Genomic DNA, 122,888 nt, shown 5'->3' with positions numbered 1-122,888 from the left:
TTCTCTTTGTGTCCAAAATAAACCCCTGCAAGGCCGATGGCTTCACAGTAAAAGTAGGTGACAATGTTATCACAAGAAAACCTGGGTTGTATTTTATACATTTTATACATGCCAGTGAAAAAATGGCAACTAAAGTCATCACAAATCAATCAATCAATATGGAGGGTCCCTGGCACAAAATATTGTACAAAATAGGGTCCTTGATTTGCAAATGTTTGAGAACCACTGGTTTAAAGTTTAAACAACATTTAGGAGACAAGCCCAAATAAGCAACTTACACTTTAGAAACAAGCCCCAAAAAACACAACTTACAATCAACTTTACAGAAAAACAAGCCCAAAGTCGCTTATAGTAAGCAGACATGGCAACACTAATGATTATACTGTTTGTTCCGGACAGGAAACCATAGAACAAACCAACTGACACGAAGAGAGGGGTGTCACGGAATACATAAACTATTGTTAGTTGCAAATTAACACTATATATATCCAAGGAGGATTACGTCTGGGATTTATTGACGATTTTAATTAATCAATATTCAAGATAATGTTGGAGTGCATTGTGTTATTTGATAATGGGAGTTAGAACGCAATGGCATCTCCCCTACTGAGGGGAAATGTAGTTTTCACAAAACACTCCCTTGCCTGAGTCCAAATTCATGGATATATGCCCTTTTAAGGGCAGAAGAGGAATGTATCTGGTGGTGTGTAATCGACATTACCTGAACATTACCATGCATACAAATACCATTGAGCTATATCATCATACCCCACATAGATACATGGTCGTTTACTCAATTGCATATCTTCAAAGAAAAATGCCAAATAAACACTTAGCATTGTAATTATTGAATATTATATTTATTATTATTATTTATTTATTTATGTGGATTTGACTTAATAATAATAGGCTATAATAGTTCATCACGGCCCCTAATAGCCTACAATGAACATAATAATGTTGACTGTATGGATAAATATAGATGCTGAGAGCGAGCATGATATCTAGGTCCCCAGTTCCCCATCTGGGTCAATGAACAGTTGGTACCCTATCATCACTACAGAAGAGGCTTAGCACTGGGGCTTTACGGAAAAAGCAGGGGAGACATGACTCATGTCACTGAAATGAGCCACATCAATAGTCTAGTCACTAGGTGACGCACTGTCAGTGTGATTACAATTCTGGGAGTTGACAACAAAACAGTGCAGATAAGCAACAGGACCATTTTTGTAACCATGTTCTCTTTACATGCATTCAAACTTTTGATTGATTGATCGAATACTTTATTAACAGTTTGCAGATTGTACAGGCACGATTTACAAAGATTGGTAAAAGGATAACACAAAAATCCCTGGGGGCTTGTTGTTCCCGTTGTGGTCCTGTAAACTAGGCCTATTCATAATAGCCTACTTAAATTTGCACCTTGAGCCCTATAAACTAAAAAACATAAAATGGAAGATGTTGTTGTAGTTCTATGTTGGGTAATGGATAATACCACTACTACTGTTGTTGTACTACTACTACTACTACTACTACTACTACTACTACTACTACTACTACTAGTAGTACTACTACTACTACGACTACTACTACCACTAGGCTACTAGAGGCTACTTATTATTATTATTATAATGTTTCCCCTTTTAGTTGTTGTTGGGGTATTTGACAAGTACATATAGGTATAACCTGGAATTTGTCCTCTGCATTTACCATCCTTGTTAATTGGTGAAAAATAACTATCCATCTACAGCCCACCCACTGTTTGCCCTAGAGAGCTGCATGGCTTAAACCGGATGTATCATCTGTCATGATTGGATTGTATGTCCATGAGTGATGATGATAACAGTTGTTAATAAGTTCAAGGGTGTGTTCCAGTGTAATGGAAACAAAAAATGAACATGCCTCCTGAACTCTCAAAAAGGTCCAACAGGAGTAGGCTATATCCATCTCTAGGAATTGTAAAGAATTAGATCTCTTTTCCACACTGAATTGGATTAACTTTATTCATCCTCAAAGGGGAAACTGATTTGCCACCACAGACAAAGCTACAACACTCAATAAATATACACAATGAATGAATAACGGCAGACATTTAACGGTAAGGAGATATTCCATTGCATCAACAATAAAAAAGGTTCAATGAATGACAACTGTCACTGCCACTGCAATTTAGTACTGTGGGATCAAAATGCCAGTCTGAGCAAAACTCAAAGACTTTACTGCATTTGATGAACGATAACACAATTGATGAAATATGCGAGGGACATTCTAATTAAGTTAATTTGCTCAAATTATATTGATGAGGTTCTGTATTTTGATTTATCAAATTAAGCCTACAGATAAACTTGAATAGACCTTCATCAACAGCAGCATCCCTACCCACAAGCATCTAAATGAAAATCCTTCCTTGTATGTGTCAATACACCACTTTCCTAATTGTCTTGAAACATTTATTTATCTATTTATTTGTTATTCATGATTGATTGATTCATTCATTCATTTTGCTCATGGAAGTGTATGGAACCCAAATATTATTGTATTGTCATATTGAACCACTAGAGTGTGCTATTAGCATAGGAAACCATCAATAGTAACGTCTACTCCAGGAGACAGGAAACGAGAAAACTCAAGAGCAGAGAGAGGTTCGAATTCGAACCCAGGTCCTTGCGAATTGCGATCACTCACTAGGAGTATAATGTGGTCTATGTATTGTACTGCAGATGTGAAGAGATCTGGCCACACATGGGGACAGCTGAGCTGGCCCAGGACAGCCTGGATGCCTGGAGAGCACTTGTTCGTGGCCTATGCCCAAGTTTTGCTATAGGCTAAGTAAGTAAGAAGTAATGCAGTATGTGTGGTACTGTCTACCTGGCTGCATGAGCAACCAGGCACCCCTTGGAAAAATCTATCATTTTAATTTGTCATTGATACTTATTTTACCCAAGTAAAACATTCGAGTACTTTTTTCACCACTGCAGGGCAGCATACTGTATAGCTTATAATCGACACTCGCCAGTCACACACACAAGACAGACAGACAGACAGACAGATAGATGGACATTTTGATGCATTTAATTATTGATTACCGTGGGGAAATTCAGGTGTTACAGCAGCAACAGCAGTTAGCATAATAGCTACAGGTAGTAGTAGAAAGACATGAATTAGATTAAAATGACAACATAAAAAGAATAGACTTCTATAGAAGTCTTTAAGATCTTAAAGACTGACCCTAGCCTGACTGGCTTAGCATAATGTGTTCTATTAATAAATATAAGCATAAGTATAATACAATCTTTCACCAGTATATGATAGCAGTCACTAATACATACTGTAGCACCCTTCTACAGCACAGCCACCAAAGTATGGAATAGTCTAACCCCATCCCTCAAAAAATGCAGTTCGCTGGGCTCATTCAAAACAGCCCTAAAAACTCATCTTTCTGGAGGCCAAAAGAGGAGCTAGTACCAGTTTCCCTGTAGACAGACGACCCCCCTCCCCCCCTTTTTTTTGTATATATTTTTTATTTTTCATGCTTTTTTTTTGTACATAGTGGTATTATTTCTCTGTATTTTTATGTTGATTTTTGAACTGTTTGGTTGCTACTATATATGTCTATGACCTCTTAGACAAAAGTATTATAAATGTAACTGTGTTGTTTTACATTCTTTTGCCTAATAAAAATTTCAATCAATCAATCAATTTCAAAAACCTAGTGGTTGATCAAAGGATAAACTCAGATCACTAAATAATTAAACTTAATACTTTTGTAAGACATAGTGATACAGTAGATTAAGGATACTTAAAAATAAAATAGTGAAACGAATAAGACAAAGATAGATATACAGTGTTTGCACAGGGCCTAGTTCTTAGTAGGCCCACTTCTACCCCAGGCCCACTTTGCATATAGGCCATCCATAATACAAACTAAGTTGGTTAAATAATTGTATTTTTAGATCTGCTGCATTTTTCAGGTGGAAGTTGTGAAGGGATCCGGAGTGTTCCGCAAACGGAATGACACTGATTCAGAGCAACGTAAGCTGTGTGTGTGTGTGTGTGTGTGTGTGTGTGTGTGTGTGTGTGTGTGTGTGTGTGTGTGTGTGTGTGTGCGTGTGCGCGTGTGTGCGTGTGTGTGCGCGCGCGTGTGCGTCTGCGTGTGTGTGTGTGTTGTAGATTGGCTATTTTCACAATGTTTTCCCCTTTCTTACCTAATATTTGACAATTTGTCCAATTTGGTGTATAACATACTATTCCGCTGCCAACATGTGTTCGTAGTATAATTAGTTGACATTATAACGTGTGCATGTTTGATGTGCAGTGCCTCCTCACAATGGCCAAAATAACAGGCCCCAAGAGCTATATACTAAAGACCCCATTGGCAATGGAAGACCCCCATTGCTAAAATAGAATACAGTATGTGATAGCAAGGAATCCTCGCCTTTGAAATACCACAGGATGTGATGAGATGAGTCATTATTAACCCTTTAAGACCGGGAACGCATCTGTGTAACCACTTTATCCATATTGTATACTTTGGCTTGTTTATCTTTATTAACTGTATGATCTGTGCTGATGACTAAGAAGTGTACCTTATCTTATTTTATCTTATCTTATCATTTATACACTCAAGTCAATTTGTACATTATCAGAGTTAAAGTAGCAGGATTTCATGTGTAGTTTAAAGGAAAATATTCTTTATAATATGAACTCTGATTGACAGCTGAGCTGTTTTATTATCTAACTGGTGCTCTGAGTATTCTACTCTGGTAGTTAGAGTAAAGCTCAGGATATTCTCACTCTAAGCTACTGAAAGACAGGCAGCTTAATGAAGTTTGATGTTCCGTCACGCTCGATGATCCTTTGGGCTACAGTCAGTCTGTAGTAGGTGTTGGACAGGGCATTAAAGTCTGGACATTCTGACCTGAAATATACTACTGTACTTAAAGGGATATTTCACTTTTTAAATAAAATTGGTCATTTTGTCATCTACTCAATTAATAAAATAAATGAAAAAAGTAATCAAAAAAACACGGCCCCCTCACGTATTAGGAGGGCAGGGTGAGTCACCAGAACCGAGGACGGTGTTTTTGATTAATCTAACATGTTAAAAATGGAGTTTGAAGTTACAATGGGTTTGTATAGGAAGGGTGCGTGTCTGATAAAATGAATATCAAATATCTAAATACTGAATCAAGCAACATAAAAACTGTCTACGGGGCTCACAAAAGCCAGAGTAGACGATAAAATGACCCAATTTATTTTATGTGAAATATCCTTTTAATTCACCCAATGTGCCATTTGTTGTTTTGCTCCATGATGAAGTAAAATAAGGGGAAATAATTCAACAGGATAGTAGCATGTAATGACCCCAGTAAATCAACTGTTGTATTAGGGTTTGCTTGCATAATATGGAGCATATCATATTATGACATATTTGATTTGATGACGTGTAGCCTACACAGTATCTGCTAAATGGCCATGAATGCTGTTCTAATTATTATAAATATAAATATCTCTTTCACTCATCAGCATATAGCAAAGCCATTCTTGGCTAGAGTGACATCGCTGAGTGATTTGCTATTTTCCGTGATGAGAAGAGACTATCTAAAGATGCCTCTTCAACTGTCTCAATCACCCATCTGCACTGTCTGCCATACATACAGAGAAAGAGAGAGTGGGGGTGGGGTGGGGTCTCGAGACTCCTAACAGGCATTTGATGTATGTGAAGTAACAATAGCATGGCTAAAGTTAGCAACAGTCACAGCTGAGAATATAAACTGCCAAGACAACCTTTAGAGGTATTGTATATTCAACAATAGGATAACAAGGATCTTCACCTCTAAAGAGCTTAATATGGGAAACATCCAGCATGTACTACATTATTACAGTGTGTGTGTGTGTGTGTGTGTGTGTGTGTGTGTGTGTGTGTGTGTGTGTGTGTGTGTGTGTGCGTGTGCGTGTGTGTGCGCGTGCATGCGCGCGAGAGAGGCACAATTTCCATTTATTTTAATTGTTGTCTAATTACAGAGCATCACGCGTGTACATTGCACTCATTTGTTTTTACCGTAGTTTTTGTCACTTATTATGCATGTGTGTGTATCTGTACTGTACATTGCACTCCTTTGGTTTTAGTTTTTGTTACTTATATTGTTGTTTTGTTTTTAAGTGCAGCATATGGGACATGAATTGTGATTTTGGGGTATAATATAATTTGACTTTACTTAAGGTGACAGGCAGTGGCACTCAAAGTTTGTTCTCTTTTTTTTTTGTAATTAGCATGTTTTATTTGACAAATGCTAAAAGCTTTTCGAGCATGCTTTAACCTAAATAGAATTTATGAAATCATGTTATTTAAATAAAGTATAACTTTTGAAATATGGTGCCCATTTGGCATTAGGGAAATCAAAGGAGTAGGCTAGTGTTGTCACACTGACTTGAGTGGATAGGCCCTCTGATATATGTTTCTGTAGTTATAGCTATATAACTCCTGTTCTCACACAGCCCATCCCTGAAACTATGAATACATGTTGAAAAGAAGTCTCCATTTGGCAGCATTTGCCCCAAAATAACAGATTTTCAACTGAAAAAGCTACGCATGTGACATAGTCGTACAATGAAGTACACTAAAAGGAGCTTGAGGCCTCAATGTGTCCATGCTTGAGGCCCACTGGCCAGGTCTGTTGCACTTCTCCGACTCCGAGCTATATTTATCTGCACCCTCACCATAAAAGGACGCGACTGCTGCTGTGACATTCCGGTCAGTGCCAACATTATTTTTGTTGTGTGTAGCCTGCAGCCCTGTCCTCTGCTAGCGCACCTACCTGTTGCTTAACCGGGATATCAAGTGTGGAGTTGGACCCTCTTTTCCTTTGAAGTTTTGGAGTTTGTGGCTTTTTGGCCAGGGTAAGTGGTCTTAACTGTTCCTGCAGGGACAATGTGAGAGTGACTGTAGATTTATTGTTGCATTATTTCTGTCTGGACATGCATGTTGTTGATAAGCTGCCTGATTGCCTGAATCTTATGTGTCATGTCATGCCAGAAAATGTGGCTTCCTTATGTCAGGACTTGGAACTATATTTCTTAGCTGAAATATATGGAGTACATTAAATGGAAATTGTATAGGCTAAACTTGATTCACTAATATTTCACTACAAATCTTCTATCTCATTAACTAAAAAGAACAACCTTTGGCTTATTGCCCATGTTGAAACTAAGAAAAGAACAATCTAATTAGAATCTAGGGCCCCCATGTACTGTAGCTACAGTACACAGCCTTGTGTCCTGACCGGTCAAATGAGATCATTCAGTGTCCATGACAGATCGTTTTACTCATGGCTGGCTCACTGTTATAGGCCTGTCATTCTATCCAACATTCAGCATAATGCTAACATTCAATCCAACTGCTTTTGAACAGTAGCTTAAAGCACAGAGAACAGACACTTAAACAGGAAGAGACTTGGCCACTCAGGGCTCGTGCCAGCCAGGAGAAGCATTGTCTGTCCAGGATGTCGGGATCTATACCGTTCTACCAGAAGCAGCATCGCCACTATGACCGTGATTACCGCAGCAGGGAGACGGCGTCGACCCTTAGCCACTACCAATCCGCCAGCAGCAACTACGCTGCACGCAGCAGCTCCGGCTTCGCCAGCAGGGGGTAAGGCGGAGGAGGAAGGTGGTGATGTCCTTTAGGACTGTAGTAGCTCACCCCTCCATCAGTCCATCCCTTTGTCAGTGGAAATCCCTGCTGCCCCCTTAACCCCATCACCTACTACACCCCCCCTTCGCCAGTCTGAACCACCAGGCTTTGACAAGTTTACACTCCTTCCATCACCCCATGCTGGATTACCCCCCCCCCACCCCCCTTCACTGCTTTGGAATCACTTTACCTGCCCTGCCGTCATTTAGCAGGCCTTAACCAACCATCCATCCATTCTCTCTGACCCATCTGCATAGCCCACCTACAGTACCTGCTGAGTAGCCTATTCTCCATCACTAGAGTCTGTCTTTTAATTCCTTTTAATATAGTCATGAATCCTGCATGATCCATGCATCTCCTTCCTCAGCATGCAGATGCATCATGATGCGACGCCCTGCTTGTGTTGATACAGTATATGCTGATGCACTTTACTTATTTATTCTACCTTCCTTGGCTTTAACACAACTCTACCCACATCTAACAAAATATAAAACCAGACCTGTTGCAATATTTGATGATTGTGGGTCCAGTTTTGATTCCTTGGCTTTATGGATATTAAATATGCTGTCAAGGAATTTGCTGTATAATGCCATGGACATAGACTGAAATAGCATAGTGGCCAGTGTGTTAGGTGTTGATGGTATATATGAGGAGTCGTGTTACACTTTCTCTGCTCCGTCAGTGACGTGCTGTGGAAGCTTTCATTAAGAGAGTGTACCTGGTAACTGGTCATAAGCTAATTAGATAGCTGTCCTCCACAGTTAAAGCCTCACTATGTAACTTTTTTTTAATGAATAAAATTTAATTTAGTCCAATCTGTATGGTAGAGTATGTTAATACAATATAACTTACACGATTGGGGCGGTTGTATTTTGCCTCTCCCTGCTCTTCTATTGAGACATTTAGATTGTGTCAAAGGTCATGTCTCACCTAGACACAGGATCCGACACGAATTTTGACCTGATGGTCAGGATTCAATTTATCCCCCGAGCAAGCAGGCCGGCTCTATTAGCTCAATGGTAAAAATGTCATTACTTGTGCTGGAAACCAGGTTCAAATCCGGGGTAGAGGAGGAAAGTTACATAGTGCTGCTTTAATTGTATATTATTATTGTTAATCACTTTTGATAGTCTAAAGTTTGTTTGGTCCTCGCTGAATCCTTATTTGATTGTAATGGATTATGTGTGTAGTATGCTGTTTTCAATGATGGTGTGATGTTACATTTCAGTTAATCAAGCTCAAAGACTTCTCAGTGCATGTCCAAGCCCCCTCACAGCCACTCAGTTATTGCTGATCTGAATTCTTTATTCTGGAAAAGTAGTGAATTTGATGATGGTTTCCAATGGGCCTAGTTTGTATTTTGTGTGACAAATATTTGACAATGTTTCCCTGTTTATCTGGGCTGCGAGACATTTCAGATTTGTGCAATATCTTTTCTGTATGGAATCTCTGTATTGAACGGCCTCATTCTAAAAGACAAGCCACCTATACCGGGCTTTAGATCTGAGCAACATGTTCACTCTTATTATACTGATGTCAAGGGAGCTGTAGTAAATGGCAGCCACAGCCATGATACAAACTGCTGTGCTCTCATATTACATTTGCATTATCTACAGTCATAGTCTAGTTTTTGGAATGTTAGATTCCCTGGCATGTGAAGAATGAGCAAATTATTTGACAATAAAAAGAGTGTGTTCCTCGGAGCACAGATCTCCGCCAGGCCTGGCTGCCTAATTGCCTATCCAGGGCTGTGTCAGTCCTGGGGCAATGCTGACAGATTTTGCTATCAGCAGAGTTTGTACAACAGATGGTGCAACTCAGTGGGGTGTTCCAGCTTTTGTTGGAGGGTATACCATATTATTCCCTCCCACACGCACGACATGCACGCGTATATACGCTCGCTCGTGGTCACCGAATGAAATGGTTGGTAGTGGGTATACGATTTTAAAAATAATAATCTTGGACTGTATACTACTATAGCGTAACACAGAACACACCACGGATGGAACTGTTCACGTTTGTGAAGCTCTTTTGGACTATATATGGCTATTAGAAGCCCCTCAACACACACGATTCCGATTTGGGGATGATTGGTTGTTGCGTTCATAATAGTGTTTGTTTCTTGTTAGAAACACCACACTGTTCCGGACTGGTGGAGATCATTAAAACACAACACAAAAAAAAACACAATAAAGCAAAAATATATATAAAGACGACACACTCTCACTTCAGTGCCATTCTCAAACCCAAGACGTACAGTAAAAGGGTCTTAAAAAGACGAAGGCGCACCGTCTAAAGCGGACTTGAGCCATGAGAGACATTGCCGAGCGAGTCGCTCTGCCGAGCAAGTCGCTTCGCCGAGTGTTGTGAAGTCCGCTTCAGCCATTCGAGTTAATGTCTCAATAGGGACAGATTCGTAACTCATATCTCCCTTAGTCAACATGTGCCGTTTCAGCCCCCCTTTCCAGTCAAACGTTTGACTTCTTGGGACGTCCGCCCCAAAAAGTCACCCGTTTGCCGTCCTGGGAGTGAGAATGCGTTGATAATAATTTTAACTTCATGCCCATCAGAACATTTTATAAAGGCTGATTGATTGATAAGGCTGATAAAGGCATTTCCTGGTTGTTCCAAAGTGCCTATCAGAAGCCTGCAGTAGGTTTTACTAACTGAGAGTGTGTAACAGAGTATAGAGATAGAGAACAAGAGGATGTCATCACTCAATATACTAAAGGCAATGTATATCAACACGCCAACTGTTGTCAACATATGTGGTGCTGAAGGTAACAGTATATGTGCCAAACCAAACACAGATGTGTTGAGAGGGATGCATCCTTTTTAAGAACACACACATTACCATTCATCCATCATCCATCTTTACCACGTTTCCACGGTGGAATTGAGGTCCTCTTCATAATGGCAATGGGCATTCCCAGTCCCAGAGAGGCCTTCAAAGGTCAGCGAAGAGAGACAGTCACTAAGACACATTCTGTTCTGTTCCATTCTTGTTACCAAGCTATTATTTTCCACTGTTGCCACCGAGGCCACTACTCCTATAGGCTTTATAGAAACAGACGTATTGATTCCAGAGAAACAAGATGAGAGTATTGACCTTCCATTACAGAGTCTAGCCGGAATGCTATAGTGGACAGATCTGTGGAGAGCTAACAGGCTCACGGTAAAATGTGCACAATACGAAGCCTGATTTATACTTAATAGCCGATCTATAAGCTGACACAACACTTTGCATCGATACCCGAGTGCAACCAAGTATACATCAGGCATTAGTCTTCAAATGGATATTATCGTCTTATTTTGTTTATGTTGTTTAAGCCTATATGAGAGAGGACTGTCATCTCAGGGACTGTGAGACATTATTCACATGGTCTGTATTATACACCTCCTGCTATTTGATTTATTTTATTCGAATAGTGTTCATTTAGAATGGTTCTAAATGTGATCTGTACTGTGACGCTTGTGGCTCTTTGACTGTGTGTCTCGTCCGATGTTGATTTGTAGACCTGGTTTATTTGAGCAGATTCAGTTCCCTTCTGATGCCTATTATAGCTTTCAGTTTTACTCGTAGCGATGATGAGGTATTGTTTGTTTTGAAGAGGTCATTACTTTAGACATGTATAAAAGAGCATGTCATCCAAATTAAACCATTGACCATCCCACTGAACATTAATACATCTCATCTACCCCTGACCCATGGCTTCATCCCCATATCCTTGGTGTCATTGTTTTTTTGTTGGGCTACTGTACCAGCTGGCTGACAGTATGTTGTACTGCATATCTTCAGACTTAGAGCGTCTTCATACTCTGGGCTGGAGGACAGCAGAGTGAGCCCTCTGCCCAAGAGGTCCAAGCCAACTTATTTGGCTGTGGACAGATCGAACCAGATCATCGGCTATGTTGTGCCTATCTTCAGGGGCAGGTAAATTCTTAACCAGTGGTGGAAAAAGTACTCAAATGTCATACTTAAGTGAAAGTATCAATACTGCAATGCAGAAATACTCAGTTACAAGTAAAAGTCTGGTATTCAAATTTTAAAATTAAAGTACTCATTGTGCAGAATGTCCCATTTCACAAGTGTCTACAAGCTCACAACGCATCGCAAAGTGACACGTAGATTGTAGTGGATTAAAAAGTACAATATTTGCCTCTGAGATGTGATGTGAGTAGAAGTAACTGTAAATGAAAAGATTTGTGCAGTGAAAATACTCCAGTAAAGTAAAAAATCCTCGAAATTGTACTTATTGTACAATACTTGAGTACATGTACTTACTATCCACCACTGTTCTTAACCATGTGAACATGAGACGTCCAAAAAATAGAAGTTCTGTAACCTTTAATGCTTTACCTTACTACTCCCTATACCGGCTCTTATTGTTAACTCCTATAGTCAAGAGTTTGCCACGGGATTGTCCAATACAGAGGAGGCGAGGTTAAAGGAGTCTTCTTCATACATGGCCCAAAGAAATCTGTTCAGCAGTGGGCTGGAGACGGAAATGTCAGAGCAAACCTCCAGGAAGCTGGCCATGCGCGAGTCAGCCCAGCGCATCTCTCTGAGCAAAAGGGTTAGTGGTGGATTCCTGGCCTTTTGGAGATGGTAGACGGGAAGGCATTCTATTCAGTGACATCATGGATGAGTGTTTGACATGATGAGTAGTGTGTTCTATTTTTACAACACGGATGAAGGTATTCGCCTTTGTGACATCAGGGTCAACTATGTACTCAGTGGTTCTTAACCTGTGGGTCGGGACACCCATGATTTTGGGGGGGTCCCCAGATGACAGTTAAGTGCCAATTTAAGGCCTTTTAAGACCTTTTTAATATCTCAAATGATCTGCAAGCTCTTAACGCCTCGCAACGCTTGTAGATCAGCTATTTTCACAATATTTATGAGGGTAATGCCTCAACTCCTACAATTCCAAGTGCTTGTCAGGTTGGGCGGTCCCCAGTTCAAATATGATTATTTTGAGGGTCCCTACTCCCCAGTTCAAATATCAATTGATTATTTCACGCACGGCCTGAAAAGGTTGAGAACCACTGATGTACGTTATAGACGCATTCCAATTTTCTTACTGCGAAAAAGGTATGAACTGTGGCAAGAAAATAAACTTTGATGACATCATAAATTAGATTATTCCTCTTTATGACATCATATATTGGTCTGTTTACTAGTTACATATCACAGCAAAGCAGTAGTGTCTCAACAGACTTATGTTACTTAATGGAGAGGTGTAATTCAGCTATGGGCGTGAGGTCTTTCCAACAGTGGTTAATAAGTAGGCCTAGATGGCAAGTTGCCACTCACTTCTTCTCCAAGGAGTTTATTTATGTCCCTTGGTGATTATGTCACCAAATACCACCTTACCCATTCATTAAGGATCATAAAAGCCACACTGACCCCTTTACACTGTATTTAACCTGTCCCCACTCTGGAAAATAGCCTTGGGTGAAACATTCATCAAGCTATCCTGTTTCTGGAGACACAGGGAGGCAGTGTCCACGTGGACGGTGTTGTCACATTATGAATCGAGGGTGGTTGCGGGTTAGGCTACTGAATGCACAACTTCGCTAGTTAGCTTCCTAGCTATTTATAGGACATAGCGGTAATCAGCATTCAGAAATAGGCTACATACAGTACATGTGGCCTTACCGTGCCACATGCCCCACGCGCACACACACATGCAGAAGGCGCATGTAGTTTGCATGAATAAAAAATACTTTGCTTTGGTCTTGCATTGTGAATTATTTGTCATCGGGGGATACGTTTTTAATGTTTTTGCTTACACTTTGTGGGTAAATAAATATTGAAATTTTCATATAATGCTGACTGATTGCAACATCCCTAGATCCATGACCAAGAGGCGCACTTCAAGCGCATGAACAAGGATAGCCTGATGCACCCCCCGGAGTTTGTGATTAAGCCACGCTCCCACACTGTGTGGGAGAAGCAGTGTGTACGGCTGCACTGCACCGTCTCTGGTTGGCCTGACCCACGGGTGGTCTGGTAAGTCTCTCACACGCACGCGCGCGCACACACACGCACACACACACACACACACACACACACACACACACACACACACACACACACACACACACACACACACACACACACACACACACACACACACACACACACACACACACACACACTCTGTCATTCTTCATTTGGCAATACATTTTGACAATATATCTTTTCTATATTTATTCTTCCTGACATTAATCATGTTTAATCTCTGTCTTTGTTTAATATAATATTTTGAAAGTACTTTCTGCTCCTATCTGGTCTGTCTCTAACCAACCCCCACCCCCCACCCCTCCATCCCCCTGTTCTGCTTCCCACAACAAGGTACAAAAACAATGTGACAATTGACCCCCTCGCCTACCCGGGCAAGTACAAACTGGAGAGCAGCTACAATGTGCACTCACTGGAGATTAACAGGTAGGCAGAAAAATAAACTAAAAGTTTATGACTTGCCCAATCGTCATTATTACACTGTGGTGGAAAAAGTACTCTTACTCTTACTTCAGTAAAAGTATCAATACTGCAATGTGAAATACTTAAGTAACTTAAAGTAAAAGTCCGGAATTCAAAACGTACTTGAGTCATCCATCAAAATGTACTTAAAGTACCAAAAAAGTACTCTTTTTCAAATTGAAAATGACAGATCTACAAGCTCACAACGGGTCTTATTGCGACGCATTGTGAGCTTGTAGATCGGCTATATTCAAATGGCCGAAATGTATATAGGGCTGAAGTGGTTAATGTATGTTTTGTAATACTAATCAAAATCTACAAAGTAGCCTAAATAGTAACTAAAGTTTAGAAGTAAAAGTACTGAAAATTGGAAACACTCCAGTAAAGTAAAAATACCTCAAAATGTACAGTACTTGAGTAAATGTACGTAGTTACTTTACAGCACTGTTTATACATAAGTGGACAGTATAGTATTATTTCATATGGCATCACTTTTATATTTCTGAAAATTAAACCCCAGTCCATGGCCGTTGGCATTTACTGTTATTGTTGCAACTCCTTACCAGCGAGCCACTGTCATCATCTGTCATTCAACATAGTCTTACTGGATCATCTTAACAGCTTTTGTTTTGTAATACAATCTTACTCTGAGGAGGAAACCTTTGAAACCTTGGAGCTCAGAGAATTGGCAGGTGGCTCTGCTCATCATGAGACATGTCATGTCTCATGATCTTTGTCATAGTTATAATAATTAGCATTTGTATTTTGGGTGAGAGGGTAATTGGTGTTTAAGACCAATATGCGTCTGTCCTTGACTCTTTATGATCTGTCAAACAAAGAAAGACATTCCAGAGGCCCACCATGAGTTATGAGTTTGACAAGAAGACTCAAGTCATTTCTGAGCTTGCCATTGATAACAACATGGTCATCTAAAAATAGTCTAGAAATATGGGCTCATCTCATGGTTTATTTTTTGACCGTGTCAATAAAGAGTCAGTACTCAAGTGCCTCAAGAAGGAAGGAAGCGATAACACTATAATGTTTTAAATATATAGTGAGGGAGGTTTGTTTTGTCTTTAGTATGTTTTTTTAAATGGGAACTATGGAATTCTTTGTTTGCTTGGTATGCTTAAATAAACCCTACAGTGGGGTCTTGAATCACCCTGAAATGACCCTAAAATCAATAACTGTACACAAGATATAACCACAAAAAATATTATATTGATTTAAGCGTGTTAGATAGTGTGTAATAGTGTGTTAGATTATGCAAGTTAGGTCCTGTAAGATTGATATGATCCAGATGCTCTATTTGATCCGGGTGCTCAGTCTACATCCATGACAACAGTACCAGGGGGTCCCCAGCCAAATTAGTTAATATAGCGTCAAACATTTTAACCACTTTTTTTATTTTATTTTTTAAAAGTGATAATTTTTAACACAAATCATCTTCTCTTCTGGGGGTCCCTGGCACAAAACCTTTTCAGAAGGGGCTCCGCAGCCAAATTCATATCAATTTGGGGGTCCTTGGTACGGAAAAGTTTTAGAAGCGTTCCACTGCTGGTTTCACTGTGGCTTGCAAACACCAGTAACTTTCATATTGAGTTGGGACAGTATCTGATACGTATGTCATCATCAATCTATTTATACCCAAAGTATCCTTGGCATGAGGTTATGAGACTCTTTACAGTAGGGGGCTCACATCGTTGATATATTATTTACATGTTTGAGAGGGTTGTGGTGCCATGGCCACGTGAGCCCATGGGACATTGCTAACATCAGGCTCTCTTCTTTCAGATGTGATTTTGATGACACGGCACAGTATCGCGTCTCCGCCATGAACGCAGAGGGAGAGCTGGACGCATATGCCTCCGTCGTCGTCAAGAGTATGTTTTGATAAGTCTATCATCTTGGGATGGGACGATAATCGTTATTATCGTTTGTCGTGATAAAAAAAACACTCACAATAATCGTATCGCAGAGATTTTAATTCATCGGGAAATTGTCCTCCGTCATACACTAGGATGAATTAGCTTTTGTTAAGCGGCTTTTTTTTTTTTTTTGGCTATTTTGGCGAACGTTCCCCCCAGAATAGGGATGCTGGGGGTTCAAGTGATTAACAACAGTGGCATTTTAAGTTTTAAGCATATGTTGACTATCGCAATACTATCGTTAATCGCAATACTTTTTGCCACAATAATTGTGACGTGTAATTTTCATATTGTCTACTATCATCATCACTACACAGACAAATTCACTATTAAATTTCCAGATTTGATTGTGTACTGTACTGTACTCTCATTGCACCAAGGGGTCGGGGAAACACTTGTAGATATGGGTGTTATGCATCTCTATAGGTTCATGTGGCGTGTGGCCTGTTTTCACTAAACAGGATTTGTTTGTTCTTGTGAAGCACTTATATACTTATTATAGTCACTGTACAAGTAGTTGTCTGTGTAATGCTCACCCCTGAACATTGCATTGTGATTCGTGTGGCTATTTTCACAAACTGCACACATACAGAGGCCACACCCTTATTAGACTGTCCCAAAAGGGTTAACTGTGTTTAAAGGAGTAGTTCACCCAAAAAAATGCTTATTTTCTATCAATTACACACCCCATGAAGCCTTGAAGTTTTTTTTTGTTTTTGTCGCATTCCTGAGTCAATAATTTGATGACTGGGTGACTGGTCAGTACTAGGAGACTCAATTGGTAGTAGACTTCGGCGGTCACCAAATTATTGTCTCAGGAATGTGACAAAAACTGAAAAATCTCCATGAATTCAATGCTTCATGGGGTGTGTAATTGATAAGTCATTTTTTTGGGTGAACTACTTCTTTAAAACACAATCATGTGACACTCATTAAGGATGATGTCTTACAGTATTGTTACTCTTTGAGTAGGAATCAGACAAGCACATATGGCCTACCTACATACATACATTTACACAATATACAGTAGTTTACACATGCATGTTTCTCAGAGGCTGTACTCAATCCAGTATGGACTTTATATCCCCAGGTGGTACAACGTTTTATATTCCAGAAATATATAGTAACGAAAATATGTTCTTCTTCCTCTCAGGATTCAAGGGTGAAGTCGATGAGTCACTGCCTGCACCCAGACGTAGGTTTGAGTTTCATTTGTCACATACAATTTTGTATTATTTATTATGAATAAATGATATTATGACTATAATAAATAATATAATTTATTGTGAATATAATAAATAATATCACGTATATAATAATTTAATAAATACATTTAAAAAACTATTTTAAATATTAACATGTTCATGTATCTGGCATTGTTAGAATTAATCATATATCGTCTACGTCATATGTCAGGTGGAAACCTTATAAGACCAAAACAGTTACTTTCCAGGATTCAAATTCAAAAGTATGAAAAATAACAGATCGACAAGCTCAAAACGCGACGCGAAGCGACGCGCTTTGAGCTTGTCGATCTGCTATTTTTGATATGATCAAGTAGGGCGTTAATTTACGAAAAAACACACAAACTTAAAATATGGAGATAAGAGGTTTCTGCCCGACAGCAACGATATATATTATATGAGTAATATCTTATTAACATTACCCATGCTGCCTGGCACATGGATGATTGCTTGTCCATGATGGACCATCGTGCATGATGTAGGACAGAGGTTCTCGGCAACCTTTTCTGGAGGCAGGGCCCACTTGAAAATTCCATCAGCGTTTGCGGCCCACCCATCTGACCACTTAACTATCGGCTGCCGTGTTGTTAAGTGATCAGATGTGTGGGCCCGGCCGCGTTCATTTTCAGAGCATGTTTAATTTTAATATCACAACACTTGTTTCTACATCATTTCTTTAGAATTGTACTGTTATATTATCATTAAATCTTTGTGTTTTGACAATTGTTTGGGGGCCCACTTGCAATAGACTCACTCCCAATCCTCCGTAATCTGAAGACTCACCTCTTCAGATTTCACCTTAGCCCGTAGCACTTGCCCTAGCCTTGACGACCTTGCAGAATAATGTAAAGGTTAAATGTAATTTAGATAGCATGTTATGTAGACAGATGCCAGGTTCATTTGTAGACCTGGCATCCTATAGTGTGTATAGTTTCAATGTACAGATTATAGATTTTTTTATATTATATCCTTATACTGTTTAGACTGTCTTGGTTTACCTACTGTATGATCCTAGATTACTATTTCTATGCATTTGATGTTTTCCTTGCTTACTGTAAATCACTCTGGATTAAGAGCGTCTGCTAAATGCCCAAATTGTAAATTGCAATATCCTCACGGCCCACAGGGTCAGAGTCGCTGATAGGGGAAGGAAGGCAGGCTGAGTGAGTGGGATAGGGATGGAAATAGACAGCTGGGGAGGGAAGGGAAGGGAAGGGGGTGTTGGTGGGAAACACTACTGCACTGACAGCTTTTCTGTTCCTCTAATGATGCGATGCAGGGCCAAGTTCTGCAGGTAACAGGGCCGCTGGAGTCTGGTTTGACCATGCCGTTGTTCCTTTGGGTGTATCCACTATGTGTCTGTGCATGATCACTCTTGTGCACTTGTTTGCAAATCTAGTGTTTTGGAATACTTTCCTGGAACCTTTCATGACAAGGCTTTTAGAGCGGGATGCTGTGAAAAAAAGATGCTACCATGTTGTATAGTGTTTCAAAGACAAGTAGATTTTCCATTTCATAAAATACTCTTTGATTACTCAAAGAATATTTTGTCGTTTTTACATGCACCTGTAGGCCTAGTTGACAAAGGTTTTCAAAATGGCAATTATGGTGATTATTGCTGAAAAGAGCCATTTGGACCCTTATGACACATTGATATTAATATGCAATGCAACTAATACCACTGAAGATGTGGGATTAAATTGATTTTAATCCTTAAGTCTTGAACATGTGTGTAATCACGTGTGTATATCACTCTTAAGTGCATGACTATAAAGTGTGCTGGCCATCTTCACCGTCAAAGATATGTGTGTGATCACAATGTCTCTTTTGGTCTGTATGGTGTATAGTATCTCTGTTGTCCTCCTCTGACTTTACACATTCTCTTTATATTAATGTTCTTATATCCTCTTCATCCCTGTCTGCCTGAATAGCACTGCATCTCTCTCCTGTGAAGCAAGGGGGTTGATATTCTGTCAACGTCTTTCTGTTCAATCCTCTGTCACTTGTCTTACAGTCCAACACCCTTGATCATAATTCATCCCATTCGTCCCATGCAAATATATTGCATGATGTTTAGCACGACACCAGTCCATGCTCTGACTCTGGTGTACTGTCTTATAGAGGGACTGGTTTCTGAGTATGGCATCACCTTCCAGACTCACATCACGGACACATTCGGCGTGTCGTTCGGAAGGGAAGGTGAGACCATGAGTCTGGGATGCACGGTCATCGTCTATCCTGTCCTACAACGCTACCAACCAGAGATCCAGTGGTACAGAGATGGTAAGTAAAATGCTCATATATATATATATATATATATATATATATTTATATATTTAATTAATCAAGGAAAAAGTATGGAGAGAATTGAAACCAGAATCAGTGTATGAAATGTGTTCTTTTTTTTCTTATTTTGCGCAAGCTCCATCATTTGTAGTTTTCAGGAAAGGGAGGCTAGAGATAGAGGAAGATCAATGAGAAAACAGGACACAAGAAAGGAACAGTTCAAATAATGAAAATATACAGTATACATAGATAGATACATAGATAGATAGATAGATGCTTTATTTGTCATTGCGGAAATTCATTTTACGCCAAGCAGCCATCAGGACACAAAAATCACAACACATGAATACACAATACATGGACAGATCACACAATAAATTGACAATACTACACAGCTCCTCTCTTAATTACACATTGTATGGGCAGAACTGAGATGGGGCCTGTTTGTTCAGAAGTCCTGTGCTTGTGGGGACAAATGATCTCCGAGGCCGAGCCCTTAGGGCACCTTAGGGAGTTGAGGAGGTTTCTCATTCCTATATTCTCCCTTCAGATTTCCGTGCACTGGTCCAGGGGTCCAATGTAGTGACCTTCCGGTCACAAGCCTGACTTCTCTAACCTCTCTGGTCTACCATTGGTTTGTCGGGTGACCAGAATAGGAAGACTGGCAGATCACTAGAAGCCTTCTTGGCTCACCTGTCGAGGCTCGTGATCTGTATTAGATCTGGCTCGCTCTACTGTACACCCGAGTTTCACTCACTGCTGACAGATACAGCACATTGAAATATCATCTCATTACACGAGGAGTGTGGAATATGTGACCTATATCATTCCATAATGATATCATATACATTTAATCTTGTTTGTGCCAGGTTCGCAAAGGACAAACAATAATGAAATCCCATTAAATTAGTGTAATTACTTATGAATTAACTATGATTTTCCTTTAATACAATCTATATTAGACTGTCGTTTTATGTGTTTACAACCACTGATCTTCCAAAGAGAAATCCTCTCTTGCTCAAGGAAGACATTATAGGCTTCTTGGCTTGGACAGAGCTACTCTGCTGCACATACAGTGGTCTGCTGCATGGGAAACCAGCATGTACCGCACACAGCTAATCTCCCCCTCACCCCCTAACCCCTGGCCAAGGAAGACTTTAGGCTTCTGGGCATTAATAATAATACTTATAATAATACACCTTGTTTATATAGCACCTTTCATGGCATTTCATACCATACAAGAAATCATCAATATTAGGAGAAGTAAAAGTATATTTACAGAAAAACAGTGGGGGGTTATTTCTTTTGGCAAGCTATAGAAGACTTGTCTAGGTCCAGTTACAAATTGGGTGCTCTTTTTTTTTTTGTTTTGAAGGAGGGTAGGGAGTCGCACTTTTTGATGGCTGGTGGTAGGGCATTCCACATTTTGGTGGCATAATAGTAGAATGAATTCATCCCCATGTTTGTGCCGAATCTGGGGGAATTAGATCACAGATCATCACACAGAACTTCTCTACACATACAGTGGAAATGTTTAAGTGGTATCTGTCCTATCTTCCAGACGTTCTGCTCAGTTCGAGTAAGTGGACCCACATGCACTTCAGTGGAGACAAGGCCACGCTGACCCTCACACACCTCAACAAGGAGGACGAAGGGCTCTACACCCTGCGTGTCATCACCAAGTCTGGATACGAGACCTACTCTGCGTATGTCTTTGTGACAGGTGGGGCGTTGTCCATTATAACTTTGCCTTCCTTGCTGTCTGTATATACTAAATGATATGATGTATTTGCTGTTTATATGCTGTTATTGAAGTCACAATCTTTTCAGTTCGTCATCAGTTGGGAGGGATAAGTAAACAGTGATCTTAGCTGTGATTATGGATACCAATATGTCACCATTTTCATATTATTCACAGTAGTTACAGTATAATAGACACAGCCTCTTGTTTATGGCCTGCCGCAATGTTTCCGTTGGCCTGGCGGCTGATCAAGGTCACCTGGCACCCCGTCACTTCCTCTAACACAAGATAACAATGAATACTCTCAGAGTTTAGATGTGGGTGCATGTGGTCTTAAATGGATGCAGGTAATCAAGTATCAAAATACTAGGGGACAGACGTCCCGAGCTGAGCCTGCTCTACTGTCAATTGATTAAGAGAAGGACAGATGGGTGCAGACTCTATAGAAACAGTCCACACTCACAAGGTTAATTTTCTTTTATCTATTTAATTTACCGCAGGAGCAGTCATGAAAAACGGACGTGTTTTGGCTACTAAGGCCTTCATCAGCGTGTTTTTTTATATATACTGATGAAAGCCTGAGTAGACGAAACGTGTTGAAAGACAATTCACCTTGTGAGTGCGGACTGTTTCTATAGACTGCTGGTAATAAAGACCACAGAGTGGCAGCTACCTGGCATCGGTATGAATAACTAACATGGAAAAGCTGAGCAGTGGAGCTTATCTAAATTATTGTGGCTCGTACACAATGATGAGGTGACCTTCACATGTTGGCGAGAAGAATAGACACCTGCTCCATCTGGCACGCTTCAGGGTCACCCAATAAAACGGAGGCCAGGTATTAGTCAACTGTTTCCTTAATGTTGCTGACCTATCTGGGCCCAGTTTAGCCAGACCTACGGTAGGGGGTTATTCACAGAGAGCTCAGCTATGGGAAGAGTTTTGGCTGTGAACACCATACGGATGTGTATATCTACCTCAAGGAGAGACAATAGGCTCATGGCTTCCTTATATGTGATAAAATCTCTGTGCGTCTGTCTCCCTCTGACCCACCTGTCTGTCTGTCTGTCATTTCAGCCAGCTTCTTTCTCTGTAAGAAAGTTTTCCTCTCTTCTGAAGTTTTCCTTCTCAACTTTGAATTTTATAGTCAAATGTTACTTTACTGTATGTAGTGCAAACAAAACTGGGAATTAAATGGGTGATGGATAACACTCCAAACCAACGGGAAAAAAATCAGAACTCCAACACTTTATTGCTAGTATGTGGGACATATACAAGAATGTGTTCTGGTGTAGATGCCACATGTAACATACTGTAAGACAAAACATTAAACTTGGGACAATAACAATTTACAGGACAAACAACAATGTGTAAATGACAACAATGTGCAAATGACATCAGTCTTCAATATCTTCCAACCAGTAGGTCACTGTCATTAAGTCAGTGTAAAATTTAAGAAACTTCTCGTTCATCACAGCTTACCGAACAATTTCTCACTTGCTGAAAAAAAATAATCATCTTGTGGCCTCAAGAAAATGTTGTGATTATTGACAATGAGAATCAGAATCAACAGAATCAACACATTTGAGAAATTTGATGTGCTTTAAGTAAGTAAACAAATGTACACTCCATACTCCATACAGTCTACAGCAGTGGTTCCCAAGCTCAAGACCCAAAAGAGAAATTAGACGTTTGCCCGGGACCCAAACTAGTGAAAATAGCAGATCTGCTGACCTTAATTTATTTATAGAAATAATTAGATTTTATTTTATTTGTATTTGTGAAATACTTGGGGAAATGTTGGAATTGTTTTTAATTGATGAAAAGTTGTGATTTTTTGGGGTTTCAACCTTTTAAAAAAATGTTTAATTTTTTTTATGTAGGAAACGAAAAAAAAGGGATATTTACTCCCAACCCATAAAATTTGGTCCCATAAAAATTGGTTGGGACCCGTCTACAGATTCATTTTACATTATACCCAAGATATTTGGTAGCTACGAGTATGCCAAAAGTCTTGCAAAGAGGCCTTGCTTTACCCATAGCCACAACCTTTAAGAGTCTCCGCTCTTATCCCCTTTCACTCAGGGGCTGGCGGCTGCTAATTCTGTCCCTGCTGCCCACTCTCTCTTTGCTCTCGGCTTGTGCTTAAGACCAGTGACATTCCTGGCACCGAGCCCTTTGAGCCCCCTATGAGTTCGGGAAGGGTCAAACACCCAGCTGGAATTAAAGCACTATCGATACACCTTCACGTGAAAGCCGTGCATTTGGCTTTAAGTTGATACAAATTGTATTGTTTCAAATAGGGGGTCATCTTGTTTGCAATCAGGGTTTACAATATAAATATAGAAAATCACACTACCTGTACATTGTATAGCATAGCAAACATAAGTTGATAAGACCAGATGGGTCTTATCTGACACAGTAGACAACAGTTCTTATACTGTTAGAGCCATACAGTCAAATATAAATGTATGTGCACATTAAGTACTTAGTGGTGACAAATATGTTCTGGGTTTTTAAGAAATATAAATATTTATACATTTATAAATGTGAACTATTTACATTGTCTACTGCTATAATTTACAGGTGAAAAAAAAAGACCAAGAAAGAGTCAAAGACCAAAATACAGGGCCAAAAAATAGTATGCAGAGCTCAAGACTGAAGGAGAGTTTTTTTTCCCCCTGAAGCTGTTAGAGCCCTGAACAAAGACAAGGAATAACAATAAATAAAGTCAAAACAACACTAATGTGTTTGCTTCTGTATCCATCAGATGCTGAGGCTGAGGTGGAAGGGGCCCCAGGCGCCCCTCTGGATGTGCGCTGTCTGGAGGGCAATAAGGACTACATCATTGTGAGCTGGAAGCAGCCAGCGATTGACCGCGGCAACTCCATCCTGGGCTACTTTGTGGACAGGTCAGTCACTAGTACGCACTACTGTATGTCACTGCCTGCACTCTGGTTTCTAACACTACCATAATAGTCCCTCCCCCCTCTCCCCTCCGATCCTTTCAGAAATGAGAGCCCTCAATGAGTTGAGAAACGGTCAGGATAGCATGTTGGTCAAAGAGTTAAAGGACCATAACGCTGTCAATCCCGTTGATGGCTTATTTTTTTTTCGTTTTTTTCACCTTTTCTCCAAAGTCATTCAAATATTAACAAAAGTCTCTTGTGTATCGTAATTGAATCAATGTTGGCTACACATAATTCTGAAGTTAAGAAGTCACAGACGTTTGAATTTCTCCAGGGATAATTTCAAATCAATCCTAGATTTAAAATGCATTAGAATGAAGTGATACCTACAGTATCTCAAGCAATTTTCGAGCCTCTGCAAGTAGATTTTCTTAATACTGTATTGAAAATAATGGAATCCAGTGGCATCCTCGAAAATCAAACAAACCTCGGTGGGCAGTAATATCAAGTATACTGTGAGTCGTATAATAGGCTGAACATGCCAGACCACCGGCATGGTCCTTCAAAGAGATAACTACAATGTCTCTGTTAGGAACCCCTCCACAGGAGTGTTTTGTTGAAGTGCACCTATCTCTTAGTCTTGAGCCACTGATTTTACTACCTGCTCACTCACTAAAATGCCTGAAACATACAGTATGCCTTTGATTGATTGATTGAATACTCTATTATTCAGAAATGCAAACAGCACATGGTACAGTAAGACATTATGGCTAAAAAGATGACACAAAAAAGTCCTCGGGACTTTCCATTGTGGTCCTATGTATTCAATTCTTCAACATAAAGAATTCACACAATAATACATGTCATCAACAAATACAAACACAAATACAGTACAAAAGAGATGCCTACTGAGACAACTATTATACTCAGACAATGGGGAAAATCCAAGGCTAATACAACTGGACAGAATCCTTTGCCTGCCCTACTCTAATCCCCTCCACTGAGAATGTAGGAACATACTATGCTTAACGTCTGTTGAATGTGTGCAATCTTTTTTTCCCTCATTGTGCTCAGATGTGAGGTTGGGACCAACCACTGGATCCAGTGCAATGACACCCCGATCAAATTTGCCCGTTTCCCGGTGACAGGCCTGGTGGAAGGACGTTCATATATGTTCCGCGTGCGCGCTGTCAACAGCAGCGGCATGAGCCGGCCCTCCAGAGCCTCTGAGCCAGTGGCTGCCATGGACCCTGCTGACAAGGCCCGCATGAGAGGTACCGGTGGCAGGCCTTATCTTTATGTTGTTGCTGTTCGGCAGAAACCTCTTATCTCCATATTCTAACTTTTTGTGTTTTTTTTTTTGTAAATTAACGCCCCTACTTGATCATACGACAGTGTCACACAAAAGCATCAAAAGTAGCAGATCTACAAGCTCAAAACGCGTCGCTTCGCACCATGTTTTGAGCTTGTAAATCTGCTACTTTTGCTGTTTTTGAATTTGAATCCTGAAAGGTAACAGTTTTGGACAGATTTCCACCCGACAGAGACGATGTGTAGTGTAGTGTTGAACCACCCACACTGCCCAATAATGTCCAGTTGTTTCTGCATGTTGTTTGTCTCCAAGTTTTCTATTTTGTTTGGACGACGCTCGCTTGGCTGACTAGCCTGCTATATGTCGCCCCTGAAAATTGGATTCTCAATCCCAAAGCAGTAAATCTGATTAAGTAAAGGTTAGAATCCATAAAGAAAAATAAGGTCCACCCACTGGATCCTGCTCCAAAGTTTAAAAGTTTTATTTTGGTTCCTTTTACACCATTATTGAAAGTGAAGTTTTGAGCCTATCGGCTCTTCATCAGACTAAGTAAAGGTTAAACATGATACATCGATCTTAAGTGACCCCATTATCTATTGTAGTCATTCTATTATTTTATGTGCGTAAATGTCTCAATCTTTCATGTTTTTGCACGATATTATGATAATATTTTAGGCATCTTCTTACACTGTGTCTTGCCCTGAAGGTACGTCTGCTCCTTGGACTGGTCAGATCATTGTCACAGAGGAGGAGCCTGCAGGTAGGAACCCCAAAGGGATTCAAGACTTTTGAATGATTTCTGTGATATATTTCCATCCTTGTTTCTATTAAAGCTAAAAAGTTAAGTGAACTATAATTCTTGATGCGTCTCTCTTGTCCCGGTCAGAGGGCGTGGTTCCTAGCAAGCCACACGAGCTGCAGGTGACAGAGGCCACCAAAAACTACGTGGTGCTAAGCTGGAAGCCACCGGGTGAGAAAGGCAACGAGGGCATCATGTACTACGTGGAAAAGGTAAAATTATGCCTATGTTAACATCAAACGCTTACAGAAATTACCTATACAGTGTGGACCTGATCAAAACGATTATATATGTGAATGTATATGATGGTTGATGCTTCAATCCTGTGTTCTTTCAGTGTGTCGCTGGCACAGACACCTGGCAGAGAGTGAACACAGAGCTCCCAGTTAAATCTCCTCGCTTCGCTCTGTTCGACCTCGCCGAGGGCAAGTCCTACAGCTTCCGCGTGCGCTGCTGTAACTCTGCCGGTGTCGGGGAGCCCTCGGCTCCCACCGAGCCCACCACCGTTGGTGACAAACTTGGTGAGGAGGAGTCATCATTTGCATCATTTGTTCAAGACGTAAACGGTGAACCATCCATGTAATCAGAGCAGTGGTGGAGTACTGGAGTATTTCCAATTTTCAATACATTTACTTCTACTCCACTATATCTCAAAGGCAAATGTTGTACTTTTTACTCCACTACAATTATTTGAAAACTTTAGTTACTAGTTACTTTGTAGATTTTGATTATTATTACAAAACATACTTTAACCACTTCAGCCATATGTATCCTTTGGCTATTTGAAAATAGCCGATCTACAAGCTCACAACGCGTTGCAATGCGGCACGTTGTGAGATCTGCTATTTTCAAATGTTTTTTATACATATGAAAACTTGTGAAATGGGACATTCTGCATAATCAGTAGTATTACTTTTGGTACTCAAGTACATTTTTAATACAGTACTTTTACTTGTAACAGAGTACGTCTACATTGTGCTATTGATACTTTTACTTAAGTAAATAATTGGAGTACTTTTTCCACCACTGGTAATCAGAGCATGGATGGAATGATCTCGCTCCGAGGCACGTTGCACACGGTTCACTCTGGTTTTTCTTTCGCACACCGTCTTCTTCCCGTCCACAGATATCCCATCTGCCCCGGGCCGCGTGGTTCCAACCAGAAACACAGACACATCAGTGGTCGTTTCCTGGGAGAAGTCCCAAGATGCCCAGGAGCTGGTTGGATACTACATTGAGTGCAGCATTGTGGGCAGTGACGCCTGGGAGCCCTGCAACAACAAACCTGTTAAGAGCACCAGGTAAATGGATACATTGCAAAAATGTACCCTTAAACATATCCAGATCCACTTAAATTCCATTAAGAAACCACAAATAATGTAGCTCGCTTAGACAATATTGGCATGTTGGACAATAAGAGCAAAACCAAAATCACTGGGAAATGAAGTACGATGATCGCTTTACAGGCTTTAGACTCTAACGCCTCTAAAGTTTAGAGTATCTGTGAATATTTTGTCTAGTCTCCCAAGACATCACGATATCTAATTTTAAAGACGAAACAGCATTTTAAAATGTACAATTGGACTCGTGAAATATGGTTTCGCTTTTATTTTTCCAACAGACTGATTTGATGTGTCCTTGAATGTCTTCTGGGAAACTAAAATAAGACCTTCAATCAGTGTCTTAAAATGTCTTGCCCTCACTTGTTCTCTTGACTGCTTTTTGGGCCAGACTATATTTCATGTAAAAGCTGATCACAGATGTCCAATTGGATTGAACAGAATGTTGTCTCTGTGTCAACTTGTGTTCCCTTGTGTTCAGATTTATCTGCCATGGTCTGGTGACGGGAGAGACCTATGTGTTCAGGGTGAGAGCGCTGAATGCCGCTGGGATCAGTGGTTGTTCCCCGGAATCTGAGCCTGTTAAGGTCAAGGCTGCTATCGGTGAGTAAAGTGAAAAGGTCTGGACAGCTTCATACAAGAGGGTAAGAGGTGATAGGATCAGATATGCAGAGATAATGAGACCCATAATCCACTTTCAGCAGCACTCAAAAATGACCTCTGGCCAGTGTGTTGTTGACCAGAACAAGTGCTGTAAATACACAGTAGTAATTGTTTAAATACATAATATATAATATGTAATACAAAATAGAATAATTATTCTTATTCTTTTCTTATTTTTTGTTATTTGTTTTCAATTGTTACATTATTTACAATAGTTGAATCCAGAGGTACATGCATTGGAATAAGGCTAGTAGTAATAGTATGAACCTATATTTATGCCAATTATGTTTTATGTTTTGCTATATTGCTTAAGGAAAATTTGATTTCTGGAAACAGACCTGGAACTCTGCAGATGTTTCCATACTCCATATTATACAGTATGTCTTTACGTGGGCTGCCAATGTCTTTTAATGGCCATTGAGATACAGTATGTCTTCAACTCTGTGTACCATCTACACTTTTATATGTTGTTGTTGTTTCACATGGTTTCCACTACGCTACCTAGTCACGTCACGTTATTGTGCACCTGTCATGTGCCCCACCCGCCGATCCCACCCACCCGCCCACCCACGCTCGCAGCCACCTCTATCCCCCCTCCTCCCCGCACAACCTGAGGTGGGATCAGGGTCAGGACTTGTAGACTTCCTCTAATTTGGGTCAGTGCGATCCAACTCAGTGGTTGTTGCAAACCAACCAACCCCACCTTGCGTCCGTTCCCCTGTCACGTGCACCACCCACCCACACCCCATTTCCCTCTCTCCTATCCTGGACACGAGCCGTGTCGGCAACCCTCAGCTGGTGTTAAAGGTACCCCCCCCCCCACCCACAGATAGTCTATTACACCAATCCCCCTATAGTGCCTTTGATTTTGCATTGTTTGTTTTCTATTTTCACCTGGGAACACTAACCAAGTAGTATTGCTCTGTTGAAACCTTCATGCACAGAACTGTATTTAAATGACTGACAACGAGTCACAAATCAGTGTGTTCAGATTTCGGTGCACACCATTGGCTGGGTTATGAAGTGGATGAAATAGGGCAATAGGCTATCTTTCTCCCTTCTCTCTCTCTCTCTCTCTCTCTCTCTCTCTCTCTCTCTCTCTCTCTCTGTACTTGTCTCTCTCTCTCTCGCACTCAGCACTGATCAAGCTCTGTGTTGACGTCACACACAACAGAAACCATTGCCAACAACAGAGATTTGCAGACGTCAGGCATGTCCTGTACTTATTTGACACACATACGTCAGTATACTGTGACGTCAGGCATGGCCATATATGGGCTATGCATCAGGCATTGGCACTATATGACAGACTCACAGACAGACAAGACTATTAGAATTTTATATAGAAGATTGTGCATTTATGCATTTGTATATCATACAGTATTTATAATGGGTAATCAATCCTCCAGACGATAATAGATAGATAGATACTGCATGAAACAGAGCAATGTTACTGTTAGTATGTCTCTGGCCTGCATGCTCTCCTCTTACGTCTGCATTCCAACTGATCCCTGCTTCCCAGTTGCTCCATTTTGTCTCTCTGCACTGTGACTAAAACAGCTAATGCTTAACTTATACTAGTCGCATGCCAATCTACAAGCTCACAATGCGGCGCGTTGTAGATTGTTTGCAGATTGGCTATTTTCTTCACACAACTCCGTCATACAACAAAGTATTTAAAAAATCGAGCTGAGCAGCTTATGAAACACTCTTAGTGACAATATCTATGTATTTCTTAGAAATCTAAGTATCAACAGAACACAAAGAACACAAAAAATAGTAACAGATTTCAACTTGTTTTTAGCAAATGGTGATATGTTAACTATTAAGCATCTTTTTGGACTATTACACTAATATGTAATAGGTTCATATTTTTAGTTTAACCCACAGATGTAATGAAATCTATGATTCCTAAACTAGGCTACGGTTAGCTTTTTACGCACACACACGCACGCGCACGCACGCACGCACGCACGCACGCACGCACACACACATTAACTAACTTTCCTGCTTCATATGCCCTTGCCGTGTCATAAACCCTAATTGTCCATAGTCACACGGCAGCCATTTTGCTCTTACGTTATACTGGAAGGGTGGAAAACCCTCATCTCATAAAGTGGAGGTGAGTAAATCCACTGAGCATGATGTAAGAGACAAATGGCTGCCGTGTAGTCTATGGATGGTGCCAAGCGACATCCTCCCATAGATGTCACTTGTTGATCATCTTGTCTTCATGTCCCACTTCATCAGATGAAGACATTGTATTGTATTTGATATCGTCACTGTCGGATGGAAACCTCATTTGTCCAAAAGTGTTCCTTTGTTATTATTTTACGTATTTTACGACTTAAGATAGTGAAAATAGCCGATCTACAAGCTCACAACTGTGAGCTTGTAGATCGGCTATTTTCACTACCTTTGTTTAACACTTTTGTATGATGAAGTATAGTAGGACATTAATCTACGAAAAAAACATAAAAAGTTGAAATATGGAGATATGAGGTTTCTGCCCGACACCAGCGATTTATTGCTATGAAGGATAATAATTTCTTCTTCTGCTTGTTCTCTTTCCTAATGTAGCTCTTGAATGGTGTGTGATTGACAATGAACGTGAAGCTGTCTTGGTGAACGGGATCCAGTGCCTGTCTAAAATAGCCTCTTTTTGCTTTTTTTCTCCGCTATAACTCCTGTAGGGGGCGGTATTCGTCACGGTGTGTTGCCGGAGATGGGGCCGGGGGTTTACGTGGGTGGACTAACCGAGCACAGGCCACACTGCTGGACGGGCACGCATGCGACCGTCCAGTACCCCCCTGACACTATGCGCAACAAGCCCAACGCTCAAACTGACACTGTGACATGGGCAGGGGCCAGGCCCACGAAGGCCCAGGCTGGGGCTTCGGGTGGTCCAGGCCTCTCAGAGTCTGTGACCACGGTGGAGGGTAAAAGCAAGGGGGCCAAGAGGGGCAGTGTGACCTTCGCCCCCGACCTGGTGGTGGTGGTGAATGACTCGGTCACAGACTCCATGTCAGGCTCTATTTCTGACCCGCTTAGCCGCACTGTCAGGGACAAAGTACCCTTAGCCCAGGTTAAGGATCAGGCTGTAGGCACAGCCGCAGAGCCGCTGACCGGCGGCGGCCAAGCACGTAAGTTGCCTGTAGACGGTTCTGCTAAACGGGGGAAAGAGAGGCCCGGGAGAGACCCCGAAGTCTCTGAAGGTGAGCACTGGTCAGACGTCAACCCCCTTCATCAAATCTGAGAAAATAAATACTACTTCAAATGTAATTGCTCTGTATTTCCCTACTTGTGAGAAATCTTTCTTCACATGTTTTTTCCTTCATCTTTTTTTCTTCTAAGAGATCTTGTCTAGATAATACTGTACCAATTTGGGAAGTCCGACTTTCATATTCGCAAGGAAGTTGCATAAAATATAGGTAGTGGATATTCAGCCATTGGACCCTCTGCAAATTACACCAATTGATTGTCCTGGTTTCTTAGGCAATCACACTTGCAGTTGGATCAGTCTAATATAATTTAATTAAGTTGAGTCTTGGATTTGGTGTGGTTTAACTGATCAATGAATTATATGGTTATGTGTAGGCGTGGGTTTGGTGATGTCAATGTGAGGAATAGGATCTCTTGGGAGAGCGCCCAGCAACTCATAATGTTTGCTTCACCAATGCCGTCCGACAGCTTAATATCCACTGCCTAAAATATAATGTAATTAAGCACTGGTACTGTAGGCCTGTTGTTCAAAGGTAAGTCACTGTAAAACACCAGTTAAGATTAACTCAACACAGTCACATCCTTTAGATAATATTGCTGGCCACCATCACAGTGCTGGCACACACACAAACACACACACCAGGGGGATACATTTGCTGCACAACCTCACTGTTGAAGACTTTTTATTAACTTTCTTGATGAATTGAATACACAGGACCACAATAGAAACAAGCCCCTAGGCCTATAGGGCTTTTTGTGTTATCCTTTTAACAATCATTGTAAAATCGTACCTCTGTACTATTTGCAAACTGTTAATAAAGTATTCAATCAATCAATCAATCAACTATCCCTTAACTTAAGGCTGGCTCCTTTAGAGCCCACGACCACGTCAGAGCACATTAATACACATGTAGAGCTATGACACGCTGCAGGAGCCAGCCAATCACAACCCTGCCCTTGAAAAGTGGGTCATCCAACCACAACATGAACTGAGGACGTGTGACCTGAACCTTTTTGGTGATGTAGGCTACTCTATTTCCTCCCCTCCCTTCCTCGTAGAACCTTAGCCCACGCCCCTTTCCCTAAATAGGGGCGAATATCAGCGACACGTGACTGTTCTGTTCCCACCCGACAGGCAAATTTATTATCACCATGTAACACTATACGTCCTGCTGAAAGAACTCTCCCTCCAATTCACACCTTCAGTCCAGTCCCCATGCAGAGATCATTTTGCACCAGTCAGAAAACATTTTGATTACTTATAATAATTATCATCACTTCAATCATTATAATATTAGCGTAGCATTAAGCTGCACTATGTAACTTTCCTCTTCTGAACTCGGTTTCCTGGGCAAGTGTTGACATTTTTACCATTGCGCTAATAGAGCCGGACTGCTTGCTCAGGAAATAAATTGAATCTTGACCATCAGGTCAAAATCTTGTATACAGATCCTGTGTCTAGGTCAGACATGACCTAGACACAGACAACCCCAATTGTATTATTAAGTTCTATTGTATTAACATACTCTACCATACAGATTGGACACATTTATATTTTATTCATAAAAGAATAGTTACATAGTGCTGCTTTACTATGCAAATTACAGTGGAATAAAAAAGGTCAAAGGTTTATACGAAGCAGTTCAATTGTGTGGTTTGATTATAGCAGATTACAGCAAGTATTGTCTATGTATTACCGACCGTCTTTATTTTTTAATAATTCATAATACATATGAGAAATACTGTGACCTTGGTCATACTAGATGCAAGAGAAAAGTGGCATGGCCTGTTCTTGCAGTGAAATGGGAAAGTTAATGGAACACTGAAGCTCATCAGTCACTAGATGTTGGATATTGTTATAATATCATGATATGGCATAGATATTGTCTTTTCCTGGTTTTAAAGGTTGCATTTCTGAGTGTTTTATTACTGATGATTATTTATTTAATAAAATGTCATTATGAAAATAGTTTGTGAAAGCACCAACAGTCATCCCCACAATATATTGTCACAATATCAATATGAAGGTATTAAAGAACAAACGTGTGATATGATTTAGTCCATAACGCCCAGCGCTACTCATGAAATGCATTATTACAGTATTAAAACTATGATTAAAGCTTCCGTCTCCCATTACGTTCAATACTGATGTCATAATTGTATCATCATGGTGCTAACGTGAGTCCTCTCCACTGTACCCCAGCCTCTCCTACACCTCCCTACGGCATCAGTGTGCTGGAGTGTGTGAGGGACTCCATGGTGCTGGCGTGGAAGCAGCCGCAGTTCATCGGCGGCGCCGACATCACCGGCTACTTTGTGGATTACCGTGAGGTCATCGATGGGGTGACAGGGAAGTGGCACGAGGCCAACATCAAGTCTGTCAGCGACAGAGCCTACAGAGTGAGTCACACGTTCTAATGCTTTTTCATACCAAGGAGGACCCTCCAAATTAACTCATTGAGTGCCAGGATTGCCAGAATTATTTCAGAATTGATTCTGAAAAGTACCAGAGTTTTTTTCACAGAAAACAAAAAGTGCTTAGGAAGCGAGATACAGCCTTTTTCAGTTCTAAGTTAAACAAGGAGTGGATGGAGCTGCACATCTTCAGATGATGATATCTTGTGTTCTGAACATGTTTTTTTATGCTAATTTTTCAAAAACACGTGGCACCCAGCGCCATAGCGGTAAAAACACGTGAAACACGTTAATGGCACTCAGTGAGTTAATATGTATTGGGCTGGAGACCCCCCCCCCCCCCCCCCCCCCCCGTCTGAAAATATTTTGTGCCAGGGAGACACACATACAAAAAACATACAAAAATATTTTAAAACAAATTCAATTATTTTCTAGATTTCTTTGAGATATAGCAGATTTACAAGCTCACAATCAGCTACTTTCCAAATAGCTGATAGCTGTATATCGTCTCTGTCGGGTGGAAACCTCATTTGTCCAAGACTGTCAAATTCAAAAGTAGCAAAAGTTGTAGATCTACAAGCTCGAAGCGCGTCACTTCGTGCCACGTTTCGAGGTTGTGGATTGGCTGCTTTTGATGCTTTTGTGTGACGCTGTAGTATGATCAAGTACGGCGTTAATTTACCGTACGAAAAAACACAAAAAGTTAAAATATGGAGATTATGGAGGTTTCTGCCCGACAGCGACGACATGGTGACTGACTTTGAGGACCATTGTCCCTCTGATGTGTGTCAGCGTCACGCTGATCCATTCTGAAGGCTGGAAGTCAGAGAAAATAAAAAGATACTTTGATGTTCTGACGCCTGCGTCTGTCCGTCCGGCCAGGTGTCTGACCTGAAGGAGAACCGCAAGTATCAGTTCCAAGTGAGAGCCGCCAACATGGCAGGTGTGGGCATCCCGTCTATGCCCAGTGACACCTTCCTCTGTGAGGAGTGGACCATCGCTGTGCCAGGTGGGTAGTACCCGTGGCTGTTGTCTTTGGTTTATCCCATTAAGACCAGGAAAGCATCTGTCGTTTTAGATTTTAACCACTTTAACCATTATCTTATACTTTGGCTATTACAAAATAGCAGATATACAAGCTCATAGAGCTATGAGCTTAACTCAAAGTGGTTCTCAAACTTTTTCATGTCAAGGGCCACCCAAAATGATATGTATTTGGCCGCGGACCCCCATCTCAAAACACTTTGTTCCAAGGACCCCCAGAAGCAAAGATTTGAGTTAAAAATATTTAAATTATAATGGTTAAAGTGGTTACACAGATGCGTTCAAAAGTAACAGATCTACAAGCTGGAAACATGGCGTGAAGCGACCTGTTTCTAGCTTGTAGATCTGCTACTTTTGCTGTTTTTGAATTTGAATCCTAAAAAGTAACAGTTTTGAACATATGAGGTTTCCACCCGACAGAGACGAGACGATATATAATATACAGTATATGAATGATCTGCAATGTTAGCATTTATCTCAACACCGTGCGTTCTGCTCTGTCTCTGTGATTGGAACACACAGGACCTCCTCATGATCTGCAGGTCAGGGAGGTGCGCGGGGACTCTGTGGCGTTGCTGTGGAAACCCCCTGTGTACCAGGGTCGCGACCCCGTCAACGGGTTCTACATTGACATCAAGGAGGCGGAGGCACCGTTTGAGTCCTGGAGAGGAGTCAACGACAAGGCTACCGAGAAGAGCTTCCTGAAGGTCATTGTCCACCTCCCCCAACTCTAACATCCATTGACCTGTACAGCAACAACAGCATGTGTCATCTAAACCAGTGGTTCTCAAACCTTTTCATTATAAGGACCCCCAGTTTCATATTCATTAGGCCACAAACCCCCGTTTGATACGATTTCTATCTCTGAGACCGTAAAATCCTTAGTGACAGAAAATGGACCCCGTAAGGGTCCATTTGGTTCCTAATAACTATCAATAATTTACCTATACTAAAATATGGAGCAGGAACCCCCCTCAAGGACCCCCTGGGGGTCACCTGAACCCTCTTTGAGAACCACTGATCTAAACTATGTTATCTTTCATCCACAGATTAAGAATCTGAAGGAGGGAGTGTCGTATGTGTTCCGTGTGCGTGCTCAGAATAAGGCTGGTGTAGGAAAGACCTCTGAAACCACAGAGGCAGTCCTGGCCCAGACAAAACCAGGTATGAAGAGATGGGCTTAGAAAATGTGTGAAAGTCACTATTATTATTACTATTATTATTATTATACGTGGTGTAGTAGCAGCAGTAGTAGTAGAACAGTAATAGTATTGAATACAAGAACGCTCGTCCCAATCCTCCTTGTATTTGTCCCAATAAAACAAATACAAGGGAGATGTGGGGGAGCAGTCCGCGGGGAAAGAATGTGGGCGAGTGTGTTTTGGGGCGAGCGTTCCGGTTATCGTTTCATCACGGTAGCAGCTGTAGTACTGGTATTAATTGCAGGAATAGATGTAATGCTATACAGCTAAATTCTATTAAGCTATTATTAAATATATGGACATGTATACAGTATGTATTTACAACTTTGTCAGTGACTTTATTTCTAGAGTCAACATCACTTTCTTTCTTGGCATTTCAGGCACCAAGGAGATCGTTGTGGTAGTCGATGACGACGGCGTGGTATCTCTGAACTTTGAGTGCGGTGCGATCACCGCAGACTCTGCATTTGTGTGGTCTAAAGATTATGTGGATATCACAGAATCAACCAGAGTCGCTGTCACGACCAAGGGAAACACGTGAGTTTGTTTACTACTTAGTAGTATTCATGGAGACTCAATCAGTCCTTTGCTCAGCATTGGACCTCATATCGTCTCTGTTGGGTGGAAACCTCATATGTCCAAAGCTGTTACTCAAAAACAGCAAAAGTAGCAGATCTGCAAGCTCGCAACGTGTCGCTTTGTGACGCGTTTCGAGCTTGCAGATCTGCTGCTTTTGATGCTTTTGTGTGACGCTGTAGTATGATCAAGTAGGGCGTTAATTTGCCCCTAAGGGTCCAGGGGGTCCCCAGCAAAATCAGTTGAACCACCATAAACATCAGCTATTATTTGGAAATAGCTGATTGTGAGCTTGTAAATGTGCCATTTAAAACATTGGGGATAAGAGGTTTCTGCAACAGTATAGCCTACTTTGTCATACAAATAGCGAAAATAGAAAATCTACAAACTGTGCAGCTTGTACAGTAGATCTGCTATTTTTTTGGGGGAAAAAGCAATTGTTACGGAAAATATTTACCTATAATGTCATGTCCAAAATAGGGTTAACTCCGTTAATCACTGTGATATTATTATCCCCGTAGGTCCAAACTAACATGGTTAATCACTGTGATATTATTATTCTCATAGGTTCAAACTAACATGGTTAATCACTGTGATATTATTATTCTCATAGGTTCAAACTAACATGGTTAATCACTGTGATATTATTATCCCCATAGGTCCAAACTAACATGGTTAATCACTGTGATATTATTATTCTCATAGGTTCAAACTAACATGGTTAATCACTGTGATATTATTATTCTCATAGGTTCAAACTAACATGGTTAATCACTGTGATATTATTATTCTCATAGGTTCAAACTAACGTGGTTCATAACTGTGATGTTATTATCCCCATAGGTCCAAACTGGCTTTTGCGTCTCCTGATGTAGAGGACATTGGAATTTACGCGTGTTTCGTTACTCACACCGATGGTTCTTCCGCCAGCTACACTCTGTCAGATGAGGGTATGTACTGTACAGTAGTGTTAGTAGGACTTAGTCGGTAAGACTTTATATTAAGGTCGGTTCTATAATGCGTTACATTGCCAGCCACCACCAACCAAATCACGTAGTCCAGCTAGTAGTTACTGGGGTGTTATGGTACAAAGCATAATTATCTGCACTTCACAAAATGTGAAGTAATACATTACATGTATATTTTATCTGCAGCATCAAGTCTTTAACAGCACTTATTCTTGTTAAATATTGAGAAATCAACATCGTCAGGTAACACGTTCTACTCCAAAAATGTTGCATTTTGGAATTAAGCTCTTCTATTCTTGTACTGTACATATTCTTGACCTGATGATTTCCACACTCTTATTTTTTTTATGTTTTACCATCTTTTACAGAGTTGAAAAAGTTGCTGGAGATCAGTCATGACCACAAATTCCCCAGTGAGTATCCCCACACTGAGTTCCATTAGCTTCTCCTTTCCTAGAATGTGTCCCGGGTAGGGATGGGACGATATGAAAATTACATGTCACAATTATTGTGGTAAAAATAATTGCAATTATCATTATTATCTTAAAATTTCATTAACCACTTGAACCATCAGCATCCCTATTCTGGGGGGAACCATTACCAAAAATAGCCGATCTACAAGTTCACAGCGCGTTGCAACATGATGCGTTGTGAGCTTGTAGATCTGCTATTTATGGCGAAGAGTGAAATAAGAGCGTAAATGCACTCTTACAGATTCGTTTTATCATGTATATTGGGTTCAAGTGGAATGTGCAGCTCAACAAAAGCTAATTCATCCTAGTGTGTGATGGAGGACAATTTCACTATAAATTTAAATCTCTGCGATACGATTATTGTGATTGTTTTTTTATCACGATAAACGATAATAACGATTAACGTCCCATCCCTAGTCCCGAGTCTAACTTTTCTTCATGTTTGGTCTCCAATCCCCTCTCCTCCATCTTCTTCCCAGTTATTCCCTTGAAGACAGAGCTGGCGGTGGAACTACAGGAGAAGGGCAGAGTTCGTTTCTGGCTCCAGGCAGAGAAGATATCGGCTAACGGCAAAATTGACTACGTGTTCAACGACAACCTTATCTCCCAGGGAGAGGTCCGAGAGCATGAAAGGAATATATGAAAAAATTATCCTATCAATCCATAACCTACTGCATTCAATATCTAAGCCAGGGGTCTTCAACAGGGGGTCCAGGACCCCTAGGCATCCCTATTCTGAGGGGAACATTACGCGAAAATAGCTGTGAGGCGTTGTGAGCTTGTAGATCGCCCATTTTCGGGGAAGAGGTTTGGTGTGTAGAGGGAAACAAGAGCAGACCAAGTACAGATCAAAAGGTCAAGTTTCCTAAGTATTGAGGGTCTTAAGTGGTCTGAAAATTCACATTAACATGAATCCAACACTGATGACAGTGCTGTCAAACAAGTCTATGAACTATCTACGAAAGCTGACACAATTTTACACAATATGTAGTGGGGGGGGGGGGGGGGGGTCCTTGCTTCATCTCTCTCTCAGTTAAGGGGTCCTTGGCCTGAAAAACGTTGAAGACCCCTGATCTAAGTATTGCAGAATGCAGATAATATGAGAGTGCAATCTGTAAACATGTTTGTTGATGTTGTTGTTTCTTGCAGAAATACAAGATGAACTTTGACAAAAACACAGGTGTGGTTGAGTTGATCATGGAGACTCTGACCGCAGCAGACGAGGGAACCTTCACCTTCCAGATGCAGGACGGGAAAGCCACCAACCAGTCCAGCTTGGTGCTGATTGGAGATGGTAAGTTCATCTGTCACAATCTCACACTCCAACTCACCATGCTGCTAGTTGACCATTTATCCTGCTGTCTCTGTGTGGTATATAATCCAGGGGTCTTCAACAGGGGTCAGAGTTACGAGATATAGATCGGGTCATACTGTAGATCGGCTATTTTCGGCAAAGAGGTTTGGTGTAGAGGGGAAAAGGAGCAGACCAAGTACAGAGCCAACGGTCAAGTTTACTAAGTATTGAGGGTTTACAGTAAATGGTTAAAGGTCTGAAATAAATGAAATAATAGTCAGTGAGTCATGGGGTCCTTGCTTCATCTCTATAATCTTCATCTCAGATAAGGGGTCCTTGGCCTGAAAAACCTCCTGAATAGTCTATCAGGACACCATGTGACTTTGAGTATATAACCTTACTACACTTTGAAGTGTAATGTTTGTGTTTATAGTTTTTTTCCATGCACTTTTAAGCTTGTTACGTTTAGTACTGTAATGTATACAGTATTTAGTAAAACAGACCTCAACACAACTGACTGTTGCGGTGAACTTACAGTTTAGCACTAGAGGGCAGTAAAAGCACTCTGTGTAAACAGTACAACTGTCCCCCTAGGATTCCATTACAAATATTAGCCAAATGGCCACACTATTAGTTACAATTCATCACAAAAACCAAACATCATCAACTGTTTTTTTTACTTCCAGTGTTCAAGCAACTGCAGAAGGAATCAGACTTCCAGAGGAAAGAATGGCACAGGAAGCAAGGTATGACAATCACAATGGCATTTATTTATGTGCCATGGAATTAAGTGTACAACCACTTTTGATTGTCAGTTTCGGGTGGTAATGACTGCCTTTCGTGTCACAGGACCACACTTTGTCGAGTACTTGAGTTACGAGGTGACCGCAGAATGCTGTGTAATTCTGAAATGCAAGGTGAGAAGCTAAATGTTTTGGGCTGTATAATCCTTTAAAATCAATATATCATTTATATATAGTATATATTTACTATTATTCTGTCATACACCTTAGGTCAAGGTCAAGTTTATTAATATGTCCCAAACTGGGCAATTTATGCTACAGCAGATAATAAGAACTCTAAAACATATTAAACATACATAAACAAGAACATAGACATAGACATGGTCACAAGACCCAGATAATAATAATAATGTTTAAGTTTAAGTGACATTACTGCCTTTCTTAAAGGTTGGCAACATCAAGAAGGAGACTGTTGCCCTGTGGTACAAAGATGGCCGTGAGATCAAGGCAGATGAGACGCTTGGTTTCACAGAGGGAGTGCTGAAACTGGAGATTGCTCAGGTACTGTAAGGGATATGAGGAGAAGAAGGTTTTGTGTGAAACTGTGTATATACCTGTATATATCTGTTTTGTACAATCGTACAAAGATGTGAATTAATTTGCTTATACAACCCATTTAGACCTGAGGCCAATTTTAAAAACGCCTTATAAATCCTGACCCAAGTTTTCTGAAAAACTTCAAATATTTATTCACAAATTACAAAAAAAATGATGTTGCTATGCTATATACTGTACATAGCAACAAGAACCCCAAAAGGGGTTCCCGGCTTGAAAGGTATAGTTATGTAATGGGGTTCCAGGTCTAAATGGGATAAGTGTGAACTGTGCGCATCTTCTTTTCACACGTGTTTGTGTCATGTTCTTCACATATCATGGGCATCCATCCACACAGTAAAATCCTGAGTGTTGTTATCACTACGGATTTTATACTCCACCCTGCCCCTCTAGTCCATAAGTGACCTTGCTGGTGTAAGTTAAAGAGGAAAATGATCTTGTGTTCAAATTTACATTATACTATTTGTTACAGAGGTGTCCTCTATACCGGCACCTCCTAAGCATCCATACTTGGATGATAAACGAAACGGCTATGCTCTAGGGTCGTCCTTATATGGCGAACGTGTAGGATGACATCATGACAATGATACCTACCAGCCACGTAAGGTTGAGTTGAGGCAGGGAAGATCAGATCAGAAATATTCCAGTTCAGTAACTATTAAGTATAACTAACTAAGAAAGAGTGAAGGCCTTACGAACCATTTACTCTTCTACCTGATTTCATCTTACCAGCCCCAATCACTAGGGCTCCACGAGAGGTATCGTTCTAATCGACAACGCTCAGGGCAACCTGCTACCATCAATTTAACTACAAGAACTATCCCTTTATTTAGTTCGCCCCAACACTATTAAGGAATCACAAGAAAGGCTCTTTTGAATACATTGTGACAGTGTTTTATTTTTTTTACATGTAAATCAAACCAACCCAACTGATTTAAAACACAGTGTCAACATCTATATGTTCTATCTTTTCTGTTTAATCTGTCCTTTTTTTTAGTGTTGTTGTATATCTGTTCCTATCCTGTCCCTCAAAACTCATCGTCATCTCAGTGTGCCAGTGTCACCAAATGTCTGTCAACGTCGGCAGTGATATGACATTCTAGCCTTCCAGCCTATATGTTCCTGTGAACATAACATAACATCACATAATATTGTTCCATTTCACAGAGTGGCTCTGCCGCAGCCACTGCCACAGACGTCGTGGACAAATTCGACGACATAAACCGGAGAAGAATTAAAGTTGGGATCCGTTCTATCAATCTTTTTGTGTTTGGCCATGTGGCCATTAGTTGGTTTTGCCTGAGAGTGCTTTTAGTTGTGTTTGTTTTGTCTGTCAAGCTTTTTTGCCTTTTGAGTCCTATATATGTGTCGTCCTGCAGCACTCATAGCAGGATAGAAAAGCTTTGTCTTTTCTGTAGAATTCAAATAATATTTTCGAGACTAGGTTTAGTGTTGGTTGTGACTCTCTACTGTATGTTCACTATGTTGCTATTGTTTCCAGATTACCAAGAAAGATGCTGGTGTATACGAGGTTATTTTGAAGGACGACAGAGGAACGGACAAATCCACGTTGAATTTGACAGATCAAGGTAACCATGTCAACCATATATTGCACTAGTACAAGTCAGTATTTACATTAATATAGCGCATACTTATTAATAATGATCAAAAATGTTGTTCTTTTCAAGGCTTCAAAGACTTGATGAACGAAGTTTTCAGTGTCATCGGTAAGAATGACAAATATCCATTACTACAACACCGTTTGTTCATTACAGTGTGATGTTTCTCTAATCCATAACAAAACTTTAATTCCCTACGTGTTTCTCCAGCCAATTCCTCCACCCCACTGAAGATCACAAGTACAGAACATGGCATTCGACTCTACACCTTTGTCAGCTACTATAATGATTTACTCCAAGTGACCTGGCAATCCAAGTATGTTAACCAATTAAACCCAATAGACTGAGTTGTCTCTGTACTTTAGCCAAAAAATAGCCTATAGAAGAGGACTATAGAATATCCTACTCAAGTAGAATTACTGTTACTTTACTTAGATATTATTAAGTAATAGTACTAAAGAAAGTCACTATTTTGAACTTGAATACACTGAGTAACAGTTACTTCACATTGAAAGTGCCAATGTGACACCCTGACCATAACCATCTTAATGATGAAACAAAAGAAGAAAGAAACATGAAAGTGTGAGAGCATTTAATGTTTCTTCCTCCTTCAAGCTTGTAGATGTGCATTTTTTTTTGCCGAACGTTCATCCCAGAGCAGTCGGGACTTTAGAGTGTATGGCTGTATGTTATTTGATTTTGTTGCGTAAATGAACGCCCTACTTGATCATACTACTGCGTCACACAAAAGTATCAAAATTAGCAGATCTACAAGCTCGAAGCGTGGCGCGATCTGCTACTTTTGCTATTTTCGATGAGGTTTCCACCCGACAGAGACGATTTGTTTGTGTGCTTGTCATAATGTGTTTGCCACATCACATAATGTGTCTGTATTGTTTGTATTGTTGCAGGGACTCCGCCATAGCTTTCACCGATCGCATCAAGAGCGGCGTGGTGGGTGAGCAGCTGTGGCTGCAGATCTCAGAGCCCACAGAGAAAGACACGGGCAAATATGCCATCGAGTTCCATGATGGAAAGGGTGGTTTGAAGAGGACAGTTGAGTTGTCAGGCCAAGGTGAGACCATCTCCATTAGTCTGCTGCAGTGGTGGAAAGTAACGAAGTACATTTACTTAAGTACTGTACTTAAGTACAATTTTGAGGTATTTGTACTTTACTTGAGTATTTCCAATTTCCAATACTTTTACTTCTACTCCACTACATCTCAGAGGCAAATATTATACTTTTACTCCACTACAATTATTTTAAAACTTTAGTTACTAGTTACTTTTCAGATATAATGAAACATATATTAACCACTTTAGCCCTATTTTATACCTAGGCTATTTGAAAATAGCCGATCTACAAGCTCACAAGCGAGCTTGTAGATCTGCTATTTTCAAACATTTAGTACTTTTACTTTTGGTACTTTAAGTACATTTGATGCCAATACTCTTGTACTTTTACTCAAGTACATTTTGAATTCTGGACTTTTACTTGTAACAGAGTAATTCTATATTGCTGTATTGGTACTTTTACTTAAGTAAAGAATTTGAGTACTTTTTCCACCACTGCGGATGGATGCACAAGGCATCGTGGTGGACGTCTACAAACTTTATTGATTACCCACCCCCCTTTTCCTCTTGTTGTATAATACAGCAGTGGTTCTCAAACTTTTTTGTGTCATGGACCCCCAAATTGATATGTATTTGTCCGCGGACCCCCATCTGAAAAGGTTTTGTTTCAGGGACCTTCAGAAGAGAACATTTGTGTAAAAAGTAAATCAAAATCTTTCAAAAATAGCAGATGTACAAGCTCACAGGGCGGCACAAAGTGACACGCTGTGAGCTTGTACATCTGCAATTTTTTAATCACCAACATGCCAAGTGGTTATTTGTGATGATTGTGATGATGTGTTAACTAGTTTTGCTGGGGACCCCCTGGAACCAACCCCAACGACACCTGGGGGTCCCTGGAGCCCACTTTGAGAACCACTGGTACCAGAACAATAATATTACTCTTATGTACGTGTACACAAGATGTAACAAGAAGGAACACCTTGAACCCTTGAACCAAGGGTAACCATGATGCCATTTTCTAACCGATAATCACTTTGTACCAATGCTCTGTTTTTGCGTTGCAGCGTATGATGACGCGTTCGCAGAATTCCAAAGACTCAAGTGAGTTGTCCATCATTTAGTGTAGTTATATTGTATTGTTACTTTCTCACTGTTGTTCTCTATGAGTGTTATTGTATCGCCCTTGAGGAAGTATACAGAGAAGTAGGAATGCAAATCCTGACTCTTAACTGTATTTCTTGTTCTGTCTGTCTTTTTCCCCCATCATCAGAGCTGCTGCTATGGCAGAGAGAAGTAAGTACTTCTGCATTGAACCTCTGCAAAAGTAGCAGATCTACAAGCTCAAAACCCGTCGCTTCGTGCCGCATTTCGAGCTTGTGGATCTGCTACTTTTGATACTTTTGTGTGACGCTGTAGTGTGATCAAGTAGTGCGTTCATTTACGAAAAAAAGCACAAATATCAGAATATGGAGATAGGAGGTTTCTGCCCGACAGTAACAATATAGTTGTGTATATATCGTCGCTGCTGGGTGGAAACCTTGTATGTCCAAAACTGTTAGAAAATGGAAAAGAATTACCTGCGTTCCAATGGATCCAATGTAGTTATGATTTAGTCACAAGCTCATTAATACATTTCATAGCTTTAATATTTATAAAATCTACAGAAGGAATTAACCACTTTCGCTTTCACTAAACAAACAAACAAAAAAAACAAAAAATACATGCGATGTGTTGTGGGCTTGTAGATCGATGTGTCCGCTCCCTTTGCTACTTTTGTGTGACACTGTAGTATGACAAAGTAGGGCATAACGTTACGGAAAAACTAATCCTAAAAAGTTTAAATATGGAGATACAAGTTTTCTGCCCGACAGCGACTATGTATTAAATCACAGGAAAAAAGACATCCTTCATGAGCTCAATTCATAGTTCATTGCTGTTTCTTTCAGATCGTGCTCGAGTTGCAGGAGGCCTGCCTGATGTGGTCACCATACAGGAGGGCAAGGTATGCTGCTTCAGTTGAGAGAAACATCACTTAATATAACCACCTGAACCCCTGCATCCATATTGTGGAGGGAACATTAGCCACAAGTAGCAGATGATTATACAAGCTCACAACACGTCACATGGCAATGCGTTGTGAGCTTGTATGCTATTTTTGACATAGAGATATTGGTGTATACAGACAAAGCGATCCAACAGAGCCAAATCAGATGTTTGGCCTATCCATATTGGAATAAGATTGGTTTTAGGAAGTCTGAACAGCAGAAAAACACATGAAAACTGTTTTTTTAAATTTATATTTGAACCACATTCCAGAGCCTTGTTCAGGCGATAACCGGAACGCTCACAGTTCGTGATTTTTTTTTACTAAGGTTAAGGTTAGGAATACGTTTTGGGTTAGCCATTTTTTTACTGAGGTTAAGTTTAGGAATAAGGTTAGGTTTAGACATATTTTACTGAGGTTACGTTTAGGAATACGGCATAGTTTTACTGAGGTTACGTTTAGGAATATCTGGTGGCGACCGTTCCGAGGTCGCCGGATTTGACCCGGGGCGAGCGTGTTTTGGGGCGAGCGATCTTGTATTCGTTCAGACTGCATAAAACCAATCCGACTCCAATCTGATTAGGAAATTACATTTGAGTTACCGGTCTGAATTCTAGACGTAGACGGTTTAAGTGGTTAAATTCAGTCTTTTGTTTATAAATGGAGGTAACAGGGCAGTCAATAATAACCAAATGTACCCATAATCAATCCTTCTCTCACTGTGAGTCTCCAGTGAAATGCCCAACAACATGGAAACATAGCCATCGTTACTATGAAAATATTACGGGTTATTATTATGCGGTTTCTATCTCCTCAGGCCCTGAACCTCACTTGTAACATTTCGGGTGAGCCCGTGCCAGAGGTCACCTGGCTGAAGAACGACAGGGAGATGGTGTCCGACGACCACTACCTCTTGAAGTTTGAGTCAGGCAAGTTCGCCAGCTACACCATCACCAAGGTGAACCAGGCAGACTCTGGCAAGTACAGCATCCTGGTGAAGAACAAGTACGGCACAGAGAGCAGTGAATTCACCGTAAGTGTCTTTTCCACCTAAGGAGAGCAGGCCCCCGCCAAGAAAAAATAAAAGGCGGTCCAAAAATCGTTGACGTAAATATGTATAAAATCAAGAAGAAGAAAAAGAAACTTGAGGATTTGATAAGAGGTGTTTGGATAGTGTACACGCTAAGCTAAATAGCACCAAAAGTGGTTCTTTGGCTCATAATCATAGGGGAACCTATTAGTAGCTCAACCACCCCAAAGAACCACTGAAGAAACACCATTTTGTTTGTGTACACTGCAAAGTCCTGTACTGTCAATTTAACTCTGTAAGTGTAAAAGATTTACCCGTAAGGGTGCAGTAACTCTGGGGGTGATGTACATTTCAAATCTGAACTGAAATTAAATGAAATGTCCAAAGAGTTCAGAGAGGCATCCAAAGAGTGGCCAAGATTAGACTATTCAAACAGAATGTAACCTTTGTGTACACTATTTATTTGTCCATTAGTGTCAAATTCACTGTCTGCTTTAAAGCAATGACACTTTGTAACATTATGCCCACCAAAAAATGTGATTGTTACAATTTTTTTGTTTGTGCGAAGTTTCAAAGGGGCAGGCCGAGATGTGAATGTTTGTATTAATTTGCTGCAATATGCGAAGTGAGAGGTTAAACTGCCCAAAGAACGTACTGATACAGTAGTACTGGGGGTCATAAGAAAGATAATGAACCAAGTGTAAACTGAGGACTCCTGTAATGTGCAATTTTTGAATGGATTCTACCAGTGTTTCTTGTGTGTCCCATTTCCTTCACAATGACCACGGACGATTGTGATATCACCTGCACTGTTTCTGTCTGTTGTAATCACCACCCTACACCCTCCCTCCCCACTCTCATTTAGTGATAGTTGTTCACTATCACCGTTTGGTTCGTGACATCACCTGGCTTCACATATATTTGTGTTCATGATTCTGCTGCTTTGTCACCTTCCCTCTCATTTAAAGTGATTATGATGCCTCTGTGATTTATTTAGCAATTTGACATCACTGTTCACTGCTATCACTTCATTTGCCCCCTGTCTCTTGAGAACACTAATAAAAGAGCATGTATTCCCTCACCACCTCCTCTCGAGTTCTTTCACTGTTTTGAACCCTCTAGTACCCATATAACTGTCATTCTACTATCTTTACTATAAAATGAGGAAACCTCTGTCTGTCTGTCTGTCTGTCTGTCTGTCTGTCTGTCTGTCTGTCTGTCTGTCTGTCTGTCCTTCCTTCCTTCCTTCCTTCCTTCCTTCCGTCCTTGAGTTTTTCTTCTCAGTGGGTTGAATCGATCTGAACTTGCACATGGGCATGGACCAATGGTATATGAAGGGTCTAGTGAGGAAACAGATTCTTCACTTTTGTGCAATTTCAGTTGTTCTGTGAACTCTGATGGGGATGGGGGGGGGGGGGGGGGGGGGTGAATTATGGGATTGGAAGCAGTGCCAGGGTTAATTGATTGGCCAGTGTTTCCAATAGTCTAATTGTGCTCTCCTGTTTGGATATCAGGCAGCACATCCAGCCATGCTGGGATACACTTAGCTTCAGTGGTGGAAAAGTGCATTTATTTACTCAAGTAAAAGTATCAATACTGCAATGTAGAAATGTAAATACTGCTACAAGTAAAAGTCTGGAATCAAAAATGTACTTAGAGTAGGCCTACCAAAAGTAAAAGTACTCATTATGCGGAATGTCCCGTTTCACAAGGTAGGCCTATCATATATATAAAATAAAATGTATTGTAATCTTTTGAAAATAGCAGATCTACAAGCTCACAACGCGTCGCATCGCGACACGTTGTGAGCTTGAAGTTTAAATAGGGCTGAAGTGGTTAATAGTAAGTACAATATTTGTAAAGTAAAAAGTACAATATTTGCCTCTGAGATGTAGTGGAGTACAAATAAAAGTACCTCAAAACTGTACTTAAGTACAATACTTGACTAAATGTACTTAGTTACTTTACACACTGCGTGTGTGTGTGTGTGTGTGTGTGTGTGTGTGTGTGTGTGTGTGTGTGTGTGTGTGTGTGTGTGTGTGTGTGTGTGTGTGTGGTCAATGGGGAAGCCTTAATTCCAAAACAGTCTCGGTGTCTGGCAACAACAACCCACAGTTGCGTGTCTGAACTTTAAGCTGTTTATTACCATTTTTGTCACTGCTATCTGTCGTTCCAGTTGCAGACCCATGTCTGCATAGATGCAATCAACTACTCCATATTCACTAAAGAGGAATTACCACTCATTTTCAACATTCAACTATGTAATTTATATACCTTAGAGCTGTTATGTGGAAATAAGACAAAGGTCCCCTCCCCTTCTGTGTTGCCTGGAACTGGAGAATTGATTGTTGAAAATGAGTGGTATTCCCCTCATGTGTTGCAATTGGAACTGGAGAATTGATTGTTGAAAATGAGTGGTATTCCCCTCATGTGTTGCAATTTCTGTTGACATCATGGCCAACACACAGCATTCATTTAACTCTGAGAGTGTGGCTCATTATGTTTCACACAGAAAATAGGAAAAAAAGAAAGAAACAAAAGTGAAAGTCAACCCCAAGACCCACAGTTAGCTTCCTGTCCTTTGCAAATAGAGCAAACTAAATGTAGCTCACCTAATGAAATCTAATCTTATTTCATCTCTGGTCTTGTCTGAACACCAACATTAAAGGACACTCAATAGCTCCCAGTCATTTATGATAAGCCCTACCCGCTTATCACGCTTACGCAGAGTGGTCAAAGTATACAAAGTCAGGTATAAACCTGCCCAGTTCAACCTCATCAGATGGCACCACAGGACTCACAATGGAGACTGAAGTATTTTCATGTGTCTAATGTTGACACTCTTATGGAAACGGTACAGCACTGGATTTTGCATGACTATTAGTATCTATACATCAAAACTTCTAGGTGAGGAATGCTGAGCTGAACTCACTTGAGCAGGCAGCAGTTATGTTTGTGACCCCATTTCTTTTCAGAGTCATTGACCAGAAAGGTTAATTGGTGTGTATGAATGTGGTTAGAATGGTATTAAAGCAAACAAAGGATTAAGTCAGCAGCAACTAATTGAAAAGTATGACACAGAGGACAGGATTGTGTCTGACAGATCTTGTACACTCACAGTCAATCAATGGCTCAATCTGCAATAATGCAGGATGGTGTCAGACAGGTATACAATGTATTGGAGGAATTTAAAAGATCGTCTTCCTATGGTCCAAGTAGGGCTTAAATCCAGGCTCACACCAATGATTCACGATGCGAGGAGTTTCAATAACTTGCAACAGAATCCTAAAACTGCACCAACCTGCAATGGGGGAAATTCAGACCGCTGCAATGTCTCTCTGCAGTGTATTGTGACGGTTTCGTTGCATTGCAAATCATTGATGTGTCACTGAACTTACAGTGAGTGGTATCTGAGCCATATCAGAGCAGATGGTCTGCCCTACTGTTACACTGGGGCATACTTGGAAATTAGGTCTAGTTACGTTAATAATGATAAATAATGATGTGACATCAACAGAGGATCTTATTATTATAGAAAGACAGGTGGTTTACCAAACTAATGATGTAATTGGGGAGCATTCATAATAGAAATCACAGAGGAAATGAACACCATTGTTTTAGATGAATTCGTATATATAATTACATTATTTCACTTACATTATTAGAAAGTCACAGGACTAAATAGATCACTCAAACATGTTTGCAATATGTGATGGATTATATAAAGATCGTCTGACCGATGTTTGTGATTGCAATAAGGGATGTTAAGCAGTATATCAAACATATGAAGCGTGTATAACGTCAAGATGTGTCAAGAGATATACAGTGCAGTATACACTACAGTATAGCGAGACAGGAATTTATAGAGGCTACATAATATATCTATTAATGGATATCATTATTATTACAACAGAGATCTGAAGAAATGAGGTAGGTTATGTACAGTATCATTCACATAACATTTGAAGTCACCTGCATTATGTGATCACATCTAAAAATCTAATTGTTCCTTGTCAGCTGATCGTTACAGAGGGCTCAGATGACTTGGGAGTGACTTCATATTTGACTGATGACGATGGGAATGTACACTATGGCCCAAATACCCCAATAGAAAAGAAGAGAACCCCAGTTACAGGAAAGAAAGTGCAGAAACGGAAGGGTGAGTGATGAGATGACAGCGCTCAAGCATCGTGTGTGTGCGTGCGTGTGTGCCTGCGTGGGTGTGTGCATGTGTGTGTGTGTGTGTGTGTGTGTGTGTGTGTGTGTGTGTGTGTGTGTGTGTGTGTGTACATATCAAACATCTAATTGTGTATCATAATATACATGGATTGTCTCCTTCCTGTCCACATGATGAATAATTCTACTACAGATGTTAACTTTTTGATTAAGATGATATAGAGTCACTTTAAAACCATTTTGTTGCACTGTACTGTAGGATCCGTCATTCTGGCGATTCCTCCCATGGAGAAAGTGGAGGACAAAGCAGAAAGAAAGGGAAACAAGGAGCAAGTAGAGAAAAAGGACCCGCAAGATGATGTTACACATGAGGCTGAAGGTGAAGCTGTACCCAACGCCTTGAAAGTTGTCGAGAAAAAGGATCAGGAATATGTGATACATGAAGCTGAAGGTGAGGCTGCTGCACCCAACACCTCGGAAGTTGGAGAGGAGGACATATTAGTTGTTTCTGGCGTGATGCAGGAGACCACAGAAATGCTCCTACTAGATGCTGAGGAGACAACTGAGACACAGGCATAAACAGGGAACACAGACTTAAGGCTAATTCATACTCTATTGAACCGTCAGTTCAATAGAAATACTCGTAGCAAACAGCACCATACACCAGCACACCAAACACCAAAACCAACAGAAAATGTGGGTGCCCCATTCAAATTCCTCTATTGATCAGTGTTCCCCAAAACACACGCACTTGCGCACACGCGCGCACGCACGCACGCACGCACGCACGCACGCACACACACACACACACACACACACACACACACACACACACACACACACACACACACACACACACACACACACACACACACACACACACACACACACACACACACACACTTTTGTGTGTGGTACTTTTGATGTTAGTGTGATGCTGTAGTATGATCAAGTAATACATTAATTTACGAAAACACACAAACAATTTGAATATGGGGATAGCAGGTTTCTGCCCGATAGCAACGATAAACTAACAACAATAAACACAATAACACATAAATCCCCCAACACTTTCCCCATGGCATAATAATAACACATAATGGACACACATGCACCCCGAGGCATGCCCCGCTTACGGGCTTTCACTGTCCCAGTTACCCTAACAAAGTCCCAGAGGTGCCGAGATGGACACTTCTTCGCATTCCCAGGGCTTGGAAGCTCTGGTGAAGCTCTCTGCCTGCCCTCCACCCGGTCCTCTTCTGTATGACAACTTAGGGGCCAGTAAGATGTCAACCGGTCCTGATGTATGACCACCTTATGGCCCAACAACAGTTTGGATAACACAGTACGAGGTCCAATCCATTTGTGGGCCCAAACCTCTCAGGGGGTAGCTCGACCTGACAGTATCCATGCTGTGCAAGTACCAGTGAGCTAAACCAGCTGGAGCCTAATACAGTTTGTGGTTGCAGTTGAACTCGACTGTAGCTTGGAGATGGCTGCTGTTTGAGCTTGCGTCCAGCTGTCATTCATACAGTGGCCACACAGGTCTGCTTCTACTCGTTTTACTGGACATCTGTAGGAACATATCGATACACATTTGCGATACGATATTGGACAATTGGTAAAAAGAAAAAGGGGAAAAAAAGAAAAGAAAAGAAAACAGCCAGGAAGTCAGCAGTGTGATTCCCAACGAGGAGTCATCGCGAGTGGTGGAAGAAGTAGCCTACTCATTCACATTTTCACATTCTTTACTTAAGTAAAAGTATCAATACCACAATGTAGAAACAGTACACAAGTAAAAGTCCTGTATTCAAAATTTGCTTGAGTAAAAGTACAAAGGTGTTGGCATCAAAATGTGCTTAAAGTACCAAAAGTAAAAGTACTATACAATACTATGTCCAACTTGCTCTCTTTCTCCCTGCCTCTTTACTGACATGCTGGCCAAGATGCTGGAGGACACCAGTGATTTCTTCGAGGTTTGACATCACTTCCGGCACCAACGTAATGGAACTGTGGATTCAATAACACAACTCTAATAGGAATGCTCTTTTAGTTGTGGCAAACAACACACAAATCACCAAAACCAACCCTCCTCCCCTATTGATTACTGTTTCCCCAATGCACACACAAAGAAAATGGCTACATGAACATAAATTAACAACATTAATCACAATAACAAATAAATCACCCCAACACATTCCTTGTGGCAAATAATAACACAATAACAGAACAATGATGGACACAGGCATGATATATGGCTGGGAAACCCTGTCTCAGCTGGGGACACTACAATACTTTATCATGTTGACTGTGACACTCGCTACTACAGTATGAAGTATAAATTAGCCTTAGAAATGGGCAAGAACGAAAATGGAGAGTTTCCCCTAAAGAGTGATCAGGCAGTGCCATGATTCCAATCCAAGCAATTATACCAGCTGTGTTTGTGTGAGATTGATGTGTTTTGGTTTTGAAATCGTTTAGCTTGGGCTGGGTTGTTTAGTTTCACTAGTAAGAGACCACATCTCTGCTGAATACGAAATTATTTATTAACACATGAATGGAATGTGTAAGTGCGGGTGAGGGACCCGATGAAGAGACGAGACTCAGGGTAGTATCAATACCACCTTGTAGAAATACTCTGTTGCAAGTAAAAGTCTGGTATTCAAAATTTACTTGAGTAAAAGTACAAAAGTATTGGCATTAAAACATACTTAAAGTACAAAAAGTAAAAGTACTCATTATGCAGAATGTCCCATTTCACAAGTTTCCAAATGGATTAAAAAATGCTTTGAAAATAGCAGATCTACAAGCTCACAGCGTGTCGCATAGCGACGCTTTGTGAGCTTGTAGATCGACTATTTTCAAATAGCCAAAGTTTAAAGATGGCTGGAGAGGTTAATGTAGCCTATGTTTTGTAATAATAATTCTACAAATAAATCTACAAAGTAACTAGTAACTAAAGTTTCCAAATAACTGTAGTGGTATAAAAGTACAATTTCCTCTGAGATTTAGTAGAAGTAAAAGTATTGAAAATTGGAAATACTAAAAAGTTAAAATACCTCAAAATTGTACTTAAAGGGGAAATTGATTTTGGGTTTAACATTGCAAATTACAACATGATGAGTCATCATGTTGTAATTTGCAATGTTAAACCCACAATCAATCCTCCAGTTCAAGGCAACACAGAAAGGGGGGAACTTTTTTCTTATTTCCACACAACTCCTTTATGCTATATTAATGACATAGTTAAATATTGAAAATGGGTGGATTTCCCCTTTAAGTTGAGTTGAGTTAATGTACGTTACTTTCCACCACTGATCGTGGCTCTGCTCTGGAGCTATTGTCCTCCGCCCTCTTGGGTTTCTGGCGAGAGTGGAGGGGTAGAGAGAGAGAGGGATTGAGAAGAAATGAGGAGAGTGGGGAGAAAGGAGGTTGTGAAGCAGAAAATACTGCCGAGTCATGCAATCACACACAGGTATATTCGTGCAGTGGTGATTGCGAATGGGTGTCAGGGGGACGTAGAGGGTGGTCTTAACCCCTGAACTTGCATTGTCCACTTCATTTATCATAATATGATGTGATGACAATATCTAACATGTGTACTTATATGGCACAGAGAGTGTAATAATAATCTTACATCATTCATTTTTTTGTTTTACTGTCCATTATATGAGGAATTAAGATATTCATTTTTTAGTTTGGCTAGATCAGGGGTTTTCAACCAGTGGTCCGGGGACCACCAGTGGTCCTTGAGGGGCTTCCAGGGGGTCCCCAGCCAAATTAATAGTTAGTAACCAAATTGACCCTTATATGTCTGTAAGTCTGAGAGTGTACAAATGGAACCATTTGGTTCCATTTGTACACTCTCAGAGTTAAATGAACACTGGTGATGGTGATACAGTGTAGTTTGGGACCCCCAATAAACCTAAATGGTTGAGTCCCTGGCATGTCTTTTCAAATGGGGGTCCGTGGGCTAATATGTGTCAATTTGGGGGTCCTTGACGCGAAAAAGGTTGAAAACCACTGGGCTAGATGATTATGAAAGACTTGAGTTATGTTTTAGGATAGGTATTTACTATGTTCTATATTGTACACTTATACAATGATTTATATGTTGTGTCCTATAAGTCCATGTGGGCTGGGCACCGTTGGTGCATGACACAAAAATAGATACATCACATTTTGTTTTCTGTCTGTTAATAATACAAGCAAGCCTATAGCGATCTTCTACTGTTTGCTTTTAATAAGTTTTAATGTTTTGCTGTAACCTTGTGCTTGAATAAAATGCTCTTCACATACCCTTTGACTTGTGACATTATAACTCAGTAGCTATTGGGAAGTTCACTTACAGACACAGAAGTTGCAAAGGAACTAAGGACTTTGAAGTTGCTACAGTAGGTTGAGCATAAACATGAGACATTCTTGAGATGAAGCAGGGCTGAATTAATGCACAGCTAGGATTAACAGTTGAGAGGCATATAGCTCATTCAAATGTAATATGTTTGGTCATCTTAATTTTGGCTATAACAATAGGTTATACAAAAAGATTCCTCTCTGTATGCATTTTATGTCCATTATGAAGTGCAATGCAATATACTTGCACCTCAGTAAGATGGCTTCCCTGACTAGAAGGAAGCAACATGTCACCATGTTTACGTACAAGGCATTACTTGGCAAACTACCACTGTATTTGACAGAACTATTAGAACTCCATACATCAATTCATGGTACCGGATCTCAAGATAAGGTTATGCTGAAGGTGCCACTAAGCTGGGAGAAACAGCCCTCAGTGTGTATGTATGCTCCATATGTAGGCTGGAACAAAAGTCAAGAAAAGTAAGATGTCCTAGTTTATTTTGCTATTTTTAGTTTTTTTAGCTGACCTTATATTGGAAGAAGGCATATGCACCTGCTTGGTGTAATATTTGGTTTTAATATTTTGTAAACCTTTTTATTGTATTATATTTAATGTGTACCTTGTTGTACCATGTTGTCTATGTCATGTCTCTGTCTGTCCCTTTGTACACAGGGTGCCATTGTAAAAGAGACCCTGGTCTCAATGGATTTCCCTGAAATAAAGGTTTCAATCAATCAACCAATCAATCAATCAATTTTCATCTCAAGGACCCCCATCCACTGTCATAGAAGAACAGTGTTTCATATTTGAACTGGGGACCCCCCACCCTGACAAGCACTTGGAATTGTAGGAGTTGAGGCATTACAATTTGTGTGACTTGGTTCCACAGATAAATAGTAAATATAGTGTATATATTAGTATCAATCATAATCGTGTTGCGAGGCGTTGTGAGCTTGTAGATCGACTATGTTCACAATTTGTGCCTCTTTCTTACATTATTTGACAATTGGCCAATGTTTGACCAGTTTGTTTGATTACTTTTGAGCAGTAGCCTAATAGTATTTTTTCATTTCATATTATAAAGGTCTTAAGAGTCCTTAAATTGTCACTTTACTGTCATCTGGGGACCACCCCCCCACCCCCCAAATCATGTGGGGACCATAGACTGGTGGGGACCCAACCCACAGGTTGAGAACCACTGTCCCAGAGGAACCCAACCAAGCAGCAGCACCATCATCATTGTCCGCGGATGTTATGCTGACTAGATTGCAATCACGTGCAGATAGTGTCAGAGAGCACTGAGCAGAGCTGCTGTTCAGGGTCACATGGTCTCAACTACTATCGATGTAACGCAAAGTGGACTGAAGGCGTCAACATAACACAACAGTCTGCCTACCTCAGGGAGAGGACCGGTAAATGTCTGTCTGCAACTAGAAGGTACGTTCTCACCCGATTAAAATGTACAATAACTCCCCTGAAATGGCAGAGGGATAGCCTTGGATCAAGACTATCATAGGATGTATTTTATCGAGTCTGACTTTTACTTTCGTATCTATGATAGTCTTGGTCTCTACCCTCCTAATAGTCACTGAACATCCGCGCGGAAAGCCCGTACCTTTCCGTACATGTACAGACAAATCACATAAAGTGCTGACGCTGTAGCCACGGATGTTAACTCGGCATTCGGAACCTGTGTTCACTGTATCAGTCCGTATTTTCCAAAAGATATGTGTTTTAATCCCGCCTGTGTCGGATTCTGTCGGAAATTCACTGTATTCCTTAATGGGCGGTAGTGACGGGGCGCATCCGGTGAAAGCCGGTATTACACTCAATGTAAACAGGAAGTAAACGAGGGGGAAAATGGCGTTCGGCCACGACGGGATTAAAACACATCTATTGAAAACTATGGACTAATACATCGCACAAAGATTCCGAATGCCTAGTTAACATTTGGAGCAACCGGGTAAGTACCTTACATTTTGCATTTGTACATTTGTATACGGGATTTATTTGTGAAAGTCCTGGACGCTCGGGGGGTGCAACCCAAGACTATCGCAGATATAAAAATGTCAAACATCGATTAAATACATCTATGATAGATAGTCTTGATCCAAGGCTAATGCCATATAATATTTGACGCGAAGAGCATCGCATCATGTAGCCTATGGCATCACATTAAAGCTTTATTTGGAGGAGCCATTGAGTTGTTACCGTTTAAACTTGGCACACACTCAACATCATCCTCCGAACACCGACAGTATCAGTGCTGGTTTCGAGTGGCCACTGCAGAGCGTTGTATCATGACTATTTTACAACACAGTAATGTCGCACATATATATTATAGCCTGTACAGTAGGCTACAGGTGTACTGTAGTATTTCTTTTTTGTTTTTGTTGTACTGTAGTGTGTACCAGTAGGCGGTGTGATTGTGATGTAATGTCTGTTTTCCCCAAACATACAGTGCAGCAGCTAGACAGTTGAGAGATTCTATTATGTTATCAAAGCTGAACACAGGTTGATAAACAAGAGGTGATAGAGTAGCACACTGGTGCCATGCAGCCAGGTAGAACCCAGGGTCATAGTATCACACTGAACATGGTGCCAGCAGCCAGGTAGAAACCAGCCTGGTTGATAAACATGAGGTCATAGAGTAGCACACTGGACGGTGCCAGCAGAGCAGCCAGGTAGAAACCAGATCTGTCTTAAGCTTGTAAACAGGATTATCATCTCTCTCTCTCAAGGTGCTCTATAGTCTCCTCCAAGGGAGAGAGTCATGGTTGATAACTGGTTATGCTGTGTAACATTTACACTATACCTGGCTGACACATCAGTGTTGTTGATTGCTGGTCTGAGGCAGTGTTGGAATAAGTACTCACATTTATTAATCTAACTCAAGGTAGAAATACTCTGTTACAAGTAAAAAGTCTGGTATTCAAAATGTACAAGTAAAAGTACCAAATTGTTGGCTGTTGGCTGTGTGTTGGCTGCATCACAATATACTTAAAGTACTAAAAGTTAAAGTACTCATCGTGCAGAATGCCCCGTTTCACAAGGTATCACGTGTATAAAATATATTACAATCTTTTGAAAATAGTGGATCTACAAGCTCACAACGCATGAACTTGTAGATCGGCTATTTTCAAATAGCCAAAGTTTAAATAGGGCTGAAGTGGTTGTAATGTATGTTTTTTGATAATTAATTCAAATCTACAAAGTAACTAGTAACTAAAGTTTTCAAATAATTGCAGTGGAATAAAAAGTACAATATTTGCCTCTGAGATGTAGTGGAGTAGAAGTGAAAGTATTGAACATTGGGAATACTCAAGTAAAGTAAAAGTACCTCAACATTTTACAGTACTACAGAGTAAATGTAATTAGTAGTGACTGACAGACCTAACAGTACAAGAACAAATTAGTACACTTAAACTTGAATATGAATATTGCCTGCAGGGACAAAATCATTGGAAAATCATTTCAACTGTCCCCAGAGGCACTTGTTCAAAAAGGAAAGTGAAACTTGCTGGTCGTAAACGTCACACGTCTTTGTGTTACGCTGTATAGTACAGCGTAACATTATAAATCCCCTTTGCCTCTATCAGCATAAAAAAAAAACATTATTTTGAAACCAGACAATGATGTCCCTTTATTTTCCTACAATGGGAGAACATATAGGCCTAGCCTACTATCATATAGTACTGGACATTGATTGATTGATTGATTGAATACTTTATTAGTCAGAAATGTAAACAGCGCAAGGTACAGTCAGACATTAAGGCTAAAAGGATAACACAAAAAAAAAGGTTTTCAGGGTCGTTTTGAAATAAACTAGTGATTGAATGTTTTTTTTTTTTTACATATTTCCATGCCAAGTTAGGGAAAAGTATCGGCTATTTTCTGAGAATATTTGTAAATGTATGAAACATTTTTCAACCTGGAAAAAAATATTATGACGATCATGCCAATTATGCAAAAATAACTGCTATTATGTCAAAACAATTGCGATGAGGCGATTATGTAAGAATGGTGACATGCCTACTTAGATCTTGTATGTGGGTTTTCTTTTTAACCAAATTTGGTGTGATGTGCACAGTGCAGTGCATGGTCTGCAGCCCAGAGCACACAGCAGTGTGTAGTCAGCTGAATCCTCTCACTAAAGAGAGATCAGTTGTACAAGGCTGTTTTATCGTGGCTGATGCCCTTTCATCTGACTGGAAACTTCTGCTTTGTTCATAAAACCAGTTACTGTGTACTATGGCTTACAGTAGCCTACGACGACACATTCAGTGTCAATTTCTAAAAAAAACATGTGCATTTTGTATTCAATTTCACTTGCCTGTTTTTTTTTTTAAAGGGATCTTTGATATCAAATCAAAGAAAGAGGTCTTGCACACTGTCTGGAACTTGCAGACGTTTAACCACAATAACCACCACCAGACATTTTAAAGGCTACCGTGCCTGTTTTTAAACATCATCACAAAAAGGAATTTGTTGTTGCCGGCAAGAATACATGATGTTTACAGTAACTAAATTAGATACACCAATATCCACTGTGGCCTGATTGCCTGCAACCTGCACTACATAATGATTAAGTTTGAATTACTTTAAGTCTGAATCTACCCATTCCTCAGACCGAGGGGGAGGAAGTGGAGGTCAGGTGGGGGGTGCAGGCAAGGTTCTGAGATGGGTGATGTAACAGTGTTTAAGGCGGTAGGTCGGGGTCAGGGGCTTCTAGTGTTTTGTGTTCACTTGGATCGGATGGATGGAGGGGCAGACTAGAGGCCATAGCAGCAGCTATATGGTGCATGGTACAGACCAGGAGGAGGAGATGGATTTGGGGAGAAAGAAAGGGCCAACACAGCAGCAGCTCAGGCTGAGATTGCAGACCCAGTGAGACCCAGCAGTAGCAGGTGTTCACAGGTTGGGCTCCTGGATGACATGGAGGTTTCTTCAGGGAACCATAACCATCCTCAGGCCAGAGCTATTGTAGAGCAGGGGGAAAAGCAGCACTCACACCTGAAGTCCTCCTGGACTCTGGTAAGTTGGGATTCAACCCTTTAAAACCCCTTTTTTGAATTGGCTATTCAAAAATAGCAGATATACAAGCTCACAGCGCGTCACGTTTTGCCGTGCTGCGAGCTTATACATCTGTTATTTCTTAACCTTTTTGAAAAATCTTGTAGTTTTAGAAGGCATTTGTAGAATCGGCATTTATATGTTTACAGGTATAGAATTTTGTGTGTTTTGTTTGCAGAATATTATGCATTAGCTACTGTTATTTGATCTCAGTCTTGGAGATTGAGTGGGCTTGAGGGGTTAAAGTCCAGCCAATTGGTATGCAGTTCAACGAATGAGAAGGAGTTGTCCAAGCCTTTCTAAGGTGCTTAATGCGTTCTTAATGTACAGTTACTGTATACTAGAAGTAGAGGAGCGATTCTATTTGACTTTTCTGGCCTAGTGCTGCTGACATTTGAATGGATGCAGGAAGTGTGTGTGTGTGTGTGTGTGTGTGTGTGTGTGTGTGTGTGTGTGTGTGTGTGTGTGTGTGTGTGTGTGTGTGTGTGTGTGTGTGTGTGTGTGTGTGTGTGTGTGTGTGTGTGTGTGTGTGTGTGTGTGTGTGTGTGTGTCCACATACCTAGTTTTTCACAATGGCAAAACAGTCTCTTACCTTGAAAGGGCATGTACAACGGAGTTTATGGAGATAGGAGATTAAAGATGAAGACCAAAAATCCTGCTGCTGATAGAGATTAGCATGTGACCCTGTGAGAAAAAATATCATTGGGGAGGAATGGAACTATTCTGAACTATTCTACACTACAATGAACATGAGGAACCGTTCCCTGGCTAGGTGAACTTGTAGTCAGAGTCAGACAGAATGTCCATAAAGCACTTGGAAATGGGTCTTCAACAGGGGGTCCTCAGAGTTACTACAGGGGGGCCACCAAATCTTTGTGTGATAGGAACTTTGTTTGGTACATTAACCACTTGAACCCTAGCATCCCTATTCTGAGGGGAACGTTAGCCGAAAATAGCCGATTTACAAGCTCTCAAGGGGGGGGGGGGAGCAGACAAAGTACACGTTTTCTAAGTATTGAGGGTTTAAGTGGTTAACTGTCCTAAAATACACATTAACATGAATCCAACACAATGCTACACATTGACAGTGTTGTCAAACAAGTCTATGAAATCTATGAAAACGTTTAATCATCTGCAACATAATTTTATACAATATGTAGTGGGGTCCCTGCTTCATCTCTCTCTCACCTAAGCGGTCCTTGGACTGAAAAACGTTGAAGACCCCTGCACTAGGACATGCATGTCACAGATTTGAGTCCAGCATACCGGTAGCTAACTTGTCTTGTCCTGGACCAAGGCACTTGGTCAGTTGGCAGGAGAAAATGCGTTGCCATTGTACAGTATGTGGAAAGGGTAGGCACTAGGCAGAATAAGCTTATTAGCTTCAGCCTATGCCTTTTTTGGTCATAACCATGTAATATAATGTATTATTGTTGTTGTTGTTGTTTTGTTTTAGTACTGCTAAGTTCTATGAACAACATGGAATGTATTGTTTTCATTGTTGAACTGATGACCAAAATAAAAGTGCAATGTGAAAGTGAAAGTAGGCCAACTCCTGCTTCGCTCAATCGTGTCAATAAGAGCTAAATGCTTGAGTCGTTTTAGGCTAACCTAAGGTTTATTTTGACTAGCCTATATCCTATAATTCATCATAACTGTTAGTGGAGAAACATCAGTCTATGTTGTAACAGTAAGCCAACTGGGAAAGGCCTGAAAAGTATTAAGTTCAGAACAACAAACCTAAATACCACAGTATACATACGTGACCTGACCTCAATAGTACAGTTTCTGATACGGTAACAAGCCCAACAAGCCCTGCATTGTAGCAGTAACATGTGAATAGCAGACACAAGTGTGCTGCTAAGTCCTTTGTGTCCATACTGTATGAGGCAGCCCATGAAACTAGATATGTGCTGGGGCCATTGTTAACCACTAGCAGCATGTGATTATTAAAGCCTTTGTTAAAATGACAAAGTACTCAGCAGCTTCATTAGGTTATTGCCAGCAAGGTGCTCCAATAATAAAAAGAACACAAGTCTAGACAAGGTGATGCAGTACTTGTACTAACTTGTGTTCTCATCATGTACGACATGTCAAGGACCCCCAAATTGATATGTATCTGGCCGCGGACCACCATCTGAAAATGTTTTGTGCCCGGCAATGTTCAAAAATAGGAGATGTACAAGCTTGCAGTGTGTCGCACTGTGAGCTTGTGCATCTGCTATTTTTGAGTAGCCAACCTATAAATGGATAAAGTGGTTAAAGTGATTGTGATGCTTTAATACCAAATTTAGCTAGAGACCCCCTTGAACCCCCCCTGAGGACTCCTGGGGGTCCCCAGACCCCACTTTGAGAACCACTCATGTACGACACTGTAATGGAGGAACATTTCTGTTTTGTCAAGAAGAGTTCCTCCATGATCTTGATAGGCTAGTTGCTGGTGTTGATTGATTGCAATTGTACACATAAAAAAGGAAATGAACTGGTGGTAAGCAGATCTTGAGACAACAAAGCAATCATCTCAATTCATCTGTGCGTTGTGGTTCTTCTATCCTTTGTGCTCTTGATCTTGTCTGTGCACAACTTGACCTGATTTACACTACAGTACGACGCCATCCTCATTGCAAAATGTGTCTGTCTGTCTGTCTGTCTGTCTATATGTTTCTGTCCGTTGCTCTGACTCTGATTATGAAAGCGTGTTGTAACTTCTAAGTGAAGCATCATTTAAGAGCAGTAAATGTGAAATGTAAATTTGATCGTTTTGCCTTTGTCCTAGTCCTAGTACAATATTATGCTTATTGAAATATGGAAGTCAAGTCAAGTCAGGATAGCAGTGTCACCACCATTGCAGCAAGTTACTGTATGTGACTCCAAATTGCACAGTGTGTATTACCACAATCATGCATGAGTATATTGTACAGTACCTTGTAATATTGTTTTGAAAGGTGCTTTATAAATCAAATAAAACATTTGATTAATTAATTTATTTTCACTTGGAGGTACTTTACAACTTGTAATAAATGAGAAATGTTCCACTAAGAACAGAGTGGAAAAGTAGATTATATAGGAAATTCATTTTCACAAAAAAAATCACTTGAGATTCACTTTTAGAGGCAAAGGCTCCAGGCTTCTTGCAGCCCCAAATGTCAATTTCTTATATCTGAATGAGCACATTTGTATTGTATTGTGTGCCGTCACATTACCATGCCAAAATGTTTTTTTTTCTCCATGAAATTGTGCCACTGCAGTCAAATCACAGTAATTCTAGATGTTGTAGCTGAAATCAAATCAAATCCTCTTGCTGTGAAGTGCCAAATGTGCCATTTGTGCCCAGTAGTCTCCTAAGTTAACCCTGTCTACTCCATGGTCAGCCTTCTGTACTGAGCATTTAAACACAAGTGACAGGTCGCACTCAGAGTGACAGAAGTGAGTTTCTTTTATTTCTCCATGTCTTCACAAGAAAGGACAAAGGTTTCGGTTTCAGCTATCCAGCCTTCGTCAGTGTGACGAAGGCTGGGTAGCTGAAACCTTAAAAACTAGCTCACTCTTGTCACTCTGAGTGCGTCACTTGTTCTAAGAGGATAGCGCACCAGAGGAGTCAGAGCACAGTGGTAGCAAAAAGTTTATCCAGCCTTCTGAGCATGTCATCTATTATTTACAAGGCAAGACAGAGATAGCTATCTTTTTTCATGCTGTTTAGGCTGGCCTCTTTCACTTAATGGCCGCTACGTTGCTTAGCTCCAGTCTGTTCCACTGTTTAGTACTGTATATACCACTGTTTCCCAAACACTGGGTCGGGACCCATGTTTGGGTCGCGGAGCAATTTTTATGGGTCGTGAGTAAATATCTCCTTTATTTTGTTTCCTACATTTAAAAATATATATTACTTCAAAAGACTTTAAAAAGTTTAAACAAAAAAATCACAACTTTTCATCAATTAAAAACGAATTCCAATATTTTTCAAAAGTATTTCATGAATTAAATTTTAAAAATCTAATAATATCCAGAAATCAAATTTATAATATCTACACACGTTTAAGAAGTGGTGAAAATAGAAGATCTACAAGCATACATCGCGGCGTGAAGCGACGCATAGTGAGCTTGTAGATCTGCTATTTTCAATAGTTTGGGTCCCAGGCAAACATCTAATTTCTCTTTTGGGCCTTGAGCTAAAATGTTTGGGAACCACTGCTACATACTGTACAAATTGTTGATAAACTGCTCTCTCAAGATGGCCTAACATTTACTGTGTCCTGATAACCTATTTACTTATTATTACTTTGTTACTGATTATTATAAGCTAATATGTAAACACTGTTGCAAAGATTGACATACATAACGAGTTTGCTTACTTTGTGTGACCCAAATCGAAATGGAATAATTTGCAAAGTAGACTAACTACAGCAGAGTTCTTGTATACTTGCATGGATCATTGTACTGTCTTAATTCCTGCTTTTAAGAAGCTGCTTTTGTGGCCATTTATTAGGTTAAGAGGGGATTAAGGTAAGGTAATCTTTTGAATGTCCCAGTTTTTATATACAAGGATGATTGTTGGTTAGTCTGTAATATACTACAGTACTTCAGCATTCCTTATCGGGTCTTTGTTGATTGTTGTGCCAAACTATCACACTATTGTTGGTTAGTCATTAACATACTACAGTACTTTCATCATTCCTTATCAGGTCTTTATTGTTGCCAAACTATCACACTACTTTTTGCACTGATTATGACTTATGTGCATGCGTTTATTTTGTAAAATGCTGACTGCTTTGTTTTTCATGTATGGCAAGCCGCAATTATGGACTTACTATTGTATTTTTATAAAATGTCTACCTATTTGTGACTGTTCACATGTCCAGGTATTGAGATTCTACCGTGAGTTTATCATAATTGATTGATGCATTCCAGAGACTGCAGAACAGGGTACTTACCTGATTACCAGTGGTGGAAAGTAACTAAGTACATGTACTAAAGTACTGTACTTATTTCCAATTTTCAATACTTTTACTTCTACTCCACTACATCTCAGAGGCAAATATTGTACTTTTTAATCCACGACAATTATTTGACAACTTTAGTTACTATAGTTACTTTGTAGATTTTTATTATTATTACGAAACATACATTACCCACTTCAGCCCTGTATATATTTCGGCCATTTGAAAATAGCCGATCTACAAGCTCAACATGCGTCACTATGCGACGCATTGTGAGCTTGTAGATCTGCTTGTAGATATTCAAATGTATAAAATATTTTTTTACGTTCGAAAACTTCTTCTGCATAATGAGTACTTTCTACTTTTGGTATTTAAGTACATTCTGTTGCTTTTGTACTTTTACTCAAGTCATTTTTTATTGGCAGTATTGATACTTTTACTTAAAGGGGAAATCCACCCATTTTCAATATTTAACTATGTCATTAATATAGCATAAAGGAGTTGTGTGGAAATAAGAAAAAAGTTCCCCCCTTTCTGTGTTGCCTTGAACTGGAGGATTGATTGTGGGTTTAACATTGCAAATTACAACATGATGACTCATCATGTTGTAATTTGCAATGTTAAACCCAAAATCAATCCTCCAGTTCAAGGCAACACAGAAAGGGGGGAACTTTTTTCTTATTTCCACACAACTCCTTTATGCTATATTAATGACATAGTTAAATATTGAAAATGGGTGGATTTCCCCTTTAAGTAACATTTATTTTAGTACTTTTCCACCACTGTCCGAATTCTTATGTTTACATATAAACAGCTTGGTCATGGTGGAGTCTTCCAGGTACCATCCTTATCCCCCTGCCTCCCTTGTGATATCATGTCCTGTCATCATCTGAATTACAGACAGAGATCAGCACCGCGTGGACAGACAGAGTGGAGTCTGCACTCTGCACGTTCTAGTGACTGTATCTTATAGGGACTCAAGACAGGAAAAGAGGATAAGCACCACAACCACAGTGTTCTGCTCCGCTCCGCTATCTTCCGCTCTGCTCTGCTGTGCAAAAGCAGCAGTGCTGTAATAGAGTCCTTAATTAGACTGGATCTGCCTGGAACTCTTCAGGAAAATGGGACAGAGCAGAGCCCCTGCGTTCGTTTAGGGACCAGCTTGCATTTTCTGTGTGTGTGTGTGTGTGTGTGTGTGTGTGTGTGTGTGTGTGTGTGTGTGTGTGTGTGTGTGTGTGTGTGTGTGTGTGTGTGTGTGTGTGTGTGTGTGTGTGTGTGTGTGTGTGTGTGTGTGTGTGTGTGTGTGTGTGTGTGTGTGTGTGTGTGTGAGGCATGGGGACAGGTGCCCTAGTAACACGTGAAAACCACAGTATGGCCTTATGCTGGGAATAATCCCAAGGGAGACCAATTCTGTTTTGTTTTCTGTGTTTGAATGTCCATTATTTGTTCTAGAAAGTAATTACTTTAAAGTAGTATGACTTATTTTCTGTCAATTACACACCCCATGAAGCCTTGAATTCGTGGAGATAATCTCCACGAATTCAAGGCTTCATGGTGTGTGTAATTGATAGAAAATAAGTACTTTTTGGGGGGAACTACTCCTTTTTAAGTGATAAACACAGTCTTCAAGAAGAGACTAATAAAACGTCCTCGTACATTGATGGATAATGTAATGCTGCTATATATGTGTTGATGGTAGTTCTTTTTGCCTGTGTTGTGTCCACAGGTAGACACTATGAACTACGTGGGGCAGCTGGCTGGCCAGGTGCTGGTCACAGTGAAGGAGCTCTATAAAGGCATCAACCAGGCTACTCTATCGGGCTGCATCGACGTGATCGTGGTCCGACAGCCCGACGGAACGTTCCAGTGCTCTCCTTTCCACGTGCGCTTCGGAAAACTGGGCGTGCTGCGCTCCAAGGAGAAAGTGGTGAGTGGGCGAGACGTAATGTTTGATATATGGCACCACCAATCCAACAGAAAACTGGAAAAACAGAGCTCGCTTAGAGCAGATTCTAATACATTTCTCACCGACACTTGACTAAACAAAGAGATTCCGTTGTTGAGACTTGGAGCAAATGAATGTGAGGTAACTCAACGGGATGTTGATGAATAATTACGACACGCAATGATAAACCAGCCAGACAATACATCTCCTGTCTTCTGCTGTAGTATTGTCCTGTAGCCCAGTGGTTCTCAACCTGTGGGTCGGGACAGTAAAGTGACAATTTAAAGACTTTTAAGACCTTTTCAATACCTCAAAAAAGAAACAGACCATTACTGCATCAGAAGTAATCAACAAGCTATACTATAAAAACTGGTCAAACATTGGCCAAATTGTCAAATAATATAAGAAAGAGGGATTTTTTTTAAAATTAGCTGATCTACAAACTCACAACGCCTTGTGTGTGAGCTTGCAGATCTGCTATTTTCTGCTATATTCAGTTTAACTAATTTGAATGCCTCAACTCTTACATTCCAAGTGCTTGTCAGGGTCCCCAGTTCAAATTTGATTATTTTTGGGGGGTCTCCAGTTCAAATAAATATGATTATTTTGGGGGGTCCCCAGTTCAAAGATGATTATTTTGGGGGGTCACGGCCTGAAAAGGTTAAGAACCACTGCTGTAGCCCACTCCTTGACTCCACTTCAGCACACATTATCATTTTGTCAGAAGAACGGATTGTCCTTTCTCTCTATTAATAGCTTCAGCATAGTCTGTCGCTGAAGACCAAGGTGGAGCAGCATACTCAGTGGCTAAATTTAGCCTGCCCTCTCCAGCTTGAGCAGCTTGGTCCCCGTCAACAACCAGTGTTGTTGTTAATCTTTCTCAGGCATACCAGACAACCTTAGGTGACACAGTGATTTTGTGAGTAACGTAAGGATATCTTTCAGCGTTGAGATAGAGGTGCAGATAAAAAGACCAAACCCTTGGTTAATGTCGAGATGAAAGGAGGCTTGTTTATGTGTACATAAATCAAACAGGGTTCGTATGTACTGTAAGTAGGTATCTATGAATTTATGTCCCCTCCGAAACAATTCAATCACAGCTCATGCTACAGTATGTCCATGACATCATAAAACAGAAGAAATACCGGAGTGTGAAAGGTGGATTATAACTGAAAATCTATACCAGGGCATCGTCACTCCCAAGGGGTCATATTTCGCCGCTTGGCTCCATAGATTTTGCGTCCGATGCCGACATTGAGGCCGCCCTTTCGCGTCAATCACATTGGCGCAGAGGGAATGACCATTTACCATTCTCTGACTCGAACGGCGATGAAACGATAGATGCAAGCTTCGCACCGCTCAGCATGGGCATTCGCTTGGCACGGTCATTCACTTGCCGTAGGCATTCGTTTGGCGTGGACACTTGGTCGGCTATTGCCTTGCTCAGAGAGGGCCTCACAGAGCTCAAGCCTGCATCTGACAGCGTTGCCTGCCTTCTACAAGTTTTCAATGTGTTGAAAACTTGTTAAACTTGTTAAAGCCAACTTGTGAAATACTGCCACCAGAATGTGTATTATGTAGGAGTCACAAAACAATAGCAGCAGCCTTCCTTGTGTTGCTCAGTTCTGGTCTAATCTCTAATACTGCAGGTAATCCAGTGGCCCTGTTCTTAATCCATGACTCATGTTATGCAAATACATCAACTGTTCCCCTTTGTTAATAAACACCTGGGTGGAATCTGATGATGGCCTTTATGTTGAAATGCCTTGGTGTGAGGCTTTTGTTTTTGTTTGTTTACTACCGCGCAATGCATAATACTAATTACTGTAGATACATTTGTGTTGTTTGACTGTAGATTGACATCGAGATCAATGGGGAACCAGTAGAGCTACACATGAAACTCGGAGACAATGGAGAGGCCTTCTTTGTTCAGGAAACAGAGCAGAACAATGTGAGTATCTGACTCGTCACATGATCTGAGACAAGAAGAGGAACTGAAATATCAGTATCAATATTTCCACGAAAGGCTGTGACCTTATCTTCCACTACAGTTTAAAACGAGGTCATGTCTTATCTTTGCCGCCGTGATAACAGACTCAGACCTGTGACTAGGAAAACATATCTTAGTTTTAACCAAACACGGGAGTAGAGTTGTTCCGATAACGATACCAGTATCGGAAAAGCTGCCGATACTGCCCAAAATGCTGGTTTCGTTATCGCCAAGTATGCCAGTCTATGCCATTCCGATACCACGTCATTTATCACATGATGATATTTCATTTACAGTAACATTGTCAATGTTTCAGTTGATGTTGCACAACTGTTTTGTGTTGTACTATTTACATTATTATTTTACTAACTTGTAGCTGCACTTTAGCAATTATTAATGGAATTTGTATGTATTCCTAGATCAGTGGTTCTCAAACCTTTTAATTTCAAGGACCCCCTTACGGGTCCATTTGGTTCCATCTGTACACTTTCAGAGTTACAGACCTGTAAGGGTCCATTTAGAACCCCTTCAAGGAACCCAGATGGTCCCTGGACCCCACTTTGAGAACTACTGTCCCTAGATTTATTTAAATTACACACTGGTATCGGATCGGTACTCGGTATCGACCGATACGCAAGTTATGGGTATCTGGAAGGAAGAAATTATATCGGTACATCTCTTACACAGGAGATTGTCCCAGCCCACCTGGTCACCTCACCGATCCCCACAGAAGAGTCTTTGATCTGGAGCCGAGAGCCCAGAGCAGCTGACGGGTCAGCAGCAGCAGTGAAGAGCGGACCTCCTCCTCCGCACGGTCCGGAAGAAGCGGGCACCTCAGGTAGCGCCCACCAGCCCTTGGTCAAGAAGAAGAAGAGACGCAGGAGGAAGCACAAGGCGGACCCTCGCAGGGACGAGCAGAACAACCCCGTGGTCAGTGAGCTGGAGCTCTGTGAGCACAGCTCAGATGAGGAGCACAACAACATCCAGAATGGAAGGTAAAAACTCATTCATTATAACGTAGCTGGCAGAAACCTCTTATCTCCATATTTGAACTTTTGTGGGTTTTATTTGTGTAAATTAACGGTCCTACTTTATAGCTATCATGTTTTTTGTTTTGTTGTCTTTTTTCTTTTCATTTAAAAAAAAGATATATTTTTGGGCTTTTTATGTCATTATTATTGATAGGACAGTAGGCTGACAGGAAATGGGGAGAGAGAGATGGGGAGTGACACAGCAAAGGTCGCTGGGATCGGGACTCGAACCCACGGCACGCTGTCAGGCTACTTTGTAGCCCGTTGTCTTCTATTACATTTGATTACATTTCACAGAAAGGTGCGATACAAAGCAGGCTTACAGTATGTGACATAGTATTGATGGTCTGATTATGGGAACATTGTTTGAAATCTATGTGACTTCATGTTACATAATAGGGCTGGTCCAAACATCGGGCCGATAAGCTTCGGATATGGGCTTGATATAATTATCTTTAACATGGTCTCAATCAGCAATCAAGTTTATCACTCCACACACTAGATCATGAAATATTTATGATGTTAATATTGGGCAGATGGAAAGACACACACACACACACACACACACACACAAAAAGGCGTTCCCAAAAGGGGAAGTAATATTTTTTTCCAAAGCCTGAAAACATGAGATCCAGACCAATCCTGCACATGATGGTAAGACTTGATAGTATCATTTGGTTATTCAAACCGGGAACGCATCTGTGTAACCACTTTAACCATTATTTTTATACTTTGGCTATTCAAAAATAGTTATTTTTTTAAATCTTTGAATATATATTATATATATTTTTATTTTTAAAGGGACATTTTTTAACTCAAATCTTCTTGGGGGTCCCTGTAACAACATATTTTGAGATGGGGGTCCGCGTCCAAATACATATCATTTTGGGGGTCCTTGACATTAAAAAGTTTGAGAATCACTGATTATAGCAACATACGTTTTTTCAAAAACTGTTTAGAAGACATTTGTAGAATCCCCAGAGGCAAAGATTTGAGTTACAAATGTTTGCTATAAAAATACATATATTCAAAGATTTGCAAAAATGTTCACGATGTAAAAAAATAAAAATGTATATGTGTATATCTGCTATTTTTGAATAGCCAAAGAAATCTAAAGTGACTGATTGAATGGGTTAATGAACCTTCACTTCTTAAGTCTAATTATACTCACGTCATGTGTGACATAACCGTTTGCACGTGTAGGCGATATTTAGCCTGGTCCCAGTTATTTGTTGTTGGTTGACTTTTGCCTTTGTTTTGATCAGTTTCTGTAAGCTCATTGTTGATTTGATGACGTTCCCTTCCCCAGGACGTCCTCAGTCTCTACCGTGAAGGACAACACTATGGAAACCAAGCATTCCGCTCCTCTCGGTAACCCAACGTGGGACAGCTACCCTTTCTCCGATGGAGAATGGCCCCCTGCCTCCACTAGGTATGTTGTTCCACTCACTGTGCCACTTAACGGTCCATCCAAATGTTTACATCATTCCAGGCCATTAAGATTTAATGTCTGTCTCTTGACTAAAACAAACAGTGGAAAAATGCTGTAAAATATAGTGCTGCCAAAATGAATTAACCCATTAAGACCTGAGGCCGATTCTACAAATGCCTTCTAGATCTGTAGTTCTCAAACTTTTCTGTGCCAAGGACCCCCAAAATGATATGAATTTAGCCACATACCCCCCCCCCCCCCCCCCCAACTGATGAAAATGTGTTGTGCCAGGAACCCCCAGAAGAGAAGATTTGTGCTACAGAAATTCAAATTGTTCAAGATTTTTCAATCACTTTCAAGATTTTAAAAAAATGTTCAAACATAGCAGATGTAGAAGCTTGCTTGTGCCGTGCTGTGAGCTTGTATATCTGCTATTTTTGAGAACCACTGTTCTAAACCATTGATCTAAATCCTAAGAGTTTTCAGAAAAACTTCTGTTGCTATATATCTAAAATCTAAAATAATAATAAAACTTTACTTGTGTAGCACCTTTCATGACATGAAATGCAGCTCAAAGTGCCTTACAGAGCAAGAATAAAGCGTAAGTGCTTAACAGAAAAAGTACAAATAATTTAACAATAAAGCAAAAAAAGAAAAGCAAAAGCATTAAACAACATTAAAATAATAGGAAAGAAGTGACAAAAAATTACACATTTGCTTTCCCGGTTTTATTGGGTTAAAATGAATTCTCTGCACATCAGTGTGGTTAGACTCTAGCTGTCTCTATAGCCACTAATGTCCCAATGTGGTGTGGTGCTGTTTTCTTACAGGGAACTGTCAGCACCCATGTCTCCTAAGAGCGACTCAGAGCTGATGATCCATCCAACAAAGAGTCTCCTCAGGGCAGACTCCCACATGCAGTGGACCTGGGGAGAGTTCCCAGAATCCACCAGGGTAAGGCCGTTTGGGAATTTGTTTGGAAGGGTGATAATCTTTACCAGAGAAGAATAGAATAATATGATTTGCTTTTGTCTGGTGGCAGAAAAAAAAAGAAAAACCTTAGTATAAACTAAGAACAGCATGCCAACCATGTGACTACGACATTCAAGTTCTTATTTACAAATAAGTGCAACTCTTAACCCATTGAAACAGGGAAAGCCTCTGTGTCATTTTAGATTTTAGCGTTGGCTATTCAAAAATAGCAGATCTACAAGCTCACCGAAAAAAGTGGGAGAACTGCTGATTTGAGGGCATTTGTAGAATGGGCCTCGGGCCTTAATGGGATAAAGACCTTGTTTTTTTTTTGCTTTTTGCTTTAAACCCAGGTCTGCAAGAAGGATAGATCAGAGCCAAAGACGTTGACCATCACTCCGTCGGAGAGTACACATTTCAGGGTCATCCTCAGCTCGGAAGCCATGGAGGCGGAGTCAAGGGAGCAGGAGAGATCCGCCGACCCCGTGTGCACCATCGTCAAACCAATGCCTCGGCCTGCCAAACCCGACCTATCAGAAGCCTCTGTGCACGACGCGTGCCTCGTCCCTCACAGTGTTCCTCAGCCTGAGCCAAGTCCCTCGGCGCCGCCGCCGGTATCTGACGGCCCGGTATTATCTGACCGCCCGGTATTATCTGAGCCTAAACCTGACCTCGCCGGCCCTTCCAAACGCGCCCGTAAGGCCAGGTGGACGTCCTCGCCGCCCGGCCGCAGGGACAGCGCCCCTCTGGTCTCTGTGGCCACCAGCCACATGGCTGAAGACTCAGAGGCGTCGGGGAGTCCTCATAGAAGATCCAGCACCAAAGCCACTGACTCACCCTCCGACAGCAGAGGTAGTGTTTGATTCTTCACTTCCTTATTTAAGCCATTCAATCCGGAAGCACATACTGCGCCATTTTAGATTTTTTGCTATAACCATCTTTTGGCTATTCAAAAATAGCAGATACACAAGCTCATAGCGTCAAACATTTTTCATGTCAAAGACCCCCAAAATGATATGTATTTGTCCGCGGACCCACCCTCTCAAAATATTTAGTCCCAGGCACCCCCAGAAGCAAAGATTTGAGTTCAAAATGTATATATATATTCAAAGATTTTCACAGATAAAATAGCAGATCTACAAGCTCATGCCATGCTATAAGCTTGTATATGTGATTTTTGAATAGCCAAAAAAATCTAAAATGACAGAGATGTGTTCCCGGATTAACTGGGTCAATGTGTCAAGGACAATGCGTGTCATAAAATGTTATCCATCGTAGAAATCCACATGTGCATTCATCCTACATAAAGACTTTAGACAGTCCTTTTTTTATTGATTGATTGAATACTTTATTAGTCAGAAATGTAAACAGCGCGTGGTACAGTCAGACGTTAAGGCTAAAAGGATAACACCAAAATTAATTTGTGCGGTATGGGGGTGGGGACCTCTACAAGTTATCTCTCAAGAAGCAAGCATCAAGAAGGTTTATTTGTCACTACTCACTACTCATACACATACAAGCAGCGAATTGCTAGTGTGTGTGTGTGTTGTTGACAAATAAACCTACAAGGGCTCTGCACTATTTTTTGGTGGCTTGAATGAATCAGTATTGTAGATAAATGCCAATGAAGATTTGCTTCTTTCTTTCTTTCTTTTTCTTTTTACAAAACAGATATCTCCAGAATGCCCTAAACACCTTTAGTGGAAACATGTACAGTGTATGTGATGCTAATCCACACTCAGCCTGTTTGTCTGCTTATGTTAACAGGAAGGATGTGGCTTCCTTCGTGTTCATGTTTACAGTCTGAGGCCGTTCAATCACACGCGACAGTTAAAGGAAAGGGAAGTGAGAAGGTATAGTCAGCTGTTAGTAATGATTTGTTTTCCTTTGACTTGAAGGAGTAAGAAAGAGGAGCCAACATCAGGGACCAGAGGACATTTACCTGGACGATTTGAATGTACTTGAACCTGATGTTGTGGCTCGCTACTTTCCTAAAAGGTACAAAATATGCAACGTGATTGGGTAGTGGTTATGAATCCATGGCTTTGGATAACCCGTGAGCCCCTTTCTGGCCAAGGATCTTCACAACCTTGTCTGTGTTTTTTCTCATTTTGTCTTTCTCTCTCTCAGTAACAAAACCTACAGAGGGAAGTGGAGTTAACCACTTCCACACTGGCATCCCTATTTTGTCATTATGGGCTAAAAGTAAAAAGAAACTATCCCATTTTGATGTTTCAGAATCTTTCACATTTTTAAAAAATTGTCAAAGATTTAAAGTTTTTGTATTTTTATTGTTAGCTATTTTTGCAACGTGAAACCATTGTTTGACTAAGTTTAAAATAAGGCTTAAAGGAGTAGTTCACCCAACAATTGACTTATTTTCTATCAATTACACACCCCATGAAGCCTTGAATTGAATAGATGTTTTAGTTTCTGTCGCATTCCTAAGCCAATAATTTGATGATCGGGTGGCTGCTCACCTACCAGAGACTCTGCCGGTCATCAAATTATTGGCTTTGGAATTCAACAAAAATAAAAAAATCTCCATGAATTCAAGGCTTCATCATGGCATGTGTAAATTATAGAAAATACTTTTTTTTTGGGTGAACTACAGTACTCCTTTAAAGCCCAGTCCACACCAATGATTCGCAATGCAACTAGTTGCAACTTGCAACAGAAACTGCGGTGACTGGACTGCAATGTGGAAATGGAGAACGCTGCAATTCTTCTCCGCAATGTATTGTAACGGTTTCATTGCACTGCGAATTGTGAATTGCACTGCGAATTTCAAGACGCAGAGAAAATTGCATTCTTGCATTTTCAGGTCAGATATGCATTTTCTGTTTACTAAAGAGATATGGGGAGACCACTGTTACTGAACAAACACTTAATAGCAATGATTACTTTCAGAATGTAATGAGTTATTTAACACTTATTTTAACAAAAACTATCACTTGTGGTTAAAAATAAATAAAATATCTTGTGACGTGACCATATACATTTATGGATGATGGCATATGACTATTGGCCTGTGTGTATGTGTGTATTTCAGTGAGTCAGGTCAGGTACCTAAGCACTGGGTGGAGGTGGGGAGGCGCTCTGGTTCCCAGTCCCCCCAGTCTGTAGGGAGCGCGGCCGCCGACAGCGGCACAGAGTGTCTGTCGGACTCTGCCGGTGACCTGCCCGACGTCACGCTGTCACTCTGTGGGGGCGTCGGAGAGAACTCGGAGATCTCCAAAGGTACTTTTTTATTGATTGAATACTTTATTAGTCAGAAATGTAAAGACATTAGGGCTAAAAGGATAACACAAAAAAGTCCTGGGGACTGACTGACGTAAAAAATGAACACAATAATACATGTCATCAACAAATACAAAATACTATATGTACAAAGGAGGAAAAGGAAAGACGGCTGCAGTGAATGACACCTCCTTTCTATGGGAATATGCACGTACCTCCCCTTGTGGTCTCCTGATAGATGTTAGATGTTACTATGGCCACGGTTTGATAGTCTGGCATATTGAAAACAATTAGGATGACCTATTTTTGAATATCCCCTCTCTCTCTGTCCTTCATTGCTCTTAAGTCATAATGCTGAACATCTAACTATGAGGAAAATAGAAGAAACGGATGGCATGATAATTAACAGTTTTTGTAATATCTGTTCCAGAGAAATTCATGGAGCACATCATCACATATCAGGAATTTGCTGACAATCCAGCGATGATCGACAATCCCAATTTGGTGGTTCGAATTGCAAACCGGTTAGTCATCATCATCATCATTATCAGGCTTATGGTTCCCCTCAATGCACTATGACAAAACACTCACTCTCAGAGAGAAATATCACTGATTATTACCATCAACGAATAACAGAACAATTTATTTTACAGGTATTACAACTGGACGTTGGCAGCCCCATTGATACTCTGCATGCTGGCATTTCAAAAGAACTTGCCAAAGGTACACTTTTTTTTAATATCTTTACAATGCTAAATCTGGCTATGATGCTGTTCATTCCCTCAAATCGTGTATTTTTTTTAACACATTTCTGTAGACATAGATTTTTTTTCAAATGACCTGTATTATATGAATAGGCTACAGAAGAGGCCTGGGTAAAAGAGAGAATGCCTAAGAAGTCTGGCCGTTGGTGGTTCTGGAGAAAGAGCAGTGCGAAGCAGGTATTGCATACAGTGGTTATTCTCTTTGGCACCCTCACTGTTTCTCACAATGTACATAATATGGAAAGTCCATTGGAGTACCATGCTATTTGTGTAGGTTTGCATTGTAAATCAGTCTATGGAAATGAGAAATGGCCTCAAAGACATATATTGTTGATCGAGTCGGGAACACTTTACTTAAAGGTCGGCTCTATAATGCATTATAATCACATTTATAATGCATTATAATGTGCTTATAAGGCATTATAACATGCATTATTATACAACATGTATGACAACTTATAACAACGTTTATAATGTATTATAAGTGCTGGTCATAAATAATACATTAGAAGCTCAGTGGAACAGCACATTATAACTGCCTTAACTTAGCTAGTTATAAAGTGTAAGTTGTGCATAATTATAAACATGTATAACATTATAAGTGTTATGAATCATTATAAGTGCATTATGATGCATTATAATGCACTATAAATGTGATTAAAATGCATTATAGACCCGACTTTAATATAATGTCTTACCATTGAGTTTTTGTAGCACTGAAAGTTTTCCATTCCGTTTTATATGACTTTTATGACTTTTAATGCTAGAAATATAAGGTCATAGATGCCGCCTGTCAATGACTCAGTCTCTCTTTGTCAGTCCTCAGAGACCAAGCTAGAGAGACAGCAGTCTCTGAGCAGTGAGAGCTCTCCCCTCCCAGTGGCTGCAGCTACACAGTGAGTCAGCAACACAACACTTTGTCACACCAGCACATTAGTCAGCTAGCAGTGATGTCATCCCACCATATGACATCACATCTCTGTACAAACTAGAAATTCCCAAATGGGGTAAAACTGTATTTATAGTCTGTGCATGTATTCATTTGCTTTAAAAAGAAAAAATAAGTTAATATCTGTAACCAAAGCAATCTGTCTTCACTTGTGTAAATTAGCAAGCAGATGTAATGATCTACTAGGGGGTCCTCAGAGTTACTACAGGGGGGCTGCCAAATGTTTGTGTGAAAAAAGGGAACAAAAATGTATTAACCACTTAAATGTATTAACCACCTAGCATCCCTATTCTGAGGGGACCGTTTGCCAAAAATAGCAGATCTACAAGTTCACAATGCTTTGCGAGCTTGTAGATCGGCTATTTTTTGCGAAGAGGTTTGGTGTAGAGGGGGAAAAAGAGCTGTTACAGTATGTCTGAAAATACATGAATCCAACCCTGATGGATGAAACAAGTCAATGAAGCTATCTATGAAATCTATGAAGAAGTTGAATCTGCAACACAATTTTAAACAATATGTGGGGGTCCCTGCTTCATCTCTCAGCTAAGGGGTCCTTGGCCTAAAAAACGTTGAAGACCCCTGCTCTACTGCCCTCTTGTGGCTATAAATGACTGTGCACATTTGTTACCCTACTGCACCCAAGTTCAGTGAATGTGATTAATTATCATTTAATCATTATATTCAGGTGACACACATGCAGTATTTCAGTACCTATATTTGTGTGTTGTCTTCCAGGCATAAAACAGAGGAGTCCTCCAGCGATGATGAGTCTAAAGAACTGAACGACATGCCACCCATTGTGCCACATACTGAGCGTGTGCAGACAGCAGGCCCAGGGCCGTTGCCATGTCCCTCCTACAGGAAGTCCCTCCGCCTCTCGTCTGACCAGATCGTAAGAGAGTCCCGGTTTAGTGACATTTCATGTCATTTATTGGAACAAAAATACATTAAGCCATTAAGACCGGGAATGCATCTGTGTCATTTAAGATTTCTTTGGGCTATTCAAAAAAATATATACAAGCTCAAGCTCATAGGCACTGAGCGCCGCGCTATGAGCTTGTAGATCTGCTAATTTTTTTTAATCGTGAACATTTGTGCAAATCTTTGAATATATATATATTTTTAAAGCGAACATTTGTAACTCAAATCTTTGCTTCTGGAGGTCCTTGGAACAAAATATTTTGAGATGTGGGTCTGTGGCCAAAAGCATATCATTTTGGGGGTCCTTGACATGAAAGAGTTTGAGCACCACCGATATAGTAACATACGTTTTTCAGAAAACTGTTAGGATTTAGAATACATTTGTAGATGCGTTCCCGGATTGAATGGGTTGATCTCAAGCAAAGAGAAAAGATGCACTGTACCAGATTTAGCTACTAGCTAAATACTACTGTCTTGTGTCCGTGTTAATGTGACTCTCCCCCTTTTCATCTGTCACCCACAAACTTATCTCATTTGTGTGTCCCTGAGTCTGTCCCTGAGTCTCTTCCATAATTTACTCTTCTCCTTGCTCTAATTATTAGAGTCTGATCTGAGCTTAATGCTCAATATTTATAGCCTGGGATCCAGCCTGATTCACTACGTTCGGCTGATTTTTGTTTCTCAATTGCGAGTGTGAAAAAGAAACCCGCCGTAGCGGAGCAGTGTGGATCCCAGGCTACCATATTTACCCCTCAGCTTTTGTCTTCTTATCTACCACTTGTCTGTCATTATTCCAGGGAACATGACTTGTTTTGTCCACTGCTCCACTTATTCTAAACTACTGTGTGGATTAGCATCGCCAGCTAAATGCTATCTGTATATTCCTCTCTCTCTCCTCTTTGTCTCAGTCGAGCCTAAAGCTCAGGGAGGGGCCTAACAGCGTCAGCTTCAGCATCACTACTCAGTACCAAGGGACGTGTCGATGTGAGGGCACCATCTACCTGTGGAACTGGGACGACAAAGTCATCATCTCCGATATTGACGGCACCATTACCAAGTAAGGGGGAGTCCCATCAGTGCCTCTTTTACTGTTCTATTCTAGGATCTCTGTTGTATCAACTAGGGATGGGATGATAATCGTTATTGTCGTTTATCGTGATAGAAAAACGCTCACATTAATCATATCGCAGAGATTTGAATTTATTGTGAAATTGCCCTCCGTCATACACTAGGATGAATTCGCTTTTGTTGAGCTGCAAATTCAGTACCACTTGGTACGCTCTTATTTCACTCTACACAAATCGATTGGCCAAAAATAGTAGATCTACAAGCTCACAACTTTATTTTTGGCAAACGTTCCCCCCAGAATAGGGATGCTGGGGGTTCAAGTGGTATTTCAAGTTTTAAGCATATTTTGGTTATCACGATAATATCGTTAATCGCAATTATTTTTGCCACAATAATCTTAATCATAATTTGCATATCGTCCCATCTCTAGTCTCTCAACCACTACAAAGCCCAGTTCTGTGGGATCTCGTTGCTGTCAGAGAATTATGCTTTCATGCTTCGGCGAAAAACGTGGGTTGCGACGAGTTGCATGACACTTTTTCCAGGCATACATTTGGACTTTCTATTTTAACATATATTTTTTTAAAGGATTGTCACAGCTTATAGGATAAGATAAATAGTTCTTCTAGTTAAAAAAAAAAAAAAAAAAAAAAAAAAAAACACCAGACAAACACAACAAATAAACCCTCCCACCCAACCCGCTCACAAAAATGAAATACATTTATAAATTTGGACTTTATTCCGACATCTGCTGTTTTGAAGTACTGAAGGAGGTCTGAGTCAGCTAATTAGAGACAGCTGAAGCTGTTCTTCATAATTAATCTTTTCTTTCTTTGGCTAATTTAAGCATCATGGACAGTGGCACTAACTTGCAATTGCAAATCTATCATTGCTCCTTTTTTTCCTCTCCCAAAGGTCTGATGTGTTTGGTCAGATTCTTCCGCAGCTCGGGAAGGACTGGACTCATCAAGGCATTGCTAAACTCTACCACTCGGTGCACGAGTAAGTCTCATTGCAAAATAAACGGCAATTTAGTTTTTCGTCGTAACTGCGTCCATCAACGTCAAAGATGATAAACAGAATTTTATGGTTTGATGTCATAATCATCAATTGAGTCTTAGCCATAGATCACCAAAGTCTGACATCACTGCCACTAGAGGGCACTATCCCCCTGGGTCAAGAATAATTTTCCCCATGGAAATTCCCCGTAGAGAAATCTTAGATCACGTCATATAAGAACTGTGTTCCAAAAATAATACCCCAGCGATTTTACGACATTCATTTTATTTTATTTTATCCAAACACAGACGTTCAAATGTAATGTAACCCAATATCATAAACGACACAGAGTCACATACCTGACGGAATCGCACGGCTGATTTGTTTATTTTTGGAACACATTTCTTATGTGACACGAATATTTCTCTATGGGGAAAATAATCTGTGACCCAGGGGGATATAGTGCCCTCTAGGGGCAGTGACGTCAGGACATCGGTGCTCTTATTTAAGTGTACATTTTAATTTACCACTGAATCTCTTGACAACTGCAGGAACGGTTACAAATTCCTCTACTGTTCGGCCCGAGCCATTGGCATGGCTGACATGACCAGAGGCTACCTTCACTGGGTGAATGACCGAGGAACACTCCTGCCACAAGGACCACTCATGTTGTCCCCTAGCAGCCTTTTCTCTGCCTTTCACAGGTAAAGCCTAATTCATACTTATACATATTTGTTGCGCGACCGTGCTTAACACATTGGGTGCCAGAAGTTTATAATAACAGAATACGTTCTGTAGACTCCATGGCGAGCGATCCATGATCAAAAAAAGCATGCATCCATTTTGCCCGATGGGCCTGGCTAACGGCTGGAACGATAACATCTTTCACACGGGTCACAATGGCAAAGTGATCGCGGATACAAAATGAGTCGTTTTCCCCAGCGTAAAAAGTTTCGGAGTTATAGGGGTTTTAGAGAAGGAAAATAGAACGGAAGCGGATGGGGAGACATGTTTTTGACACGTTGATCCATCTGTCCCTTCCTTCTCAGAATCGCCTAGGGTGATTCCAGACCTGCTCTAGCCGTTCCCGCGTGGAAAGAAATGAAAAAAAATAAAAGATAAAAAAAACATATATATACTTTTTTTGGCACTCCACGGGTGTATTTGCAAAAAGGTATATATACGGTTTTGGCACTCAATGTGTAATTATGGTGTTAGAAGCATACCAGGCCACTCACTCAATGGCTGTAGTCAATGCTCTCTGTTTTTACAGTAGCAACCAGCAATACTTTGGTTGGTTTTCTTTCAATCGAATGTATTTGTAAATTCTGGAGGAGAAGGTCTGACTGGAACTACAGGAAACATGGTTTGAGTCCAGGAAGAACTGAAATGCTGTATGATGATGTCACAGTCACCAAAATCATGTTAAAAATGTCAAAACACAGAAAAAAACACAAAACTCACTCCAACATTATGTTTGTTATTTCCTCAACTTCATTAAAATAGGGTTTGGGTGCAAAATCGTCAACGTTGCCCTTTGAGCTCTAGTGCGAATTTGTAGTCTTGAATTATTATGCTGCACCCCCACCCTGTACAAAAATGTACAAATAGCAGAGCAAAACAACTAAAACAAAACAAGATGAAATGTTCTGCAGTCTAGAATACTAGATCTAGAGGAATTGTTAGATATCAGCAAATGCATATTAACAAATGCACATTTATTATTTTACAAAAGTGTGTTGGGAATCATTAGCTCTAAGTGCAAGGATTCAGCTGGGAGCAGTGTTGATTTTGACAGCAAATTCTGATTGAGTTTTAGTCATAGTCTTTTGAATAAAATTCCATTTAGTTTTTGTCATATTTTAATCATCTGAAATTATTTAGTTTTAGTTGTAGTTGACTAAATATCACAAGATTGTAGGCAACTAAATCTACATTTGATTTAGTCGACTGAAATATGTTTTGGCAGGCCTTGATGGTGTCGTAATGCCTGATTTGTACACGGCTACTGAAAATAGCCGATCTACCAGCTCACAACGCGTCTGCGATGTGCTGTGAGCTTGTAGATCGGCTATTTTTGGAGCACAACACCTGCGCGCAACCAAGCATAAAATGGCTTGTCTTAATTCTGCTGGATCTCTTCTCCACTACTCCCTCCCTTTTAGTCTAGTTTTTATTTGTTGACAAAAATTGACAATATATTTCGTCATAGTTTTAGTCGTCGAAATTAACTGAGCTGAGAGTGCAGGTGAACTTAGTTGTTAATTCCGGTTGAAGTGAGGACAAGCGTCGAAGAAATAAGCAGGACAGATCAGAGGTCAGATGTCAACCAAGTCTCCAATCCTTGTGTTTCTCTGCTTAGGGAGGTCATTGAAAAAAAGCCTGAGAAGTTCAAGATCGAATGTCTCACAGACATCAGGAACCTCTTCTACCCAAACACGCATCCGTTCTATGCAGCCTTCGGGAATAGAGAGAACGTGAGTACGATTTATGATTATTACCCCGGCCTGCAGCGATGCACGGCAGGGTATCTTAAAATAACAAAATAACTTGAGAGCGGATGGGTGGATATTCATGGACCTCGGTGGGAACGGTCAGCAGGCTGCACCGAAGCGCAACACCGCTCCACTGCTCCGATTCTCTGGCTAGTTAAATGTAATACCCACAGAAAGTACACTGAAATAATTCTGGATCTTTTTGTTTGTTTTTAAGGATGTGTTTGCCTACAAGCAAGTGGGTTTGCCTGTGTGTCGCATATTCACAGTGAACCCCAAAGGAGAGCTCATCCTCGAGCAAACCAAAGGCAATAAGACATCGTAAGTATTGTCCAGACAACATACATGTAGCTACTGTGAAGAAGGAAGGCACTCGGACAATTAAAGCCTTTTTAATAATAGGGTGCAGGCAAATAACGTAACAACGTTTTCTGTCTTCATCAGGTCATGACCTGTCTTTGTGAGTTACTTCTCGCAAGTTAAAGTTGTGTCGTCGCTTCCATCACCATATTTGATTTATTTGATTTGCACAACAGAATGTATACACATATGCATAATATGCTAGTTCTTTCCATGGTAAAGGTGACATATAGTTATTGTGCCAGTGAGGTAAGAAACCCTAGGGGGGCTTATACAAGAACCTCACCGTTTACATTACATACAATTCGAATGTATTAATATTAAAAACAAAAAAAAAATATCGAAAGACAAAAAAAGAAAGCAATATAAACAGATGATAAATTAAAAGTAAAATACGACAACAAAAAAGTACATACTGAGCAGAAAATACTTTTCTTTTCTTTCTTGGACAAACCAAAGATAATGCTACTACTCATGTGAAAAATTATTAAATGAAAATGAAGATGAAATATATGCGTTTACTCTGCAGGTACAGTCGGCTGAGTGAGCTGGTGGAGCACGTATTTCCTTTACGAAGTAAGGAACAGAGCGCCACCTTCAGTTGTCCAGAGTTCAGCTCTTTCTGCTTCTGGAGACAGCCAATAGCTGAGGTGTGTCTGGAGGAGCTACTCTGAACATATATGGTGTTATCAGGTGTAAGCTATTTGACCACATTCACATGTCATACAACAAGGATGACATATAAGAGCAGATTGACCGCTGTGTAATTATGGTCAGTGGTACTGTAGTTAGTCCTGTAGTCAACGACTATGATTCCTCTCATTTGGTATTGGTACCACACCAGTATCATCTTGTATCAACACTTGAAAGTCTGCAGTAATGGTTTTTGTATAACATTGTTTTATGTTATTGTCCTTGATGAATGTTTGCACTGCCTTAATATTTCACACTGCCTACGTTTATTTTGTTTTGTTTAATCAAAGTCAGATGTTTAAGGCCTTAAGTATAGTGTGATATTATTATTTTAGACATATATTCCATTATAGTGGTGGTAATGTCTTATCAATAGAAATCCTCATATTACCTCCTTATCCGAGAGGAGAGTCTTGAACTGAGAGGTCACCCTAGCTATAGCTTCTGGGATTATTGCACTGTAACCATACAGTCTGTTCCATGATATGCACACACACGAAATCAGCTCCTGCAGCAACCTTTATGAAGCTTCTGCAAAAGGTGGGCCGGTAGCCCCACTGCTTGTGCCTCAACACTTGACTTGACCTAATACAGTATTTTGTCGTTGTGAATTGTGATACACATGCTGCACCCAGAGAGACCACTGCCACATTCTGACTAGTCTCGTGAGCCAGACTGTTGCCTCCCACAATTTTCAAATGCTTCCGTCATACAGTCTGGAGCAACGGAAGCTCTGACATTGACCAGAGGATAAAGCGGATGTGGCGCCTTCTCCCCGCTTCCGTTCCGCACAAATTTGTCACAAAAATAATCGAAGCAGATATAGCTTACTGCTTAGCAGAAATGGAAATTCTAAAATAAAATGCACACTAATTTTATTGTGAATGGAAAAAATGACTGACAAGTGACAGCTTCCGTTCTCGGCTTTCGTGATGTGTAGTTCCAGACTATAGCATTCAGAGATAGTGGAATAGTTGTCTGGCTACGCGAGACTACATTCTGACTAATCTCATTTCAATAGAGCATTGGTTCTCAAAGTGGGGTCCGGGGACCCCCAGGGGTCTTTGACAGAGTTCCAGGGGGTCCCCAGCTAAATTATAGAATAGTAACCAAATAGACCCTTATGGGTCTGTAACTCTGAGAGTGTACAAATGGAACCAAATGGACCCTAACGGGTCCATTTGGTTCCATTTGTACACTCTCAGAGTTAAAATAACATTAATGTTATAATATAAATTGGGGTCCAAGAGATAGAAATGCTATTAAATGGGGGTCCGTAGCCTCTAATGCATGTCAAACTGGGGGTCCTTGAAATTAAAATGGTTGAGAATCACTGCTAGAGCCGTAAAAAAAATCTTCTCTTATGGGGTGTGCCGATACACTAATTTCACGAAACGATACGATACGATATTTGGCTCACAACTTCGATACGATTTCGATACGATACGATACGCACTTTTTTTATTATGAAAATATATGGAGGAGAAAAAAAGAAAATGCAAACAAATAATTCTGTTTTTGCATTATTCAGACATGCAAACTTGTAGCTTTTCAGCTACAATAGCCGTTTTGAATCCAAATAGTATGACACCTGACCCGAAAAAAAACCATGTTGTCACTCTTTTCACTTCGGGGCCGTTTGCATGCCTGATTATTATGATTGTAAAAAAAATAAAAATAAAAAAAAAAAAATTTTTTTTTTTTCAAAAACGATATTTTTTTTTCCAAAACGATACATATCGTCGCGAAAACGTATCGCGATATATCGCGGGACGATATATCGGCACACCCCTAGTCCCTGGCATATCTTTTCAAATGGGGGTCCGCTGGCTAATTAGTGTCAATTTGGGGGTCCTTGACATGAAAAAGTTTGAGAACCACTGCAATAGAGAACTGTTGAAATGGCATCAGTTGTCTTTTCTTGTTCATGACTAATGCAACAATGAATGATGCATGCGTGTGTGATTATGTAATGCAGGCAAGAAATTGTTTTCTTCTTTATGTTCTGTAAAAAAAAAAGAAGCTTTCATATCGATCAACACGATATACTCTAATATGACATATGTGTGCTTGGCCTGTGATAGGCCGGTATCGTCCAATAGTATCGGCCGAGCGCCAATATCGATATATAAAAGTAGGCATCTGGTAACTCCCCAGACAATATTGCTCCATCTGCATTGCACAGTCTGTTGTAGTATTACATTATAGGTCTCTATTTAGGCATGGTCTAAAAGTAGACATACGTGTGCTCCAGCCTTTCTATTGTATGCAAGCATATTGACTCGAGCGGCCCTTGTTTGCAGTGGTGGAAAAAGTATTCAAATATTTTACTTAAGTAAAAGTATCAATATCGCAATGTAGAAATACTCTGTTATAAGTAAACGTCTGGTATTCAAAATGTACTTGAGCGAAAGTACAAAAGTATTGGCATCAAAATATACTTAAAGTACCAAAAGTAGAAAGTACTCATTAAGCAGAAGGTCCCATTTCACAGGTTTCGAATGTATAAGAATCTTTTGAAAATAGCAGATCTACAAGCTCACAACGTGTCGTCCTTGGACGGCATTGAGACATTTCATTTTATTACGAATATAAAGAGTATACAAAAATGATCATTTATGTATGGAAGTTTTGAATGTTTGCTTCATAGTTGTAGGATTTGTTCTATTATAATCTCATTGGAAATAACACACTGAATGAAGTGTAATTAAGAGTGAAACGATATGAGCTGGCTCATTAGTAAATAAATAGCATGGCTGCAATTTGAAATCTGAAAAAGGAAAGCACTTTATAAAATAGATCAGTGGTTCCCAAACTGGGGGTCGGGACCCCCAAATTATTTTGGGGGGTCCCCAGATGATTAGCTTAAAGTGCAACATTGTTTTCTCGCTCAACAGTAAACAAACCATCATACAGTATAAGTGTATACACCTACAGGGTATCTGCACATGTATATTGAATGACTTTTAAAACCTTTTTAATACCAAATTGTCAAATATTAGGTAAGAAAGAGGCAAACATTGTGAAAATAGCTGATCTACAAGCTCACAACGCTTCAATGTGCGAGGCGTTGTGAGTTTGTAGTTTGTCTATTTTCACAATATTTATCTGTGGAACCGAGTCAAACTAAACGTAATCCCTACTCCCCAGTTCAAATATGATTATTTTGGGAGGTCGCGGCCTGAAAAGTTTGGGAACCCTTGGAATAGATTACTCTGCTGTTCTGTCACATAGATGCAATGGAAAGCACAATTGCTTTCTCCAAGATTATTATTATTTTTTTTCTTCACTGGTTATGAGACAGAGTGGGTTTGTCCTTTTCAGAATCTGTTCCTTCAATCACGTTCTTTCTATGAAAGTGATATACTTTGTGTGAAGAGACCACACATTTCCAATCTCAGTAGTATTTTGTGGTTGTTTTCCTGCTCATAAACGCTTTGTCATCATCTATCACATTTCAATCTTAAAATGCCTTTTTGTGCTGCTTTAAAAAATATATATATTATGTACATAATTGTGATGTAAAAATGGATGTTATATTTACATTAATTATGTTTTGGAAGATGACTTGGAGAATCAATACAGTTTCTAAAAATACCACCAGTTGTATTGTTTGATTGCATTTAGTTTATTTGCATCACCCATCAAAGAGTTTAAATAATAATCCTATTTCTGATGCATGTGAAACTTCATAAAGTCCTTTTGGTCAGTATATGTATTATAGATATGTAAATTAGAAATGTATACATAATAAACAATCCAAACCGTAAAATGTTATTTGTCCGACACATTTATTACAAATGTAATAAATGTCTCCTATCCTTCCATTTCTCCTGTTCTTATCCTGTTTTGGGGGATTCCACCCGTTTTGTGTGCCCCCTCACTGATATGCAGCCACGGCCATTCATGTTAATTTGCTAGTTCCTTGAGTTTTTGATATGCAAATCACAATGGCAGTATTTGATTGTTATTTTTGTTGGAAGGTGTGAGTTACATTTAGGGCAAAATCTCGGGGGAAACAATTTAACAACACTACACACACTGACTACAAAACTGAAAAACGTTAATAAAAACAATATGCAAGTAATTAGTATAATCAATCAATCAATTCTTCAGCGGTTCTTCATGTTGTAGTTTAGTAATGAATGGCTCAAGCTGCTCTCGGAGACCCTTTTAAGCCAGGTGAGTAGGCCTACAGGTGATGGCCTAGACCCCCACCCCTGGTACCCCATGAAGACAAAGGCATACATTTGCATCACTATATAGGCGAGGGTCGCTCTGCTGAATTGATACGGTGGTGATTAGCTGCCTGCCTGACTCTGAGTCTGTGCTCAGGAATGTGTCAAAAACAAACAAAAAATCCATGAATTCAAGGCTTCATGGAGTGTGTAATTGATAGAAAATAATTATTTTTTGGGTGAACTATTCTTTTAAGTGTCTTGTTCAGGGACACTTTGACACATTGCTGAGGCCTGGGATTGAATTTGGGATTTATGGCTTGACAGGCAGGCTCTCTAACCATGATTCAGCTATGGCCACATCATCAGCAGTGATTCTAAGGCAGTTGTACTCTGTAACAGTAAAGGGGTTTCAGGGGAAACCAGCAAAATGAGGAATGATATAACAAAAGACTGTCTTGCTAATAAAGCGTCATGTCTCTCATTTTTTGATATTTGATATTACCTTTATATTATTTAATAAATGATGCATTTCATCCTCTATATATTGTCCAGCAACCTTTATGATAAAGAAGAAAAAAGATAGTAGCCCCGTAGGAGCCAGATGCCAAAGATCCTGAGCTGAGATTCAATCCCATGACCTTGTGGTCTGAAGTCAAGAGCTCTTCCAACAGAGCTAACCAACAAGCACACTGACCTTTGTACATTGACATTAGATGAACGTGATGCGTCATTCCACCAAATTAATTAAAGGCATTTGGCTCCAGCAAGCAGAGGAGCAGTTGAGAGGGCGGAGTTTGGAATTGGGCCACACTACCGTAGTCGGGACCTTCTGCTCACCAGAGAGTCACTGTGCCCATTCACCTGGCTGCCTCTTTGATCACAGTGGTTCTCAAACATTTTCATGTGAAGGAAGGAAGGAAGCCAAATATTTGGCCGTGGACCCCCATATGAAAAGATGTAGTGCCAGACAGATCTATATTTAAAACTTTTTAGAAAAATTGTCAAGGAACCTTCGTTTTTGTTGTTAATCAAAGCAAACTAAAGAATGTAAAAACAATATAGTGCAGAGAGGCAGCAAATAGCTCTGCCTGTTAAGACGCTGTCTACATGAACCAGATGGTGCGGGTTCAAACCCCAATCTACTCTTTAACCTGGGGCTTGCAGATCTACAAGCTCACAATCCCTCACATCGTAAGCTTGTAGATCTGCTATTTTCACTACTTACCGCAGCTAAAGGGTTTGGGAACCTCTGGTTTAAAAGATTCTAATAATATATGTGTTTATTGTAGCTACTCCACGTATTCATTAACTAATCTACTAATCTACAATGCTAGTAAATGCGCCATGCATGCAATGTTGAGATTACATGGAATGAATCCATCTATTTATATATCTGCAGTACCGTCACAGGGGTCCCAGGGGGTCGCCGTTACCCGCGGTGGTAAGGGGTGTGTTTTTGGGACGAGCGTTCCGTTACGGTAGATACGCAAACTGTGAATCAAGCTAACAACTAGCCCTCTTTAACAGGCTGCACGCGCTGAAGCTGCGTAATGCTATCAGTCAAAGATGGTGAATTGATGTGATGTAGGTGGACGCCTTTTTAGGAGACAGGAAGCAAGTTGGAGTCTATTGATTCCAATGGAAGAATCACCCAGAAACGGGAAGTAAACCGGAGATTGCGTATCTTGCTAAATTAACCATCTTTGACTGATAGCATTTCGCAGCTTCAGCGCGTGCAGCCTGTTAAATCAGGCTAGTCGTTAGCCTATTCTCAGTTTCCTTATCTACCTCGTAGAACGCTCGTCCCAAAAAACACCCCCCTTACAGCCGTGGGTAACGGCGACGCCCCGGGGACCCCGTGGACGGTGCTGCAGATATATAAATACATGGATTCCATGTAATCTCAACATTGCATGCATGGCGCATTTAATAATTAAATGCTGAAGTATTCAACTTTACTAACTGAAGGCTAACATACAACAGAATGTTTCAACAATACTTGGAGACATTTGCTGTGAGTCACTGAGCAATGGTTGTTCTTCTGTCCCAGGTTTAAGAGTAGAGTGGAATTTGAACTCGCATCATCTGGTACATGTAGACAGCGTCTTAACAGGCAAAGCTATTTGCTGCCTCTCTGCACTACAGTGTTCTTACATTGTTTAGTCTGCTTTGATTAACAACAAAAAAAAGAAGGTTCCTTGACAATTTTTCTAAAACGTTTTAAATATAGATCTGTCTGGCACTACATCTTTTCATATGGAGGTCCACGGCCAAATATTTGGGGGTCCTTCACATGAAAATGTTTGAGAACCACTGTGATCAAAGAGGCATCCGTAGGTGAATGGGCACAGTGACTGTCTGGTGAGCAGAAGGGTACAGGTTCAAGACCCGACTACAGCAGTGTGTCTCTCAACTGCTCCGCTGCTTCATGTAATACCCTGCTGCAAGCAATTATGTATCCGAATATTTTCAAAAAGCACTGAAATGTTAAAACTAGCGTTCCTGAGAAGGGGGAGTATGTGACACAGATGAGTTTGATTGCTTGCATGCAATAGCTGCTTCTGCACATTTCTCATCATTTCATTTTTCAGTTTGCAAAAAGTGTTAACATAGCATCACAATAATTGTAACCACTTTAATCTTTCATACTTTGGCTATTTTAGAAAAATCGTGAAAATGTGTGCAAATCTGAATATAATATTTTTTAAAGCAAACATTTCTAACTCAAATATTTGCGTCTGGGGGTCCCTGGAACTAATTCATTATTGAGGTTGTCAACGTTTCAGCCTGTTCAGACCTTCATTACGACATATACAGTATATGTCCTGATGAAGGTCTGAACAGGCCGAAACGTTGACAAACGCTTTTTTCAGCATTACCAGTGTGCAGACTTTATTCCTTTTTTATAATACTTTTGTTTGTCTTGCACCTGGGCCATGGATGTGTGTGCACAACCTTTTTCATCCGTGGTCTAATGCCTATCAAAGTAAGGGTCCTTGAAAGTAAAAAGGTTGTGAATCACTGAAACTATTTATTTTCAAAAAAACATGAACCAGATATTTACTCAGAGCTTTACAATTTTCGTATCATGCTAATTGTCATTTGTCAGCTTTCAATTGTGAGAAAACATGATCATAGTTTCAGAGAATCAAGAGGCATTTATTTTGTCACTTATACTGACTTATTGAAATGTTTATGCCATATGTTTTGCAGAGACTGCTAATGCAACACAATACAAAAAGATAATAAAAACGTAATAATTCTGGATAATGAAATACAAAAAATATATATAGCTATATATACACATTATAGGTAAGACAGAGGTAAATATTGTACAGGTAGAACGGCAGGTATGACAGAACTCTTAAGGCATTGGTTCTCAAAGTGGGGTCCGGGGACCCCCAGGGGTCCTTAGGGGTGTTCCAGGGGGTCCCCAGCAAAATGTGTTAATATAGCATCATAATAATTTTAACCGTTTATACTTTGGCTATTCAAAAATAGCAGATATACAAGCTCATAGCGCGGCACCGAGTGCTGCGCTATGAGCTTGTAGATCTGCTATTTTTGAAAAAATGTAAAACTTTGTGCAAATCTTTGAATATAATATTTTTTTAAGCGAACATTTGTAACTCAAATCTTTGCTTCTGGGGGTCCCTGGAACAACATATTTTGACATGGGGTCCGCGGCCAAATACATATCATTTTGGGGGTCCTTGACATGAAAAAGTTTGAGAACCACTGTCCTAAGGCATATATGATATTTTTTGCAGCTGTGGGTTATGTGCAAGAAGCAGAAGTCATACATGTACATAAAATGTGCTAGAAGAAGCCATCATTCACAGTATATAAAAATGTCCAAGAAGCAGAAGCCATACATACATACAATATGAATGGAATTTCACTCAGTGTGAAATAGTCCAGAGCTCGATGAATGTTAGGGACCAAAAAAAAAGTCACTACCAATCAACTTTAATTGCCTGAAACGTACTCCTAGCAGGTTTTTGGGGGAACATTTTTTTTTTTCGTTTCGGTAGTGTCACTACCGAAACGGAAAAAAAATTACTAAGTCCAGAGCTCGATGAATGTTTTTGCCTGAAACGTACTCCTAACAGGTTTTTGGGGGAACATTTTTTTTTTCGTTTCGGTAGTGTCACTACCGAAATGGAAAAAAAATGACTAAGTCCAGAGCTTGATGAATGTTAGGGACCAAAAAAAAATTCACTACCAATCAACTTTAAATTGCCTGAAACGTACTCCTAACAGGTTTTTGGGGGAACATTATTTTTTCGTTTCGGTAGTGTCACTACCGAAACGGAAAAAAAATTACTAAGTCCAGAGCTCGATGAATGGTAGGGACCAAAAAAAAAGTCACTACCAATCAACTTTAAATTGCCTGAAACGTACTCCTAACAGGTTTTTGGGGGAACAATTTTTTTTTCGTTTCGGTAGTGTCACCATTGTGTCACTACCGAAACGGAAAAAAAATTACTAAGTCCAGAACTCGATGAATGTAAGGGACCAAAAAAAAAGTCACTACCAATCAACTTTAAATTGCCTGAAACATACTCCTAACAGGTTTTTGGGGGAACAATTTTTTTTTCGTTTCGATAGTGTCACCATTGTGTCACTACCGAAACGGAAAAAAAATTACTAAGTCCAGAGCTCGATGAATGTTAGGGACCAAAAAAAAAGTCACTACCAATCAACTTTAAATTGCCTGAAACATACTCCTAACAGGTTTTTGGGGGAACATTTTTTTTTTCGTTTCGGTAGTGACACCATTGTGTCACTACCGAAACGGAAAAAAAAAAATTACTAAGTCCAGAGCTCGATGAATGTTAGGGACCAAAAAAAAAGTCACTACCAATCAACTTTAAATTGCCTGAAACGTACTCCTAACAGGATTTTGGGGGAACACATTTTTTTTCGTTTCGGTAGTGTCACCATTGTGTCACTAGTACCGAAACGAAAAAAAAATACTAAGTCCAGAGCTCGATGAATGTTAGGGACCAAAAAAAAAAGTCACTACCAATCAACTTTAAATTGCCTGAAACGTACTCTTAACAGGTTTTTGGGGGAACATTTTTTTTTCTCGTTTCGGTAGTGTCACTACCGAAACGGAAAAAAAATTACGAAGTCCAGAGCTCGATGAATGTTAGGGACCAAAAAAAAAGTCACTACCAATCAACTTTAAATTGCCTGAAACGTACTCCTAACAGGTTTTTGGGGGAAAATTTTTTTTTTCGTTTCGGTAGTGTCACTACCGAAACGGCAAAAAAATTACTAAGTCCAGAGCTCGATGAATGTTAGGGACCAAAAAAAAAGTCACTACCAATCAACTTTAAATTGCCTGAAACGTACTCCTAACAGGTTTTTGGGGGAACATTTTTTTTTTCGTTTCGGTAGTGACACCATTGTGTCACTACCGAAACGGAAAAAAAAATGACTAAGTCCAGAGCTCGATGAATGTTAGGGACCAAAAAAAAAGTCACTACCAATCAACTTTAAATTGCCTGAAACATACTCCTAACAGGTTTTTGGGGGAACATTTTTTTTTCCGTTTCGGTAGTGACACCATTGTGTCACTACCGAAACGGAAAAAAAAAAATTACTAAGTCCAGAGCTCGATGAATGTTAGGGACAAAAAAAAAAGTCACTACCAATCAACTTTAAATTGCCTGAAACGTACTCCTAACAGGATTTTGGGGGAACACATTTTTTTTCGTTTCGGTAGTGTCACCATTGTGTCACTAGTACCGAAACGAAAAAAAAATACTAAGTCCAGAGCTCGATGAATGTTAGGGACCAAAAAAAAAGTCACTACCAATCAACTTTAAATTGCCTGAAACGTACTCTTAACAGGTTTTTGGGGGAACATTTTTTTTTCTCGTTTCGGTAGTGTCACTACCGAAACGGCAAAAAAATTACTAAGTCCAGAGCTCGATGAATGTTAGGGACCAAAAAAAAAGTCACTACCAATCAACTTTAAATTGCCTGAAACGTACTCCTAACAGGTTTTTGGGGGAACATTTTTTTTTTCGTTTCGGTAGTGTCACTACCGAAACGGGAAAAAAATTACTAAGTCCAGAGCTCGATGAATGTTAGGGACAAAAAAAAAAGTCACTACCAATCAACTTTAAATTGCCTGAAACGTACTCCTAACAGGTTTTTGGGGGAACATTATTTTTTTCGTTTCGGTAGTGTCACTACCGAAACGGAAAAAAAATTACTAAGTCCAGAGCTCGATGAATGTTAGGGACCAAAAAAAAAGTCACTACCAATCAACTTTAAATTGCCTGAAACGTACTCCTAACAGGTTTTTGGGGCAACATTTTTTTTTTCATTTCGGTAGTGACACCATTGTGTCACTACCGAAACGGAAAAAAAAATTACTAAGTCCAGAGCTCGATGAATGTTAGGGACCAAAAAAAAAGTCACTACCAATCAACTTTAAATTGCCTGAAACGTACTCCTAACAGGTTTTTGGGGGAATTTTTTTTTTTCTCGTTTCGGTAGTGTCACTACCGAAACGGCAAAAAAATTACTAAGTCCAGAACTCGATGAATGTTAGGGACCAAAAAAAAAGTCACTACCAATCAACTTTCAATTGCCTGAAACGTACTCCTAACAGGTTTTTGGGGGAACAATTTTTTTTCCGTTTCGGTAGTGTCACTACCGAAACGGAAAAAAAAATACTAAGTCCAGAGCTCGATGAATGTTAGGGACCAAAAAAAAAGTCACTACCAATCAACTTTAAATTGCCTGAAACGTACTCCTAACAGGTTTTTGGGGGAACATTTTTTTTTTCGTTTCGGTAGTGACACCATTGTGTCACTACCGAAACGGAAAAAAAAATTACTAAGTCCAGAGCTCGATGAATGTTAGGGACCAAAAAAAAAGTCACTACCAATCAACTTTAAATTGCCTGAAACGTACTCCTAACAGGTTTTTGGGGGAACATTTTTTTTTTCGTTTCGGTAGTGACACCATTGTGTCACTACCGAAACGGAAAAAAAAATTACTAAGTCCAGAGCTCGATGAATGTTAGGGACCAAAAAAAAAGTCACTACCAATCAACTTTAAATTGCCTGAAACGTACTCCTAACAGGTTTTTGGGGGAAAATTCTTTTTTCTCGTTTCGGTAGTGTCACTACCGAAACGGCCTCCTAACAGGTTTTTGGGGGAACACATTTTTTTTCGTTTCGGTAGTGTCAGGGGCTATGCAGAAAGTACGGTTCTGCGCAAACACATTACCAAGCAGTTTGGTGCTCAGTGCTCAGTACTGTGCCCTGCGTTTCCCCAGCAGGCAATTTTGCAGGGAGCTGTCATGTTTGGAGGAAACCCTGCGGTAGTGGTATCACGAAAAAGTGCCTTTACTTATGGTATTGAGGTCTTTAATAAGTTTGATGCTTCGAAGCATATAAGGCTGATAAGATGTACACAAATGACAGCGGTGTCTGGTGTGATGATTGTTTCTCAACACTGGTGAAAATAGATGAAGATGTGGGTTGGGATGAAACCAGAGACCACATCTTCACACCAGCAGATAGAAACCAGACAGCAATTCATTTTGTTTTTTATCGCACAGAAAGGGAAAATCCTCAATATGTAGATGACTGGGGAATAGAAAAACTGAACTCGTTTGAGGTTGAGTCGCCAGATACTAGCCGTGGGCTGGATCGTCAAATCCAGTTGCAAATGAAATTTGGCTTCACAGAAATAACAGCCACAGCCACTGATGTGGATTCCAAGTCAACAAACTCAGTCAAAATTGACTTTTTGAGCAAGTAGGATCCTACAATAAGACTAACTATATACATTGTAATAACTTTAAGGCCAAAGTTATGTAATAGTTAAGAGATGTACTGTAACAGGTTGGCCAGAAATATGAACCACTGTATAAGGGAACATGGTGATTTTGGCTATTGTAACTTTAATCTGATACTTTAAAGCAGGGGTTCTCAAACGTTTGTATACCAGTCCAGGACCCCATTTTATTTATAGTGCAATTACAAATTATAGTATAGTATATTTAAAAACAAAGCATGCATTGGTCGCCTTGATTAGGAATATTAAAAATGAAATAATAGTAAGAAGCATAGAGAATATAGCCTATATCAGAACCTTAATACAAAATGTATAAAAACAAAGAAAATGCATTCACAGATTATTAAAAAACAACAAAAAACAACAACAGACTTAATGGAAAGGATAAGGATGTCTAAAAATGTTTTGTCAATGTGCCACCCACCCTCTCCTCCCTGTGAGCCCACTTGGGGTCCCGACCCATATAGAACCTCTGGGTTGCATTTGGTTTATGAGGAATTGTATTCAGTCATGTTAATTTGTATTCTTTGACACAAATGTTGTTCACATTTGCATAATTAAGTTATTGTTTTATTAAAATGCATTTTGTTATTACTATGTTGTGTATATAAATGACCAAATGATGTAAGTCTGCATCCTCTGAAATACCAAAAATTCATTATTTCTTTTTCTTGGTTTGGATTGAATGTTTATTCTTCTTTGTACTTCATTTGACTTGTATCCTACTGTAAATGACACAAAGAAATAAATGTGATGTGCTGTGCAAATGAGTCACTGTTTATATGTGAGTGAACTTCAGGCAACATTAATATGAAAACAACTGAAAATCTTAAGTATGGTAATGTAACACCTGACAAACATTACAACCACAATGTTACGTGGATTATCCCCCTTATACCATGGTCACAACAATTAAAATACAGTATGACGACAATATTTTGGAGCAATATGTTCTTGAAATTGAAACTTTGAGTTGGCATTATCAAGATTTACTCATCCTACAACATCCTGGTAATATTCTAGTATGACAAAGAATAGAGTACGAGCACAGCAGACTCTGATAATATGTCTGTAGCACAAAATTCCGGACCCGGTACCAGGCGTTCCCAAACCTTTTCAGCTCTGGACCTTCATTTGAATTCTCATAGTCATTTTTGGTGGCAGCATTGTGCATGTCTGTAAACAGTATCAGTTGGACTACTGGGCCTACACAGCTCGTAGGACACTTTTAAGATGTGGCTCAACTTTCTAATTAATCATGTTTACAATACAGTGAAGTCAAGCTTGATCATATTATTCAATAGAGTGACTCTAGAGACTGTTAACCATCTGTGATGGGCCACTGTCTAACACAGGTTCTAAGGCGCAAAACATTCATGGTTTAAGGTTTCACGGTCAAAGTTAATCCTATGTACGAGTTTTGGGATACTGATCAAGGCCAAGACACAGAAGGCAGGGTACAAACCCAATTAAGGGTGTTTATTTCAGATACCCCAGGAAGGTAAAATGCTGTGTATTCTTGTTCTGCATAGTAACATTTAAGGCCTCCTCATGGGGTCATATTGTTTAAAAACATGCATTAGGCAGTGCAGAATAATGCACTTTAATCACAAACAGAGCTTCATTTGACATTTCAATGTCGATCTCAAATCTTCCTTATGAGGCCATTTAAGATAAGTTTAAGAACTGTTATTATCATATCATTCATGATACCCAAGGCTGAAGATTTGCTCAGTTAAATAATTTGATCAATCCACACCCAGTGGGAGTTGATCCAAAGTAAACTCCATTGTATACAGTATGTTAGAATTCTGTTTATGTGAACATACAATACTTGTCCAATAAGCCAATAAACAGATAACTATGTGCAGCGGCGTAACGAGGCAGCAGTGGGCCCCGACGCGGGGTGTTCACAGTGGGCCATCAACTAACTACTATTTTACAGATGGCACGGGTGGGCCCCAAATGACTCTGGGCCCCAACGCAACTGCGTTGTCTGCGTCTAGTGACGCCCCTGACTCTGTGACATGGCCACTGTTCAAACATGGTACACTAAACATGATGTGTCCCAATTCCATATTCATTCTAACATTATAACTCAGTAAAACAAATACAAGAATATAGCTGCAAGCAGCAATAAGTGGTTTCGAGAGAGAGAGAGAGAGAGAGAGAGAGAGAGAGAGAGAGAGAGAGAGAGAGAAAAAGAGAGAGAGAGAGAGAGAGAGAGAGAGAGAGAGAGAGAGAGAGAGAGAGAGAGAGAGAGAGAGAGAGAATGTTTTGAAGTTAAATCTCTCCCTCAGTTCTCCACTGTAGGACCTCGACCTGTGGGTTTACCCCGTGAAAGGTTGAGTCTAACCTCACTAGGCCTTCCCCCTGCAGTGGTGGCCACTATCCAAGGGGCTAGGGCTATGTCCACCAGAAGTCAGTATGACATCAGGTGGACCATGTCCTGGTGCCTGGAGCACTCTCCTCAAGTGGAGGCTTCCCAGGCTTCAGTGGTGAGCATTCTGACTTATCTGCAGGACAGATTAGATCAGGATTTGGCTTTCTCCACGATAAAGGTGTACCTGGCGGCCATCTCCGCGTGCCATGAAGGTTTTAATGGCGAGTCGGTAGGCAAGCACCCACTGGTGCGTCGTTTCATGAACGGCGCCAAGCGGGCTAAGCCAGTGAACAGACCTTTGTTTCCTAAATGGGACCTGGCCTTGGTGCTAGCAGCACTGTGCCGGCCCCCCTTTGAGCCCTTGGAGACTGCATGTCTGAGGATTGTCAGTCTCAAAACGGTGCTCCTTTTAGCCCTCTGTACGGCGAAACGTGTCGGGGACATGTAAGCGCTCTCTGTGAGTGAGGATTGCATGCGGTTCTCGGATGATGGCCAGAGGGTTTTGTTAAAACCCAATCTGGCATATGTGTCCAAGACCGGCGTGGTCGCCAGAGCTCCTGTGGAGCTAGGGGCTTTTCTTCCTCCACCGTTTGCCTCAGCAGAGGATAAACGGTTGCATTGTCTCTGCCCAGTGAGGGCCTTGACGCTCTACTGTCAGATGACGGTGGCTGGCCGTGTGTCGCCTCATCTTTTCGTCTCCTACGGCCGGGGCCGTAGGACGGCGGTGGCTAAACCGACCCTGTCCAGATGGATCGTGGAAGAGATTCGGTTGGCATATGGGAGTAGTGGCACTGCTGTCCCGGTGGGACTGAGAGCTCATTCTACTCGGAGTGTGTCTGCATCGTGGGCCCATTACAAAGGGATGTCGTTGCAGGACATATGCTCGGCAGACAACTGGTCGTCTCCCTTAACATTTGTGTCAAGGGGGACGTTAACCATAGCGTGCTCAATTTTCATCCGATTTTCAAACGGTTTGGTGTGTTGTAAACACCAAAGATGTAGTTATGATACTACATACTCATAATTATAATCATGTTTTTATTTTTAAATAACATTAAGTATGCAGTATCATAACTACATCTTTGGTGTTTACAACACACCAAACCGTTTGAAAATCGGATGAAAATTGAGCACGCTATGGTTATTTCAAAGTACATGCACCATAGACATAATGTTATGAATGACCGTCGCAAGATGGCCGCCATGTGGCAACGTCGTACTACATTGGCCAGCAGCACGGGTGAGTCATCTAGCCTTTATATATATCTATGATTCCTCGTACCAGGTTGGGCGCCCATAGCTGAATGGTTAGAGTGCCCGCCTGGGAAGCCGCTTGTCCCAGGTTCAAAGTGTCCTACGGTAAGACACATGCCTACACCCTAACTACTAACTACCCCCTAACTGCTCCCCCCTCCGCACTCCTCTGTGGAGAGCATTCAGCTGGGCGAATCTGAAAACTGAAGTTCCGGACGAAAAAAAGATCAAAAACAAGAAGGTTAATTACTAAAGGTGACAGAACCTTTCAGTTTGTAGCTCCCAGACTCTGGAATGCCCTTCCACAGGTCTTGAGAGCTTCAGGCACTGGACATTTTTAACAACAACATTCTTACCAAATGAAAAAAAAAGAAAAAAGGTTAAGCCGAAAACTGAAGTTCCAGACGAAACAATGTCAAAAAACAGGTTAACTCATTCAGTGGCTGACTTATTTCTGGCAGTTTGGCCAGAGTGCCAGAGCCAAAATTCATTGTTAAAAAAAAAAAGGTGCTTAGGAGCCGAGATACTAGCCTGGTAAACCCTCCCTCCGGAAATCTCATTTCCATTCGATTTCAGAAAGGAGTCTGGCATGATTGCTCATTCTGCAATATTGGCTGTGGGCTGGAGTTGGGCGGGAGTAATACCGTTGACTGACAACCCCTTCAACCAATGATCGTTTTAGCCCCTTAAGCCAATCAGCAGTTCATTTTGACGAGCTCCAGACTATGTGACGCAACGGGACTTTTGGGACGGCCATGCCGAAAATAGGTTGCCTTATTGGGATACATGCGTGTCACTCCCCGCCCCTGCCGGTTCTCTAAATTTATATTTTTAAATAGGCTCTGTCATGATTAACTGACCACATCTATGAAGTTAAACAACTAAAGTCTATCCAAACGATATGTTAATAGTAAATTCCGTGCCTCAAAAAAGAAGTTTGAGACCGTTTTAAAAACGAAACTAAGAAGTGACGGCACTCGGACAAAAAACAATGGCTGCCGTTCGTCCTTTGTCGGCGGCTCTCAGGCTGCACTCGGCTTCATTCGGGCTCACTCGAACTCGCCACCTGATTGGCCAACGTAAGCTGTCAATCACAGAACGATGAGCGACGACGCTGATAGGCGCGGTTAGGTCCTGATTTCGCTGGAAACTCCCCAATATTGCAGAATGGGCGTTCATGCCAGACTCCTTTCTGAAATCGAATGGAAATGAGATTTCCGGAGGGAGGGTTTACCAGGCTACCGAGATACAGCCTTTTTCAGTAAGAAGTTAAAGAAGAAGTGAATGGGGCAGAACATTTTCAAATCATCATATCCCCCCCGCCCCCCCCTGGACGTCTTAGACGTCCAGTAGCACTGAATCAGTAATGGCTAAAGGTGACAGAACCTTTCAGTCTCTGTTGCCTTTCCCACACTCCAGTTAAGTGTTTAACAGTTTTCTGTGTTCTTTATGTTAAATAAATTCATGTATTTGGGCGAAACTCATGCCTCAGTCTCATTTATCTAATCTGTGTTTTTGAGGACCCCAACAAACATTACAAATGTATTTTCCTTGATATAACCTCTTCAAGGTGGTATTGTCAGACATCATAATTCTGAGAGTAAATTCCTTGCCACACTAGGTTACACACTAGGTTACATAGCCTATGTAAAGCACTGAGTTCTCTGTGAGAAGCGCTATATACAAATAATATGTACATACTTACTACACCACATGTTCAAAAGAGTTGTTGAACATGTTTCACCAGGCAGGTCATGTCATTTGTTAAAAATGTCAACAGAGCCTGCAGTTCTCAAGACCTTTGGAAAGGCATTCCAGCCTTTAGTTATTAACATTTTTGACCTCTTTTCGTGAAATGGGGCTTAAGTGTCAAAGTGTCCCTGAGCAACACACTTAAAGGGATATTTCACTTTCAAAAAAACTTTTGGTGATTTTATCATCTACTCAAGCCTTTGTGAGCCCCCAGACAGTTTTTAAGTTGCTCGATTCAGTATTTAGATATGTGATATTCATTTTATCAGACACGCCCCCTTCCTATACAAACCCATTGTAACTTCAAACTCCATTTTTAACATGTTAGATTCATCAAAAACACCCGTCCTTGGTTCTGGTGACTCATACCGCCCCCCTAATACGCGAGGGGGCCGTGTTTTTTCAATTACTTTTTTCATTTATTTTTAATATTTTTTTTGGAAAAAAATAAAAATAAAATAAAATTAAAAAATAGAATAAAATAGATGAAAAAATATCTCGGAAAAACACGGCCCCCTCACGCATTAGGAGGGCAGGGTGAGTCACCAGAACCAAGGACGGGTGTTTTTGATGAATCTAACATGGTTAAAATGGAGTTTGAAGTTACAATGGGTTTGTATAGGAAGGGGGTGTGTCTGATAAAATTAATATCACATATCTAAATACTGAATCGAGCAACTTAAAAACTGTCTGGGGGCTCACAAAGGCTTGAGTAGATGATAAAATCACCAAAAGTTTTTTTGAAAGTGAAATATCCCTTTAACCCATAACTGACCATACAGTACAATATTGCATTACGAAGTATACGATGGTGTCACTCGCGCCGATCTATCTACAAACTGATTGATTGAATACTTTATTTAGACATTTGCAGAAAAAAGCACATGAAAGTACAGTTTAAATACAAGCTAAATAGGATTGAAAAGCCCTTGAAAGCCTAATGACTTGTTTCAAATAGGGTCCCCATGTACTCAATTCATAGTGAAAGTTAACTCACAATGCATGCATTTGTGACAGCCTTTTTAGCTTTTAGCTAGATCTGCATTTCAACATTGTAGCCTACCACAGCAATTCATGATCATACACTTCTTTAGATAACCTTAGTGAGTATATGTTATCTTTTCTCTAACTTAGGCTACTTATCTGAATGTTGGCATTGATCTACACAAGATTTCATGAAAAAACCTAATTTGTATCATACGCAAGCCAATTCCCAGAGGTCTCGCCATTGTGGTTGAAACTTTCTCTCCCTGATCGTATCATAGGCTATACTGCCTTTCACTTTCCCTCAAATCTTCCGCAGAATTTCTCTGATACCTGTTTTTTACCCGGCGTTTGGCCAGATATTGGTGGTTTTCAAATGAGTCACTGGTGCAAGCAAATTAGTCACTATATGTGAGTGAACGTCAGGCAACTGAAAGTCATAAGTATGGTAATGTAACACCTGACAAACATTACAACCACAGTGCTATGTGGATTATGTCCATGCCCCACCATTGCCAACAAAGAAATACAGATAAAGCAACATTGTGCCATAAACTGTTAGTCCGTCATAGTCAATTCATCATAGTCAGTTGTCAAATATCAACTTTGTCAAAGGCAACCTCTTTTCATACATTTTGTACTTTATTGTTGCATGAAAGTATCTTGATACATCAGAATACATAATCAAACTAGTGGTGACATTCTTTTTTGATAGACCTATTCATAGTCACCACCACATATCAAAGAATTATAATTTTTTGTACTTTTGTATTTTTTTTGTACCCGGTCAACCAGGTATTACAATTGCTATTGTGCAATTGTGTGAACTATAATGTTTAACATATAACCCTTTAGAATGAAATCAAGTCATTTTGAGGCAGAAACAAGCTTTCAATCAACAGGTAGAAGCTGCAATTACTTTTTGGCAGGTGGAAAAAAATCATTGTTAATGAGTTATATTGGCCCTTTCAATGACTAAATTACACTGAGTGGACTATAATCAATGAACTATAACCCTCAGGAATGACAAATATAAATATTTCATGTGTTATATTAGCCCTTCAAAGTCTTTGTATGCCTTTTACCCCTTTTTCACCGCAATTTTGTTGTTATGCCGATTGCTTCCTCCCCACACACATTTTTGTGTTGTCACTGCTGTTGTATCCTACTGACTCACCTGCTAGTGAGGAGCCCCCACCAGCAGAACGTTTAGAGCCTTTGTCCTACAAGTGGTTCAACAAGTTATGCAAACCTCCCATTTCTGGTCAAATCATTTAAAAAATGTTTCTTGGCCTTCTTGGCACTCAAGATGTTGCTGAACAGACTTGTAAACTAGGTGGAATTCTCTGTACATCCCTTAACTGGTTGAACCACTTCAACCCCTAAATACTTCATCCACCGGTGTCCCCCAGGGGCCAATACTAGGCCCCCTCCTTTTTCCCCTCTCCAACAAATCTCAACGTGTTACATTGTGACAATGGCCGCGTTTCCCAAACGAATTTCAGCTCCTGCGTAGCCTAGAAGCTGCGTAGGAGCTTCCACGCAGCTGCGCAGTAGAAACCCCGCTGCGCACTATCTTCGTTGGTAGCAGCTGTGTGTGCCCAACGTGCCATCTAAACTGGCTTCTGGAGACACCATCGTCGTAGGTTCCGTTACGTCTGTGCTAAAACTACATTCGTGAGACAGCATGGACGTAAAGGACTCCTGGACGAAGCCTACGTAAAGCCAACGTAAACTATGTAGTGCTGTCCTACTACACACATAGAGGTATAATATAACACTACACAGCAGTTTAAACACCCTTTGCGAATATATACATTATATCTATATATCTAAAGACCTTTATCTAAATTACCTTTATATTTATTGGACACTTACACTTTTTTAGGTACATTCTGTAATTTATTAAAATGTATTTTAAGGTGACATTTCAATGCTCTTAAATGAACACAGGCAACAATGGCTGCCATTCAAAAATGTTCAGAGGATAGAGGGGGCGTCTCCCTGCATGATTGACAGCTTTTAGCACCAATGGGGGAATTTACTTTAGGAAAGTTTAGGAATATATATATATCTATATATATATATCTATATATATATATCTATATCTACTAGACCATACCCGGTCGACGCATCCGTGGGGGGATATGCGCACATGATCTGGCAACCCGGGAGGCAACATTCTTTCACACCTAAACGCTAATAAGAAGCTGAGATTTGATGAAATTGAAAAACGGGCATCACAGTTAAGTTCAGATGGTAATGGTCAATGTGTGTGTGCAAAATCAGAGCAATTGCTCCAGCCACTGAGGAGAACCGGGTAGCTTCACCTACTCACTCACCACTACAGACAGAGGTTACTAGAATTATAGTAGGATATATATATATAACTGCTGCGCTGGTTCTATGTGTAGCCCCCACAGTCAAATTAGCCAGAGGTCGCGTGTAATAGTGCAATAGACCTGGCTATCAGGCAGGTTTATTGGCGTGACTGGTAACACGTCGGACTGGTGAGTGGGAGCTTCGGATTCGATCCCAGAATGTCCCATTTCCAAAGTCTACTGTGCATAAAATCTTTTGAAAATAGCAGATCTACAAGCTTGTGACGCGTTGTTAGCTTGTAGATCTGATATTTTCAAAAGATGTTTTAACCATTCATAAACATGGCGAGCGCAACAGCTGTCACTTCGTGAGAGGAACGGGGGACTTTCATCATAACGTTTAACTATAAAACTTCGAAATTAAGGAAACATGTTTAGCTCAGCATCATTTATATACCTTTAGTTAACTTGGCATATGCTTAATATTTTTATTAGATGATCAGATCATCCGTGAGAGTACAATTTGTAAACTTCGGGTTCATGCATAGAGGACGAAGCACCGCAGCCGCTCGACCTACCCAAAAGAACAGATCTGCAAGCTATCGACACGGCACGTCGCAGTGCGTTGACAGCTTGTATGTCTGTTTTTTTTGGGTAGGCACGTTATGCGTGTGTGTGTGTGTGTGTGTGTGTGTGTGTGTGTGTGTGTGTGTGTGGTCGGTCTTTTCATAGATCTATTTCGCTACGATGGGTGTTACGAGCACCCCAGGGCGCTCGTAACAAACTGCTGCGTAGGACAGTACTCAGGGCTACGCCTCTCCCAGGAGTAGGCGGGGAGTAGGCTACATGCATGCTGTCTCCCGAATGTACTTTTACCACACACGTAGCCAGTTTAGATGGCACATAGTGGGCACAACCACCTGCTACTAATGAGGGTAGAGCGTAGGTTTCGCCGAGTCCCAGCTGTGTAGAGGCTCTTACGCAAGCTGCGTAGGCGACGCGTGACCTGAAATCTACGTACCTGCTAAGGTACTGCGCAGCCTGTGACGTCACATGTTAGACCCGTCGTAGGACCTGCGAAGCATCTCTACGCAGGATCTCTTTGGGAAACGCGGCCAATATTCTCAGAAAATTCATGTGTATTTTCGGATACTTGACCACTTATAAACCCCCAATACTCTCTTCAACAAATAACTCTGAGGACCCCCTAGGGGTCCCAGACCCCTGCTCTACTGTATTCTAGGGGTTACCAAACGTTTTAGCTGGTTTAACCTACTCTGCCCCGATCAAATCCTCGACCTCGCGGGCTGAGTGTTCCGCCTCGCTGGTGCCGACTGTTCTCACCAAGCTGGCCGAGTGTTCCGGAACATTCGGCCCACTGGTACCGAGCGTTCCCTGGATAAAATGGGGCAGAGTAATTAAAGTTATATTCATTCTTATAAAATGCATGTACTGTATATCAATGAGAAAATCTAGACTTCCATTGTATGTGTTAGAATTCTGTTTGTGTGAACATATTGCCAATAAACTGATTGTTGTAACTCTGTGAAGTAGGCTACTGTAGAGGTCCACCTGATTTGGTGCTATTTAGCAATGATTCTTATGCAATCTTAGCAATGAGCCTTACATAAAATTAAAAAAAATAATTTACACTACCTTTAATAAACATGATATAAACACAAATTATGAAAAGAAAAAACACATACAAACACACACATACATATTCAGTTAATTGCTAGAGACACACTGTACAGAATAATCAATTCTTACTAATAGAGCTGAATGCAGATACAAAGTCGAGTTAAGTACCACAATACTAGGTGACACCTACTGAATTAAAACAAAACAACTCCAACTTCTACCTGAACTTTAAGTTTATTGTCTCATCACAAGTGTAAAAGTTACAGTTGCAGTTACAACTAGTCATAATAATAGAGATAGAAACACATGAAATGTCAAATGACAGGACAAATAAGAATTATGTTTGAGTATTCATAGTAATTTATACATTACATAAAGTGATAAAGCCTGTAACTGCCTGTGTCTCTATAAGAATGTTACAGGGCTCAGCACTCATTCAACAGGGCATATAGTAACATAATAAGTTGGAGTGGCTTATTGTGAAGATTGAGAGTGTGTGTCTATCCCCTTTTCAAAGCGCTGCCTACACCCCTTTGAGATGAATAGCTGCGGTGGAGGGCAACACCTAGGTTACATCAGGTCCCAGTACTTAACGCACAACTTAGTTAGCCAAGTCATACTACTGTACTTGTTGACGGTGTTGACGGTGCCTGGGATCAAACCCAGAACCTTGCAGTACAGGAGAGTAGCCCGATATATTATAACTCTATGGAGTGGCCCTACTCTACCGACTGAGCTATACCTGGACACATAACATAATAACAACATAATTAATACAACCTGTAGGTTTTAGTGATTACACAAAATTAGATACACCACAAAGATGTATCAATACAATTAATCTGTATATTTGTATTTATATATATATATTTTTAATAACCCTAACCACTTTTGATATATTTTATTTATTTTTGCTTTAATATATTTTGTGTTACATGTAGCGCAATCTACAGGATAAGTCCCAACAACATTTTGGTGCTTGTACCTGTATAAGTCAGTGACAAATAAAACCTCTTGAATATTGAATCAATTCATCCCATTTATTTAGTGACCCTCATTTAAAAACATATATTTTTACCATTGGCTCAGTCTCCATGCTTAATAGCAGGTGGGAAGATATTCCAAGCGTCAGGTCCAGGAATAAGACTCTCCCAGTCAGGCTGTAGTGGAGGACTGTTTAAAGCCATCAGACAACCCAACCAGTAGCATTCAGCAGCCAGATCTCTGAATGTCATTGTAGGGACCCTCTCTTGGTATTTCAGGAATGCAACCTTTATGAGACAATATGGACAATTGACAAACTAAGATGTTGAATGGTTCTATGTATAGATTAAACAATCTAATAATTTCATTCAGTGATCCATAAAACCACAGCCCACCCTAACACATGCACGTTACACTATTGTTTCCTCTCTAGTCCTGAATAGCCTCTATACCTAAGCGTCATGTACAGTACAGTATTCTATACTTTTGTGGTGCACAGGACTTTGATGTACATCAACCATACCTTAACAACATCTTCTTTGCTGCTGTGATATACAGCCATTTGTAGATTTTGGGCAGCCAATTTTGTGTACACGGTTACCTGTATAGAAAAGGTATAGAACATTTACAAAAAGTAAAAGATTAAATGTGGTATCTAAAACAAAAAAAAACATGTCATCATACATCCTTGGGTGATGGTGACAGGCTGTACTTGTGGAATGCAAACATTTCCTGTAATTGCTTCTTCTTTTCATCCATATCCTTTCTCGAAGCCTCAAACATTTCCTATATGATCATAAAAGCATTGTGTGTTAGAGGATGCATGGATTAAATGAAGCTAAGAATTGAATAAGGAGACTGCAGAACATAATAAATCTGTATCAGTAACAGCACAACTTTCAGTCATCACATGTACACGTACCCGAATCAATTTCTCTGCCAGCTTTCTGTTTTCCTTCTTTGTTTTCAAATCACCCCTGATTTTAGGCCACTTGATGAAGTTCAGTTGTTCATACATGGCTGTCAGTCGAGTCTTGCTAACAGGACTGTCCATGCTCTCGCAATCTCCTGTCTTTAATTCATTGTTCAGATTGGCTGCCATTCTTCAAGGTTAAAAAAGAAAAGATTTTCATGTTGTATAACAACCTTTTCATTTGTAGTTACTTTCGTATATTATTCCTCTTTTATTCTGAATAATTTTACTTACCTGTTTTTGAATAAGTCAAATTCTTTTTCACGTTCTTTCAGTGCAGTTCTGAGGGAGGAAAAGTCTTTATGTGGAAATGCTTAACTCCTTGATCAACAATTTCATGAATGATTGTATTGTTTAGTTTTTTTGTGTTCAAGGTGATCTAATAGCACTTTTAATTCAGAAAATAATTAGACAGCAATTAAAATAGATGACAGCAATTAACTGAACTGTATTCAGCATATGATTATTTAATTGTAAGGGTGTAAAGTCATTGTCACATCTTGAATTCATAGTACACTTATTTATGTTGCTTAAACGAACATATTTGGAAGAATATTTACCTTGCCTCATTTAGTTTCTCCTTGTAATGCTGGTCCATCTCATCCATACTGTATTACAAACATATTGGTAATCATTATAAAACACTTAAGACCAGAAATAAACATTTTTAATAATTAGTACCAGATAGTTATTTGTCTTGATTCATTTTCTCTGCATATTAATGTTAACAAAATATATAAAAATATACTGTATATGTAAACTGTTTATAAAAATAAATGCAGATTTTGAGCTCACCTTTGTTTATATTCTTCACACATGCCACAGCTTAATTTGATAAGTGCATAACAGAGATAAAGAATTCAGTTAATATGGTAAGTATATATAAAAGAAATGTGCCTTTTTGTATTGTAGATCTTACACGTCTGACAAATATGGTAACCAATATCATGGGTGACTGAACATAGACCAAATATAGAAGAATAAACAGCAGCTACCTTCCTGGTTTGTCTTGGGTATGTTGTTCTTTCGGATAATCACTGTGTTAAAAGCATGAATCAGTTTGCATTATTGAATAATTTAAATTGTCAGTCCCACTCCCATAAATCACATGCTTCCTCACATCATGCATTTGCAGATTTGAGTCAAAATCTTGCTAAGACCATTTGGTGGTGTGTGTGTGTAGTCGGACGCAGACATGAAAGGGAGCGAGGCGGGCTTATTGATTGATTAATTGAATACTTTATTTAGAAAAGCCATGGAAACAGTACAGGGAAGTACAATTCACAATACAAGGTCCTCTAAAATGGATCGCTCATAAAAGCACAATGGCTTATTTAAAATGAGATCCCCACACACTCAAATCATGATGGCATTTAAGAAAACAGACATACGTTTGGTCCAATACGTTGTTTGGTTGTATTCCGGTTGTTCATGTTGTAAAATCGGGGCGTTTCGATAATATTTAAGGGCGTGTTATTTAAATGACGTTCGGTTTCAGCCTTCACATTTATCAAAGAACAGACCAAATGTAAGCTAGGATTGGCTGTATAGGATCGCTTGATAAATCTCACTTAGACGTGGGTGTAAGATGATTCCTGGTATGTACCCTCACAAAGAACATGCAGTAATCCTGGTCTCTATACTGCCTCCCCCTGGTCAGCCGGGGCACCTGATGGAGGGTAAAGGAACTGGTTGGAATAACGTGTTCCTTCCACGTGCTACGTCCAACCGGGGAAACTCCCCCCTGTCATGTGATAAGAAGCGGCCTGCTCACTCCTCATGCATTGAAGGAAGCATGAGCTCAATTCGGGGATCTCCCCAGGCTGGCAGCGGGAGAGTAGCGCCCAGGATTACAGCTTAGGCAATTGGCACTGGGTGAAAAAATAAAATAAATATTTTTAATCAGTGCTAAATAGCTTTATATTCCGTTAATCATTGCCATCATAGCATGTTTATTTCAGTAGCAGGGTTCTCCCAGTATTTCCACCTTAAAACACATTATAACTCAGTAAAACAAATACAAGAAAACAAGAAGCGGTCCTCGGAAACAAATCGGGGCGAGCGTGTTTTGGGGGAGAGCCTTCTGGTTACCTTCAGGTGGTGTACTTCAGTTTATTAGATTTACAAAACTATTTCCTAGGGCGCAATCCGCTAGGTGGCGTAGTTGGCTACCCTAATTTATACCACCCTGCTACATAAACATATCCCCCGTATTGGAAACCAGAAGAAAGCTAGTCCAAGCCAACAAAACTGAAATGAAACCAGTTTTTACAGCATGAGCACCCTGTGGTATGTCACTAAGCCCCACCCTTTGGTAGGCCTATTTATACAGTGTACATTGGTGCAGGTGACAGACCAGCTTTAAGTGTCGACACAAATCAGATCTGGGCAAAACAAGACAAGAGAAGACATGAGCTGTAGTTGGGTAAGCACTGAAAATGGTAACTTTGATTCATGTTTCTTTTATGGATGAGGTGATAACATATTTGAAAGACAATTTGCTCGAAAAAGAACAAAAAAAATCACAGTGCCGTGCATGACTAGGAAATAAAAGTAAACTGTAGACTAAAAACAACATGATACCCAAAGATTTTTCAAGGAAAGAAGAGATGTATCCACTCACAAAGTGTTTAATGCAGTAGCCTCTTGTTTGAATAGAAATACGATGTTTTAACTGTTTAACTGTTTAACTGTTTAACTCCTTTTATTACCATGTAAGCATTGTGTTCTTGTATTTGGTCAGACTGTATAAGGTTTGGATACATATATATATAAATGTATTTATGTATACATTACATAGGCAGCCTATTCTCCGGAAGCCAACTCAGGGCAAAACCAGGAAGGGCAAGAAGCGCACAACCCACAGTACGTATATGCACTGCGACACGACATCTTAGCAAACAACACTGGAGAGCTCAAGACCCAGATGTTAGAGAGGAGAGTGTTGGTTAGACTGCACTCTCGCATTGCAAACCTAACATTTTTGCATACTGTACTCTTAGTCTTAAGCAAGATTATTATGACTCAAATCTGCAATTTGTTTTGAAAGCAAGATTACTTGCATACTAGATGAAATGTTAGACTATGAGAAAGCAATTAAGATAAATTATGGGAGTGGGACTGCCAATTTAGATATTTTAATAATGCAGACTGATTCATGCTTTGAATATAGAATGTATTGGAAGGAACAAAATACCTGAGACAAGTGTAATCCGGCAGGGAGTACATTCTTCTATATTTACTGTTCAGAGCCTCTACCCATAATATTGGTTACCACATTTTTCACACTTAAGATGCGCAATATAGACTGCCACATTTATTTTAAATAAACTTGCCATATTAACTGAATTTTTTATCTCTGTTATACACAAATTAAGCGCTGACTCGTGTGAACACAATGTGGGAAAAGTTGAAAAACGGTGAGCACAAAATCTAAATTGATTAACTCCTATATATTTGTATATATATATATTTTAAATTAATCTACAGAATCAAGTATCCCATGAGCCAAATATCTTCCTGGTAGCCTATCAATTATTAGAAATAATTATTTCTGTTCTGAAGTGTTTTATAATGATTGGCAATAGTTATAGTTTAATGATTTTAAATAGACTTACCATATTAACTGAATTCTTTATCTCTGTTATACACTTATCAAATTAAGCAGTGGCAGGTGTGAACCGAATGTGCGAGAACATGAAAAACGGTGAGCGCAAAATCTGCATTTATTAACTCATATATTTATATATATATATATTTTACATGAATCTACGGAGAATAGATATATTCTATTATATATATCTTCCTGGTAGCCTATCAATTATTAGAAATAATTATTTCTGGTCTGAAGTGTTTTATAATGATTGCCAATATGTTTGTAATACAGTATGGACACCATGGACACACTTTACATGGAGCAACTAAACAAGGCAAGGTAAATATTCTTCCAAATATGTTTGTATAAGCAACATAATTAAGTACACTATGAATTCAAGATGTGAAAATAACTTTACACCCTTACAATAAAATAATCATAATGCTGAATACAGTTCAGTTAATTGCTGTCATCTATTTTAATTGATTTTGATTTATTTTCTGAATTAAAAATGCTATCAGATCACCTTGAAGACAAAAGACCCCAAAATGTATAATACAATAATTAATGAAATTGTTGATCAAGGAGTTAAGCATTTTCACGTAAAGACTTTTCCTCCCTCAGAACTGCACTGCAAAAAATTGACTCATGCAACAAAAACAGGTAAGCGAAACCATTCAGAATAAAAGAGGATTAATGTACAAAAGCAACTACAAACAAAAAGGTTGTTATACAACATGAACATCTTTTATTTTTTAACCTTATGAAGAATGGCAGCCAATCTGTTATAGAACATGAACAATGAATTAAAGACAGGAGATTGTGAGAGCATGGACAGTCCTGTTAGCAAGACACAACTGACAGCCATGTATGAACAACTAAACTTCATCAAGTGGCCACAAATCAAGAGTGATTTGAAAACAAAGAACACATTTCTTTTAAATAGACTTAATAACTGAATTTTTTATCTCTGTTATACACAAATTAAGCGTTGACTGGTGTGAACAGAATGTGAAAGAAGTTGGAAAATGGCGAGCACAAAAATGTATTAACTCATATATATTTGTTTTATATATGTATATATACATATTTATTTTGCAAGAATCTACAGAGAAGATGAATCAAGTATCTCATGAGCCAAATATCTTCCTGGTAGCCTATCAATTATTAGAAATAATTATGTCTGGTCTGTTTCATAGTGTTTTATAATGATTGCCAATATATTTGTAATACAGTATGGACAAAATGGGCACACTTTACATGGAGCAACTAAACAAGGCACGGTAAATATTCTTCCAAATATGTTTGTATAAGCAACATAATTAAGTACACTATGAATTCAAGATGTGAAAATAACTTTACACCCTTACAATAAAATAATCATATGCTGAATACAGTTCAGTTAATTGCTGTGATCCAGGAGTTAAGCATTTTCACACAAAGACTTTTCCTCCCTCAGACCTGCACTGAAAGAACGTGACAATGAATTTGACTCATTCAAAAACCGGTAAGTGAAATTATTCAGAATAATAGAGGATTAATATACAAAAGCAACTACAAACAAAAAGGTTGTTATACAACATGAACATCTTTTATTTTTTAACCTTATGAAGAATGGCAGCCAATCTGAACAATGAATTAAAGACAGGAGATTGTGAGAGCATTAGCAATACACGACTGACAGCCATGTATGAACAACTAAACTTCATCAAGTGGCCTAAAATCAGGGGTGATTTGAAAACAAAGAACACATTTATTTTAAATAGACTTACCATATTAACTGAATTCTTTATCTCTGTTATACACTTATTAAATTAAGCTGTGGCAGTTGTGAACAGAATGGGCAACAACATCAAAAATGGTGAGCACAAAATCTGCATTTATTAACTTTTCTTTACATTAATCTACAGAGAAGATGAATCAAGTATCCCATGAGCCAAATATATTCCTGGTAGCCTCAGAAATAATTATTTCTGGTCTTAACTGTTTTATAATGATTACCGATATGTTTGTTATACAGTATGAATGAGATGTACCAACATTACGAGGGGAAACTATCCAAGGCAAAGTAAATATTCTTCCATATATGTTCGTATAAGCAACATAAATATATTTACTTATTTACATCTTTGACTTCAAATGTGAAAATAACTTTACACCCTTACAATTAAATAACCATATGCTGAATACAGTTCAGTTAATTGCTGCCATCTATTTTATTTGATGTCTAATTCTTTTCTGAATTAAAAAATGCTTGAACACAAAATAAATTACAATACTAATAATTCATGAAATCATTTATCAAGGAGTTCAGCATTTTCACACAAAGACTTTTCCTCCCTCAGAACTGAACTGGAAGAACATAAAAAAGAATTTGGCTCATTCAAAAACAGGTAAGTGGAATTATTCTGAATAAAAGAGGACTAATATACGAAAGCAACTACAAACAAAAAGGTTGTTATTCAACATGAAAATCTTTTCTTTTTTAACCTTATGAAGAATGGGAACCAATCTGAACAATGAATTAGAGACAGGAGATTGCGAGAGCATGGACAGTCCTGTTAGCGAGACACGACTGACAGCCATGTATGAACAATTCTTGGCCATCAAGTGGCCAAGAATCAAGGCTGCTTTGAAAACAAAGAAGGAAGACAGAAAGCTGGCATATGACTATATTTGGGTATGTATGTGATGACTGAAAGTTGTGCTGTTACTGATTTATGTTCTGCAGTCTCCTTATTCAATTCTCAGCTTAATTTACTAAATCCATGCATCCTCTAACACCCAATGCTTTTGTGCCCATTTAGGGAATGTTTGAGGCTTCAAGGAAGGATATGGATGAAAAAAAGAAGCAATTAGAGGGAATGTTTACCCTCCACAATCACAGCCTGTCACCATCACCCGATGATGTACAGTATGATGACATGATTACAAAAAAATACCACATTTAATCTTATACTTGTGCAGTTTTGTTAATTTTCTACCTTTCTTACACAGGTAACAATGTACCAAAAACGGTCTGTCAAAAATCTACAAATGGCTGTATACCACAGCCGCAAAGAAGAGGTTGTTAAGGTATGGTTGCTGTACATGAAAGTTCAGTACAAAATGATAGCATGCTGTACATGAAACTTAGGTATAGAGGCTATTCAGGACTAGAGAGAAAACTGTAACGTGCTTGTGTTAGGGTGGGTTGTGGTTTTATGGATCACTGATTAAAATTAATCGTAGTTTTCAATTGTCCATATTGTCTCATAAAGGTTCAGTTCCAAGAGAGAGACCGTACAGACCCTCAAGAGACTTACCGCCATCTGGCTGCTGAATGCTACTGGTTGGGCTGTTTGATGGCTTTAAACAATCCTCCACTTCAGCCTGACTGGGAGAGTCTTGAAGGTCGACGTGAAGCTTGCAATATCTTCCCACCTATTAAGTCTACTTCCAGCACAGAGACAATGGATGAGCTATGAGTTAAAAATGTCTGGTTTTAACTGACAGTTACTAAATGAATGGGATGAATTGTGGAATTGTATTGATAAATCGTTGTGGTGTATCTCATTTTGTATAATCACTAAACGCTACAGGTTGTAATTAATTGTGTTGCTATTATGCTGTTATGTGTCTGGGTAGCTCAGTTGGTAGAGCAATCACCTATGAAGGTGGTTCGATCCCAGGCACCGTCAATTCAGAGTAGCATGGGACTAAGGATGGAAATTACACAGTCTTTATCACTTTAAGTATTACTATGAATACTCTCCATTTCTATCTTTTACTTGCACAAGAGACTCTCATATTCTGCATTTTCATTTCTTTCTTAACATAAGCTTGTATGCAAAAAATATAAGTATTGCCTAATATTTTAAGTATTTTAAGTTATTAGTAATGATCCGTTTCTTCTCTGTAGATGCTTTTATAATGTTAATTTTGCATGATATACATTTTCTTTCCTGTCTGGGATGGTTTGTGTATTTGGTTTTATAAAACCATTATGCTGTTGTAAAAAAAATAAGTATTTTAAAATGTGATTGTTTCTTTTTGTAATGATTTAGTTTCTCAGATTCTTTAAAATCTTGTCCACTACTTTACACTTGTGATGAGAGAATAAACATAAAATTCAGGTAGAAGTTGAAGTTGTTTTGGTTTTAATTCATTAGTTGTCATCTAGTATTGTGGTACTTATTTAACTTGCCTTTGTACATTTTTATCTGCACACATACGCACGCACGCACGCACACACGCACACACGCACGCACACAATGGACAAGGACTGACAGATACAGAGATCTCCATATATGGGCATAGCAGTCAGATCGGCGGTGCAACGTACTGTAGGTGCGAGGGGGCGCGTAGCGGTCCGAACCTCCAGTAACTGGATGTTTATTAAAGGTAGTGTAAGAGATATATTTTGGTATGTTATTTATTTTTTAGATAGTCGTTTTTGTTTATTTTGTTTTGTTTGTTCAGTAACAGTCAGGTCTTTCCTTCTATGCAGCTATTTTGTACACACAAAATAAAATTTCAGTTGGGTTGCCAAATTCATCCAATCAGGAGATAGTACCTATTGATCAGCTTCAATTTTAGGTGTCATCACTTCTGATTTTACTTGTTTTTGCTGTATCCTGTATGAGGTTTCTCTCCTGATTGGATGAAATTGGAATCCCAACCTGAAAATGTATTTTCTGCAGATAGGTAGACCCCTGCTACTAAAAATAAGTAAGTAAGTAAGTAAGTAAGTAAGTAAGTAAGTAAGTAAGTAAGTAGGTACAACAGTTGTTCTGGCAATGTCAAGGTTCAAGTTGTTCTTTATGTTGTGTACATGTACATGAGCATTTTCTTGTCTGCTGTTAGGCCACTAGCTGCACTGAATGTTATTGAAATGTATGGTTCAGTGCAGCGGCGGACATCACGTTTAAAAAAATAAATAAAATCGAAACATTAAAAAAAAAAAAAAAAGTTTGGGCCCCCGTTTTAGGATAATTACGGTAATGGCGCTCGCCACTGGTAATTACGGTAATCCTGGGCCCAGAAAGTGAAAAGATTGATTGATTGATGTACATTATTTAGTAAGACATGAGAACAGTACATGACAGTACATGGAAGTACAAATTCACAATACACGGTCTACTAAACTGGATAGCTCATTAAGCACTTAGCTTGTTTAAGATGAGATCCCCATGCACACAAATCATGATGACATATAAGAGACAGACAGAGACACACTACTATACAGAATGTCATACAATCAGTTTACAGGTTACTGGTATGAAGAGTGAAAAATATGTACAAAAGAAGAAAGAGAGAGGGGGGGGGGGGGTAGGGGGTAGGTTAGGTTAGGACATGGGGTAGGTTAGGACTTGGACAGGGGCCATTTTTGAATTGCAGCCTCCTGAAGGTGTATCTTTGGGCATTTTTGAAAGTGAGTAGGGTTTTACACTCCTTTACTCCTTTTGGTAGGGCATTCCACATTTTTGATGAATAGCATGAGAACGAGTTCATTCCCTTTGTTGAGCCAAATCTGGGTTGAACATGGTTTGTGGAGCTGCCTCTGGTGTTATGATCAAGGACTTGATTAACATTTTGGAAGTATTTTGACAAATACAGGGGGATCCCAATGTTGTGGTGTATCTTGAAGACCAGGCCCATAGCAAGTTGCTGTACTCTGTCCTCAACCCTAAGCCATCCAATCCTAGCAAAATGAGCATGGGTTAGATGGGTTTTGTGATTGAGGCCAAGAAGTAGCCTTACATGTCATTGGCCCACTAGCTTGTCTCTCAACTGTATACCTGGCCCAGTGGCCTATCACAGGGCTACAATGGCCCAGGAGTACCACCCCAACGTTGCTACACCCGCCCCCCCCCCCCCCCCCACCCCCCCCACCCGTCTTTGAGGAGAGGAGAGACGGTGATGTGATAGGAGAAAAGTGAGAGAGAGAGAGAGAGAAAAAAAACTAAACTAAACGAAAACAAACAACCAAACGATAACAGAGTTACAAAAATGGAAAAGGAGACCAAAAAATGTAAAGGAGGTGCACAGAAAGGAGGTGCACAGTCCGTGGCCTGAGAGCTGCAGCTTCTGTGACTTTGTGTGATTTTTAAGAATCAGCTAAAAACTCTATTGTTTCAACAGGCTTTCGGGTAATGTCACTGAGGTTCTCCTCCAATGCTGAAATATGTCTGCTTTTTGTTTTTGTTTTCTCTGAGATGCATCTTGTTTTTGTTCTGTTTCTTTTTCATTTGATTGTTTTTTTGCTGTATTTATTTCTGTTTATGTAAAGCACTTTGTGAGTCCTCTCTGTGAAATGTGCTATACAAATAAAATATACTTACTTACTTACTTACTTACTTACTTACTTACTTTAAGCTGATGGATTAAATTGTTGTCCCACCTGCATGAAACGGTTATCTTTTACCTTTTTCAGTCACCTGGGGAAACCTGCTCACTACTGCAACAGCAACACTGACACCTTGTGGCCATTAATGGATAATAGACAGCCCTTGAACCACTAATGTTGTGTAAAAAATAACCACTAACACTAATGGTTTATTTTGTTTTTGCTTTTTATATTTATACTATTCTGTGTGGACCCTAGGAAGAAGGATCCCCATTAGCTGTTACCAGGTGTAACAGCTAATGGGGATCCTAAATAAAGGTCCATTTAACACAGCTGCTGCTCGCACTTTGGATTGTTTATAGTGTTCATTTTAACTAAGAAGAATTGAATTATAGTATTGAAAACGGTCTGTTTGGTTCTGGTAATGAAGCTGACCAGTGACCACCAAAGTTTCTCCCATTAAAGAGGATTAAGAATAGATGCAAAGGTTTACTGATTTATTTCTCCATTTCCCGCCATGGTTCTGACAACAAAAACAAACAAATATAACAAATGAATAACAAGCATTTAAAACACAGTGTAATCACAATGATATATTGTAAAGTAAATCAAGTATGTGACTCAGAATGTAATAGACAGAGTAAATACAAATAAACACAGATAAACAAAAGCTTGCATGGGTCATGAACGCATGGTTGCTTGGGCTAGAGAGACTGAGTAAGGGCTTGTATGGGGGGGACCTGGACTGGCATTGGCTAATGACTCTCAAGTGGTGATGACACCTGCTGTCATTAGAAATGAAGAGAAGAGTGGGAACTGTCCAGAGGCTGCCAATGAGACAGCATGGTGAAAATTCACAACAATAGATATCTTGAATACATATCCAGTCCAGCTATTAAATGTTAAAAATGTTGAATACCCAGGAATAGGCCTTTCCAACTAATTGAATACCCAAGACCACAATGGAAACAAGCCCCTAGGGCTTTTTGTGTTATCCTTTTAACAATCATTGTAAAATCGTACCTCTGTACTGTTTACAAATTGTTAATAAAGTATTAAGTCAATCAATCAAAAAAGCCATAGGCTCTGGCTGGGTAGAGGTGTAAAAATATAGTAACTGCATCGAAAAATCGATTTCAATTTTCAACGATCTACTGTATATGCAAAGAGCAAAATAACGTATTGTTTGACTTTGTATCGTATCGAATCGTTTTGCAATACAAATAATCGTATCGAATCGTTTTGCAATGCAAATAATCTATTCTATTAGTACTTGTGCGTTGAATTTAGCAATTTTAAGAAGAAAAAAGAGAAAGAGGGGTTTAATTACTTTTCCATTCCATACCGCTACACTTGGTTTATCGATAAATGTGTGTAATATATGTGTTCATGTCAAGGTGCGGGTTTGTCCATATGTGTTCAAATACAATGTCCATATATTTGCTAGACCAGAGAATCACTGTGTTTACTTATTTATATCCAATAATTCATTTTTCTCTTAAAAAATCCACACGTTTCACACAGATTTTTTTTGTTTTGCTAAATAGTTACTGTATCGATTTTAAATCATTGAATCGTATCATATTGTATCGCCATGAATGACCCAATATCGTCCATGTATCGTATCGTCAACCATGTTTCGTTACGCGCAATGTATCGCTGTTAAAATGTATCGTTTCACCCCTACTCTCTAAAGAAGGTGAGCTGGAGGGGTGTCAGGAAGACGTCCCTGTTCACTGCCCTGCCACGCAGGAGATGTTCTAACTTCTGGGATAAGGGGCGAAACATCTAGTGGTGTTCCCCAGCTGATGATCCTGCAACAAAACATTGTTGGTATGCGGTCAGGCTAGGGCTAGGCCAATAGGCCATGCATAGTCCACCATGGGCAACCACTGCTATCAATGCATTGAATGGGACATTATCAGGTCTTATCAGACCATTGAATGGGTGAAGTAGGCGACATACTGACTTACCCACGATTTACCAGACCATTAATGCAGGCGTAATCAGGAGATACTGACCTACCCGGAGGCAGTCCCTACAACATGATTTACGCTGATTTACACTCGCTTTAGCTCGATCGGTGGTGCCTCTCGTGCCTCCAGTTCGCTTGAGACTGTCCGCCTCCATCATGGTCCCACACCGAAACTGACACTTAACTCCAGTCAGTCATCTCCGTCGGTAGGTCAGTATGTCAGTATGTCCTGATAATACCCAATGAATGCTCTGATAAATCAGTATGTCGCCTACTTTGCCCATTCAATGGTCTGATAAAACGTGATAATGTCCCATTCAATGCATTGATAGCATCCGAATCAGGTGCATGAGGTGCGACAGTCCTAAGGCCTAGCAGGAGACCATCCCTCCGTATTGAATAAAGTTGTGCTCCACAAAATGGTTGAAAGTTATATTGAAACCCATGTTTGTACCTATTATTACATTAAATAACTGTTAATACAGAACTATCTTTATCTTTATCAATATGGAACTTGGAGACAAAAAGAAAAAGAAAATGTTTTATTATGAAATCATTTTGTACAAGGAAAGATCATGGAACTTTGACATATTAGATTATCTTGATTATCTTTGTCTAGTTTGAAGCAGCAATCTGTAACTTTATGTACATTGTCTCCCTCTTTTGGCAGAGACAGGCAATTTTAATAATAGTCAAACTACAGCAAAGATGACAGAGCATCTATTGTGCAGCAACCTTTATTGAGCCAGCACCCCCGTATCCAATATCCAGCAGGTGCCTTCGTGTAAAATTTATTTTTCTCTAAGAAACTTTTTCTGCTTGGCTTATTTATCGTACTAAACATGTGAGATTACATTTCGTGAATTTGCATGACCCCATAAAACTGGGGTCAGCAGTAAAAATGTAGCAGTAAAATTTAAAAAAAGTATCTCTCTGAAAATGTTAGATATTTCTGTATTTTCTAGTAGGCCTAAATGTTGCATTTACACACACACACACACACACACACACACACACACACACACGCACGCACGCACGCACGCACGCACGCACGCACGCACGCACGCACACACACAGACACACACACAGACACAGACACAGACACAGACACAGACACAATGAAAGTCAGCTGCAGGGTGTACTTTGGGTAGGTTTTGTCTATTTGTTTTACTATTTTTTCAAGGTTTCAGGTTAAAAGAAATACCAGAGGATGGTGCTTAGTGATATACTAACTACAGGGTGCTCATCCTATATTAAAATCACCTGATGTTACTCCCCGAGCCTTGTCTCGTTGTCTCAGCCAGAGACAGTGGCTTGCTTTCTCTGCTTCTTCTGAGATTTATTTGGTGGCTTTGCACAGTCCGGCTCCCTGTAGCCCCAGGTCTTTGAGCAGGGACCCCATATTTGAACTAGGGACCCCCCAAAATAATCATATTTGAACTGGGGACCCCCTACCCTGACAAGCACTTGGAATGTAGGAGTTTAGGCATTCAATTTAGTTTGACTCTGGCCCCGTAAAAAAAGTGTTTTTCATATATATGTGTGTGTGTGTGTGTGTGTGTGTGTGTGTGTGTGTGTGTGTGTGTGTGTGTGTGTGCGTGCGTGCGTGCGTGCGTGTGTGTGTGTGTGTTTTGTTGTGTTTCTAGGAGGTGGGCTGTACATTTTTTTTTTAATTTTATGTAAGGCTCATTGCTAAGATTGCATAAGAATCATTGCTAAATAGCACCAAATCAGGTGGACCTCTACAGTAGCCTACTTCACAGAGTTACAACAATCAGTTTATTGGCAGTATGTTCACACAAACAGAATTCTAACACATACAATGGAAGTCTAGATTTTCTCATTGATTTTTATTTTTATTTAACCTTTATTTCACCAGAGAAATCACATTGAGACTAGTGTCTCTTTTACAAGTGTGCCCTGGCCAAGAGAAGAGGCAAATAAAATGTTACACAGCTCTGCCAGTAACGACAATACAGGACATAACAAAACAAAGACAAACATGACATCCGTAATACCAAAGACCTACTACCAATAGCACCAATACAGACTATTTAAAATACTAATAACAACAATACATCATAAAACTAATAAACTAATATAAGACTAAGATCACAGCAATTGCTACTTGTCAAAGCAGGAGCAATGGTTGGAGAATGTGCCCATGGCAATCCTCTTAAAAGACACTAGAGGGATCAATGAAGCCAATTTTAATCTGGTCTGTAGATCGTTCCACGACCAAGGCCCAAAAAACGCAAGTTTTTTTTTCCCTGCCTCAGATTTAGTAGTGGGTACGACATAGCGCATCCAGGCATTCGATCTGAGGTTGAGCGAATTTTGGACAAGATTAAATTTTGAACAAATGTACGAGGGGGAATTTCCAAGAATGGCTTTATATATAAAAGTGTACCAATGTAGCAACCTGCGAGATGCTAAGGAGGACCACCCTACTAGGGAATACAGAATACAATGATGTGTCCTATAGGTGGAGCTGGTAATGAACCTCAACGCAGCATGATAAAGGGGATCAAGTCTACCCAATATTGAGGGACAGGCGAATC

The 122,888-nt window shown here is 40.0% G+C and overlaps 2 protein-coding genes across 13 annotated transcripts; both read left to right on the top strand.

Moving 5' to 3' along the window:
* The first annotated feature begins 6,759 nt into the window (after positions 1 to 6,759).
* LOC311039264 (myomesin-1-like) lies at positions 6,760 to 53,983 on the top strand. Of its 12 annotated transcripts, XM_084049010.1 has the most exons (43): positions 6,760 to 6,900; positions 7,412 to 7,651; positions 11,493 to 11,627; positions 12,096 to 12,270; positions 13,552 to 13,709; positions 14,055 to 14,147; positions 15,978 to 16,066; positions 17,265 to 17,306; positions 18,635 to 18,649; positions 19,477 to 19,638; positions 21,203 to 21,364; positions 24,153 to 24,294; positions 25,366 to 25,565; positions 26,310 to 26,363; positions 26,490 to 26,614; positions 26,740 to 26,923; positions 27,529 to 27,703; positions 28,224 to 28,345; positions 31,099 to 31,620; positions 33,831 to 34,027; positions 34,925 to 35,051; positions 35,609 to 35,793; positions 36,136 to 36,250; positions 36,669 to 36,825; positions 37,708 to 37,814; positions 38,201 to 38,245; positions 38,785 to 38,921; positions 39,455 to 39,599; positions 40,286 to 40,345; positions 40,449 to 40,516; positions 40,790 to 40,903; positions 42,125 to 42,196; positions 42,459 to 42,546; positions 42,646 to 42,684; positions 42,787 to 42,892; positions 43,488 to 43,651; positions 44,718 to 44,754; positions 44,924 to 44,946; positions 45,600 to 45,655; positions 46,515 to 46,730; positions 50,745 to 50,886; positions 51,163 to 51,354; positions 52,850 to 53,971. In XM_084049010.1, exons 2-43 carry the CDS (start codon positions 7,503 to 7,505, stop codon positions 52,867 to 52,869), a joined length of 5,316 nt encoding a protein of 1,771 aa, XP_083905136.1. In that variant the 5' UTR covers positions 6,760 to 6,900; positions 7,412 to 7,502; the 3' UTR covers positions 52,870 to 53,971. The 12 variants fall into 12 exon arrangements, with proteins under 12 accessions (XP_083905136.1, XP_083905133.1, XP_083905129.1 ...); XM_084049007.1 differs by having other exon boundaries at positions 7,415 to 7,651; positions 51,163 to 53,982; XM_084049003.1 differs by having other exon boundaries at positions 51,163 to 53,982.
* A 6,050-nt stretch (positions 53,984 to 60,033) lies between these two features.
* On the top strand, positions 60,034 to 85,169 carry LOC311039166 (phosphatidate phosphatase LPIN2-like). The gene is made up of 20 exons (XM_084048826.1): positions 60,034 to 60,294; positions 66,997 to 67,197; positions 69,071 to 69,166; positions 69,893 to 70,200; positions 71,546 to 71,668; positions 72,499 to 72,622; positions 72,994 to 73,492; positions 74,539 to 74,638; positions 75,693 to 75,880; positions 76,311 to 76,404; positions 76,534 to 76,603; positions 76,738 to 76,821; positions 77,464 to 77,540; positions 78,329 to 78,485; positions 79,423 to 79,571; positions 80,498 to 80,584; positions 81,133 to 81,285; positions 82,944 to 83,058; positions 83,294 to 83,397; positions 83,966 to 85,169. The coding sequence occupies exons 1-20, from the start codon at positions 60,196 to 60,198 to the stop codon at positions 84,108 to 84,110; spliced, it is 2,973 nt and encodes a 990-aa protein (XP_083904952.1). The 5' UTR covers positions 60,034 to 60,195; the 3' UTR covers positions 84,111 to 85,169.
* Positions 85,170 to 122,888: the final 37,719 nt, after the last annotated feature.

This window comes from Gymnoscopelus microlampas (genome assembly GCF_963454915.1).
Source record: "Gymnoscopelus microlampas genome assembly, chromosome: 22".
Lineage (NCBI taxonomy): Eukaryota > Metazoa > Chordata > Actinopteri > Myctophiformes > Myctophidae > Gymnoscopelus > Gymnoscopelus microlampas.
This window is presented reverse-complemented; position numbering and strand designations above follow the sequence as displayed.

Excerpts from the sequence above, each read along its gene's own strand:
- LOC311039264 (XM_084049007.1), top strand. The coding sequence starts at position 7,503 with ATGTCGGGATCTATACCGTTCTACCAGAAGCAGCATCGCCACTATGAC. Across the intron at positions 35,052-35,608 it reads GTGGACCATCGCTGTGCCAG|GACCTCCTCATGATCTGCAG; the intron begins GTGGGTAGTACC and ends TGGAACACACAG. Across the intron at positions 36,826-37,707 it reads GTCACGACCAAGGGAAACAC|GTCCAAACTGGCTTTTGCGT; the intron begins GTGAGTTTGTTT and ends TTATCCCCATAG.
- LOC311039166 (XM_084048826.1), top strand. The coding sequence starts at position 60,196 with ATGGAGGTTTCTTCAGGGAACCATAACCATCCTCAGGCCAGAGCTATT. Across the intron at positions 77,541-78,328 it reads CCAGTGGCTGCAGCTACACA|GCATAAAACAGAGGAGTCCT; the intron begins GTGAGTCAGCAA and ends GTTGTCTTCCAG. Across the intron at positions 81,286-82,943 it reads CTTTTCTCTGCCTTTCACAG|GGAGGTCATTGAAAAAAAGC; the intron begins GTAAAGCCTAAT and ends TTCTCTGCTTAG.